At 42.6% G+C, this 104,454-nt stretch overlaps 1 protein-coding gene across 4 annotated transcripts; it reads left to right on the top strand.

The window, feature by feature from the left end:
• Positions 1 to 12,495: 12,495 nt before the first annotated feature.
• On the top strand, positions 12,496 to 77,410 carry bahcc1b (BAH domain and coiled-coil containing 1b). Of its 4 annotated transcripts, none has more exons than XM_046378221.1 (28): positions 12,496 to 13,058; positions 23,937 to 24,271; positions 43,653 to 43,790; positions 47,759 to 47,869; positions 48,323 to 50,353; positions 50,835 to 50,946; positions 51,528 to 51,721; positions 52,131 to 52,271; positions 53,420 to 53,601; positions 54,072 to 54,459; positions 55,371 to 56,321; positions 59,157 to 59,323; positions 60,195 to 60,331; positions 60,634 to 60,738; positions 63,323 to 63,401; positions 63,547 to 63,733; positions 63,821 to 63,988; positions 65,152 to 65,322; positions 65,880 to 66,130; positions 68,122 to 68,293; positions 68,513 to 68,630; positions 69,208 to 69,283; positions 69,362 to 69,470; positions 69,556 to 69,672; positions 69,775 to 69,912; positions 70,805 to 72,243; positions 73,066 to 73,302; positions 73,824 to 77,407. In XM_046378221.1, the coding sequence occupies exons 2-28, from the start codon at positions 24,100 to 24,102 to the stop codon at positions 74,031 to 74,033; spliced, it is 8,301 nt and encodes a 2,766-aa protein (XP_046234177.1). In that variant the 5' UTR covers positions 12,496 to 13,058; positions 23,937 to 24,099; the 3' UTR covers positions 74,034 to 77,407. The 4 variants fall into 4 exon arrangements, with proteins under 4 accessions (XP_046234177.1, XP_046234179.1, XP_046234176.1 ...); XM_046378223.1 differs by lacking the exon at positions 12,496 to 13,058 and adding an exon at positions 20,203 to 20,421 and having other exon boundaries at positions 65,152 to 65,301; positions 73,824 to 77,410; XM_046378220.1 differs by lacking the exon at positions 12,496 to 13,058 and adding an exon at positions 20,204 to 20,421.
• Positions 77,411 to 104,454: the final 27,044 nt, after the last annotated feature.

The raw sequence follows: 104,454 nt of genomic DNA, 5'->3' as shown, positions 1-104,454 counted from the left end.
ACACAAAAAGTCACTTATGTCCTTGTTGCATAAGCCTGCTGTACAAGTCCATAAAGATTAGTTTCGTTTTACTCTCCCCTCAGTTACATGAACACTCACCGGGCTTGAATTACATGAACATAAACAGCCTCATAAAGCAGCCAAACAAGATTAACCCTAAGAATGTACGAATCTATTCCTAAACTTTAATTTAATCTCGAAATCCTCACATCTCCGGTGATATTTGAACGAACGTGCATCAAAATGTAAAAGTGGTTTGATGCTCTAACGCTCCCTGGCTTATCTGCAATCTCACAACACATCTCTCCGGTTTTAAGTAAATACACGTGAATGACTGTGAATATGTTTATAGAAAAATATTTCAAATGAGTTTGCTTTTTGTTTTCCTCCCTGCTCCAGAGGCTGCAGGTAAAGACCCCCCCCCCCCCCCCCTCTCTCTCTCTCTCTCTGCCCCCCCTCCCCTTTCTAATTATTGTTTACACTGTTTACGGCTAAACCATCTTTTGCCATGTACTAATTTCACGCTAGACAGCCACAAAATTATTCAGCATTCTTGCAATATGTGAAAGTCGTAGATTCATTTTTATTTTGCAGCGGCCGTCCTCTCTCACGGGTAACAATGTGCCAATTTAGCCCTTGTAGCAGTTTGACCTTAAACACACGCTTTTAGAGACAAACGTGGTTATTTGAGCAGGAATTTCCTGACAAAAGCGCGGACAGACAGTTGCTCCTCCTGGACTGAATTTGGCCGCCTAAATGTGGGCCTGTGCATATTTTACATAACGATTCTGCCTATTATTGCGATTTCAGAGATCCTACGGTGTGAGAACGACGACCAATTTATCATTCATTGCGGTAAATCGCAGCGGAGACTGCATTTAATTGAGTTTGTATTGTATTTCGTAGCTGGGTGCCTTCTCGCTATAGGGTGGGTGATTCTCTCTCAGGCCATCCCAGTGCAGCGGGAGTGGGGGGGGGGGGGGGGGGAGTAGAGAGGGTAGAGAGGGGTGGGGGGGTCACTCCAACTCACCTCAGTTTAAGTCTTACCAAACACAGTAAACTGGTATCGATAATGTGCATCTTTCCTGTAGCATACAGACTGCAGATTCACATCTTGTAGGTTAGGTTAGATTTGCACGTGAAAACACTTACTGGTCCGTTTTAATTGAAGGGTACCTGAATGGAAAAAGGGGAAACAACAACATTGTAACAGCCATTCGAATGTAAACAAACACCATGAGTGGCTGTTAAAATGTTAATTATCTTTAGGAAAGCGTCAAAGTCCATATCCAAGTACTCAAGTTGATTCTATACGTGTTAGAAATAATTCATTAAAAAGACGAAGAAACAAGGTTTACGTGCACATATGTCTGATTTACGTAAGGAAAACTTTGTGTTTTCAGCATACTGGTGAACGTCTGATCGCTGATTGAATTATCGCGGACACGTTGCACGGGCTGCACTCTTATATTCCACTTCATGGACCCACCACTTTGTTAATTTGCGTCTTAATTGTCTGCGATGCAATTATGGAGACGTGGATGGTCTACATGACGCCCATCAGTGCTGCGGGAGAGCCGTGCAGGCCGGTAAATCAACACTTTGACATCCCCGACTCCCGGTTTGAGGTGACTAAACTTGTTTTTTTTTTTTTTTGTTTTCTGTGGCCTTGACTGGCTGCTAAAATCACCTCCAAGCTCCGTGCGAAGCATCCCAGCATGCTTCACTGCTGTGGCCCAGAACACCCTTTACTGAAATCTGAGTGCGCTTCCTTAAAAAAACAAACAAACAAACATCTATTTACACTTTAGGCTATGGAAGTTATCAGCAGCCTTCTTTCAGGTTTGCATATGACATAGGTGAATGCCAAAATAGTGCGCGCGCGCACACGCACACACTCACACGCGAAGCTTGTTTGTCTTGCAAATTTTTAAATAATTCAGGTAGATGCTGTAACAATTACACGTGCACAATAGACAAACATACAGGAAATGTTTCACAGGCAAATAGACTCCAACCGAAAATATTAAATCTTCAGGCGTTTTACTTATTTAATGAATAATCACCAAAAGACAAATAGACTAACAAGATGGCAAAAGCACTTGAAGGTCTCTCACTGTGTGTGTTTCATACACCGAGCAAAAGCCTGAAGATGATGAGAGAAGTTTTGAGAAAATAAACTCAAAAATGGCCAAAACTTTTAGAAATGTTTTTCCACACAGTTACAAGTTAAAAACACAGCACACAGCTACACACAGCCTGCTGTCACATCTCTGCACTGATGAAGTGACTGTTTCGGTCAATACTCTGAGGCTTTGTTTCACAAACACAAACCATGAACACTACGTGTCTGAAAAATAAAAAGTAATCAATAGGCCTACATAAATAAACCCTAAAATTATTTTAGTAATATTTATTTATTTATTGTTTTTAAAACAACCCCTTATTGATGCCCAAAGTAGATTTTTTTGCAAATTTATTTATTTATTTATTCGTGTGTTTCTTTTTTGTTTTCAGGTTTAAAGTATATCCGGGGCTATTTCATTTTATTTCAAATTATTATTAAGTTATTTTTTATTTGTTTTTATTATTCAGCATTATTGAATAATAAATATTCAGCATATAGCATATTCAGTATTTTACATCTTATTATTCTACTTTTAAAAAGCTATTTCATTGAGGTATTGAGGATAACTTATTTATCCAGCAATATTATTATTATTAATAGTAGTAGTAGCAGCAGTAGTATGTGTAGTAGTAGTAGTGTTAGTCGTCCCATGGTTAACTCACTCAGTGCAGTTGTATTGGCTATCCAACACAGTGTTGACGCGCGTCGCTCTGCGCCTCTCTAACGTTAATATTCCGCTGTGTCGGTGAGTCTCGGCCTTGTTGTTATTATCGCCTCATCTTGCTGCCACAGAAAAGCTGGCCGTCCTGCTGCAGTCACTTTGAATTAGCTTCACCAACAGGGAAACTACTGACTCCAGCACACACACGCACGTACACACACACACACACACACACACACACAATGTTACAGTATGTTTTGAATTTTGGCCAAACACACCTAAACGTAAACACGTGTTTATAGGCCTAGTTGTTTTCAATTACGGGAGATTATTCAGCAAAACTCCGAGTAATCGACTGCGTTGACGGTGAAACAGTGAACGGACAGAAGAAAACAACGCTGCCTTTTGTCAAAAATGTTCGAACTGAACAACAAAAACTGCGAATAAGATAATAAGGATAATATGTTTGGGTTTTAATGAGCTGCTGTTGTACACGCTGTGATGATTAGTAGAACTAAAAGCGTGTTCTTCAAAGTGAGCAGACTAGTTCACCGTGTGTAATTATGTAAAGTAGGCCTGCTCCTGCAGCCAGCCTGTAATTTTACACTTTTCTGAAGCCTGTCGACCTTAAAAGAAGATACATCAAATCAGACGACAAGAAACAAGATGAGAACTCCCTGAAATTAACTTTCAGCATGGAAGAAAAAAAAGAAAATCACGCTAAATCGGTTGGAAACACACACACACACACACACACACACACAGCTGGTCAGACAGATTTCTTCTTTTGTGAATCTGTTTTTTTTTTCTTTTTCTTTTTCTTTTTTTTACTAAAATGGGGATAATTTAGTGTGAATAATGTATATTTACATTTAAAGCCTCGACATTTGTTACGTCCATATATAATATCTTGGATAAAAAATAAAGGCCAGCGTAACGGGATCTTTTCATACACACACACACACACACACACACACACACACACACACACATACACACACACATACACACACACAAAGGATCTCAACATGGCGAATGGCTCTCGCACCCCGCCAGTGACCGATTTTTAGGATTTATTTGTACGCATTGAACGCACCGTCTTACGTTTCGAACAGAACGAAAGGGGAAACATCTAGAAATAATATTTTATTGTTCTAATATGTTAAATAAATATATAGTATATTACATTTAAATTGAATTACATTTGAAAATAAAATGAAATTAACTTTCATGCAACCTTTAGTGTTCAGCTGTAACCTACACTACGTTTAGCTTATTTATACTCTTTTAAATTAATGAGATTTTATGTGAGGCTGCCGTTCTAATTGCATATCTTTGCATAATAATTGACTTATTCATAATTGTTTAATAAAGTTTTCCCACATATTGTTGAACACTTATTGCGATTTTTGTTTTGATTTTCTACTCAAATAAAATGTTCGTAGCATTTCAAAACAAACAATTCCAATAACATCCGAGTTACTGCCCAACTAACCCGACGTCGCCTGCGCTTATCGTTAATTAATTACTAAAAAAAATATAAAATTCCTCACCTTTGCAACACAAAAAAATCTTATAAAGAATAGATGATTGAAGTTTTGTCCAATTTTCATAATTTCTTCCTCTTCGGTCCAAATTCTTCTGGGGCAAATAAAGGTGTAACATGAGACGGTTGGACGGCTGCAGCCCTCCTGCAGCAAAATAAATCTCATATGCAAAGAAGACTTTTGAAAATGGCGCCCTGCAGCAAACGCCTCCCTGTCAGTGTGGAGGAGGGAGCGAGGGCCAGAGGGGGGCGTGCCATGTGCGCCGTGTTACGCGCAATGGAGCCGTAGCCTCTGCCCCCGTGTCGGTTGTAGTATCTGGATATAAAACCGGCCCCGGTATTCGCCGGTGTAGCCTCACACGTTTAACCCCCACACCCTCCCGTCCCCGCCCCCCCCTTCTCGTCAACAGCACGTCGGTACAACCATCGAAGAGACGCGTCGTGTCATTACGCACCGAATAAAACGCACTTCTCGGGCTTCCGTGGTTCTCCAAGCTTCCCCATCCCCCCTTTGCCTCTTGTCTCTCTTCGAAAACACGGAGCTGTTTTCCCGTTTCTTCCGCCACTTTCGCGTGAAAACGAGCCTCACACTCTCTCTTAGCTGTTGTCTCTCAGCCCACATCCAGTCCTTGGCTCCGGTGGCCCCACTTAGGCGCAGGACGAACCATCTCCACTTCCACACACCGCCATTCCGAAGCGCAGGCAGGCGCGCAGGCATACAGACAGCCCGTGTAGCCGTGCAGTCTATCCAGCAGCTGGGGCATCCAGGGGAGAGTTGTGAAGAGGGGATCTCTCTCTCTCTCTCTCTCTCGCTCTCTCTCTCTCGCTCCCTAGCTCACCAGCGAGGGAGAAGAAGAGGAGGAGGAGGGGAAAGGGTGGGGGGGCGCTGATGGCTGGAGGGAGACCCAGCGCGTCGAGTTTGTGTAAGTGTGTGTGTACCAGTGTGTTTGTGTGCGCGCGCGCATTATAATCGTTGCTAGGAAATCCTTTTCTGTGGTTGTGCGAGGGAGGATCTACAAGCAGGATGAAATCGCAGCTGCAGTAAAAAAATAAATAAATAAATAAATAACGAAATCAACTTTTACCCTCTTTTAAATAGATTTTGGTCTTTTTTCTGTTCTTTGTAAAAAGTATAAATTATGGATTTGTTGAGCAGTGTGTGTGTGTATGTTATTCTCCTCTATTTTTGTGCGTTTTACAGTTTGCATACATGCAGCAGTGAGTTAATCTACACTCACACACGCTGAAAGTGGAATGGGCTGCTTCATCCATAGTAAAACAGCCTATTGATTCAAAGCAGTGCTATAGAGGGGTGTGTGTGTGTGTGTGTGTGTGTGTGTGTGTGTGTGTGTGTGTGTGGTTTACTGGTGGTATTTTCAGATAAATCACTCTTGGCTTGCAGAACAGTCAGTCCTCACCTATGTAAACGCACCCCTGAGGGCAACAGATTTATCTGCAAGAGGACGGTTCACCCCTGTCACATACACACACACATGCACACGCACCTACCCCTCCCCCCTACCTTCCCTCTGTCCCCCCACCTCCCCCGTCCCCTCAGCATGGAGATGGATGGCCCATGTCCCTTTTGTCTAGATGCAAATGGACTTTAACCCCGAATTAATGGATAACTCCCCAGAAAGGCCCAATAACACTCTGCTCACATGATGTACACACATACACACACACACACACATTCACTGGCACGCCTCTGATTTGATAAAACATTTAGACAGGTTGAGTTTGTCTGCAGAACATTTACACTATATATCCATCATGCGTATCAGAGCAGGAGTACAGCACAGCAAAAGCAACTCGCTGCACTTGTACATTAGCGACCATGAGTGGTTTTATTTCTTTAATTTTTTGTGATTGGCTCTTCTCCTGATGGATTGCTTCCTAAATTAGATCAAGTCCTACTCTGAGATTTCACAAACCACACAACCACAGTGACCAACTTTCCCTCCACAACAGTAGAAGAAACCCTCCACTCACTGTTTTCATACCTTCTTTTATAAGCTCTATAACACAGAAATATCACATTGTTGTAATTCTGTTTTCGTTTTTATATGCAGACATTTGAACTTTCAGGGTCTGCTGTATACTGCGCTGAGTGTGCAAGATGATGACAGACACTAGGGTCTAACATGGAGCTGGGTGCAGGAATGGGAATGTAGATACAATCCCCTATTAGCTGTGGCGCCATGCTGCTCCGCAACATTACCACGGCACTAAAATTTTATTTGAGCAGCCCACTCATTCAGGTTGATAGGGGGGGGGGATTGAAGAGAAAAACAGGATGGAAAGCCTCAAAGCGAGTGCCTTGCGTATTTAAACGCAAGTGTGTGCGCATGCACTTGTTTTATTTTTGGGAACAATAAACCCACTTCCTGCATGTATACCTGTCACCCCTGAGCACAATCAATGAAACACCCCCCATTTGCTGCATGTCAGTAGCAGACTGCATTATCACGGATGTAAAAATTCATCTGGGGAAGAGGCCACTTGTTGCTGGAGATGACGATGAGAGAGAGAGAGAGAGAGAGAGAGAGAGGAGGGGGTAGGAGAAGTGGAATAATTTCATCCAAGTAAGATGGATGTTTTAATGCATCTGCTTTGTGTAACATCCTCCACAACATGCCACATAAACATATCTGTCTTTATGGGTGCGGCCGAAAGGATGATATTGGAGGAGAGAGGTGGTGAAGAGTTGTCAGTTGTGCAGGGGGAGCTGAGTGTGTGTGTGTGTGTGTGTGTGTGTGTGTGTGTGTGCAGGGAATCAGTACAAGGAGCGCATACACAGTATATTGAGCATAGTTTCTCTATGTTTTTACTGTATAAGTCAATAATTTGTAACTTGTTTATTTCGTAGTATATTCAAAAACAATCAAAGGGATTTCTATATTATATGGTAGATGGATTAACTCCAGGCTGATAAGACCAAAAGTTCTCTTTTCTTGGGGCCACATTTTGTTAAAGTAAAACCACCATTATCATAACCACAGTAAGCTAAGAGACTTTTACTTCCTTCTTTCTTCCTTCTATATTCTTCTGAACTTTTCCACGCATTCCTCAGCTCCTGGTATCATCACATTTCCTCAATCCCATGATCAGCAGAGGGTGTATACACAAGCTATTGTTGTTGTTGTTAGGGATGATGGCTGTAGTCGATGCATCCATACTTACTTCCTGGCACAATACCTGCAGCAGCATTAGTTTACAGTTGCATTATTGCAACTGCACATGCACTGACCTCGATGATCTTGATTGTGAATTAAATGCTTGAGGTTTTCCTTTGACTGCTTTCTTTCTGTTATTGTGAATTCTGCATTAAACCTCATGCTTTTTAACTATAACCATGGAAGTAAGTGAGTTGATCCCAAGTTGCAGTGGATCTATTTGGAGGTTGAATCTGTAGCTGTGTTCAGTTAAAAATCATAGTGATAGAAACATTTTTTTTTTGTTCTCTGAATGCCTTAAAGCATAGTTTCATCCCGTGAAAATTTCCCATTCTTGAGGAATGACACTTCTGCTCTTTTTCACATGATTTCTAACAGAAAATGAACAGAATTCTTCTAACAGTCAGTGTCCAGCTCTGGACCGTGTTGTGGTGAAGCGCCTGATATTCTGGTAATGTTTAGATTTACCAACCACATCTGTGCATACTGTAATGGAAGTCAACCTCAGGCTTTGAAAAGAGACATTTGGATCATACCAGAGGCTAAAAAGCAAAGAAGAAAAGAACGACAGCATAAGAAACAGCAGCAGAGGGGAAGAACAGAGTAAAAGTGAGTTGGCCCTTTTGTGGCTTGAACTCACTGGATCTGCGTGGAGTTGACCTCTGACCTTCCAGCTGGGCCAAAAGACTAGTTCTGACACACACTTCCCTTTTCTTCTCCCAGGCAACAGCCACTGCAGAGATCACATGACTCTGCAGGCCGGCCATTGCCAGGCCGCGTGATGCTGCTGCAGATGTGGGGAGGAAAAAAAAATTATAAAAGGAAGAAAAGAAGTTTTTAGTGAAAGATTGGAAGGGGAACAAGGGCTGGGGGGGTGACATGGAGAACAAGCAAACGCGTCAGCAGACAGCGAGGAGGGAAGGGGGTGTCACAAAGCTAGCTTTGTTTCTGTTCTGGCTGCTGCATTAGCAGCTGCAATAAAAAAAAGCTTAAAGGGAAGAGGATGGATAGACGATGGCATCGAGGGGTGAATGGCCTGGTATGGTGTTTAAGAGATGTCTCTGTTTGTCACTTTAGTACACTGCGGTTTAATGCTGCTTCATACAATATGCATACATGCCATAACTCATAGAGAGCAATGAAGACCTACATGGCAGATTCAAGATAAAGGCACCACTGTGCATCCAGTGATGTAACAGTCCTTTATGACTGATATGCATTACAATATGAGAGCAAAGATGAAAGAATTTAGTGCTTTGGCAAGAAGTGATATCCCAAGATGCTTTGCTCCTCAAGCACAGCCTTTGTGCCTGGTGTACTTGAGCAGTTGTGCTCACCTATGGGGCCAGTGGGCCTCTATAAACTTGTGTATTGCTGTGTGTGTGTGTGTGTGTGTGTGTGTATGTAGTGCACTTGCCTCTGGGGCAAACAACATCCGTTCTCCAAAAATCACATGACCATGTAAACTGCAGAAAGCGGCACCATTTTTCAGTGCGGTGGCACCTTGAAGTGTTTTCCATTTGCCAGAGAGGAGCTGGCCTCAAATTGGAACCAGAACAGGTTTAACGTCTGATTCTTAACCTATCACAGCTGTGTCACACACACACACTAATATCAGGGGGTCCACATACACACGCAGGCAGCAGGCGAGCAGTTTCTGAACAGGGTTAAGACTGAGCAACTGTATTACACCACAGCAAATGAGAAGCATCACATCTAGAGGGTAAATCTCAAACATTTGTCCACGTTTATCAATACCACCAACATCGCAATGGGCTTATGAGCTTGTCAGAAACACACTCGTCAAATGTTTTAAAGGACAAGTAGCCTGTTGTCTTCTCTGCAGCAACTATGTTTGGTAATGAATATTACGGATGTTTTCTACGTAAATGTGTTTACTCCATAATGGCGTTTTGGTAAACAACTTAAAGATTTTAAGACTTTCATGCTCCTAAAAGCAAAGAATGAGTTTTGCTCAAGAAACAAGGATGTTTTCATCCTGTGGGACATAACTTTGCTCCAGCAGGTGCTACATATATAACCCACACTATGTGAAGGAGTGAAGCTCACCTGAAGCCTCTGATAGTATCTCATTGAGGTGTGTTTACTCAACACAGGCAGAGTGTGGAACAGACAGGGTCTGGACTATGCCAGGGTTTAGTTGTAAACTGGCTTTGTTTGGGATCGTTCTAATGAGGAGGGAAGGGTCGCATTTCAGGTTGCAGGCGAAGGTTCCAATGCAGCTGAATCGTCCTTCATCAGAGTTGAAGTAGATGGATGAGTGAGTGTACAGATGACATCTATTTAGCTGTTGGGTCTAAGGCCAGTTTGTGTGTGGAGTTAGATTTTTGGTTGAAAGACGAGGACCAGGGGCGTCTCAGCTATGACAAGAAGTGAACCACAGTTTGCATGAGGTTTGCGGAAGAATTTAGACACATTTTCAACTTAATGAAGCTGTTTTGTGAGATATGAAGCAGAAAAGAGTTGTTTTAAAGTGTCTGAAAGTGATAAAAATATATTGCATAAGATACCACAAGTTATATCCTCAAAAATTAAGAAATTCTAGAAAAAAAGAAACAGGATGAAAATGTTTCCAGGAAAAGTTATGATCATCAGATAAGACAAAGAAGTTGGGTTTGTTCAAAAAGTCTAATGATTTCATTGGTTGTCATGCCCGGGACGCATTTGGTGAAAACCACAGACACGTAAGTGTTCTTGAAATGATAGAAATTGAAAAGAAAATACACACAAAACAGCCATGAAATTCTTCCAAAAATGTCAAAAGCCCCTGGCTGAGTGCTGTAATTTTTTTCCCAATTTTTTAAAATTAACATAATTTTATTGAGAATAGAACATATATATTAATAACCAAACCTGACACAAACATATGGCATTAACCTTTGTCCCTGTGACTTTAATGATTTAGGTTTGAGCATTTAGACCAACTCCATTACCTACAATGCAACAGTAGGCCATTACAGATACAAATAAAGGTCACGTTCCTGAGTGGGTGGGGTCTGTCCTGACCCTCCCATTTCCCCTTCCCATAAATCCTTTCAAAGGCAAAGCCAAAACTATACTGGAAGGATTTATGTTTGTATTGTTGCTTTTGGTCTAGAGAATAGCTTCTATTTTTCAATGCTGTGATGAAGGCAGTAATGCTTTAGAAAAATCATAATAGAATTACTTAGCTGTGATGACTTTGTTTAAGTGGATTTGCCTGCTGGGACTGGTAATGTGTATTTCTTGCTGTTAGAAGGAAACGCCTGGTGTCACAGTCCACTGACCTCTAAAACATATAACATAACTGGAGAAGAAGTTACGTTTTTGTTGTGAGCTTCTTGCCATTAGAGCATTTGTGCTGTTAGTGTGTTTTGGTCTGTGTTTGGGTACCACAACAATAATAATAAATCTCAAATCTGGAATATATAAAAAATAAATAACATTTGGAAAGGGCTGATGTGAAAAAGAAGCCATTTAACAACAGTGTCACTGTGTTTACACACTGGAAATGTAATAAGAATGAGAAAAAAAGGCATTTAATGGAGTTTAGACTTTTCTGCCATCGTGTTTCTGACTTCATAAGATTTAAAATGGCATTCATTTTGAATATGGAGTTTCTCAGGAATGTGTATATACAGAGAAAACAACAATGAGCAAATCTACGCAGACTAATTCCAGCAGTTATTCTAAGTTGTTGTAGGGTGAATTTCCAACCAATTGAAATAAATTAAAAGAAGCCTGTTCCTCATTTTGCCTAAGACCCCCCTAGACCCGCCCGTCGGGGCGCCTGGAGGTCCCCGCACCCTAGTTTGGGGATTCCCCCTCTTCCCTCCCTCCGAACAGCCTCTCGGCCCCGCTTCTGTCCAGGACGCGGTGATGTAGGGGTTAACGTGGTGACGTGGTGCTCCTGAAGCGGTGACCCACGGGGGCAGCCAGTGGGGGCTGCAGGGGGAGAAGAGGAGAAAGCCGAGACTGGGGTCCCGTTTGGGAAAGAGGGAAGAAGATTTCAACAACCGCCGCGTTTCTGTAATTATCTCCAAGCCGCAGCTCGTTGACTCCGCTTCTTCCGCATTCATCTCCAACCTGCAGCTCATTTCTATCTACGCATCTTCAGTTAAACGCCTTCCCGACCCGAAACTGTGTGTGGGTCTGCGTGTGTGTGTTTACTGCACGATTGTTTGCAATCATTTCTTTGTGTCTTTAGTCCAGAGCGACACATCGAAGCAGACTGAGCTCCCTTTCGGTGAAGCGAGAACGCGAGGTAAATGCACTTTTACGCACGAACTTGCCGGGACCATTTGGACTTGATCAAAGACTGCGGGGCAACGACGCAGAAATGACGTGGACTCTTTTAACGCCTGTGCTAAATATTTATAGTGTGCTTACCCCTGTGTGCATGGCAGTGTTTGCCTGCGCCAGCCGACTGGTCATCCTTAGAACAAAATGCCTCTGAAGCTCGGGAGAGCAGCGAGGCCTATACAGCAGGCATTGATGTATAACTGCCGGTGATTTTAAAAAGGTGGGTAAACTGTGACCTCCAGGCGGTAATTAGGTCTATCATTTGGCAAACAGTCACCACTATAAACAAATATCAGTTGGATTTTCAGAGCTGATCGCCTCTTTTCATGCCAGACTCTAACTATTCCTCAAATAAAAACAGACTTTGGCCTGCCTGCCTTCACATCTCGGTTATAGGTTAAACACTTGCTGCACAGTGAAAGGAGTGATTACCCAAATCCTCGCTGTTCGCTCTGACAAAACTTTTGGTGCAAATCTCATAAAATAGATGCATGTGAACGGAGTGACAGGCCTCTTTTCCTCCTCCTCCTCCTCCTCCTCCTCCACCTCCATACATAGACTCGGTTGAGCACAATCACTAATGCAAACAAAACAGCTCTGGTCAGAAGGAAGATGTGTGCGTGTGTCTTGGTGCGTAGATGTGTGTGAAGCCTACTTGTAGCCTATATCTTTGTTGGTGGGGATGGAAGTGGGTGTATTCCTGGTGTATAATTCACAAACATGCTTGATGATGTCCCTTTGCCCCCTCCCCTGATTTAAAAAAAAATGCAAGAAAGCTCCCTTCTACTCTCCTAGACAAGGCTAGAGAGCGAGAGAGGGTGTATGGGAAAGACAGAGGTAGAGAGAAAGAGCGAAAGAAAGAAAGAGAGACTCTCCATCAATTTTCGGTTTAATGTCAGCGCTTCAGCTCCATTGTGGGAGAGAGAGGACGCGTCATCCAGACATAAATTTGCTATTACACAGCCTCATGGAGCCTCACATCTACAGGATCCGGAGCTTGTAGTCGGGAAAACCCCTCGGTGGATAAATTCAGCAGAGAGCGAACGTGTAAGGAAACGGAGCGCTATTTGAGTCCATACATTTGAATGCGCGCTGGTTTGGATAAAAGCTTCTGAGAGCAGAGGGGTTTTTTTCCTCCCGAGCTGTCAAGTTTTGGGGAGGAAGAAAGACTCTTTTTGTTTTTTTATTTTCCAACTTATATCCATAAATACAATAATGCGCTATACGGAGACGGTCGTTTTATAGGTAGGTGTTGTATTTTGTACCATGTTTGTTTGTATATTACTTTAGTTTATTTAGCAAGGACTTGGAAATCAAAATTACTCGCTGTATTTTCTGGAAATTGTGACTCTTGCAGTTCACGAAGTCTTGATTGTGGGAGAAACCTTTAGAATTTGAATGTGTTTTGAGGTGGTGACTGCAATTGGCTTTAATGTGCCCTAGAAAAGACAAGCACTTATTTATTTACTTGTTTGTTAATTTGTATGTTTAGCTGCTCATGGCGTGATTATGTGATTAGGGACACTTTTTATTTATTCACGTGTAAAACATGCGTAAAACCTTTGCGTATATTCGTTTTTTACATTTCCAGCAACTTTTTGGCCGTGTAATCAAAACAAGTATTTTATACTGAATTCCACACTGTTTACAAACAGTATAGGCCAGCCAAATGGATGGACGCACGTACACGAACGACAAAAACCTCGATGTCGTTCTTGAACACTGATTGTGCAGTTTGTAAGAAGGTTTATCAGTTGGGGCCTGTCAAGGGGCATATGCCAATATAGAGGCGCACGCACGAACACACACACACACACACACACACGTACATGGTGATTCGACCATGTAAAGTGGAGTTCTCCTTAGGTGATCGGCCCCACAGTTGGGTGTTATAGTTTGTCAGGCTTCCTTGTGTTATTAAGTTACACGGTAACACTACATAAAGATAAGTTTCTGTTGACCTCTCTCTATCTCTCTCGCTCTCTGTGTGTCTCGGACACACACACACACACACTAATCAAGAGCTTTTAGCAACACCGTTGGCCATAGCCATCCATGCGAGATGACACGCGTCTTTTCCAGGTCACATTTCTGACTTCTGCCTCAGTTTGAAAAAAGTGGCAATAAATACAGAGGAAATGTAGTTGATGGATCTTCCATTTAAGTACTGGTGGAGCGAAACAACTTTTGACAATATTCCCACCGTACAGACCCATTCATCACCTTGATTTTTACAGAGACAGGTCGGGATCTTTATTTATTTATTTAAACATTATTCCATCTGTCTTATTTTGAATAATTGTGGTTAATCTTCTGGAGTCAAGTGGAATATAATGTTCACATCCATACAGAGTTTCCTCCGTTGTGCATATGAATGTACACATTTGCACTTCAGTTGCAGAAAAGAACATAAACTTCTTACTGTTATGTTACAGTGTCCAGAGTATGGGACGTCTACATTAAACACCTGCTTTACTTAGTCTCGTTGCTCAAACATATGCTTACTGTGAATTTCATTTCATTTTATTTTAGGGACAACACATATCAACAATAAATTCCACTGAGGCAGTCCCAAGCTTACTTAAACAACATAAGTAAAAAGACAGGTGGAGGATGCATTTACACAAAAACATTGTTAAATATTATAATTGTGTGTAGATGAAATGATAAAGTAGTGCAACTCTGCGCTCTCACACTGGTTATTGGACACATGACTGATTTATACTTCAGTCATGATTGTAGTGCGAGTGTTTTTTCCTTGTTAGAGTTTAACATTATCTGATACTGCACTTTCTTCAGCTCCAAGTGTTTACTCAGCCACTGTTGGGACACTGTTGACTTTGACATGCAGCTTTAAGTTCAAAATGAAACTGTTGTTGAATGGCTTCTCTTTCTGAGAGAAGATCCGGGTGCTTTGAGTAAATCTCAACCAATAATATGGGCAACATAAAGCAACAGTCTGCAAGAGAACAAGATAACAGAATTTTTTTAAATTTATATATTGTTATTATCGTTTTATAGGTTTCTCTTTACATCGTGATTCATACAAAGACGTTTGTTGCAAACTTTTTGTCGAAAGAATCAAATGGCTCATTTGAAATTTGAAGTGATGAATTATACATGGTTGGCTGACCTATTGACCCCATGGCCCATGCTGGACATGCTCAGTGTTATACTTTGAACATCTGCCTGGAGATTTTCTAATTTACCAATACATGTTTTATGATATTAGTGCTTGGAGAACAAAGACGTTGTCTGCCATTTTCATGAAAGTGTGTGTATGCACGATGCCGCTGTGCGCACGTCCTGGCAGAGAAGAACATGAAATTTGGGGAGACAAATACCCAACATGAGGTGGCACTGGGTCCATCACACGTCAGGCACACGTCAAACTCAATCCCATTATTTACGTGTATAATACCAACACTTCACTTTCTGTTCAGTTCATTGGCTTTTAAGATTAAACCACACGTAAGTGCAAACATGACGCTAAGGCTGTTTATGTTCAAATAGTAATGGTAATTAAAGCCTCCACCTGCGTGTTTTGATGGCCTATAAATAGATGCTGGTGCTTTCATCTCATCCATACAGGCCTGCTGGTTACAGCCGGATTTATACGACTCTATGACAGGCACTAATTTGGAGCCTCCGTCACCACCATCATCGCCATCATCTTCCTCTTCCACTGCACCGTCATCCTCCTGATCTAAGACACGAGCCTCGTAATTCAAGCCTTTTAACACGCTGGGGTCGAGAAGCAGAGTATTTTATTTTGCGCGTTACATTGCATAGCCCAACGCGAGGCCTGAGCTCCTCTGCAGGCTATCCGTCAGACTGATCAGAAATAGAAGCATTGTGTCCTGCGCACACAGAGAAGAAAAGGTCGCTATGTTTCTGTATCCAGTCATCTTCTGAGTTCATCGTGTCTTCTTCCTCTTCTTCAAGGCCGTTACGGATGCCAGTGTTGTTTGTCGGGGCTGATATTTACAGTGTACTGGCCACCAAAAAGAGGGAAAGGTACACACAACGTCGCTGTTACAGACCCAGAGCGCACAGGAACACCCTCATTTTTCATAACACAGTTCTGAAAGCTAGACAGCACTACATTTCGCATTTTCTAATGTGGCTCTATTGTCTCATAGGTTTGCACCACCTTTAGATAGCCCGGGTGTCTCCACGATGAACGGCCCTGTTTGGAAATTCGCATCATTAAAGGCCTATCAGAAATATCTGGTGAGAATAGGATGGTTGCCCTGTATGGAGGGCCTCCCGTGGAGACAGCTCTCCATTTGGACCTCATTTAAAACCAGCCCCACTAACGTGTTTCCCGTTGACTGTGAATTATGTTTTTATTCATGTGGTCCTATTTAGACGTTCAAAAGTTTATTCAATTAATGTTGGGGGCTGCAGTGTAGGGCATAGCACCCACTTTAAGCGCACTTCATCCACTTTTAATGTGCGGAAAATAGCTTATTCATCCGTTTTTTTACGGAGGCATAACTCCTCATGAGGTGAAGTTGCATTAGAGTTCATATACACAAAAGCATCACTGAACTGGTGTAGGTCAGGCTGCGCAAACTGCGCAGCTTGTAGCCTATGTGGAAAAAGGCACTAGAAACTGAAAATATTCTGTGTATAATGTTCGCATTCTCAATTCATTTGTTGATTTATTGATTTAATTTCCGATCCATTAAATTGTGACACACTCGATGCCAACTCCTCAGAGCACGGAGAAAGCGCTTCTGGTGGCCAAGCTGGACGACTAGAAAAGCGATCGGGATGTGTGGCTCCTCGCTGCGGAGGAAGAGTCCTGCACACCGGTCTAGTGTGAGGGAAGAAAGGGGGAGTGAAAAAAGGAAGAAGCGAGAGAAGAAGGAAGCAAAGAAGGGAAGGTGGAAGGTGTCAGTCAGGAACGCTTCATTGCTCGAGGACAATCCGCGTGCAGGACCGGTCTGTTTCAAGAGCAATCAGTCAATCCGCATTAATTATCCGCCCCCCACCCACCCACTACCCCCACCGTATAGGGTAGCTCGCGCTGGCACACGGACCAGAGGATGGTGTGTGTGTGTGTGTGTGTGTGCGTGTGTTACGCTTTCTCTCTCTGCAACGCTCACACTCATTCATCCACGCACGCACGTACGCAAACACGCAGGCACACGCACAGACACCCAACCCCCACCTTTTAAGTGAAAAAGAACCAATAAAAATCAAGCTATAAAAGGCTTTTCCTTGTCACTAAATAAATTAAATGCAGATTTCTGTTTCAAGTGCCGGACCCCTTTTGTGAGCTGCGGAACAGGATTCTTTATTGTCCCTCTGTCATTAGTGCTGTAGTGCTGAGGGCAACACTGTTTGGGTAGTTCTAAATAAATAAATAAATAAATAAGAAAAATAAAACATATGTACATGTAAGATTGAAATTATTATTGTTGTGTTTTTTTACTCAGGCTGCACAAAATAGGTTTGTATATTCTGAACTTTCACAACTTTATTAAGTTTATTTCTTAATGGACTATAGCGCACTCACGGTTGCTTGCCGGCTATATTAAAATATCGATTTTAAAAATCTGTGGAAGTCTGCAGAATATTGTTGGATGTGAGCTTTTTGTATACTATTGTGTGTGTGTGCCTGTGTGTGTGTGTGTGTGGTGTGTGTGCGTGAGTGGACACGTGGTGGCTGAAGCCCATTGGAGAGTGCAGGGCTTTGGAATGCAGGCTGCTATGTAAATAGGAAAAGAGGGTAACCATTATCTAATTACAGACGTGATAAATCTGCTCGCATTGGCTTTATTTGATTTGAATTATATATGTATCAATTAATTCTGCTGTTTTGGTGAAAGTCTCGTTTTCCTCCATGCACACAATTTGTAAGCTTTCTATCTCACCAGGCCAGCTTGGGGTTCCTTTGTCCAGTGCATTTTGTTGGGGGCTGGACCAAAGCATGGGAGCGAGGCTCCCTCTTAATGTAAAGGACCATCAGTTGGTACAGTCTTCATATATTAATATAAGGTGCATTTTTATTGTTGTCAGCTCTGGACCAGCTCAGCTAAAAGACATACAAGCTAGAATGTTTTGCTTGAGTGATTTTTTTCTTTTTTTTTTCTTTTTTTTTTTTTTTTTGTTTTGCGTAGTTGGTTTGAAGAAAGGCTCCAAAATAACCAAATAAATACCCCCTCTCCAAAACATAATAAATTAATAAATAATAAATACATAAAATAAAATAAAAATGTACATTTTTATTTGGAAGAAAACGTTTCCTCGTCTAGAAAATATATGTACACATATATTATGTATTTTATTATTTAGTAACGTATTTATCTTTATTTCTAATATGTATTTATAATATAGCCAAAAGACAAAGGATCAGTTATTCCAATAGGTCTACCTATTTTGTTTTTCAAAGAAATTTAATGACCTAATTCATTATTATAACTGACCTACCGTTTATGCTGCTGTGTATAAAGCAAAAATGATCAATTAATTATTGAACCATTGGAAATAAAAAGTTCAAGTCAACATTTTAGACGCAGCAGCATAGTAAAGAGCCGTTTCCTGATGGTTAATGTTTATGATTGTGTTTATTAACAGACCTATCGCTTTTCCACCGTCTCCTTTGTCGACCAAAACTTTTCTCCCCTCATGAAAAAGGAGCTCACTCACAGCAGTGCAATAGCTGTTTTCCGGTTCTTGTTGCCGTTTTCTCCTCCATTTTCTTAGTACAAAGTTGTTATTGCACCATTCCGTGAATCTAGCTTCTACGTTTAATACAACGTGTAATTTCCCCCCTTTTACCGTATTCCCTTTGATTTAGTCACTCTTGACTCTCCTTTTGCTCTGGGGCCAACGGGGTTCGCCGTGGGGGCGCCTTGAAACCGCCCCTCCTTATCGCCTTTCATCGTTCAGCGCGGGGCCGCCTTGAAACCGCAGGGGCAGTAATTGCTTTTTTCAGGCAGCCCAGTGCGGACTGGCCAGCAGCCAATCAGAGCCTTGTTTACACTCGGTGATTGACAGCATTCTGGCAACATGCCAACCAATCAGGGGACTTGCACTGCCGAAGCCCGGAGTTTTAACCCTTTGCCTCCACGTATAAACAAACCTGGCCGGGAATATTAGCCTATAGCAGCTCATATATTTCGACATAGAAACACACAATCCCATATCCTTCCACTTTTAATTGGCTAAATTAGTGAACCATGCGCAAGGCTAACCCCGGGGACAGTAATGCTCTCAAATTATTCAGTGATTCAATTTGTCCGTGTGTGTGTGTGTGTGTGTGTGTGTGTGTGGGAGAAAGAGAGAGACAGGTAAACAGACATACAGCCATAAAATAAAGGAAATGCTGAATATATACCTACACCAGCTTGTGCTTAAATCCACGTGTTCTTTTGAAACCTTCCCCCAAATGTACATAAAAATGAAGCGACTCTCCCTTACCCTTTCTCCATAATAGCCTACCTGTGTCGTTTTCAGTGTTGTTACATGACAGGCTCCTTCGGCTATTTGTATTGAATATTTATGGAATAACCGAACTGATGCAGAGGACATGCATGTTCGTGTTCAGAGCATCAGAGCTGCGTTTAGGTTTATGGAAGAAAATAAAGGATAAACCCCTGCTTTAGATTTACTCCCAGAATCCCAATAGACACTTTTCACACAATTCATTTATATCAAAGTCACACTTAAACGTAGTAACTGGGCCTGTAGTTCCTAAACTTATCTTAATGTAGGTGCGCATGTGTGTGCAAACTGTCTTGCATTGCAAACACAGCCTACATGTCCAATAAATCAGATACAGATTCGGCTAATAAGGATTTATTCAGCAAAACACGTGCAGTAGGGCGAGTGAAAAAAAAAGCGGATTTCCCTAAAGGAGCATCAATAAAAGTATCACATCATCGCTGTCACATAGAAAAATAACGAAACACTCCGAGCACATGCAGCATTTGAGATGAACTGCAGTGGGATCACACAGAATAGGCTAGATGCTGTTTGCTCTCCACCAGTGATCAGAAAGTGCAGGCAAGCGCAGCTCCTCTGCTTTCTGCACATTGAACAGCGCCGAGCTGTGCCGCCTGTCCCTTCGCATTTGCTTGTGCACGCAGTGCGCCGAGGGCTGCAAATCAAACGCCCGCCGTTTCGCTCCGCTGCTCCAGCGGCTTCCTCATTGGCTCGAAGCGGCAGCCAATAGAAGCGTGTGTTTACCGTCGAAGGGGGAGGTGGTGGTGGGGCGTAGGAAAGGGTAGGTTGGGGCGGGGGTGAGGGGAACCTCACGGGCACGCTTTCACATTGTCGTTCTCAAACCAATAGGCCTGCGCGTCCACCCCACCCCGCGCACACACACCCCTCCAGCCTCCTCCTCCTCCTCCTTCTCCTCCCGGCGTGTCTGAGTCTCCGGCTGCATGAACGAGCCTCGATTCACTACAAGCCTGAACTTCTACGATGCGTCTCTCCCATACCTCAACTGACTGCACAGTACAGTCTGCAGCAGCATAGGATGTAATCAATCCCACATGTTTCACCTCTGCGACTCGGGGATTTTCACTTTGAATATTTTTATACTTTTTCTTTCATTATACCCTACTTACCATGCAATGGATATAACTTACCAGTAAGTAGAAAATTGATTTTAGCGGTGTTTTACGATATTTAGTGTATGTACTGAATGTAGATTTTCGTTCAAGGAGAGGATGATCTAAATTTGCCGTTTTATTTAAATGAAGATGCATCTATTTTTCCAAATACTCCGCTTTTTATTGACTGCCATACCTTTGGGCTAGAGAAGTACATGGTAAAATGAAAGCTGGAATGAGTGCTGTACGCTACAGAATAATAATCCAAAGACATCCCTCTTTCAGTAATTATAAGATTTGCATTAAAGCAACATACCTCATGGTTTGACAGGGTTTTTTGAAGGTTTCATTTCGGATATCTTAGTCCCACTGGTTTCACTCCTGTCTGGTCTGAAGGGCTGAGCTGTGGGCGATATGTGTGTCACTTTTTGATCTGACCTCTCTTCACAGTCAAATCACTTGTGTGTTTCGAATCCATTCAGAGGACTATTTAAAACCACTCGCTATTCAGCGCGCTTCCTCACGCCTGCAGTTTTATAGATGATAAATTGTAGATTATTCTTTGTTGGTTTCCTATTGTGTGCGTGTTCGTGTATGTGCGTGTTTGAGAGGGAGGAAGACAGGGCAGTTTATTGCAAACTGCAGTGCTCTCTGCATCCCCTCTCGGTATGACGACTGTGCAGACACCGGGCTGTCTTCGGCTCGGCCGGGCTTGTCTCTTCTGTTTAGTCGGCCTCTGAATATCCGGGTTTAGTGTCCTGGTTATGCTTTGTGACTTTACTTTATTGCAAAATTGTTAAGGGCAATAAGCTGGCCTCTGAACTCGAACCACTTCAAAAGTGAATGCCTTTTATTCCTTTTTAGCGTTTGTTCAAAGGTCCATACATTTGTGATTTAATAGATTTCTGTTCAAACAGCACAAAACCCGTATTTGTTGGGTTTAACCTCGATGGTACGAGATGTGAAAAATATGTCTTTTGTGGATTTACTGGCTTTTGTGCGAAGTTCATGAAAGACCGTTTTGACCAGCATTTACTTTTGGAAAAGGATTTTTCGTGTGATGATAGTTTGAAACCTATGCAGCGCAGTGATGGTGAAGGTGTGTGCGTCTTTGGGAGGTGTGTGTCTGTGTTTGGGAGATTGGGTTTGGGGGAGTCTGGGTGAAGTGGAAGGAAGTCTGAACGCCTTCCACGTACACACACACACACACACGCACACACCACACTCACACACACACACACCATACACACAGACAAAGTACAGCAGATCCAAATGATCGTTTCCCCCAAACTGTTACGCGCGATCTGCTCACGACGTTCTGTTTGCGTGGCGCGCGATAACATGGGATTTAGATTCGTGTTGTTAAATGTAGCCTGAGTGGCTCTCTGTTGACGTGGAATGTAAACACCGAGGACGTATGTTTATGGTCTGAAAATTTAAAAATGTATAGACAAATGTCAGACGAGAGTGGTTTATGATTGATGTCCCGTAGAGAAGGGCCATTGTTTCTCACAGCCTAGGGGACAGGAGAGAGTCCATTTTGCCTTTCCAGTGCGCTTGCAGCAGCCTACGTTTCTAACCTTCCTTACCATCATTTTTTCCCCTTCATGCTGTAGATTAGATGCAGTCAGAAATTATAACGTGGGTCTGGTAAACAAAAGGGAAATTAAATTATTTAAACGTACTCGCGCTTTAGGGCAGATATTCTCATGAGAAGCATTTGAATATTTGCATGCGTTTGGTATTTTATGCTTGGGAGTGTTTGGACGCACAACACACACGTTTACAGGTTCTGTCATAGCTGCTGAACTTTGGAGATTCCCCCCATCCACACACAATTCCTGAAAGTTTGAAGTCCTTGAGCAGCTTGTGTGTGTGAGTGTGTGTGTGTGTGTGTGTGTGTGTGTGTGTGAGAGAGAGAGAGAGTGTGTGTGTGCGCGCATAAAGGAGACTTGAATATCGGAGCGCATGCAGCATATATTCTCATGCACCTCATAAGCCCCTGGTCCACCAGAGCATTTGATATTTTCTTTGTTCCTTTATCGTTGATTCCTGGGAGGTGCTATCAGCATCTACAGAGCGCTAGATGGACGTGCCATGCATCGAAAGGCCTAATAGATGGACTGCTGAGGTGTGTTTGGCGAACGCAGGCACCCAGTTCTCCCTATCTGAGCGTCACATGGAGCCCTATTTAAGTAAATGACCTGGGCTATAAGGCATACATATAAAGTCGATGATTTCCTAGTCTATTTCACTGCTTATTGCCCCGCTCTTTCGCACCGGCGCATAAAGGTGATTTGATTTGTGTTTGTGATTACAGTGTAGCCTACATACCGGTACGTATACTGTATATGTAGGAGAGATGTATGGTGTTTGCCAATGCCAGGAGGCGAGGACCACTGCTGCTGACTCCGTAGGAGTTGATAGAAATAGCTGTTTCATCGCCGTTTTCATTAATAAGCAACCCCATAAACAAGAATCCTGCTGCAACAGTGCTTACTATAAAAAGTCAAGCATTCAATGTGAAACAAGTTAGATAAATACATAAAAACGCCTATCAGTAAAGTCAGATTTAATTTATAAAAGCTATCAAACATTATTGATCCAAGGCGGAAGTGTGTGTGTGTGTGTGACTGCTGGATCTTGTGTCAGTCCCATGTTTCATTGCCTTAAAATAAATACATAAATAAAATAATAAAAATATCCTCTAAAGTGACACGAGCACGTGTTAAATGTAAATACAGTGGATCAGTTTTTTTTATGACAACCGGACGATGAACGAAATCAGACTTAATCCATATAAACAACAGTCATTAATCAAAGCAGAAGTCTGCGGTTGAGGAATAGAATTTAGTTGACATAATTTAGGGGTGGAAAAAAGTGCTTTTGTGCATTCTTGCTCAGAAGTGTTGTGCAAATGGATTTCTTCATATTTTGGTGCAAGAGCCCCCGAGGTCCAGCTTGTCTATGGCCAACCCTTGTTCAGTCTAAAGACTCAACAGCTCGTCCTTCATCGGGAAAGGCTCTTTACCGCTGTGAACTCTTGTACTGTATATGCACCATTTGTTTGTACCTAAGCCAAATCTCCCCCTTTCCTTTCCATTCTTTCTGCTGATAAAGAAAGCTCCCGTATGCGTTATTTGCATCGTGTTTGGTCACAGGATGAGGAGGAGGAGGAGGAGGAGGAGGGGTGGGGGTGGGTGGGGGGGGTCAAAGACTCCTCTGTTGGGGCCAACGATGTAGTGCAGAGTAGCCCAAATCCACATAAACTCAGTTCAGCCACCTTTTTATCTGCAGGACAGACTTAACTCACCTTCCTGGGCTGGCATAAATCGTTCTTAAATGAAACGTTGAGACAAAGCAGCGAGAACAATATGTAAATGTGGTCTTTTCAAACGTTTTTGTGAAATGTGAATTGCTTTTGTAGATACTGGTTGTTTGTCTAAACATGAACAGCGACTGTCTCTCAGTTCAGCCTTTTATTCAGCACTACATCCCTGGTTGGCTCATTATTGTCAGCGCTTTGACGTGTCTCCTGCTCTCTCTTTTGTAGGACATGACGGGGACTCAGTTTCTACCCTGCAAAGCCAAAACTCCGCTCAATGCGAGGGGAGCCCGAAGTTCATAAAAGGGATTATTTGCATCTGGGTGCCTGAGACCTTCGGTGCCTCCGGATTTTACTTTGGATTTGGGATTTATCGGTTCTTCTCACCGGGATGGAAAGCCGAGATTTCGCTCCTCCGCACCACCTTCTGACGGAGCGGAGCGCGTTGGTTCACAGCGCCGCGTCTCGGATGGCGCCAGGCGGCCACGGCTCCGTGCAGCACCCCGCTCACTTCCAGCCGGGGAAATACTACTCATCCCACCTCTCCATGGGTCCGCACTCAGGTCAGTTTTGAATGCAGCTCTTTTCATGTGGACAAATGACGTGGAATTTCAAAAAAAGAAAAAGCCATCCACTCTCTTTTGTCTGACGCATATGTTTTCCATATTACAAACTTGGGAAGCTCTTTGGGACGAACTAGAATTTACTGTGGAAGGAAATTGCTCAGATTTTTGTGTGCATTTAGAAATTAGTAAAAAAAAAAAGAAAGAAAGAAAAAAGAAAAAGAAAAGAAAGAAAGAAAGAAAGAAAAGAAATGGCACGTTAAAGAGCTTTACGTTTTACTTAATTTAACGAACTGTTTACGACATAGCTGCGCGTAAAAAAATAATTTAGGTTATCAGTTTAGTGTTTCAGCCTCGCATAAAAAATATGGAGCATGGTGGGAAATTTCCCTCTTTAAGAAACTTGGCAAATTAGATTATCTTTAAATTTACGGCATGCCTCGTTTTTGTTGTAAACCTCTGGTGATTTAAGACATATTCCAGGATTATTCGTTTTTATCATACAGGGATTATTTGGCGTTTTACAGAAGTATAATCTTGTCATAGATTTATATGGTTTCATCAATTAGTAAAGTACTAATCGTTGTCATTTGATGTAATTAATTAGAATTGGCTAATTCCACCGCTTATATTTCCCATTAAACAATAAATGAAAGCTATTAGCTAGCTGCTGTCTCTGTGGTTGTGTGGGTCCAAGGTGCATGGTGGTTTGGTGCCGGTGAGTTCGGGGGCACATGCTGGTTTGTACTGGTCACAAAGTGGGGGTCGAAGCGGTGGGGGGGCGGAGGGGAGCCCTGGTTAATAGAGGTGCGGGTAATACCAGAAAATCCGGTTTCTATATTGAGCGGGGACGTGACGGGGTGCGAATGGGTTGACAGTGCATGCATTAGATTTAACAAGTAGCTTTGGTATCCTGTCTCAATAGGAGGGGGTGGGTAGAGGTGTGTGTGTGTGTGTGTGTGTGTGTGGAGGACGAGAAAGCTTCTGCTCGAAATCATACAGTGTCTATACACTGGACTAACTGGATGAATGTAAACGTGCCCGATGAGAAATCTCATTAATTATCATTTGCAAATGCAGCGGGTTCTTTAAATAGACGCTGAGACTCGGGCCCATGAATGATATCGTCTGCTGTGTGTAGGATCCACACATTCTCTGTCTCCACCTATTTGCATATTCATTAGTTTTATACAACAGGAAAACCGACGCAGACGTCCATTCCGGTATTTTAACACTTAAAACTCATAATAAAACATATAATTTCCACATTTCCGGTGAGCACATTAAACTTGGCGCACTCTTTGCAGAAATATAAACTAGTCTACAGTTTAACATTTGGCGTGCGTACGGTCCTGGTTCTGGTCCTGGCAGCCTCACATGGAGGGATCCATTAAAAATGATAATATTTTTATTTGTTTCTTTTCTCTTCAGGAATGTTCTTCATGGCTTTTAAGAGAGCGAAGTGGCTCAAAAGCTCAGAATATCACATTTTTACCAAAACAGTAGTGTCTGTCATCAGTTTACAGTATTTGTAGGATAGCATATGTCACCAAATATCACAAAATTTTTATTTCAAAATTCAGTAATTTTTGAAATCCATTTTAAAACATTATATAGACTGTTTATTGCCTACTTGCCTATTTAATGTGTGATTGTGTGTACAAAATGTATTATACTGTGCATTTTTCTGCAATACAAGTATATATTGTGATATGATGCATTTAAATTAATTTACATAATTATAGCTCTGCATTATACCATATTTAAATATATTATACAATACTTCATACAGTATAAGATATTCTGTTTTGATAAAATATTTTATATATTTCATGACACATTTAACTCCATGTCCCCTTTAAATCTGACCAAAAAGATTGCACCAAAAACATGGCCGTGTCCTTCTTTAAAACTACAACTGATGCTCAGATTGCTTTAGCAAACCACACATCTAACTTGCATAACGATTTAAACAGATTATCCTGATATTGCTGCTCGCTGACATGTATTATGGCCCGATTTAAAAATGATTCTGTAATGTTGAAAGGAAAAAAAGCGTAGTAATGCAGGGTGATAATGCTATTGAAATATATTCAAGAGGGCCTCTCACTGGGTCTCAAGGTGCATGACACTGTATTGAGATTCCAGATATCCAGACTCTCCATGCATGTCCCTGATGGGGTTTTGACTGACATGATGGGCACAGAGGATTGTTGTTTTGGGATGGGGGTTGGGATCTGTGTGTGTGTGTGTGTGTTTGCTGGGAGGTTAGGGTGGGGGTTACCTTTGTGCTTGCCCCCCTTAGAGATTCAGAAAGCTGTATGCCTGGCCCTAGGCCTCGGCACAGGGGGTAGATATGTGATGTGGGGTTGGCCATACCGGGGCAGGAGGGGGTTACAACAGGGGGTTTGTTTCAGATCTTTGGAAAGAGACACACACACACATTTTTAAAAAAAAAAAAAAAAAAAAAACCCTTCTCATCAAACTGGGTGTATCACTTACAGAAATTCAAAGTGAAAAAAAAAAAAACTCCTCTCCTTCCCCGTGTTTCTTCATATCCCGGAAACCTGCAATCCATCAATTTGCAGAAGCCTCTTATTTAGATCAGCATGGTGTCTGCTAGAATATGGTTGCGCTTGACAAGGTGATGGAATGACAGCCGCATACCAACGCCATAAGACGCAGCCCCCATTTGATAAAAGCCCACAATGATATTACACAGGCGTTTAGATTACTGATAGGAGCAGTGGGAAAGCCTTTGTCTCTCTCTGTCTGTCTTGCTGTCTTTCTCCTCCCTGTTTCACTGCTTTGCTTTTTATTACAGTCTCACAGTCTCTCTCTCTCTCTCTCTGTCTCTCTCCCTCCGTCTCTTTCTTTCTTTTTTCTGTGATGTTAGCCCCCTGGGCAGTAGTTGTGCAAGTGTGTGTGTGTACATGCATGTGTGTGTGATTAAGGTTAGGTTTAGCCTGCAGTAGCACAGGTGTGCAGTATTATGGAGGGCGTGGCAGAGCTTGTCATTGAACAGGTGTGTTACTTCCCAGACAGCAGACGGTTTTTGTTTACATGAGAGTGTATGTGTGTGTGTGTGTGTGTGTGTATACGCATACAAGTGACCTAGTAATACAGACCAATACATTGGTGTTACATGTGTGCACACATGCACAGCTGTACACACATAAACACACACTGCTTAAAGGGTTTCTCCCTTAAGCTGCTTCTGTTTTGTGCTTTGAAAAAAGTAATATGACGTGATCAAAATGTTTTAGTTAGACTAGATAACCTCCCTGCCTCTTCTTTCGTTCTTTTCTCTCAGTCTTTCCTTTTCTAGCCTTTTCTTCTGATCCTTTTCCTCTTCTTTTTTCTGTCTCCCCATTGTTTCCTCTCCTTTCTTCCTGTTCGAAATTGATAGTGAAGCACAAGATCCCACTGTTAAGATTCTGTGTTTCTTTGCAATGAGTGTGTGTGTGTAGCTGTGTGTTTGTGTGCATACAGACGCCCTGTCCATTCATCATGATGCTGTCAGTAATGTCTCTCCTCTCTTGGAAGTTTCTCGGCTCTGGCTTTGATCGTCACGGCAGCACAGGCGAGACACGCCCCTTCACCCTCCTACCTGCACACACCCTCACACACAAACAACTTGCATGACGTGGAGAGAAAAGATGTGTGTGTCTGTCTGTTCATGAGCTAAATGTTTCAGTCTGTATATGTGTTGTACTGTTGGAGATGCAGAAGTACTGATTATGTTTAGGGGAAAAAAAGGCCCTGTAAAGAAAGACAGAAAGATAGAAAAAAAGAAAAGAAAACATGAGCATGTAATGACAGGGGGATGAAGCAGTGGAAGAGAGGGAGGAGGAGAAGGAGGAGTAGAAGGAGTAGAGAAGCTGAATGTTTCCACCTGGTTGGTAATCCAGTCAGATTACCACTGCCTGACGGCACCCACTGGCCGCCATCCCCGAGTCCTTAGCCTGCCGTTTCGGCTGCCTCTCAAGAGTGCAAGAGAGTGAAAGTGAGAGAGAGAGAGAGAGAGGAGAAGCTTGCTTGTGTGCGTCTGTGTGTGTGAGGTGAGTCAGCAGTGGATGAGCCTCAGACAGACCCGACCCCCATCACTTCACCAACGCTACGCAGGGTACAAGGGGCACATCCTGGGTGCAGCGTGCAAGACGACCCCCTGTGTGGAGGAGACAGCTGGTGTAGGCTGCAGCCAGCCGAGCCGTGATTGGATGCAGTGAGGATAGAGCACAGTGTAAACTGTCAGTTCAGTACAAGAAGATAATATAGGTACAATCCACATTAACTTTTTAGTTTAGGGTTAACTTTCGCTGCACCTGAAAACCATCCATTATATGACCACTATATTACAGCTGAGTTATTTAGCCAAACTAAAATATGTTAATGTTGAGACCTCTAGTTTTTTCACCATTTGTTGGTGATTGTTTATAACGTGGTATCGTTTGCAATTTTGTATGTCATATGTGTGTCTAGAGGTAAAACCTGGGCTTGTTACTCATAGGTCAAAACCATATTTTTGTGAACACAACAGTAATAATAAAATAAATACCACTAACACTTCAAACCCAAAACAACACATTACTTCTGGGTGAAGTTAACCCATTGCATATTGGCTTTTGGGGTTTGAAATAGGCTGAATTTTCATCTAAGGACATTCCTGCAGCGCACACAAACAAATTTTTATAAAGCTCACATTTTGCATACGCACAAATAAAATATGCAGTAAAGCCAAAGAAATCAGTTAAATGAATCTGACTGTTTGAAATTTGTTGACACATTAACAGCATTAAGTCATTAAGTGAAGTCATTAAAGTCATTTCCATTACAAATTAGACTCTTATGTGTGCTTTGATATTTCAAGCAAACCATGGCACATCATTTTAAATATATTCCTAAATGTTTTACTGCATCTAATCAAATTGACCTCGGAGTAACTGTGACTGAGCTTTGAGATGTGCTCAAAGGTCACATCAGATGGTAAAAGATAAAAAAATGGAATGCATTAACTGAAGTTCTTTTGATGCTGTAGTTGTGAGTGAAGCATGCATTTGTTCTGAAGCACATTTGCTGCAGTGACAGAAGACTTTTGTCTCATCTCCAACTCTCATCCAACATGTGAACAGCTGCTTATTGTCGGTAGCAGTGATTTGAAGGGAGCGGGGTGCATTTGGTTGCGACATCTCCGGGGTGTGAACACACCATCTGATGACTTGGCATGTGAATGGAGAGCACCAGACATCCTGTGTCCATGTGCTCTTTTCTCTCTCTCCTCTTCCCCCTTTTCTCCCTCTTCTTGCGTCCCTTGCTGGCCAGACCTCCTCTCTGTCCGTCTTCCTTGTTCCTCTTTAGCCACATGCTTTCCCTCCCTCTTCCTCCTCTCCTTCTGCTTTCCTCTTTCACTTCCCCTTCAGTCTGCGCTCGCTCTTCTCAGCTTTTTCGAGTGGTCCTCCAGCCATTCCTCCTCCTCCTTAGACCCGTGTACACCCCCCCTTCACTCTCTCTTCTCAATCGATCCCCCCCCACCTCTTATATCCAGCTCCCTTCTCTGTCTAACTCCCCACACACCCATCGCCTCCTCGCATTGTTAGCAGACCAGCTTCTCCCAGCACTCCTCCTATTTCTGTCTCAATTTCAGCCTGCCCCCCCTTCCTCCACCTTACACACGCACAAATACACGCACACACACACACACACACACACACACACACACAAACACCCTCCTCTCTTCTTGCCTCCCCCTTTCCTCACCATTCGGCCGGTTGTTAACGGGCCCGTCCCGGTGCTACTCGGCCCATGGCCAACTCACTAAATCAGAAACGATTGGAGGATTTGGCAAGAGGGAGTGAGAGCTCAGCGCGGTGCCTTTGAAGTCAGAGGAACGAGAGAAAAATGACATTTTAAACAGCCCGCAAAACACAAGGCTAAAACAGCTTCTTACCCGGGAGGAGGGGTGTGTGTGTGTCTGTCTGAGTGTGTTCATGTAAGGATACTCTATAAGATGTTTTGTGTGAATATATTGGCTGCTGTGGTGGTATTTGTGATATGATACAAGTCAGACAAATGTAAAGAAGGTAGGCATTCGAGTGTGCACAAATGTGTGTGTGTTTGCAGACACTATAATTCTCTGCTATTTTATGGCTTTCCACTTCTTCAGTGGGGTCAAGGCAATTCCCTGTTTACGCAACGTGACAGAGAGGTGACATCACTTAGCAGCGGGGGGCAGACATGATGTCACAGTCTCGCCAGATCCACAGGTCTGCACCCCTTGAACAGCGAGGTGGTGCAACCACAGCAACCCTTATCGTGGCAGCAACAGACACCTGAGATGGACCGGCTTTTGTTCATCTCAGGGTCAATTTATGCCTGACTCATCGTCACTCGAGCTGACTGGTTTGACTCAGCTGGGGCCCTTTTCTCGGCTGTTGTGTTTTGCTCCTCCATTCGATTCATTTCAGCTCTGTTTGGCTCATTCATATTGTAATGGCCTCCATTCAGCAGGGTCTATGTCCAGTTTGTTTTGCTGTCAGGGGCTCGGATGGATGGAGGGGGCCGTAGGTTCATCAGGAGGTGAGGTTAAAGAAGGAAGAGTAGTCGAACTGCCCCCTGAATCCTAACCCTTCAAGGTTTCACGCTGCTGTTGTACAAATTAAACAGATTGAGTATTTGGTGTGAAAGACAGCTAATGTGCTCGTAAATAGGAAATAGGTTCATATCTCTATGTGTGTGTGTGTGTGTGTGTGTTGTGTGTGCGTGTGTAGTAGAAGAAAGAGAGTAAGAAAAAGGGAGAAGCAGCTGTGTGGAACAGCATGGATCGTTACACAGTGACACACATGAAAGCATTAAGTATATTCAGGAGCATTCGTTGAATATACATGGAGTTGTGTGCAGGTTTGTGTGTTTGTGCGTGTGTGTGCGGTGTGTGTATGGTGTGAGAATCCCCTCCCATGCTCTTGCCTGAGCTGAGAGTAGTGAGGAAAAGAAAATAAGGAAAGAAAGCACGAGAGAGGGGGAAAAAACAAAACAAAACAAAAAAAACAACAAAGATCCGTCATCAGTCATTCATGGCTAATCAGTCTCGTGGGACGTGCACACACACACACACACACACACACAGAGTGCTGAGGTCCTAATCCTACTGGGACTGCTTGTGCCTCTGTGTGTGCCTGTCTAAATTTTGGATCCAGGCTGATTAGAAGCAAACTCTCCCTTTTTGCAAGTCTCTCTACCTCAACTTCTCTCTCTGTTTCTCTCCGTCTCCTCTCCTCTACGTCTTTGATTGCTGGTAAAGTGTCTCTTCTCCTTCTCTCTTTTTTTCTCTTTTGTCTCTTTAATAACCGCCTACTGTCTTTTCTGGTCGTTTTGATGTGTGTTTTTGTAATGTTTGGTAGCATGTGTGCATGCATAATATAGGGACATCTTTTGCATGTGAGTGTGCTTATTTCTGCCTCTGTGTGTGTGTGTGCATGTGTGTGTGTTTGTATGTCTTGCTTGCTTCATCAGAGCCTTTTCCATTTGTTTCAGCTTTGTCTTTTTCTTAAATCAAATAAGCTTGGTGTTAATGTTATTGCCAACACTGAATTACATATTATGAACACAATCTATTACCATAAGAATAAATAAATAAATGATTACAAGAAGACAAATAAATCTTAAACAGTTAAACAGTACAATACTGTGGATATGCCATGCAGACACATATTTTGCAGCCAAGAGAGCTGTTTTTGCATTTCGGTCCCAAAATATCAAAACGTGCACCCTAATTTTTCTGGTTTTGGCACTTGCTGGCATTATGTAAAAATCCTCTTGAGTCTGTATTGTTGTTACATCCAGTTAGAAAGTGAGGCTCTGTCTCAATAGCATGCAGTTTGCAATAAAAACACAGATTGTCTTTTCTTGGTAGCCAGGGCTCATTGTCACAATATTAATATTTTTTGATCATAACATATATCACGTTGCAAAATTACATTCAATACCAAGCCTGCATCTACCTGCCTTGATGACCGAGCTGTGGTTTTTCTCCACAGGACTTTTCTTCCACTTTTATGTATTATTGGATGTAATCTTTTTGTGCTAATTTGATTTTTTGCTAAAAAGGTCAATCAATGTCAATCAATGGAAAAGTCCAACTCTTTGACTCAAAGCAAAGATTCCATCAATTTTTTTAAAAAAATTCTGTTTAATACATCATTGTCACTGGAATATTTTTTGTGTTTTAGGGTGTTAGTTGGGGAAATCAAGCTGTTTGGGGGGATGTCATTGGGCTCTGAGAATTTGTGAAAGGTGTTTTTCACAATTTGTTTGACATTTCATGGACTAAATGATTGATTGAATAATTGGCAGGCTCATAGGCAATTAAAGCAGCTACTAATTGCAGCCTTAAAATCTTATATTCTAACACTTCATTAACCTCTTTCTCTTCATTCTTTCTTTTATTTACTTTACTTTTCTCCCCCACTTTCCTTCCTCATTATTTCCTCTCGGTGGATCTCTCCAATAATCTTTTATTCTTGTGTAAATATGACAGGAATAAGGGAATATGAAGAATGGAAAAGCCATGCTGAAATAAGGTCAGAGTAGGTTATTCTCACCTGCTTTCTTTCTCTCGCTCTCTCTCTCTCTGTCTCTCTCGCTCTCTTGCTTTGTTGCAGGCTTCTATCCTGTCTCTCTCTCTCTCTCTCTCTCTCTCACTCGCCCTATCCCTCCCTCCCTCCATCTCTCTGTCACTTGCTCCTTCCCTCTCTCCTCCACCGCTGGCTCCCTCGTTGCCTCTCTCTCTCTCGTGTTCGGTGCCTGCTGATCCTGCTCTTCTCTCTTGTTCTTCCCCCTCACACACACTGGCACACACTAACTGTCTGACGCCCACGCACACATACACACACACACGCGCATGCATACAGTACACATGCAGACACACACGCACACACACACACACACTGACACCTGCATGTTGAGCCGTTGAGGGTCTAATTTAAGTAAAGTGCTTCTCTAGGAACCACAACCCCTCAACTCACGATGATGGAGGGTGATATGGTGCGGCGTGGTTGAACACACACACACAGTTATACATAGAAGCGCTCACACATCCTGCTCCAGTGATACACAGATATGATTCTCAGTGGCGTGGGACTTAAGGAAGCATTGTAGATGACTTGTAAGTAGCATGCTGTAATAATAATGTGATATTTGATCCCCGTTGGGAAATTCACCTTTTCTCGGCTGCCGTCATATCAGACTGCAGGGTCAGTTACAGTGGTGCCAGAGTTGGTAGGGATTCGGTATCTTGCTCACGGACACTTCAGCAGGGTGGATGCTGGCTGACATGGATACGGCTGGATGTGGGTTTGCTGGGTGAAGGATGTCATCCTCTTTTCTCTGCAACCGCCCTGGTGCTCCACTTCTGCTGCGTAGGTGTGTTTGTTTCCACTGGAGTTTAAACTAACTTTAGCTGAAGCTGCTCCACTGCTACAAATCTGAATCACGAACCTTCATGGAAAAAAATGGCGTAAAGTGTTTTGGTTTTGGTAAGCTTCATCCTCCATTAAAGTTAAGTCAAGAATCACTAATTACTACATCTTACATTTCTCTCTAGAAAACTTATAAATAAGTAAATGGACGCTTGAGAGCAAAGTTTAATCTAAATCTTAGAGACCTTACACTTTGCTGTGATAATATTGCAGCAAGGCCTATTGACTCTTAATTAATTCATACTTCATTCTGAGTAATTATAGACCATGAAAGCTGTTTTACTTTGGCTACAGCAGCTGAGGCTTTGTCGCTTATCTGTGCATCCATCTGATGAATGTCCCGCTAATATTCACTTTCTTTTTAACTCAGTTTTTGGTCTCCACCACCTCTCAAGGGAAAGCTCACGGACTCTGCCAAATGTTCACCAGTTGGTTGCAGACTCTGTCTGTCTACTGTTTGGTGCTGGGCGAGTAGCATAAAGTGTTTTTTTTTTGCTGTAAACTGTTGTTGCAAGTGGAAATAATGCTATGAGAGCAAAGAGAGTCAAAGGAAAAATTAAAGTTGTTGGCCTGAAAACCAAAATAGTGTGCTTAATTCTCAGCATCTTTCTCAGTGGTTAGTATATGATCCTCAGGTAATATAAATATTTATTAACATTTATAATATAAATGGTACAATACATTTATAATATAAATGTTAATGAAACAAAAAAATCTTTTTTACTTTTTTGAGTGTTCCAAATCATAACAAATGAATAGTTAATTACTTTAATTTTAAAAGTTAATTTAAAATAAACTTGTGGAAACCGGCCTCATCTTCTCAAATGGCATATCATATATCATAGGCAGAACAAATATTGAACCATTGCACCACACAGTCTTGACATATTGTTAATGTCCTCTGTCATAGATTTAAACCGTAATCATAATCAGTAATAGTAAGTTAATAAGTAACAGAGTCACAAAACGCAGCACTAAAGAACATGTGTTTAATAGGGATTGTGTGCTAGTGTGCCATAGATTGTAATATGTAACCAGAACATTGTAAAAGTTGTTCAGCACATCATAAGATTCCTTAGAAACACATGTGTACCTGTTTATCCCTATCTCCACTTCGCTTCAGCTCATGGTGATGTGTTTTCTGTTACACTCACTTTGTGCTCATCCTGGTGTCTTGACCTCCTGGTGTATTTCATCCAGCTGCAGGCACATTCATCTATAAACCATTAGTGTGTGTGTGTGTGTGTGTTTGCGTGTGCTTGCTAAGGCTGGACAGTGAGTGGACCACAGGGGTGTGGCACAGGCATGTCGGAAGACCAGAACTCCCAGAGAAGGCCTCTTCACTGTTAACCAGAACTGCAAAGCAAATTGTGGTGTGCATACGTGTCTGTGTGCGTGTGTGTGTATGTGTGTGTGTTGGGGGTGAGGTGGGCAAATCCCTACACACACACACACACGTTAGACTGAATTGCATTATTGAGTCTCACCGCAGGGTTTCCTGAAATATCAACAACCTTATGCTTTTAATTAGCGTGTGTGTGTGTGTGTGTGTTTGCCTGCATGTACCATTTGTGTCTCATTCTGACACAGGCGGCAGCAGAACCAGTCTCGTATGACCCCTATTCCCCAAATTCCCCTGTTTTCTTTGGTAAAACATGGAAAAACTTACCCTGAGAGCCCCCCTCCTTCCTGCTTCCTAAGAATCTCTCATGTGTTGTGAGTTCATGCTTTCCACAACCATATATGGTCCTTCCTCCTGCTGTGGGTGGGTGGGTGTGTGGCGTCCAAAAAGTCTGTGGTCAACAGCAGGAACATTTTCCTCCTCACTCACCGTTTACTGGCGCATTTTGTGGGCCACGTTCGCCGATGGAAAACAACAGTGGAGCTCTTGTTTTTGTGGCTTTTCGGCCTGGGTTGACACAAGGTGCAAAGTTGCGCGTTTTCTCCGCTGTGTTTTTTTTAATTCCTCCTGCTTTTATTTCCTGTAATTTTCCTGGAGTCATGGATTCAGCAGATGATATACCTTTTAGCATCCTTGCCGACTCTTGATGGCACACATGTAGGTGCAGTGAGATTGGGATGTAACTACAGTAGTCTTGTGCATGCAGACAGAGAAAGATGGTAGTAGAGAGAGAGAGGTGTGTGTGTGTGTGTATGGATGGCGAGGCTCTGGTCTGCAGCCTGGGAGTCAGGCTTTGAGCTGTGCTGTTCATAGTCTGCTGATTTATGCGCCTCACAGGGAAATCTCTCATTTGTAGCTCTTTCATCTCATTTTTCCCCTCCACTCTCTTTCTCTCTCTCCCTCTCCCTTTCTCGTTCACTGTCCTCTCTCTTCTTTCCGCCGTAATGTGATTCAGTACAGCCGCTCATCCCAGGCGACATGCCATGCTTTGCTTGCACACCCTGCTCTCTCTAACATGAATGAGTCAATTGATGAATAATAAGATAGAGCAGAAGGAAAATGCTATCTGGATCTAGTCGAGCAAAAGAACTCCTTTTCTACCCTGAACGTTTTCTTTGTATGCACCGCTCAGGCGCTTACTCACACATTGAATGTGTTTGTGTCCCCAGTGCCATAATGCTTTTACGGACCTTTGTGTGTGTGTGTATGTGTGTGTGTGTGTGTGTGTGTGTGTCTACGCGCTTTCCACAACCGCCTTGTTTGAGTAGCCCTGTCACTTGTCCAATTCCGTGGTGTCAAAACAGATCAGAAAGGTCTGGCTTGACTCCTGCCCTCACATACACACAAACGTGCACACACCCTCACACACACACACACACACACAGATTGAAGGCTCAGTGCCAGGGCCCTTGGTGGTTGGAGGCTTATGAAAGGGTCGGACTGACGAGAGGTTGCCAAGTGTACGGCAATAAGCGTAACAGCCAAGCTAACGAGAGTCAGAACCTCTGACACACACACTCACTCGCACACACACACACACACACACATACACTGAGACTGTACTGTCAGGCTCTTGAGCTCTCTCAGTAGTCACCACCAGTGGAAACCAGAAAATGTGTGTGTGTGTGTGTGTGTGTGTGTGTGTGTGTGTGAGAGAGAGAGAGAGAGTGCTCAGTATATCAGTGTGTGGACAGAGGCTTTTGTTAATTGGCAAATGTGACAATGGAACACGAGAGGATATTGATCTTCAATCGGATGCAGATCGATTTAGCCCGTCATCCTTCCAGGTGTGTGTGTGTGTGTGTGTTTGAATGTGTGTGTGAATGTGTGTATTGATCAGCAGCAGTCCATTCAGAGAGCTACAACGAAGAATATCACTCCATGGCCTTATCTGGGTTTGCTTCTTTCTCCTTGTGACATTCACTATATCACCACCATCAGCACTCCCTTTGGTGTCTTCCTTTTCCCTTCTCCTGTTTGCTTCGTCCTCTTCCACCACCACCACCTCCTCCTCCTCCTCCTCTTCATTTTCTCCCTTTAGAATAGTGAGAAACCTTGGGACGATCTGGCCTGTTGTCTTGCTGTTTTGTTTCACTGTAGATTTCATCAAGCGCTCTTCAGCAACTGCTGAGACAAACACAAAAGAGGGTGGAAGGTTATTTTTTCTCTTTTTTCACTTTAGTTCATGCAATATTTTGCATGTGCTGTATATTAGTTGGTTTAATAAATGCATGACCAGATGTTTTAATCCAGAAATGAGAAAATAGCCTTGACGGATTTGGCGCTTTCCATCAATAGACACTTTGGATTTTGCATGAAAGCATTTACAGTGTTATTGTTTCTAAACATCCAAACAGCGCCAAGTATTTTGAGCAGACTTGATTGATCTGTCCTTAATTGAAATTGTCATAGTGTGCCTTAAAGGTGTGAAAACGTGAGTGTACTCTGAAAAAAAATGCAATTTCTTGCACGATTGTAGCCAATTTTTTTATTTATTTATTTATTTGTTTTTAGGAACTTTTATCTATTGGGGTTAAATACGAATTCCATCCTAAAATAGTCCTTCGCTATCATAGGTGTTATTTCAATCATCCACTCATAACAGCAATAGTCTGACAGTTTTCCGGGTTAAAAAGCTGCTTTCTGTGGAGAGTTTTGTATTCTTTTTTTTTCTTTTGTAGATAGATTCTTCCCATGTATGACTTTTAAAATGGCGTCTCTGAAGCTCTGGCTGTAAAAATTCTGAAGCACTGACACCAAATCCTGACGTTTATACTGTTGAAGCTCCAGATTTGCTGCTATCAAACACTATTGTGGCTGCACTGGAAATAAAACAACATCCCAAAATTTATGTTTGGCCCCGTTATCCATGAGAATACCAAAAATATGCCAAGCAGCAAAACCTGCCCAGAAAATCAAGGCACGTTTCCAGTACCTTTTTCTTTTTTTTTCAGTGTTTAAGTGTTTTTGAGTGGATTTTCCCCTCAGCAAATCACATTACAGTCAATCATGAATAAACTAAAGCAGATTTTGCTCACTGTAAGTACAGCTGACTGTATTAGTGTGAATAGAAACTCGGATTTTTATTACCTCGGATTGTCAACATTGGAGGATTCTCTGCCTGTGTGTTGACACACTTTTCCAAGTCATGATGCCAACTGGGAAAAATAGTAGGCATGCAAACACATTTTCTACTTTAATTACCACTATGGAGACTGGATAGAGCAGTTTTCTCAGTCAGCAGCTTGTATTTATGGTAAATAACATATGAACGTATAGTAATAAGCTGAGCATAATCATCATGTGACTTGAGTCAGGGTTGAGTTCTTTGACATAGATGGGTATCTGATCATAAAATCAAATCCAGTGACGAGTAGAGTTAGTATGATGTTTGTGATGCTCGTGTTTGATCTCATTCACTTCTCCTCTGATACGTCTCATCAGTCGTGGGTAATTCGGTGTGTTTGCCTTCATCATTCGGTGTTTTTGCTCAGAGCCAGGGGAAACTACGAGAGGATGCAGCAGTGACAGATGGAAAGGGAATGTGCGGATCAGGATAAAAACAAAGGCGGAAACAGAGGGCAGGAAGAGAAGGAGGGGAGGAGGAAAAAAAACAGGGACAGAAATAAGGTTTACGTTAGTGGCTGGCCTCCGAGATGATTTTCCATATCAGCAGGCCAGAGGGAGCGGGCAAATATGATTTTCTCCCAAACTTGCCAACAGAAAACAGACAGAGAGTGGTGGGAGGGAGGTGACAGGAAAGAGAGGAGATGGAGGGGGGGAAGAAGAGAAAAGAAAAAGAATGAGTAAATGGAAAAATATGGGGAAATGGGGGAAGGGTGGAGATCTAAGAGGGTGGGAGATGAAAGAGTCAACAAAGAATGCTGAGTATTTACATGAGTAAACTTACTAATCAATATCACTACTGTCTAACTAATTTTTCCCTTCAAGATAACTTTTATGACCACTGGGGGCACTTCAGGATGATTCATGCAATTTCAAAAATGCATGGCTGCTTAACTAAAAACTGTCTTTCTTTTCAATTGTCTGTTGTGGTAGATGAGGTACAGTGAGCTATGTGTGTTTGTGTGTGTGTGTATGTGTGTGTGTGTGTGTGTGTGTGTCTGCACTGCCAGGGGGCCTTGTGAAACCAGCCTGAGTCTTATATGAGCTGTGTTTTATTATGACTGGCTGAAAGACCACTGATCTACACTTGTACACGAGAAGAGGATTTGGAAGCGAAAAAAAAAGAAAAAGAAAAAAAAACACTGTAAAAATATCCTGTCTGAGAGAGAGAACGAAAGAGCGACACAAAGAGGGAGAATAAATGTCTAGAAAGGGAAAGTTTTGGATGAGTCTTTTTTTTCCTCCTTCCTCCAAATTTATTATGACAGCAGAGAATGAAAATATCAAGAGCAGAAGATGGACGGATTTCTACTTTTAAAATGAGTACAGTGTGTGTGTGTGTGTGTGTGTGTGTGTGTGAGTGTGGGTGGGTGTGTATGTATGCAGTGATGCTTTAGATCCAGCTGTATAAATAGACACACACACATCCTTCTGATTTGAGTCTCTATACACACTCCTTCTCCCGCTCGTGTGTGTGTGCGTGCGTGCATGGGAGAGACAGATTGGCAGACAGTTGAAGGCACTTGTGGTTGTGGTTGTTAGGGCGTCGGGTCGTGGTTGAGGTGAGGGTACTGTACATGTGTGTTCGTGTGCGTGTGCGTGTTTGTGTGTGTGTGAGTCAAACATGGACTGTTGTGGTTGTGGTAATTGTCTCTGATGCGAGGCAGCATTTATGGGTAACGACCCAACCCACTACCTCTCTCTCTCTCTCTCTCTCTCTATCTCCCTCTCTCTCTCTCTTTCTCTCCATCCAGTGACTAATTACCTGATTCCCTGTGGATTTGTTTCCTCCTTCCCCTACAACTGCTCGGGTTGTTCCACTAAATGAGACCATGCTGATAAGTGCAGACGCATTCAAACAGAGTCAAACTGAGCTGAGTCTGTTCACTCAGTGCTTTGCTGAAACTAACAGGATGAGTTTGAACAGCTGAGCTTCCTCTCTGTCCCGGAAGTGGAAGTAGGTTTTCTTCTCTTAGTTTGTCTTCAACAGGGTGTAACCAATTGCAGATTTAAGAATAAGTCAAGGGACATGTTGAAAAGACAAGTTTCTGCAGAAATTTCCACTCTTTCTATTGTTGTGTCTAGGCTGTATAGAAAATGTGTTGGGGAACTTGGTTTTGGGTTTCCGGATCTTTGTCTTTGTACCACTTAAAGTCTGAATTTGGCTTCAAATTCAGACTTTGTTGTGTTGTGTTGTGAGGAGCTGCAGCAGGATAAGAACAGTTAGAATGTAGGCGAGTTGCTCTGAGATAATTGGCTGCTTCCTAGATTCCTGTATGAACAACTTCCCTGATATTTACCTTTTCATCTGCGTTTCAAACTCTCCTCCCTTCCAGAGTTAAACCAGCTGATCAACTTGCTCGCCTCACAGGTCTGCATGTTGTACGCATTGTGGACATTTAGCTCCTCTGCGAGCCTCTGCAAACTTATCCATTCTTTGCATAGGTTTACAGAGATGCTAACATATTTATTCTGGAGATACATAATTCCAGTTTCAAAGTCTGAGCAATCCAAAACAGCCCTGACTGTAGTCCACGAAGTCCAGTTAGACCAAAAGATCCATGAGTCTGAAGGGTTTTCAGCTGCCAAAGCAATGCACTGTGGTTCACAACATTGGAAAGTTATCACGGCAGCAATCATTTGGTCTTTCATTGCAGATAAACAGTAAAAACGCGGCCTTTGAGTTATAAAGTAATTTACCAGGAATGTGGGAATGTGGGCTTGCACCTATTTGATTGGCCACTGCAGCATGTTGATGGATGATATCAAGTTGCACTTCAACAAAAGCTGAGTCTTTTGTCAGACAACCCTGCTTTGTTGTGTTGATGGTCTGGTTTCATTCAAATGAACGACTGGGCTTTGATAAGTTTTTTTCATATAAGGTTGAAGTTGATCTGAACATGGCTAGAGGGACTTGACAATTAAAGCAAACATGGCACACTATGTATTAGACCCTAAATTATTTTTGATGTAAAAAAAAATTCCCCTTTCAAGTTTTTGACCTTCTGTTTCTTCTGCCCTGCAGTATGTTAAACCTCCAGTAGAATTAAAGATTCAACACACAACCATTTATCCACCATCTTTATCAGTTTATGCTAATGCTGACCAAAACAGTCTCAGGTGACCGTGACAAATTGCGTGTCAGTCACAATCCTCAGGACTCCAGTTTATACCCAATCAGATCAGAATTGAGGAAAAAAAGACACGTCACCTTGAGTTTTTTTTCCTGATCAAGGATTCAAGGATCCAAGGAGCTTTATTACATTACATCATTACAGCTATGTATATGCAGCACATAGAGCATTGAAACTGAAGTGAAACTATTTCGGAGTCTGGTGGTGGTGAACCAATAGCTTTAATACCTCCTACCAGACGACAAGAGGGTGAAGAGCGTGTGTGAGGGACGAGTGGTGTCATCTACAATGCTGATTGCTTTGCGGATGCATTGTGCGGCAGTCGTGGATCAGCGGTTAGGGTGTCGGACCCGTAATCAGTGGATCGCTGGTTCGATTCCCCGTACTCCCCGTCCATGGCAGAGGTACCCTTGAGCAAGGTACCTAACCCCCACTGCTCCCCGGGCGCTGCACGCGGTCGCCCACTGCCCCGGGTTTGCTGTGTGTGTGCACGTCACTTGGGTGGGTTAAATAGGTTAAATGCAGAGCACGAATTTCGTTGGAGTGAGTTCCCTCCAATGACAAAATATGTCACTTTCAAAGGTGTGTGATGGATGGGAGAGGAACTCCGATGATCCTCTCAGCTGTCCTCACTATCCTCTGAAGGGAGATGCAATGCAGTTCCCAAACCAGATTGTGATGCAGCTGCTCAGGACACTCTCGATAGTCCCTCTGCAAAATGTAGTCAGAACGGGGGGTGGAAGCCGTGTGCTGCTGAGCTTTTGGTAATGGAGCTGGTGTTGAGTGACTGGCAAGGTTCTCCACCAGGTGGACCCCAGGGAATTTGGTACTCTTGACGATCTTCACGGAAGTTTCGTCAATGGTCAGCATGGTCACCCTGATCCTTCCTGAAGTCAACAACCAGTTCTTTGATCTTGTCCACATTGAGAGACAGGTTGTTGGCTCTGCACCAGGCTGCTAGTTGTTTCATCTCCTCTCTGTGCGATGACTCATTGTTGTTCCCGATGAGAGCAAATTTGACAGCAAATTTGATAATGTGGTTCAAGATGTGCATTTCTGCACAGTTGTGAGTCAGCAGAGTGAATAGCAGTGGTCAGAGCACACAGTCTTGTGGAGCCCCAGCGGTCAGGGTGGTGGTGCTGGAGATCCTGCTCCCGATCCAGACCATCTCAGGTCTCCCTGTCCAGGATCCAGTTGCAGAGGGAGGTGTTCAGGTCCAGTAGGCTCAGCTTGCCACTCAGATGTTGTGGCTTGATTGTGTTGAAGGCTGAGCTGAACTCCATGAACAGCATACGCATGTGTGTGTCTTTATTGTCCGAGTGGGTAAGGGCTAAATGGAGGGTGGTGGCAATGGCATTGTCTGTGGACAATCTGCTGTGGTTCCAGTGACAGGGGCAGCAGGATCTTGATGGGCCTCATGACGAGCCTCTCTAAGCACTTAATAATGATGGGGACATCACTGAGGTGGACACTGGAGACTTCTTTGGCAAGGGGACAATGACAGTTGACTTGAAGCATGTGGGAGCAACTTCACTGCTCAGGCAAATGTTGAAGATGCCAGTGATCATAATTTTAAGAGAAAAGAAAATCAGATATGTGTGCCACACATGAAGAGAAAACAAATCAGAATTGGGACAGGATGAATGTAGCTCAAAGGGATTAATTTCTCTGGGGCAGGTCATGAAATTTAATTTTTTTACAGCACTACTCGGAAATATTAATATTATCCAGATCTAACGTGTCTGACTTTTTACCTTCTAACAGGAAAATAATCCAGCCTCAAACATCTGCTTTCTGAATTTTCTTCTGATATTAAAAAGTGTTTTGAGTCTTGTGATAATATTGTGGGATAACTCATTTCATCTCTATGCACTATATTTTAAAGAAAATGACCATGTCCACTGCCATGTTGTATTTGTAAGTCATGCTTGCAAAGCAGCAAGTGACATATACATCTCTGCACAAATGGAAGTCTGGATTTAAAAGCACATGAGGCAGTTTCATACATGTGTGAAAAACTGAGATGTGTTAAAAGAATGAAGCGTTTGTCATTTACACATTTTCCTTTTTTTAACTTATAAGGAAGTTTGACTGCATGTCTGCTCTTTCTCAGTTAATACTTAATAGCTTCTTAGTAATTCTGTGGTGTTTCTTGCTCTTTGGCACCTCAGTCACCTTTTGCTAGCCCCTTGGCAAATTTTTATCAGTGACCGCCTCCTCTAACCTCCAGCCTCTGTGTCTCTCAGGTGCTTCCTTCATGGGTTCCTTCCTGGCCAGCAGTACCCCTCACCCTTCGGGACCAGCAGCCTCCCCCTCCTCCCCCTCCTACAGGGCTGGACCCCATTCGAGGGCTTCCCCTATCTGGTTCCCCCATTCACATGAAGGTAAGAAATGCACACACAGGAGGCAGCCCGGAGTGCTTGGTTGTCTGGTTAATCCAGGGTCTTGGTTTGGGATTAGATCAAGATGGAGCCATTAAGTGGTTTAACCAACACTGAGCTGAGGCCAAACACACACTGTAGTGACGCCTCAGATGATGCTACTTATAGAAATACATGAACACACATACACAAGTCTCTTCTGCCTCTGTACGTCAGCAAGCATGTGGCTTTGTGTTTGTGGCTGTTTTCAGAGTTTAAGCGTTGTGGTGCTTTGAAAACTTGTTCACAACCAAAACCTTCCTCTTCCTCTTCTCTCAACCCATAAATAAGCAACACCTTCATGCAGTAAAAAAAACAAAACAAAATAAAACTATCCTAATCAGTGGTAATTCAGCTTTAGATCCCTTACTTGTACCCCCCTCCTTTCATTCAATCATCTCTCAGCTCCGTAGGGGCGAGTTTTAAGTTTCATGCGCTCCTAGACCCCCCCCACCCCCCACCTCTCTCGCTCTCTCTCACACACGCACACACACACGCACAGTTATGTTTCCACCACTTTTGGGGACATTATATAGACTTATTTCCCGGAGTCCTAACCCCCACCTAACCATAACAGAAAACATTACTTGTCTAATCCTAAACCTAATCCTAACCTCAACCTAACCTTAACCCCAACCTACCCTCAAACCAAGTCTTCACCCTAATATTTAATGATTTACATTGTGGGGACTTGCATTTTGTCCCCATAAGTAAGGCAGGTCCTCACAATGTGACTATAAGCAGATTTTTGTCTCCACAACCACAGGAATATGCATACTGAGACACACACACACACACACAGACTGAAACCCCCATTTCCACCATCCTCGCCCTCTTCGCGGCTCCCTCCCCCCTCTGACCGCAGCCCCACCCTCAGGGCCCCTTCTGTGCTAACCGACCTCCAACGGCCCCCTTCCTGATCAGACACACACATGCACACAAAAATGTGCGCATCCACATGCATCATGTCCTCTTTCGACTGTTAACCGTTTGTGGTCAAAGGCTGAGCTTGACTTAGTTATCTGTCCCTTTCAGGTACATGTGTGTATTTCTGTGTGTGGAAGACAATTTGTCTTCTGACAGCAAGATGGGTCTAAAGAGATAACCTCCAAAAAGACAGAAAAAACAGCTTCCGCTACAGGCTGTGTTGCTCAACTAACTGAAAACGGTCAGAATCAGAATTTCACAGTTTGCCATTTTTTCACAAAATGTGAGTGAATAAATGATAACACCCAGGGATGTCACCTTGGGATGGTATGTGACGTCTCAGGTGTAATCATTAACATGGTGGGCCCATTTCGACAACCTGGTGTAGTGCATGACTTGTGTTATTCATGTTATTAGAACCTGTGCCTTTTCTGCTGTTACACGTCAAAACGCTTACAGTGATAAAGGACTTGTTTGGCTTGTTTAACAGCACTCGGCCAGTGATCCCTCAAACCATTCGACCAAACAATAGCAAGCCCACATATTTGTCACTTTTCCTCCAGCTGCCACAGTTTGGAGTTGTGAAATTTTTGGTGCAACCAAGGAAATCCCACTGATTTAGAGATAATTTCTCTTTGTAATCAGCCTTAGACTGCTTTGTAGCTGAAGAGCAAGAAAGTCAAACTGCTGTTTATGAGGCAGTTTTTATTTCCCTCTTCCAAGTTTTAATCTGTCACATCCTGTTGGTGAAGAAGTGTACACACCAGAATTTAATTTGAGCAAATAAGTCAAACACGCTCCCTCTCAGACGGGACACTTTTCCACAGTAGCCCAAATTTGCGATTCAAGCTCATAAGACTAACTCATATGAGCTGCGTTTTCACATAGAAATATCTCCCAGTGCAGTTTTAAAGCTTGAGAGGAGACAAGAGTTTTGTTTGTACAACTGCCTCATTTGCAGCTCATCGAGCGATAAATAGCAACAGTTAAGCCCTGGAAATGAGCACTAATGTCGCCCGGAGTGACTGTCTTAAATCAGATTCATAGAAAGAGTCGGAGGCTCAACGTAAATGCAAGAGAGAGCAGCTGTGGCGAAAAGAATGTGTGTGTGTGTATGTGCGCGCGCCTATCAGACAGATTTTGAGTCTGTGTGGCTCGGCTTTGATGTCGGAACACACACACACGCACACTCACATGCACAAACACGTGCACACACACTACAAATGATTGTTTTTAAGAATTCAAGCCAGGGAGCTCCAGTAGGCGGTCTGCCAGCTGGCTGCAGTCCAGAGAGTGGAGCGTAGCCAGCACAGAGAGAAGAAACCTGTCCGATACACACACACACACACACACATTGTCACAGATTAGACATATTCACGAAGAACTGCAGTTGTTTGATAAAAAGCACATATTCCCTCACACACACACATGCAAAAGTCTTTCTCTCATTCCCTCTCTCTCCCACTCACACACACGCACACACACACCTATCCTCAACCACTTGCTCTGCCTCTTCCACACCTGTCCTTGTTTTTTGCCCCCTCTTGTGCTCTCTCTCCTCTCCTTGCCTCCTTTTCCTCTTTCCTCTCATCTCATCCATCTCAAAGCACTCCCCTTCCCTTTCACTTCCTCCTTCATCTCACCACCCCCCATACACACATACACATGCACAAACACACACACACACACACACACACACACAACCTATGCAACACACTCTCCCCTCTCCATAAGCCTCAGAGCAGCACCAGATTGGAGGTCTTTATATAGTGACAGCCTTGTTCTTCTGGTGTCTGCTTTACTTTTACACTCTTTACATCGTTTGTTCAATCACCAGCCTCATCTACCTCTTTTTCCTTCCTTCTGCCTTTTTTTCCTCTACATGTCCCTTTTCTGTCTTTGTTCCCCTCGTCCTCTCGCTCATCTCCCCTCCCTCCCTCCTGAGGTTTATCACTCATCATTACCCGGGGGATTGGCTTTAGATGGCTGATAGAGCCTTTTGGCTAATTGTCACCATTTAGATTCTCTGGTTGTTAACCAGTCAGAGTAATCACACACACGCGCACAGTGCACACTGTTATGCATTTACATTGCAGCACGAACACGTAGACACACTACGTCCCACACACACATGCTGGGAGCAGTGAGGGGGTGTTGGTGGTTTTGCAGCGACTGTGGAATGCGTAGGATGAGTTTTTATGGAGTGTTGTTTACTTTGGCCACCACCGTTAAACTTTTAACGGCTGCCAATTAACGGGCCGGCAAGGACACTCTGTGGGGCATGAAACCAGCTGCTGGAGAACACACACTCAGTCAGTCACAAACACACACACAATTCAAGTCTTTTAGCCATATAATGTGAATTTGTTTGCCTCCTATACATACTGTATATGTGTTTGTGTATGTGCATGGGCCTGTGGTGATTTTGCTGTTCTTTTTCTCCAATAACACCCCACCTCAGCTACTACGACAACCTCCTCCCGCACACACATACATACACAATCACACTGACCCTCACTCATCCACCCCCATTAACAAAACCACCAAGACCTCTTCTATCCTTTGGTGCAGTTCAACGTCCTTGAAGACAAGGAACAGAGTGGAACAACCATTCACCTCCCAGTGACCTCCTGGGAGGGCTGTGTGTGTATTTTAAGGAGGGGGTTGCGATGCTTCATACTATTTGTCTTGGGTTTGGGAAAAATGTGTTTTGTAGAAGAGAAAATTCCATCCAGTTAAATGCTGCAAACGTTTGGCAGTAGCTGTCGGCTGTGGTTTTTGTCACCACTTTGTCCACTGTAAATAATGTCAACTCATGTGGCGTGTTTGTGCAGAAGTGCATTTATGGAGAAAGTAGCACTAACTGGCCATATTTTTTTCTGTGTTTTCTAAAATGGCCCCATTTCATGATAGATTGTAGAGATAAACTGTTTGTTTAGAGGGCTGCTGAATGTCAACGCCGGGGAGAAACATCAATTCTTTCTCGTTCTTCCTCCCTCTGACAGGGTACCCCAGCTATTCAGGAAGTCTTGCTTCTCCTTTTCTCCCCATGAGTCCCCTTGATCACCATAGCAATGGTCTTTATGGACAGCACCGCTTCTATGAAACTCAAAAAGGTAGGTGTTAGGATGTGTGTGTGAATGTAGTGGGAAAAAAACACTTTGTGTATACTTGCCCAAACTGCTTAATCAGCACTTAACGCAGAAGTAAGAACAGCTGGTAACTCTGGGTCTAGCTTTTCAGTTTGGCAACATCTCATTCCTCTTTCTCCAGATATCACAGAAACACATTTTAACATTGTGATTTATCTGAATAAAACTGCGGTTGCCATTGCTTGTGCATAATTAAAGTATCATCTTATCAGCCCGTCATATCCTATAGCATAAATTTATCATCAAAGTCTGTATCATTCAGTAATGACACAGTGATATTATTGTGCATCCTTAAATAAAACACTTTGAAAAGTAATGTTTTTAACAGATTCTTGGCAGAAAACTTTTACATTTCTAGAGATTTCTTGAAACCTTCAACATCAGAGATCCATTTTAAGTCTTCTCCTCTCCTCCCAGATCACTTTTACCTGAGAGGCCTTCCTCCACAGCCCCCTCTGCTCTCTGCCACTCACAGCCTTCCTCCACTGTCCAGAACTGCCCCGGGCCACCCACTTGGCTCTTGCAGCCGAGAGGCGGACAATGGGGGAGGAGGCGGGAAGAGCACCAAGGAACAGGTTGAGAAAGGGGTTTCATCCCTGTCAAAAATGAGGGAGCGATCAAGCAGCAAGGAACGGCACCAGGAAAGCAAAGACAAACAAAATCAGCTTCACCATCACCAGATGAACCCTGCCACCACTCCACCTGGCCACCACCACCAAACTTACCCCCACCCTCACCATTCCCTTCTTTCTCACCTCACACCACAGGGCAGGGAGGAAGATCACAGAAACTCTTTAGAACGACATAAGGAGTACAGGGACAGTGACTCAGGCAGTCAGGAGACAAAACATATGAGTGCCTGTAAGCTGTCCGGTGGTTCAGTAGCAGAGGCTGGCTCTGGAGCAAAGGGGGGAGCACTGAGCAGCTGTAGTGGTGGTGGGGTGTGTAGACCTCCATCTGGAGGTGGCAGGCGGTGCTCCAAGGATGGACCCATAAATGGGGAGATGAGGTTCAGCGAATCCTCATCCTCTTCCAATGAATGTATCAGAAGAGGTGCAGCTACAGCAACAGCCATTTTGGCACCTCCAACCCCCCACTCTGTAGCCTCCTACTCCATGCCTCCTCCACCACCTCCTCCTCATGCCTTGCACATGGGTTCCACAGTGGCAGGAGGGTGGCTACACCCTGCACATCACCATCCTCATCCTGAGTTTTATTGTCCCCCAGCCCCTCTTACACTAACACCCTCCAAAGATCCGGCATCTACTCCTGGAGGGTCTGGCAAGGAGGCAAAAGTCACTGGCCCAACTTATGTGCCCTCAGTTGTGCCACTGGGAGACCTGGGAGCCAGTGACTGCCGTGGAGCAGGAGGAGGTGGGAGAAAGGGAGAAGACAAGAGTGGAGAGGGATCATATGAAAGTCCATCTCATCACCTCAGTCGACTTAGTAGTTGCCAGAAGAAGGACAAATCTCAGCCACACCAGCAGCAGCAGCTGGGATATGGCAAGGCTGACAAACCTCCTGACTGGAGCCACCAGACACAACACTTTCATAAACTCAGCTCCAACGTGAGCTCTCAGCCTGAGCTGCGGTCCTGCAGCATGGAAACATCTTCATCCTACAGAGAAGAAGTTCTGGACGATGTTTACCGTCCCTCGTTCCCACTAGAAGCCCAGGGGACACACCCTGGTTCTGGACAGGGCACACCCAAGAATGGTTCAGAGATAAGCACTCCTCCCTTCAGGGACTGTTCCCACTCAGGGTCTCATCCCGATGGGAAGGTGGGGTCAGGGGCTCACAGGGAGGGTCAAAAGATCGCAAGGATAAGACACCAGCAGCACAACAGTCACGGAGCAAGTACAGAAGAGAGGGGAAGAGATGGAGGTCAGACAGTACCTTCATGGGGGGCTCGAGGGGGTTACCAAGAGGACCAGCAAAAAAGCTCCCATCATGCATCAGCTGGCAATGGTGAAATTAAAGGGCTAAGCAACAGGGTTCCAAGCAGTGACCACAACCAACCCCATTCTCAGCTGCCTCCACCTCTATCCCGCTCGTCATCACACTCCACTGAGGGTGAGGGCAGTGCCATGAAGAACTTATTGAACTACAGCTCCCAGCAACCTCTGCTGCTGCCACAGCGGGGCCCTTTTGGAGGTTTGGGCTGCCTCAAGCAGGGTGCAGAGAGATCAGAGAAGGGGGACAGAGGAGGAGCTAAAAGCAGCACCTCTCTGCAAGATCCTCCCAAACAATCGCTCCCTCCTCGCAGAGGCTCCACTAACGACGGAGAAAGAGGTGACAGAGGTGGGAAGGAGGCAGGGGAGGCAGGCGAGGGTGAGGTGCGACAGCCTCCTGTGGGTATTGCGGTTGCAGTGGCCAGGCCCCCCCATCGTTCCCCAGACAACACCCCTGGACACAGCAGACAGGGTAGAGTGCTGCCCAGCATGAAAGGTCAGACATCATTTATGCTCGCTGCACTGAAAGTCAATTAATGCTATTTCTGTGCTCTGGACTGCATCAAGCGAAAACCTGAGAAGTCACTGATGTTGTACAATATCTTACATTTTTTATTCCTTTTTGACTTTTACTGTGGACTTATCTTAGACCCTTAGACTCAAACTGCAAACAGCTTTTGTCACTACGCTCAGGGATAAATTCATTCTAGAGATATTGAATTCTGCATAGGCAATGATTATCAGAGACCTTCCAAAAAATTTAGAAAACATAAGAGGCATATTGAGGGATGCAAGAAATGTATATTTTCTGAGTGTTATATTGTCCACAAGAATTTAAAAGTAGACCTTCCCTTTAAATGGACAGACTGTCTTTGGTGTTCTCATAAGTACGGTTGTTTGAAACATTCTCATCAAATGGTATTTTTGATTGGTGCCTGTCAATTGCTGTAAACATGTTACTTTGGTTTATAATTCAGGGGTGTCTCGCCCTGTGTATCCTCTTGGTCGTGAAGCTGAGGAAAGGAAGAGGATGACAGAGGAACAGATCAGTCTACACCACCTGGACAGAGACAGAGAAATGATCATCAGGTACACTTAAATTCACAAACACCGACACATACGAACATAGACTCACAGACACACACACACACACACACACACTCATGCAGGGTAGCATCTTTTCATTTATCCTCACATCTGATAAGCTGCACTTCTTTTATTCTCTCGGCTTCTCTCTCCCAGTCTGAGGCTCTGCTTCTCTTTTCTCTCATCCCCTCACTCCATTTACTCTTCTCACTCTTTGATGTGGTATTTCTGTACCCCCTCACTCTCTCTCCTCCCTTCTCTCTCTTTCTCTCTAAGATGAGATGTGGTGCATTAATGTTATGGGGACTAATACGGATGTCTCTGAAGTATCAGGCTCTTATTATGTAGTCATATTAAGGGAAGAAAACACATAATGAGAACTCATAGACCGGGCACAAGATGATGGCTGTTCCTGTTGCCGTCATATTTCCTTTTCTTGATGAGTATAATGGTAGTAGTGGTAATGAAGATGACAAGGATGAATATAATGATCATAATGATGGTGATGATGATGATGATGACAGTGACAATACAAAGGATAATCAAGATAATGACAAAGTTCACCCCGCCCACCGCCACGACAGGGAAAACAAGGATCGTGTGGAGTTCGCCAGGATCCACCCTTCTAGTAGTTGCCATGGTGACCTGACCTCTCACCTCCTGGTTCCTGGAGGGGCCAGTCAGTTAGGGGCAGATCCTGCTGCACATGCTCACCCAGCTCACCACCACTGGATGCAAAGGACAGGAAGTCCCTCCCTCTGGATGGGGCATTCATACAGTAAGTAGAGTGGGGTGATCAGTGAACAGTTTTGCTTTATACATAGAATGTCGTCTGCATTTGTTTTTTATTTAATATGCTGAGATAAATATGTTTACAGTAATTTGTTGAAAACCTGATTTAAAATTTGTAAAAAATTGAAACTCATTTTATCATTTCCACACACAACAACTGATACATCAAAAGCATTTTTGAAGTTGGCTTAAATTCTAATTTAGCCCAACATGGCAGGCAGCAGAAGATTTTTCTTTTCTACATATTTGAACAGCACCAGCAATTTTTCTTGATTGTTAGTTGAATGCATCCCAGGATTTACCCGCTAAGCTCAACACTATCTTTTTGGAGTAGTAAAATAACTATGTAAAAGTTGCTCTCATTTGACTGTGTTATTTGAATATCTTTATTCCAGGTCTGAGTCATGTGGGAATGAGCCCCGGCTTCCCACCAGGTCTGCCTGGCCCTCTGCAGCCCGTCTTGGGTTCACTCACTCAAGACCCTAGCTCCCCACTGGTGGTTCTTCCAACAGAACCCGGACCTCATCATCATCTCGGTACACTAAACCTTTCTTTTTACAACCACAGCACACACACAACCAGCAGAGCCCAAACTCACTGCTGTCTACCCATACTTACTGCTCCCATACCTCCCTCCTTCTCTTCATCTGTACCATCAGAAACTGCTGCCATTTCTCTCCCAGAGTTTTAGTATCATTGGCTAATCATAATATAATGCTCAACTAAGTCCCTCTGTCAGTGGAACTTAGTGTTTTATAGCTTTGTTAATGGGAGAAGCTATTCCATTGCCCCCCCTGCATGTGCCCAGCATTATGCAAACCATTTTAACTGGCATTCATCTCTTTTGTGGTGGAGCACCCGTGTGTTTGGTCTAGACTTTGTGTATGTAGGTGTGTGCGTGATATCTAAAGTTAGTTGTGTTCATGTCTGGAAAAACATGAGACCTTGTTCAGTGTTAAGGGTTGTGTTGTACACATCAGCCATTGCGAGAGAGAGAAAAGAGTGTGTATGTGTGTGTGTGTGTGTGTGTGTGTCAACGCTGCTTTGCAAACAGGCTGTGAAATTTAATTATCTCCCGCCTCCCTTGCTTCGCTTCGTGGGAGTTCCTGCAGAGAGGGGAAGTGCATCCACTGAACCCTTCCCCTGGGAAACATTAGCCCACTCAGGCTAATCTCACAGAACAAAGGTTCCCAGCGACAAGGCAGCCAAGGAGGGATGTGTGTGTCTGTATGTGTGTGTATGTGTGTGTGTGTGTGTGTGTGTGTCTGTGTCTGAATTCATATGTGGCTAGGGGTGGAGCTTTGAAGAAAATGTGTGTCTCCTCACGTAGGAAAATAAAACATAGAAAACAGAAGGTGATTGGAGGCTGTGAAGCATGCATTCTTGACAGTGCCTGAGGTCAACATACAGCTCACAGTTGTCAAATGTTCAATTAAGGTTGCCGGCATCCTCTGCACTTGCACATACGCAAAAGAGTGGTTCAAGTGTCTCTTGACAAAGTTTTTCTTCATGAATTCCCTGGGACACTGCAGCCATGAATATTTTCCTGTTTTGCTGCTTGTTTATTCAAAAGGTTTAGTGGTGTAAATTTGTCAATAAGGAATTCTTTTTTGAACCAGTTTTCTATTTTTCAAAGCAAACAAACTGTAAGGAAAACCTTCTTTTGCTCTCTTTCTTACTTCAGAAGTTCTGGAGCAGTCAGGTCTGTGGCCCCCTGTGTATGGAGGCAGAGGCCCTCCTTCTCACCTGCAGCATCACTCCGTCTACTCCCGCTCCTCATTCTTACGGCAACAGGATCTGTACGCCCTGCAGCATCAGCAGCAGCAGCGAGCCATGGAGCACATGCAGCGCCACTCCTTGGGACAGGTAGGACTTATGTTAATATAAGATTGCATTTTAGTTCAAGCTTGTGAAATGCTGTGAACACAAAACTGTCACAACACAGATATCTCAGTTTCTCAATACCAAATGAAAAGCATCGCACTCAGCAATAATTATTTGAGCTTTGACTTCCTCTTTTTGTTTAGGGGTTGGCGTCTAACACGGCCAGATCATTTGGCAATCAAAGTGTGGCTGACACTGCTTTCTTTTTTCATGGCTTTTAGAGGGATGTTTGTGTTTATCTGTGTATTGTGTTTAACTACCTCATAAGGCAACAAGAAAGAAAGTTTTTAAATCATTTTTAGTTCCCAAAAACTGGTTGAGTCACAATAGTGTTAAATCAGTAAAGTATAGCAATGATGAAATGTAGTTATTTATATGAAACATGGCGTATTTATACAAATGATCAAATGATTCAATTGATCATTATATCTTTCTTCACTTCACTTTCACAGAGAAAACTCGAGGAGCATGCTATCACCATAGAGGACTCTCCCCGTGAATCTTCTACATCAAGGGCTCCCTCTTCTTCATCTTCCTCTTCGTCATCCACCACCACCTCTCATGTGGCCAAACCCTTCTCTCACACCCCTCCTCCACCCAAGACACCCACACCCTCTCCAGGGATGTGTCCTAGCAGCCGACAGTCACCCTGCTACCACTCTCCGTCCAGGAGGCCGCACCCGCCGAATCCTCTGACTCCTGCTCCAAGCCCAGCTGCAGCAGCGCCCCGCTCTCCAGCCCTCAGCCCTGCTCCTTCACACCTCTCCAAGGGGCTGGAGAGGGGCGGTGACAGAGGAGAGGGACAACCACCTCAGGATTACCCACAATCCCTCGAACCAGGTGAGTATGGAGAAGTCTATAGGCTGGCTAATGAATGCACTGTCTGGATTTAAAAAGGATCTTTAACAGAAGGTTGAACAGTGAGATAACAAAAATATAGACAGCAAATAGAACAGAGGGTAAAAGACAAGGGAAATGCACAGAGATACAGAGTGTGAGGAAAAGAAGAGATGAAAAGTGCTGCTGCAGACTGGTCTGTGGAGCATGGTATTCTTTTATTTTGCAGACATTTTTTGAAGCATGGCTGATCTCTTGCTCTGTGTGTCCTTGATTTTTTTCTGTATAAGCTAAAGAGGGACAGCAGGCAGGTCAGTCATTAAGGTCAGAGAAAGCATATGGGCACTCAGTGTGTGTGACCTGCCAGCGTGCACGTGTGTGTGTCTGAGTTCACATGTGCGTAACAAGAGTAAGGTCAGTAAAATCTTCAGACAAACCCTCCTTATCCTTCAGGGGTCCTTGAGAAGTACTGGCGGAAAGATATGCATTCATCTGGTTGTGTTGTCAGGGGGCGGAGGGATACCATCAATAATAAAAGCACAGGGGTGACAGGGCAGGCACTGCAATCAAAGGAAAACAGCAGGGTGTCATCAATATCCCACATAGATCTACACACACACACATTACATATCATGTACACTACTGTACACTTTCACACATTCCCACACACTACCTGTATTTTCTGCACCCTGCTGTCAGTGTGTCATGTCAACTGTAATCACATGCTTCATCCTGTCTGCCTGAACAGAATGGCAATGAATTTAAAACTGAAAAGACCTGACCTAAAGACAACAGGGATTTTATGTTTTCTGTAGATGCTTGGAAATAAATTTTATGTACAGTTTGTCAGATTGTGGAAAAGGGTTTTATGTGTGATTACTTTTTAAACATTTGCTTTCTCGTCTTTCCTCCAGACCTACCACCTGTTTACACCTACCCTCCCATCACCATGGGTTACAAGGCCGGACCCTCCCCTCCTGAAGCTCGATTGGCTGAGCAAGCCACAGTGGAGGAGGAGCCAGCACAGCCCGACGCCAAGTCCCTCCCGCATCCATGCCACATCCAGCCTCTCACCGAAGAAGAGGAGAGGAGGGAGGAAGAGGATGAGACAGACTGTAAAGTGGTGGCACCCGAGAATGGAGTTGCAGAGGAAGAGAAGGAAGAAAGGAGGCTAGAAGTGAACGGATGCTCTGTCTCTGAGCTTGAGAGTAAGATTTCTGGATTGCCGCCATGTCCATCCCCAGCCCTGGTCCCAGATTCAGCCTGCCCGGCCACAGCCATGGGCAAAGCCCTAAAAACAGAGCTCCCTCTTGGTTGCTCAGGCCAGAAGGCTGGCCTGGAGGAGCCCCAACTATCCAAAGAGCTAGAGTGTGATAGGGACCATGGAAAAGAGGACATGGGGGAGGATGCGGGAGAGAAAATGAGGCCTGAACCAGCAGAATGTACTGCCTCTGTGCCTGTGGAGCCTAGAGAGGAGGAGAAGGAGGCGGTGGAAGCGGATGAGGACAAAGATGGAGAAAATGTGGAAGTAGTTGAGGATGATGAGGATGAGGAGGGGAGTGGGATGAGTCCAGGTCATAACTTGGTGGAACTAACATGTAACTCACCTGCTCCTTCTCCATCCTTGGACCCCACCCTCTCTCCGACGGCGAGCACAACAGCTCAACTCCAAGGGGCCTACATGTGGAGCCTGGAGCTCCTGATTGCTGCGGCTCTGTGTGCCACCAGAGATGCCTTGTACCCACCAGTACCTGCTGTTCGGGCTGCAACTCCTCCTCCCCACCATGGTATGGAAATGCTGGGAGAACTTGCCGAGCTGGAGATCCAGCACAGGAGCAGGGAGTGTAAAGAGAACAACACTGAAGGTAATTCATTTGAAAATGCATAGTTTTTCCTCTGTTGCAGTCTTTCAGTCTTGCTTACATATCTGGTCATTTTGCCCACTTTCTAAACATTTATAAAAGGACTGTGAACTGAAACCAAAAATGTATGAATGTCCCCATTACTTTTGTGTTTCCTTTTTTAATTCACCTGTGTGCACGTTACATGTACTTGTCACAGTGAAAGGGACTAAAATGCCCCTAAAAATCAGATCAAGGAAAAAGAGGAAAAAAGTTACCCTACTTCTATTGTGTCTACACAAACACATACACACAGTGAACCAAAAAGGGTCTGGGAGACATGTTCAACCCAGATGTGGGGTCTATCAACTCACACACGCACACACACACACACACACACACATTTCCAACTAACTGTCCTGCTTCCTCCCTCAGCTTGTTCTTGTTCATGGACTATACATTTCCCTCTGGGAAGGGTGTGTGTGTGTGTGTGTGTGTGTGTGTGTGTTGAGGAAGGCATTAAGCTGAGCTTCAGACACAAGCCAGGACATACACACACACACACACACACTCTGCCCAGTGTGTCCCCCAGGCTCTGGTGTCTTGCTTTGCTAATTAGACCCTTTCCTTTAAAACACTTCTCCTGTAAGAGCTCCTATTTTCCTTTTGTCCCTCTGAGAGAAAGTGTTTTTATTTATGCCAGCATCTGTGTGTGTATGTTTGCCTGTATTTGTGTGTGCGTGTGCACGGCTGTGAGTGTGTGTGTGTGTAAGCTGTTAAGTAATCCCAGATGAATCCCCGCTCTCCTCCATCAGAGTCTATGTGTCTCTCCACCAGGCTGCCTGCTCCCTGCCTGTGCCTCCCCCCGCCTCTCCTCCTCTTCCTCCCTCTTTGTTATTTTTCTCCCCTCACCTGCGTTTTCTTTTTCTTTTTTTTATTAAACCAATGTAATCTTGTGTGTAAATCCTGCCTCTGCAAGCCTTGTTGACGGAATTAATAAGTGTAAAAATCATAAGTCGCTCTGCAGCTGTCTGTGTGTCTGTGTGTGTGTGTGTGTGTGTGAGATAGAGAGAGAGAGAGAGAGAGAGAGTGAGAGCTACAGTGAGCGAGTGTGCATTTGTTTACAAGTACATGCACGTGGTTAGCATGTGTAATAGGTGTGAAATCAATAAGTCCTGTCGTGGCGTGGAAAACGTTCTCCAAATTGCAACACATTTATTTAAAACCTGCTCCGGCCTCGCTGCATGGAATGTTATTAATACTGCTGATGGCGTTCTTGTCATCCTGAATGTGTTTGGGAGATGAAACCGATCCCAGACAGATGCATTTATGCCGCTCCTTGACGCAGAAGGATATCTCAGCCATTCTCTGGAGATCGCAATTACAGATTAAGGAATCAAGAGAGACTTTCCCCTCCAGTATAAATTAACACCATTACTTCTATTTACACATAGACAGATGAGCTGTTTGTGTCATAGTTTCTTTTATTCCCTCACATTTCCTTTATATTGAAATTTCAGCTCAATAAACTTCCTTATTGGCCTCTAATGAAGACTTGGCCCAGATCAACTGGCATGGTTTTTAATTTTCCTCCACTGTTTTTGTTTTTCCCCTGAAATCCCCTGTGCCACCTCTTATTACTCCCATCACCCCCGTTTAGGGACACAGTATGGTGTTATTACTGTGCAAAGATGAGTGTGTGAGTGTGTGGTATACTGTGGGCGGAAGGTATCTATCGATTGTGGCCAACCTCCAGGACACTAAACTAAGGTGTGGTGATGTCAGCGGTGATGTCATTCTGTCAGGGTAACTGGAGCATGCCATTGGCTCGAAGATCTGACAGATGAGATGGCGCTGACCTCTGTGAGTCAGGACAGGACAAAGCCGCACCTCTCAGCTCCTTGGCTCTGTCCCTCTCTCTCCCTCTGTGAGGAGTTACCTGTCGTTCGAGACATCCGTTTGTTCTTTCACTCGTGCTCTTGGTTTTTTTTTTTCACGCTTCACAGATAAAAACTCCATCCTTTCTGCCCTCCTCTTTCTCCTCTGCTTTCCGCATTGCTGTCTCCATCTCCCACTCGCACACACAGGTTTTAATAATGTCAGATGTCAGTGAATAGGCCTTGCAGCTCCACTGCACAGACTGTGAGTGATCCCGCAAAACCTTGCTTCTCTTCCTTGCTCCTCTCCTCTCCTCTCCTCTCCTCTCCTCTCCTCTCCTCTCCTCTCCTCTCCTCTCCTGGAAAGGGGAAATTGGATTCTGTCCATGTCCATAATGAGGAGATGTAGGAGAATAAATAGATAGCTCAATAAACACTTTGCCTCTTATTGCTTCTCCTCCCCTTTACTCCCCATCCCCTCCCTCCCTTCTTCTCACCACGTTGCATTCCTCCTCCCTCCTGCCCGTCGTTCTCCCTCTCTCCAGTTCTCCCTCATACACTCGTGCAGTTTGCCCATGTCTGCGCAGCTCAGCGAAAATGTTGTAGGTGTATGTGTGTATTCAGAGTGTGTTCTATTTGCATAGGTTTGTGTGTGGACCGTCTCATGAATATTCTGTTTCATCTGCTGGTGCTGTGACAATGACAGAGTTAATGACAGAGACAGATGTAGAGATCGTTCTCTATCACTCCCCCTTGTCTGTGTGTGTGTGTGTGTGTGTGTGTGTGTGTGTACACGATTAAGCAAGAACACCAGTATACATCAAATAAACTACACAGCTAATATCATAAATATCACCACTTTTCAAGACATGGTTTCATCGTTCCTGAAATAAATCCCTTGAGCGCACAACATGTTTTATAACACCGTGTCAGCTGCGGTGTGAGGTACCAATCTAAACCGAAACAATCCGTTTCCGTGCAGGTGAAGACATGCTGACATTTGACCTCCACAGTCTGGCGACGCTGGCGGCTGCCCGCGCCCTAGAGATGGGGGGAGGGGTTGTTGGTTCAGGGGTGGGCCAGCAGTGTCCAATCAGGAGGAGACTCAACCTGCGCAGGAAGTGCAGCTGGACGCCTCGACATGAGCCGGTGAGGCTTTGCTGGATGCGTATTTTGTGTTTATGCATGCAAACATAAATCATTCATGCTGAAAATGTCAGTAAGAGTTGAACAATGGACACACACCTCATCTGTTTTTACTAAGCTTTAACAAACTGTTAAAACCCCCAAACAATGCAGAAAATAGGTTTTATACATTTTAAGGTTTTATCAGATTTTTCTAAGCAACTGAACTGTAAGAAATTAGCATGAAGTGCCTATTGGTCATTGTTAATGATGCAAATATGGACATCAAAATCTGATTTTTTCACGGAATTGCTATAGTGTGCTACGGTGTAGTAATAGACAGATACCATTGCTTCAGTGCTAATGAAATGGCTGTGATTTCTTTTTGACATGATTCCATAACAAGTGAAGGTGATGGTGTGGTGGATTAGAAATTTTCCCTTCCTTTCAGTAGTCTCAGAAATAATACTAGAAAGAGCAGATGTATATTATTTACTTGATGTCTTTCATTTTAATTTTTAAAATTTTATTGAAACATTTTTTAATATAAATGATTTTCCAATCCATTAAATAAATATTCACAATAACTTTTAAATCACTAAAACAATATGTATTTGTACTTTATGTTCAACACTTTCACATGCAACTCCAGGTTGAGCTTTCAGAAGTCTTTAAATGTAAATGGTCAGCGTAAATGAACTGCTGTAGTGATCAAACTGAACTGAAGCTCCTGGTTTTACAAAAATCCATCTAATCATCATCGGCCCTAACACGAGCTGGCTACTTCACATATCAACTGACTGCAGAACTCACTTTGTGCTCAGCATTGAAATGCCTCTGCTTTGTCTGTTTGTGTGTGTTCGTGCGTGTTTCTATCTCCCTGTGTGTGCGTCAGGTGTGCCCAGTGAAGGGCTCTATGGAGACGATGGGAGGGGAGGAGCTGGCCATGCGTGTCCAGCTGGCTGAGCTACAGCGCCGCTACAAAGAGAAACAGAGGGAACTGGCCAAGCTACAGAGGAAACACGACCACCAGTGAGCAGAGTGGACACACACACAGACACACACACAGATTTTTGTCTAGATTGTGTTGTGCATTCCGACATTCACAATTCTGCTGTCGTACTGCATCCTCCAGATTTATCAGGGCTTGCTGCCTGCTCATACCTAATGCAGTTTGACCTGTAGCCGATACAAGTTTCCTTATTTGATCTCTCTCTCTCTCTCTCTCTCTCTCTCTCTCTCTCTCTCTCTCTCTCTCTCTCTCTCTCTCTCTCTCTCTCTCTGTCTGTCTGTCTGTCTTTCTCTCCTCCTACTTCTTATCTTCCTCTCTGCAGGAAAGAGGAGACGTCCCGTAGCCCTGCTCGTCGGGGGCCTGGCCGCCCACGCAAGCGCAAGTCCACCCCCGGCCCAGCTGCTGCAGAGAGCTCCAAAAGACTCAGGTCAGTCCCTCGATATTGCGTCAGTATAATCAGTGTGATTGGCAAGCCCAGCTCATTCATCCTGATTTCTGTTTGTGTTTTTAGTGAAAGGCACGGTTGATTTTCAAGAAGTTCTTCTTCAGCTGAATTGATTCAAATGCTGCTCTATAGCTGATGATTTGCTTGATTGGGCACTGGAAGGAGCTGCTCGCACACATGCACACACACGGGCACACTCACACGCACACACACACACACACGCACACATGCTCACAATGGGTTATGTGATGGGAGCTTTAAGCTGTGTGTGATTTTAAATGAGAGAAGGTAATGAAGATGAGGCCTTCATTAATCATCATTAATCACTTTTAATCATATTTATCACTTGCATTGATTATGTTCTGATTCCTCGTGATGATCAAGCATATATTAGTACAGCTGGACAAAGTCCTGATGTACAGTTATTACAGTGATAAACGACTTAACGCCACCTCCACCCACTGCAACACACAACCGCACGTTATTCAACACCTTAGACGTGTGCACTTTCATGCTGACACACATTCCTGCACAAGTTGGAAAAACACACTCACATGGAGCCAGTATTCAATGATGATAAATGTGTTTTCTCGTGCTGCCCCACCTCTGTTAGCATGTGCACCCCTCGCCTTGATAAAATGATTAGAGAAACTCAAGGTTTGTCACGGTTACCATGATTAGAAAGCGCTAATGAAAATGACAATGAAAGGCTTTAGTCATACATGCTGGTGCACTGCACACACACATATTCACACTCACACAGAACTTATTTAATTAGTAGCCCTGGTTGCTACGTGCCTGAGTAGCATTTCTGTTGTTATTAATAAGCGATGTGTCATTTGTTCACGCTTTCATCTTCTCGTGAGAGTTGTGGTCTGAAATGAAACAGCACGAGTGAGAGGCAGAGAAGAATAGTAAGCGCAATCAACAGACGATTCCTGTTGATACACACTTACCTACACTCTACCTGGCAAAAGTATGTGGGCACTTGAACACCTAAATGTGATTGCTGACCATGTCATTCCAAAACCACAGGCATTAATATACTGCTATTAGAGCCTTTGCATGAGCAAGCATTCTAATAGAACCTGGTAGGAAAGATTTGCTCCCATTCAGCCACAGAAGCATCAGTGACATCGACCACTGCTGGAGGACAATAATGGCTGCTGTATGCTTAAAACAAACGAGTTTGTACGTTCTGTCATCCATCCGCACCTTGAGGCTAAAGTGTTTATAGCTGTTCTGAAAAGGAACACTTGAAGGCGAAGTGAGCTGAATCGTTCAATTGGGGATAACAATGCACATTTTCGGACTGTCTTTCCTTGAAGGCATCCATGGTGGAAGTAGCTGTCTGGAAAATGAAAGAAAGAGAACTTGAGAGAGAAAGTTGCAATCTTTCTTCTCTTGCCTCTGCTCATCTGGCCAGATAATGGATGCATCCCTTGCAGTTAAAAGATGTGGAGGGGAGGTGGTTTTGGCAGCGTTCAAGGATCTGAAAAATACTTTGTATAATGCATATTGAATTAAAGCATAACTTACACTCAGGATTCCAATTCTTTATCGCCATTCATGAATTATCCCTGAACATTCCTGGCTTTGGCCTCAGACCAGAGCAAAAGTAAGCAAGTACATTTTGGCTATACACTCAAGTATACAGAATGTGTGTGGCACCCACTCTACTCTTGATGAGGACACCACATGAGGTAAATTTTGAGGCTCAGATACTCAGAGGGGTCAGAGGTGAACAAGGGGGATTGTGACAGAAGATGTGGTCTGGATGGATGGACAAACAGATCATTCATATGTTTTTAAGATATTTTTTTCAGAAAGATCCTTTTCCTATCCTTTCATTTTTCTCTCCTCCTCTCTCCTCTCCTGGGACTGGAGATGCTGAGAGCCAAACCTTCCCTCTGTGGGAATATAGGATTCACCTGCCTCAGATACCAGCTGCTATCAGAGAACGTGTGTGTGTGTGTGTGTGTGTGTGAGTGTATGTGCTGGCTGCCTGTGGTGTGAGAGAGCATGCATGCAATGAAGGAATGACAGAGAGAAAGAGGCAAAGAGAGAAAGAGGAAGGGAGGAGTAGTGTTCAATAGAGGTTAGTGTTTATCGATTGAGCCCTGAAGCTCCGGTCAACGGACAGACTCCCCTGAGACTGCTTCATCTCTCCCTCTGTCTCTTTCCCTTCCCCCTCAGCATTCTCCTCTGTCTCACTCTGTCTCCTCTCCACTCTCCCTCACACCAGATTATTTCTTATCCTTTCATGTGGTGAGTTTCATATGCGCAAGGCCACTGAATATTTTTGTGTTTACCGTCAAACTGCGCAAACAGTCAGCATAGCCTGTCTCTTACCTCATCACAGTTGTCACAGAGAGAAGAAGAGTGGGAAGACAGTGAGACAATGAATGAACCAGGCAGAGAGGGAACTGAAACTAGAAAGAGGAGAGTAGAGAGGCAGCGTCACAGAGAAATTCATCCTTGAAAGGATGTGAGATCAGATTGATTCTGTGATTTGTTTTACACAAAATAAATTCTCATTTATGTGTTCCGTTTTTGTGTTTTTCAGGGCTGGGCTGAATTTACTGGAGGAGAAAGCCAGGAAGAAAATGTCCAATCACGGCTTCAACAGCCTCAGCACTGCACAGGTCGGTCCCTCTGTGGTATCTGCTAGTTCATCCACACAGGCTGACAACTACTTCCTGCTGTTAATGTTTTTTTTTTCTTTGCTGGATATTTCAATTAGCAGAAAGAAACTAGTCAATAATTAGCTGTTCCGCTCCCCATCTACAGATGAAAGCTCGCTGTAAGCACAGAGGTCGCCCCAGCGCCCTGAGCTCCAGACTGGCCAGGCGGGTGTCCCATCTGAAGCAGAAGGCTGCAGCCCAGCATGGTGCACCTTCAGCAGGCTTGCTGCACTGCAGAGGGACCCCTGGTGAGGAAGACACATCCAAGAGTCACTGCAGACAAGGAAGAAAAGGTGGGTACAAAGGTAACACATATACACACACTTGTTGTCCGCTTAGTAACATCCCAAAATCTAACCCCCCCGCTGTTTATCCATCAGACCTGCAGCAGGATTGGGCCGCTGTTCAGACTGCAAAGGGGAAGAGGGGGCGAAAGCCCAAAGTGCTGATGGGTGTCAACCCAAACAGACCTCACCACAAGGACAGCCGGGTATCTGAGAAGCAGAATGTTAAGGGAGAGAGGAGCGACAGTGAGAGCTCAGAGCATGGTGAGTTACTGTATGGGTGACACAAAGATTTTCTAGGTATGTAGTCTGGTGTGTCCTTCAGCCAACCAGTCAAACAAGGATCCAGCCAAAATGAAAATGTAAAATGACATCAAAGCAATTCTATGACCTTTATCTTTAACTCTTTGTATGTTCACATGGACCACCAGTGCTGATAAGGGATGTGTAATACAGCAACCAAGCCCTATGTGGTGTGCAAGCTAAAGTTCACAGGCTCTTACACATATGAGAGTCAAGCCAGTTGGCTGATGGCTCAAAAAACATCAACCAGACATTGTGAGATTTCGCTATGAGACTATGTCTGTGTGTGTGTGTCTGCGTGCACATGAAGCATCTGAGAGTGAGATGTCTGCCATCATCAGGGGGCCTCCTCTCACTTCCCAGCTCGTCTGTCAAACCGTTAAAACCGTTAACGACTTGCCACAGGCATGCAACACAGCCACCCCTGCCCTCAATGGCATACGGTAACGTGAGCCCACTCTGGTCCCGCTCAGAATGTCACAGCCCAGTCCTCCCCTCTTTCCTTCACCTCCCCAGCCTTGTGAAAATGCCTTCCTTGGATAGTTGGAGTCGAAAGAGAAACAATGACACTCCTCCTGACTTTTAAATGAATGTCACATAGGAGATGACTGTCTAATATCAAACTAACAAAACTTCAAGAAAATGCAAGAATGTAACTGACCTTTGTGGCCTCGATGAAATGGAGAAATAGTGGTTGAATGTGTGTGTGTGTGTGTCAGTGTTTATGTGTGACTAAGGCAAAGTGTTGACGAGAACGCCGTGTAAGTGACAAGTGTGTCAGAGATGTGTTGACACCTGACACGACCCCCGCAGTCAGCGACACACAGCTGCCAATAACAGTCTGTGTGTGTCCACTTTGCGTCACTGCAGTTAAGGACGAAACAGTGGATTATTGTGCAGCTATTAAGATAAGTTTCATCAATCAATGGCAATGTTTTTCTGCCTCTCACGTAACTGTATTTACTGTGATGTAAGTTTAGCTACAAGCTTGTGAACTGAACTGTAGGTGCTAGAGGAATATTGAAAGCTTGCTGTCAATACATCTCATCAAGTGAGCCCCTGGCTTTAGTTAACAGTAGCCCACAAGCTTTCTGACTGATCATATTGATGTCGTGATTCCACAGAGGAGGAGGAGGACGGCAGCTGTGACAGTGACGAGGGGACCGGTGACATCAAGATTAACTCATCCTCTAAAGAAGCTCCTGCAAACCCTGCTGGGATTGTTTCTTTTTCATCACAGTCCTCCAAGCTCCAAGCAAACCAGAAAGCCAAGAGTAAGAGACCAGGGCCTCCTGGTGAGATCTTTGTATATATATCTTTAAATATATATTCTGCTGCTATATAAAATCTGTGTTACTTTGTGACTTTCAGTTTCTGACTGTGAAGGACAAGGAGTGTTTTTGACTAAAGTGAAGGATAGCTCAATGTGCTTGGATTTTACAGAAAAGTTTCAAAATCTAACTCTAAATGTGGTGTTGTTTAGCTAAAACAAATTTGATTTCAGGTCAGAGTTGCAAGATATTACCCAACCACTAAGATTATTAACTATTTTTGGGGATTTGTGGATGGATTGCATAGAACTCTTAGTGTTTTCTTACAGTGTTGCTGAGTGATGTATTTCTTAAGAAATTTTGTTAGTGATATTAATATAATAAGAAATTCTCATATGGAGTAATCTAATATGCACAGAAAAGCTTGTCAAATAACTGTCATGTGACCTCCAAGGTTAGGAAATGAGAAAAATCTACATTTCTTTCCTCATATTAATCTCTGGCCATATCTAATCTAACATCACATATTGACATTTTTGCTATGTATCTGCTGGCTCTAATTTTCCTGATGTCCTCTGCAGCCTCAGGCATGGGGAACATATCCAGTACAGATCAGAGGAGAGCAACCAGAAGGCCAAGCCTCTCCCATGCAGACAAGGGACATCTAGACTACCAGGGGACTAAAAAATGCTATTTGCCCAGATGGGGATTGTCGTCAGTGAGTTGCAGCTTTGGGGACGGCCTGGGAAACCGTGGAGCTGTGACAGACACCAACAGGTCTAGCAGAGAAGCTGTGAAGAGGACCTCAGTGGGACGGGGGATTCTGGGAAAGGTGAGACATTATACAGTAGTGTCCAGTAAGGACCAGTGTTGTGGTGGTGACTGCTAACTTTACTTAAGCAGTTGACAACAGCAGTGATTTATGGCATGTCTCCACCACCGTTATGTTACGTTACGTTACACTCAAAACTTTCTTTTAAGTTTAGCATTTCCCTCCTCAGTTGCATCACTTATGCACTCCTGTTTTAAAGATCAGGGAAAGTAGACACCATTGAAATAGTGTGTTTCTACCCCCCTTGAACTTTATATAACTTCCTGAGGATGATACCTGTTGATCTTGTTATGGAACCAAAATTGTACTTTTAGGTTATACAACATCCACAAAACATATTCTGCCAATAGGAGCTAAACATATGAAGAAAATAGACTGCATTTGGATGTAACTCATGGGCAGGAAGCTGTACACCTAAATTCTCTTCCAAAGTTCAACATCCATTTAAGGAATACAGAATCTGTGCGCTTCGCAGCTATTTTGTTTCCCCTGATCTTTCACACACTGTGTGGGACAGGAACTGAGAAGGGAAAGTTGAGATGCATTTGCCAATTTTAGAGGCATGACATAAAGCTTACATAATGAAAATCACAATAAATCACTGTTGTCACAGAGTAGTCAGGAATGTAAGTGCATTAATACTGAAATGAATAAATGAGTAAAAATGGACACACTGGTTTTTTTCAGTCAGAACAGGTTCGGTTAGGTTCAGACAGCGGCTGACTGGGAATGTGTGTAGAAGAGGAAAGGTGACTCAGAGAAGGTCACTCCCTTTGGCCTTCTGCTGCATGCATGTAAAGGCTGAGAAAGACAGAAGCAAGGAGGAATTTGGAAAGCCCTCACCTCAAGTTCGCTCCTTCCTTGCTGAGGAGAGCCACACCCTGTCAGGAAGTTTGAAAATCCTGTAGATTACGACTAACACTGCCTATAATAACTCTGGCTCCCATACAGGGAGGTGCTTAGCATCAGCTGTAAATCAGTCACTTTGTCAAATATACCATTTGCTTTGTAATAGGTGTTTTTTTGCATGCTTGTCTGCCGTGCTAACACACCACTGGCCTGTCTTATTCGTTCAGGCAGACGTTAGCACCCACATTCATTTTAATGAGAAGTGCCCCGAGGTTGCTTTAATCTTTGAGTCATTGTGAGGGAATGTCCAAAAACACATAACTCCAAACCGAACAGAGAAGTATAAAGATAATCATTGGCCATAACCCTACACACCCATGCATGCCTGCGCGCATGCACACACACACACACACACATATGCTACCAGTACCAAAGGGAAATAATCACCTATGCCCTCTGGTGACGAAACTTCTGTCACTAAAATATATGGTCTCCTGATGTGGAAAACTTCAAGAGACAGTACACACGCCCACACACACCACACATGCACACACACACACACACACAAACACACACACACACACCATCTCTCATGCATTGAATATTATGGTCTTTTCTTTGGAAAGCTTAAATACAAGCAGAAACCTGTTAGGTGAGCTGACTTTCCATCATCAGTCATCAGTCATCTTTGGATAGACCAGCCTAAACCGGTCGGGAGATGGATAGTATCTGTTGAGTGTGTATGTGTGTGTGTGTGTGTGTCTGAAGGTGAGAATGTAAATTAGAGTTCCAGCTTCTATATTAGCAGGCGTCCACAGAGTTGAAGTGTCCTTGGGCAATACGTTAAAGTCCTACCAGTTCAAGAGCTGCAGTTATCACTGACTGTGACCTCTGACTGTTGAGTGAACAGTGGCAAGTGAGAAAAAAAATCCTGCAGGCTTAATTGAAGTATCACATTACAAGAGGCTGCAGCTGTTTTTCACTGAATTCTTTTCAATGATTTCACCACATCAGTCACATTATTCTAGAAAGGATTTGATTCAGTCACCTGCAGATCCTGTTTACTCTTGATTATTTTGGGTATATAATGACATCATATCCTGCTTTCTACCCACTGATGTCATATTCTGTCTCTTGTCCAGGCCAAGGGCCATGCAGTGAGCCGGCTCCTGCAGAGTTTTGCAGATGACGACGGCTTCCGGTTAGATGAGGAAAGCAGCTTCTCAGAGGGTGAGGAGGAGGAAGACGAAGAGGAGGAGGCAAAGGAGAAAATGCTGATCCACCTCCCTCCCAACATGCCTTGCAGAATACCTGGTAGGCATAAACAGTGACACATCATTTATAATTACATACATGTGCAGGTTTTAAAAGCATGTTTGATCCTTTTCACACATGCATACACACCTCTTTCTCTGCCCTTTGTCCCTCCTTTTCACTTCACATAGCAATTATTCAGCACACTCACAAATTATGTATATCTTCCCCTTTATCTTCTACGTCCATCCATCTTTCTACCACACCCTCCCTCTACAGCTCTGCCAAACTGTGTGTTGAGTAAAGAGATGTTGGTGGACGGGCTCAAGATCCTGATCTCCAAGGAAGATGAGCTGCTGTATGCTGCCTGTGTCCAAACTCTGGACCTACCTGACATGTAAGCCCTGCTTCTCTGCTGTTTCACCATGGATTCAAACCCTTGAAAGACTCCAGGGTTTCCCACAGTGTTTTATAGCGGAGGTGTATATGATAAAGCTTTAACCTTAAAGGGAGCAGAGCAGGCTAACTATATGACTAAGAAACTGCCATATATGACAATTGTTAGTTCATCTATTGATCTCAAGTCGAGAAATATAAAAATCTGGGTGGATAAACGCATCAACTAAACAACTTCCTGGAGGAAAACCTGAGTTAAGTACTAAGAATACATAATACAACAACAGTGTAGAGTTAAAAATTTAACTTAGCACTAATTAAGTGCCTGGCAGCTGTGAAATCTTGAAAAACAAGTGTCTCGATGATCATAAAGCCGAGACACACAGCAGTGGCAGGCAACACAGCTGCCAGTAAAAAAAAAAAAAAAAAAAAAAAGACTGAACACCCTTGTCTATTTTCAAAAGACAACCCTGAATTTAACAGTGAAAATCATGTTAAAATAATTTACAAATTAAAATAACAGTTTGTCTTTGAGGAATTTTGTTTTTCATTCATTTCCCTTTCCTTATATCTCTTAGATTCAGTGTTGTAATTGAAGGGGAACGAGGAAATCGCCCCCGGATCTATTCTTTGGAACAACTACTACAGGAAGCTGTGAGTTTCAGTCTTGAGTCTCCAAAGCATCTGGTCAGATTTAACTGCACTATATTGAGAATTTTGTGATTTTTCCAGGTGTTAGATGTGCGGCCACAGACTGAGGCCATCTTGACTGCAGGGACACGAGTGTGTGCCTATTGGAGCGAGCGCTCTCGCTGTCTTTACCCTGGATATGTCCAACGAGGTGAGCGAGATGCACCGACAACCTCACATGTACACTGATGCATTCCCAGCATCTCATGTCCTCTGTCCCTTGTGTTGTGCCTCAGGTGGTCCAGGAGAGGAGGAGAAGGAGGGTAGTGTGATGGTGGAGTTTGATGATGGAGACAGAGGAAGGATCTCCCTCGCAAATATCAGACTTCTACCCCCAGGATATCAAATCCACTGTGAGTATAGCTTTAAAAATAAGGATGGGAAAGATGAAAGAAATGCATACAGAATGAATGAATGAACGACAGAGAGATATTCTCACACATCATCTCTGTTAGGTGCGGAACCTTCTCCAGCACTTCTAATCTCACCTGGTCGCCGCGGCAGACGAAGCTCCACCCAGGAAAAGAAAGATACACCCACAGAGAAACCAGCCAGTGAGGACCCAACAGGCAGGCCGCAAGAGAAGAGACCAGGTAAGGCATCCTCTGCTCCTTGTATTTAATGTTTTGTAAAGATTTGACAATTTGAAGGGTCATTTTTAGCCAACTATGATCCAGTGTTTGTAATGCATAAGAAAGACTAGCTATCTATTTTAGACTTGAGAAATAATGGTCTAACTAGTGAATATATTCACACACACAGACACACAGCACTTTAGTTCATACTAATGCTGCATTAGATTTGTACCCGTGAGTCGTTTTCCGAGTTGTTTTCTGACGTCCAAAGCCAACTCCTCAACTTGGTCATCCTCAGAGGACACCAAATTCGCAAACTAAGATAGCTGCCAAGAGCATCACCTGTAAATAAAAGCTGTAATCTTGGTGTGTTTTTAACACTTTTGTCTTTTTTGTGTCTAATTTAGTGAGCCACATCCAACTTGGTTTTAAATAGATGTGATATCAGTCAGAGTCTGGAGTTACGACTTATAAGTGCAAATTGAATGCAGGGGAAACTGACCCAAACAAGGTCTCATGAACAGTTCCAACTTTCAACCAATTATCAGATGCCTCAGAGTCTGGAAACAAAAGAACTTGAAATTCCTTGTTTTCCACCTATCATTCATATGTTCAGTTTGTGAAGGTTCAACAGTGTGCTTTGTGTAGTTAAGCAACAAACATGTAACTCATCACAAACTCAGGGTGACAATAAGGGTGGAAGAAGAGACAGGTTTAGCAGCTTTGTTGTAGTTTGATTAATGAATAAGTCTAAACTTACCTGGCTAGGTGAAGATCAAAGAGATAAAGATTACTCAAAGAGATTAAGTTACTCCAAAACTCTTAGTTAAACAGTTAATCTTAGTCTACTCTTAAGACCTGTCATTTCATACTGATCATAATTCCTCTCTGTTCCCATTGTCTTTTTCAGTTGGCAGACCGAAGAAAGTCCACTCAGTGCCTAAGACTGCCAGCATACTGACATCAGCGACAGACTCTGTAACCAAAAGCAATGCTTCCATGTTGAGCTGGTCTGTGCCCAGGAAGAGACCGCCAGTTGACTTCTTCCTCTTCAATGGGACATCTCGTAAGACCCAGAGGAGGATAAGAGAGCGAGACTTGGGCTTCTTTCACCGGCCTGCCTCCCACCCTCTAGTACCCCCAGTGCCTATTAAAGGCATCTTTGGCTCTCCTTTTGAAGGTGACTCATTCAGTAGCATAGCCAACGGCTACTCTACCTTTGGAAGCTCTGCTGTTGGGCGACCTGTTACCACGGTGGCTTCCATGGGGCTTCGGGACTCCTTGTCCTCTGCTTGCTCCTCAGCTGTCACCACAGCAATGGCAGGTGGAAGCAGGAAGCCAGTGAGCGACCGCGACAGGAAGCAGTTCCTAGTGAAGCTTGACCATGAAGGAGTGACCTCTCCTAAAACGAAGAACAGCAAGGCCCTGCTTCGACTCGGGGGAAGTGGAGGCAGAGGCGGAAAAACTCTCACCTCCGCAGGAGCACCACTACGATACATCCATCCTGCCCTGCTGGTGAAGGATGGCAAGAAAGCAGGAGGGGAAAGAGAAAGTACTGGACCCCGTTCAGAGGCTATTCTTAAGGGCACTCCACCTCTGAGAAAGGATCTTTTATCAGCAGGTCTCGGAGTTCAAGGTGGAGAATATAGTCTGGACTACCCAAGTGACTGCCCCAGCTCTTACTCTGAGCTAGACGAGGATGATGAGGATGATGGTCAAGATACTGAAGCACGTCGAAGAAGTTCAGCAGTCACATCCCACCGTGGTGGTCGTTTTCTCTCTCGTCTGTCTGTATGTTTCTCCTCTTCTTCCTCCTCTTCTTCCTCCTCTGGCTCCATCTCCTCCTCATCCCTCTGTTCTTCAGACAACGATTCCTCTTACTCCTCTGATGAAGAGTCCTCTTCTGTGCTGTTGCGCCGTGCACTGCTCCAGCAGGACAAACACAAGCACAGGCAGAACATGACTTCCAACCTCATGAGCCCTGACCCTACCACGTCCACCTCCTCTCCCTCTGCCTCAACCCCTACTCATGGCTTTGTGGCTAAAGCCAACATGGCCATCTCGGGGTCAAAGGCGAGGGCTGACAGAGCAGAGGACAGGAAAGAGTTCATGTCTAAAGGTATGACAGCTAACAGTAGCACAGCTAAGACCCAGCTGAAGAGGAAAGAAGGAATTCCCAACAGCCACCATCAGAGCCAAAGCAGTTCTGTGAGCCAGCAACCAAAACCTGCTTCCAAGGACCCAGCAACAGCTAAGAGACAGAGGATGTCCTCACCTGAGCCCCTGCCTAGCATGGCTCCCCTTCTGCCTGGACGCCAGCTCTGGAAATGGTCAGGCAACCCCACCCAGGTAGGACACTTTGGGCTTTGGGTTTAATATTTTCTTTCCTTGCATCCAAGATGTTGTTGAGGAGAGGGATAGAGGTGAATTTCTGAGTTTGTTGTATTGTTTATTTCTTTAATTATTGCTTTTCCGGTACACATATTTGGAGACCTTTCAGCTTTTCACCATTGCACTCCAGAACTTTATCATTATCAAACCTTATTATCTTGATTATATGGTTTCAGAATTGTTCCCTTAGGTATCAGTAACCTACTTAGCAACAACTTAAGTAGGTTACTGTTGCAGTTTCTGTTGTGTCATACATTGATTACATACAGTTGATCAAATATAATCTCTCCTGACATTGCTTATTCTGCATAAGACTTTTTGGTAATACTATGAGTCTTACTTGGTGTGGTTAATGTCTGAATTTGTTATTATTAAGTCTCACTCCTGAGATAACGGAACAAAACAGTTTGAAAAACTGCTGCCACTCTCCACTTCCCATGTTGTTAGATTTGCAAACATAACTGCATCTGTGGACTGTGATATGTAGCTTGAAAATAAACTGACCCTTTACTATATTAAACATGTTAAGACTGAATTGGTTTGCCAACAAACTCCTTTAACTCAGTAGAATCAGTGTTATAAATATGTGAGGCAACAAACATCAGTTTTTTGTCTAGAAGCAATTTTTTGGTTTCGATTAATCTTACTATACTTTGGTAGACTGAGTTTAGCAAAACAAACAAAAATACTAATTAATTTCTGAAATGAGGCTGGTGGTGAAATCATCCACACTGAATAAATTGCCTGAGAGTGCTATTTTTATTCTCTTTCCTCTGACAGAGGAGAGGTCTGAAGGGTAAAGCCCGCAAGCTTTTCTACAAGGCCATTGTGCGGGGCAAGGAGACTGTGCGTGTTGGCGACTGTGCTGTGTTCCTGTCACCTGGCCGGCCTCAGCTGCCCTACGTGGGCAGAGTGGAGAGCCTCTGGGAGTCGTGGAGCTCCAGCATGGTGGTCAGGGTCAAGTGGTTCTACCACCCAGAGGAGACTCGCCTGGGGAAGCGACATCGTGATGGCAAGGTAAAGACCAGGGAGTGCAAGTAGAATTTCTAAAAAGGGAATGGTCAAAGTAACAGTCTGTGACATTTTCCTATAGGTATATTACTGCTGTGCTTTTTTAAATTCCCATCTGATATTCATGGTCGAACCTCCATTTAGTTTATGAACTTGTTACCATTTTCAGTTCTGCATATTCAATGTAAGTTCTTTCTAACTAGCTGGTTTTTGCATTTCTAACAACAGCGATAGAGGTTTGTTTGTAATGAACAGAAAAAGAACTGGGTAGTTAGTTTGAGCAACATTCAACATGACTGAATAAAAATAAATCATCAGATCATCATTTTCTAACATCATCACATGTTAGAAAATCACCACAAAACAAGATATGGCAAAGACAATATGTGTGGGAAGTGCAGAATGAAAACAGTAGCAAAGATATATACCACTCAGCATTTTCTTGTAAAAGCAGCTGTAGATTGCTTGATTGTCTACACTATGTTATTTTGCTCATATACCAACTAGTCTTTCTGTCTCTCTACTAGAATGCTTTGTATCAGTCGAGCCACGAGGATGAGAATGATGTGCAGACCATCTCCCATCGCTGTCAGGTGGTCAGCAAGGCTGAGTATGATCACCTGATGCGTGAACGTAAGCCCAGCCACACCGTGAACGACCTGTTTTACTTGGCTGGTACCTATGAGCCGACCACGGGACAGCTAATCAGCGTGGACGGCATGGCCATTGTGTCCTAGCACCACCAGCTAGAGAGAAATCCAAAAATTGACCAGAAGTCTGGAGTTGACTGCTTCCTGGATGGTCCTTCAGAAAAAGCAGGGGACAGAGGGCAACCAAGTCAAAGAGTTTCAGCTCTGCGTATTGATCTGTCTCTTGTAAGAGAAGGAGCTAACCCACTGGATGAAGCCTGACACTACTGGCACTTAGAGGAGTCTGCTTTGTTCTAGGGGAAAGTCTGATGATCCATATCAGATTTAACCTCTTAATCAGATGTGGACTTAGGCTCCTTGTTGCAGCAAGTGTCTACAGCCTTCCCTGTGGCTGATTTAACAGAGTATTCCATCTCTGATTACAGCAACAAAAGAAGAGGAATCAAGGACATGAGCACTTTGGAGTACAGTAGCTTGGAAATGCTATGGAGGAATGGTGGCAGACTTGGCTTTTTGAAACAATGACTCAGAAAGCAGGAGAGACTGCATGGGATGGAGAAACTTACTGTAAACCACACTGGTTTGGAAGGTTTTAATGGTCTTATAGTGGTAGTTTGACAATGACAACATGATTGGGAGATCCCCAACAGGACCAAAAAACACTGTAGTTCAGACTTGTGTGTGTAAATGTGTGTATCTGTGTGAGTGTGTTTGCAGAGTGGCTGCGATGACCCTGTTTGGCATTTAATGAGCTCTAAGTAAATAGTGCTTTATCGTGTGAGTGTGTTTGTACTGTATGTGTTGTTATGCACGTGTACACCTGTGCTCATCAAGCAGAGATGGCATCACGACACGCCATTGGTATGTCTCTAACCCTCTGAACGTTAATCTGTCCAGTTCTTAACGTGCAGAAACACGAAATGATTTCTTCTCCTGTCAAGCCATACACGTCAATACCTCTCTCTCTCGTATCCTCCTATTCAGGTGCGAAGACACATGTAAAGGTTGTTGGATTGTTTATTTGAATGGTGCGTGCCTGTTTGTGTGCATGGGCGAGTGTGTGTGCTTTGTACAGCATTATGCATAGTATAACATGTTGTAAATAGTATACATATATATTTGTTCTTGTTTTTTGCTGTTTTCTTTTGCAGAGAAGATTATTTTATTTAGATTTTTTTAGGGAGTGTGTGGGTGGGTTTGGGAGGCTCTTTCAAATGGAGGAGGCTGGGTTAGTTGCCTTCTCCCTCAATGCACTGAACAGGATTGGATTTGGGGTCAAACTGTACAACTGATGCGAAGACTTTGTGGTTGTAAGCCCTGCTTTAGGCAAAGGGTGAATACGTTGGGAAAAGTTGTTTTTATAAGGAAATCAGAAAAAAGGCTCTTTTTAAATATGTGTCCAGATTTTTTGTCTTTACTTCACTCCGTTGGGTTTAGAATGTGCATTTCCTGTTGGGAGCTTTCTTTTTTTTTTTTTTTTTTAACAAATACTGGAAAAGAAACTGAGTTTCTGCTGTTCTCTGATCCTAAAAGAATCTAGTTCTTCTTTATCTATTTTAGCCTGTATTCCTATATAAAATGTAGATATTTATCTGGCATTAAGAAGAAACATACCAAAGCACCTGTGAGTTTACGCTTCACCGCATTAGAAGAAAACAATTTTATGAAAAAAGACAAAAAACGCTCAATCAAATCTGAAACCGGGACCCCTGCAATCACTGAGGTATTTTGAGTAGAGTTCCTCTCGTTGTCTGCTCGTGTTTATCCAGTGTTGCTATGACAGCCTCTGAGAAACGTTGCAGCAACATTGTCTGCACACTACCCAGCTGATGCACTTGAGGTCTCTATGGCAACCAGGATAGTATCACGTGACTGTGAAGGACAATCAGAGCCAATCAATGGGACAATGTTGAGAGACAAAAAAACAAGATACGGATCAAATCACAAATTATGCTTCTTGTCACTTTTATTCCTGCTTTGCCAAAAATGTCTCTGTGTTTTGTGTTTGCTTGTTTTTACCATTGTCTTACTGTTTATGCAAGCCTGTGATGACTGTTTGTTGTCAGTGTATAGGATGTACAGGGGGGAAGAAAATGAATGCCTTTTTCTTTTTTAGGACATTGACTGACTTTTAACAACATTGTTGCTGTTACACTGCAAAGCAAAAGCTTTAAAAGGAATCTAATGTGAAACTCGATTTTAAAATATTACTTTTATGGGTCTATAATTGAATTTTTTAAAGCTGTATTTTCTTTAAGAAACACTGGATTCAGTTCTAACCATCACGTTTTAACAGAAGCGACATCATTGTGTTTTTTAGACCCACTGGAACCTGCTTTGTACGGTTGAGAATGCCTACTAAAATATATTATATAGGTTCAGTCATTCTTTGGAAATATGACTTAAATATTTCCTCATGTACAAAAGGAAAAATTATTTATCTTAATTTTATTGCCTTTTGTGTTTCATTAAAAAAAAAGATTCTTATAAAAAAACTATCTTAATTGTTTTTTGTTTCCTCCTGTTCTGCTGGGTGTGAGTCCTCTGAATACTGCCTTGTGTTCATCAATGCCGATCATTTGTCTGCTCCGGGAAAATGGACCACAGAAGAAAGCGTGGAAGAATGAGAAGGGGAGGGAAAAAAGCAGAGGAGGAAGCAATTTGAAACTGTAGCTGTAGCCAATAGAGAGGGAAAGAATGGGGAGAGAAAGGGAAACTGTATCTAGCAGTGTTTCATGGGGGATGACGGGCAGGATAGAGTCTCTTCTGACTGTACAGGTGGGTCAGGTATTCAGAATAATAAAAACGGAACAGGACCATTAAGAGAACAAAGCAAGGGTATCAGCTTCCAGCCTGCAAAGATTTCAAATCCTGACTGTGTGAGTGTGTGTGTACATACATGTGTGAATAGCTGCAGAATTGCAGATGCACATGTGCTCATCAGACATAGCGTGCAAGTCCTGTTTATACACCAGTATAAATCCACAGTCTGCATGCACTTCTGTACTTCAGTGGGTTTTCTGATGCCTCCGTATGTGCGTGCAGAATGTGAGAGGTGGGAAGAACAGTGGAGATTATCCCCTGTAGGGTGTGGAGTTTCTGGGACAAAGTGTGCAAAATTTACGGTGTTTTATTTGAGACTTCCTGTGAAATATTCACACCTTTTTATCGCACTGTAAGCGGAGCCTTTGTGACGCGGCTTATTGCAACATTAAAGTCTGGATGGAGGATTTACCTTTGACCTCAAATTACAGTCTGGTTGCCTCGTGGCAGCCTGAGAAGAAGGTCTGAGCGGCGCTGACTTGAATGTCGGCCGTAAACTTTATTTTACTCTGAGTTGTGTTTTTAATGTCAGACCCGCCTTGAAGGTTTTCCTTTTTCTTCCAGACCATCATATCTTCCCTGCTTTACTTGTCAATACAGGAAAAGGTGACTCACCTTTTTTATGAATAACTTTACTAATGGTCCTTGGCCATAGGTTGAAATCACGCGCATAAACACACATGCAAGTTCTTTGTCCAATGGTATGTGTGTGTGTTTGCTTTCCTTTTGTATTCTGCTTTTAGCTGTTTCGGCAGTTTAACATGTTATTACAAAGATATGAAACAGTAAGCCTGCCAGTGACCACACACACACACACACACATTCTCCACACTGTTGGTCTTTTACATCCTCCTCTTTGGCTCCTCAATCAACCAACGCCTTCAAAACACACAGACATTAAGTGCAGTCTTTGACTGCTTATCAGCAGGTTTGCACTGGGCTTATCTGGTTGACATTGTTAAACTACTTTACCCAGAATGCTGTGGGAGATAGGGGCACAATGAGAGGCTGGGGGTGCCCTCTGGGTTAATGAGAGAGGGCTTTCACGTCGCAAGAGCAAACATGCCGTAAGCTGATTTGTGTGTATGAGTATGTGTGTGTTAAGGGTCAAGGTGTCAGAGCAAGGTGTGGCAGTTTTTTCTTATTGTGTGATTTAGTGTTCAGATGTGGGGCTGGTGGAAAGGAGCAAAGACACCAAATCTGAAGCATGTCACACATCTAGAGGAATCTAGAGACTATGTACACTGTGAGTTGCTCTGTCAGTGTGCATGTGTGCAGTGTGTGTTACTAAGTGTGTGTATAAGGACGTGGAAAAGGAATAGTGCAAGAGGTGGTGAGCAGAAGAAAAAATGATGAACTGAAAAAGGACAGGGTGTGTACCTGAATGTGTGTGTGTGTGAGAGAGAGAGAGAGAGAAAGAGAGAGAGAGGGCTCTTGTGTGTGTGCTGGGGGGGTGGGGGTTCAATCCAGTGAAAGCCTTCCATTTAGATATAGCCTCAGCCTGTCACTGAAGTGAATGAATGGCTGTCAGCTGCAGCGGGATGCAGCATGTGTATGTAGATAGTTTGTATGTGTGTGTTTGTGTACAGGCTTGTGTGTGTGTGTGTGAGCGCTTGGGTATATTCAGGTCACTCAGACAGGGAGTAAGGAGTCTTTTCTCTCACCTCATCCATCGTTCATATGAGCCTCTGTGAGCTTGCCACCAGTATCCATCTCACTAGGTGTGTGTGTGTGTGTGTGTGTGAGTGACACTGTAGATGTCCACAGAGCCAGTCTGACTCACTGGTAGTTGTGCAACGTATTCTGTGGCAACAGATGGTAGGCTTACATAAATCATGGATTCTTGGCAGTGTTGAAGTCTTGTCCATGTTCTCCTGCATTACGACACCAGCTAACGTCCAGCGTTCTTTCTTTTTCCCCCAGTTTTATGACTTGTTTCACCTAGTGGTCCATTTCACGCACACACACAAAAAAAACAACTGTGATCTAGTATTCTACACAGATAACTGGTTGTATGTAGATGTTAAGGCAATACCTTCACCTCAACAATAAAAGGGAGAATGTCTCACCAGTCTGAGGCATAAACAGGAAATTAAAGGATTTTGTGTCTTCAAAGGTTTCCTTTTAAACGCACTGTTTTACATTAGTACTCAATGATCATAGTAAAATCTGTTGTAGCTTAAGTCAAGACAATCACTTAGAAGCACAACAGTAGCAAAACAACTTTTTTACCCCCTTGAGATGTGCAACGCATTTTTTTTCTAGCAGATCTTAGACTTGCGTAATAGTCAAAATAAACTTTCCAGTGCAAGGGGCAGGAATCGCACCACTCTGCTCCACAGGCACACCACACTGTTTAGCCTGATATGCTTTTCCGTGGCCTTTTTGAAGCTGCCGTCGTCAGTCTGGGTGTGATTGAGTTTGGACTAATGGTCTTGGATAAAAAACGGGTAAAATGATCCTTAACAAACCTATTATCCGGTTATTCAATCCGAGGTGCCATCAGTAAATTAGGCTGGAGGAGACACATTTTGAGACATATTTTGTCTCCATATATCTTATATATCATTTAGTAAATAAAGTAACTTATTAATCTATTTTACTCAACCACATTTCACAGGTTTTCTTTGGCCCTTGCTGCTATTTTGATCATGTCTTTGTCTCTTTAATTAAATTCATTTACATAAAAAAATTTCTTTCCCATGTATATGAAGAAGAGCGCTTTAGGAGGACTTTATCTACAGAGAACAAAGTAGTTTTTAAAAACTGATCATCAAAATGTCAATAAAAGTGAGGGTTGGTCATTTATTTCAGAAGTATTTTTGTTATATTTATAGAAAAATCCATTTATAGAAAATCTCTACTAAATCACTGCAACAGCCATCAATAAATCAAAAGCTCTAACAAAATAAGAAAGTGAATGAGACATGAGGCGGTTAGATGCAGTTACTGATGACAACAAGCTGTACTTTAACAACCACTGTGAAGTTAATTTAACTGTACTGCTCAAACAGAGTAAGTATCAACTGAGTAAACTGGGTCAGTATCCATACTATTTGTGATGCATGGATTGACTCTGAGTTTATCCAAATTTGCATCTATGCGTGATCATACACCAACCCAGATAATTTTCTCTGATTTGGAGACCCACGCATTTTAAATTATGTCGAGCATCACAAGCTTTCCAGGTGATTCCTTTGTTGCATGCTGTATTGAGTTACTTGAGGACAGAATATACAAAACTCTCGAGAGGAAACAGAATTTGGGAATGAGAAAATGCTTTGTCCTGTTTCACCCACCTGCAACCCATCCACTGTTAATCAGAATGTCAATTATTATGACCCAACCTGCGGATATAACTGCAATCAGCCCATCACCAGTACTCACGGTGAAGGAAAATATACTACGGGCGGCTCACTGAAGTTAATTCAAGTTTATTAAAAAAAATAAATAAATAAATCTGAATCTTACTCTTGTAATCAAATACATTGAACTGAAGCTCAGTTCTGAGGCTGTACTGTGAATAATTTTTTTTTTAACAAATAAATTTATCAACTTCTGATCAACCCATATAAATTTCAGGCTTATATTACTTGATCATATGATTGTGGCTTTTAACAGTTGCTGTTTGTTTTTGCATTTATTACACTAAAAAAGCTAAGAAAGCTTGTTGTGGTTCAATTGCTGCCTGGAGCTGTGTGTCAGTGTAGTCAGGCAGTGCTTGTTCATGGATTTGTGACGTTCAAGAGGTCTGAACGGACCATGGAATTTTTTCCAAAATCTTGCTTGCTCTCGTTTCTCTAATTTTACTGACCTCAGTTTTAACTTTAGTATTAGCTTGTTTGAGAAAATTAATTTTAAAAAATATTATGTCAAAATAAAAGTCTATGTTGTTTCATACATTTTGCATACATATTTGGAAACAGAAAATATTTTTCGTCCGTGCTTTAACTTAAACTTGCGCTGGCTCGGACTCATCGAAATTCAAACTTCCTCGATAATCTCCTAAATCCATAAGATTTTAACAAGAAACTGCAGAAAAAACATCAAGATAATTTTTTCCTCTATCCTTAATTAAGGAAATACACACACACACAAACACACACATTACTCTGAGTAGTTCTGGTGGTTATCACTGATGCTGGTATTTGATATTTGGAATAGTGGAGGAGTCTTGGCCCACTCAAGGGTGTCCGACAGTCAGAATAGGTCAAACATCCTGTAAAGTCTTAGTGGACACAGCAACCGGAGCCACGGTCACCTGATAGCAGCGGTGTGGGAATGTGTGTGATATTTATGATATGACCTGGATGCAGGGTGGAATTTATATGTGTGTGTGTGTATGTGAGAGCGAGAGAGACTTTTCCAACTCTATTCCAGTGACAGCAGGAGAAAAGATAAGCGCAGTATCTTTATGTAAAACAACCGGTGCAAATCTACTTACACACACACACACACACATACTCAGATTGCCCTGTATGTTCTTTCCTCTTAATGTGTTGTCAGCTACACTGCGGGGGTCACCAAAATACCTGTAACTGTACACCTGTCTGGCAGAAACAGGTACAGTAAATTAACATGAAACCTGGACAGTGTGACAGTGCTTGAGGATTTATCTCCTCACATGCTTCCATCAACACTTTAAATGCGAATTGATGCAACATTTGTGATGTTAACAGGCAGACAGTCAGGTTGCGTTTCTTCAGATTTCATCAGATTTTCTTAAACATATTGCTCCAAAAATGGATGCTGCTCCATAACTTCAGTGAAACTTTTTTTACGCTGATAACAATAAGCACAGCACAGTTCCTAAATAAATAAATATAGCTACAAACATGTATTTCTCTTATAGCAGAAATTGTCTGTATTCTCAAGGAAAACACTGTCAAATAGTTTGACATTTTGGGAAATGTGCCCATTGTCTTTTTTTAGCAGAGACTGAGACGAGAAGATCGATTTCATTCTTATATCTGTCTGTTAAATATTAAGCTCAGGGGAGTGTTATCTTAACTTCACTTACAATTAAGATTAGAAGCAGGTGGAAACAGCTAGACCAGCTCTGTCCAAAGGTAACAAAATCGACCTACCAGTATCTCTAAAACTAACTCACACGTTATATCTCAAACTGAAACGTTGTGTAATGAAATGACAGCTTGTCACTAGGGTGATTATGTCCTGGAATATATCCTGGTCAGCACATGAGTTCCTGGACAGATTAAACAAAACATATAATTTGTTAATTCGTGAAATGATACTCCTATCACTCGCTAACACCTGGCTTTTGTCGTCAGTGGTAAAGGGTACAGTTGGAATTCATTCCAGAGTCAGGTATTTATCACAACATGGGAGATCCCAAGGTGTTCCCAGGACAGATGGGATATGTAATCCCTCCAGAGACTTCCGGTCCTAGCCTATGGTCTCGTCCCACTTGAAAGTGCCCACAAAGCCATGACACTTAGGTGGACTGGTAAATCAAGAGCTCTGCCTTCTGGCTCAGCTCCCCACTCACCTCAACAGTGCAACGCCCACATTGCTGCTGATGTCGCACTAAACCGTCTGTCCATCTCACATTCTGTTTTCCCTTCACTCATGAACAAGATGCCGAGATAGTTAAAGTCGTTCACTTTGGGCAGCCATTGAGGCACAGACTGATGCTTCCAACAGAACCAAATCAAAAAGCAGAAACACAAAAGACGTTACTGATTATTACTTTGAAAAAAAAGTTTTAATTTCGTCTGGATGCGGTCTGATTAGGCATATGATATGCTGCTTCCTGTTATTTTATGTTTCTGTTCAATGTAAATCATCTATTTTTTGTGGGCTTCCCTGCATTTAGAAAAATCTGCACACATTAATTTTGTTGTGAAAATGGTTTTAGAGGTGCCAGTAGGCTAATTTTTTAGATTTGGGCAGAACGGCTAGCTCTCAGCAAAAACACAAAAAAGTGTATTTATGAAAATGTCAAAATATTTTTTGTGTGTGTGTGTGTTTGGGGTTCACCTCACATTTCTGATTTTTTGTTGTGTATATGTGTTTTTTAATATTAAAACCAAATGAAACCGGTAAAACTCACACTGGAAAATCTGGAAATTAATGTTTCATTACTGTGTTTCCTGAACAAAACACAGCCTACTACTACTTCCTACTCAGAGTAATAGGGGGTACCTTCCTAATGCTACTGACGTACAATAAGCTTCCTCTTTTCAAATGGCTCTCTGTGCTGAGTAGCTGAATGAGCTTCCTCCATTTTCACCCAAAATTCAATTCCATTTGTCAGTCACAATTAACCACTGAAGCCTGGGCAATTCTTAGCCCCCCCTCCCATCATTATTTTTCTCCCATTACTTAGATGCAGGACCAATATTATCTGATGACCTGTGTGTACTGAAACATGAATGGTTGTTTACAATGAATGTTTTTACTTTATACTTTACACATATGGCAGATTCATAGCCATCAAGAAAACACACAACCTCTGCAATTGTTACAAATCACAAAGAGGAGCTCATGTAATTCTAGTCCCATTTGAACATGGCTAATGTCAAGTCATAGTTGCCATGGTAATAAATTGTGGAAAATTAATTAACAATTAAGAGAATAATTGGTAAACATAGCAATCTCTGCACTCAAAGTAGTCTCAGTAGACCTGTTTATCATCTTGAAAGCTCAGACTGATAATAAAAGAATGTCAGTGTAACCACAAAGACAACTGCCTTCATACCATGTCTATTTTACATTTTCTGTATGAGCCTCCCCGCTCATAGTCCCTAAAGCTAAAAGCTGCTCTGCTCTGTCTGTATGACTGACGATTCATCAACTGACAGCGATCCTGAGAGATTAAGACGCCACGCTGAGTGAGCAGAGCTGAACCAACACACCAGGAATGTACAGCACAAAATCAATGGAACAGTTAAGCTTTCTATATATCACACAACAGAAATCAAGACAGGCGGGGGAAATCCTGGTTATATTTTTGGTCTTTTGTTATCCACATTGACTCAGCAAAGTGTGCGTGTGTGTTTGCATGAGAAAGGAGAGACAGAGGAAGAGGTGGAGGATTATGTGTGGATTACGAGCAGTGTGTGAGTGTGAGAGGAAGCTGTGGGGAGAATTTGTGGCTATGTTGCGGTAGTGAAAGCACAGGATAGGTGTGTGAGCCAGGATGCAGGTTTAGGATCAGACGCTGTGTGTGTGCGCGTGTGTGTGTGTGGTGTGTGTGTGTGCCACTGGAAGCTGTTTGCCCTGCCCACAGTGGTCTTGGCAGTGCTGTAACTGCACCCACATGTTGGCACAACCTGGCACAGCAAGGACATTCTCCTCAGGTGCCAGGGGTCTGTGTGTGTGTGTGTGTGTGTCTGCCTGTCTCTCTGCATGTTTAAGTTTGCGTTTGTGAGCATGTATATTATCTTAGTGGCTCCTTTGTGTTATTGATGTCACCTTTCTGCTGGCTCAAAGAGAACTTTTTATCTCTAATCGCCCCTTCATCTTCCTTGGAGGTGAGTGTGGTTTTTGCGTGATGTGTCTTTTGGTTATATAAGTTGGCGTGTCTGTTCAAATATATATGCATGTGTATTCCCTACACTCACACATCAGAGGCCTTAGTCATGGACTTCTTCTCTCTCTCGGTGTGTGTGGATGTGTGTGTGCGTGTTGGCGTTTGCATGCTGATGGCTCTTCAGTCTTTCATCTCATCAAGCGTTCATCACACCGTCCTTCATCAATCATACCATCCAGCAGATCACTCATCAGCCAAGGGTCCTGCTTTTAAATGATAAGATCTCTCAGTTTGAAGTCTCTCTCTTTCTCATTCACACACACGCACACACACACACACACACACACAGAATGTGATCATAGTGAGTTTCGAAGGTATTCTTGCTAACACAGTGGGAGGCCTCCAGCGTAGCACCTACACATTATTCCCCCTCCTCATAACACACACACACACACACACACACCCTCCAGCTCACTGTTGGTTGCTAGTGCACATACACACATACACACACAGTTTCCATGGTGACGGATAGGCAGCCATGCAGAATGAGTGCATAGTCCCTTGGGACATCTCCTTTGTCCATCTTTCCATCGCTCTCCTTTAGTGATGACAAGATGTCTCCTCTCTGTCTCTCTTTCCCTTCGGCCTCTGCTCATTATGCATAATGCATGTGTTTCAGTTCATAAGCTAAATTTCATCTGGCCCATCGAATGTGTTGCAGCACAGGCAGTCTTTGTTCCCGAACTCTTTCCCCCAGATTTGCGCACTGTGTTGCTCTAAACTCTGTTTCAACAAATGCAACTGAGACTTTAATCCCAGTTGAGCTGGCTTGTCCTGTAACCTCGCTGGTGTTGCAATAAGTCCAGCTTGAAGCAGTTTGAGTGGCAGCTCCTTGTTATGACAGAGTGAGTGTGGTATGGATGGAAGGAGGGAGGGAGCGAACAGATTGGTTGTTCTGTCAGAGGCTGTAAAAGAGGCCTCGTCACACTCACTGGTTGTGATTAATGCTAAAGACCATCTCTTCATTTCCCGTGAGTCACGACCAGTCGGCATGTCAGGGCTTTGCTGGGTGGAAGAGCTGTCCTTACAACAACGCCAACCCGGACAACAACCGCAATCCTCAGTGTCCTATCTTGGAAGGGATTGGTAGAAAACAATCAATGTAGTCTTTGTGATATCACGTACAAAAACATGGACAGTTGTTCAAGAAGATCTGGGGACAGCATTTTCAGAACTCTCCACCAGAAGCCATTTTGGGGGACCTCCTCCAAAAAATGGAAGTAATGTAACCTAAATTGTCTTTTGAAAGGAAATAAACCAGATATCAAGCAGATATTAGACCCTTCCACAAAACCCCAGACGGTGTCCAATACCAGCATTTTTAAGATTTGGATTTCTCCAATGTCTTTGCATCTCAACAATTTTTTAAGCCAGGGAAATATCCTGCATGCAGCAAATAAACCACAGTTAAGGCGTGTCCAGCATTATTGGATTTGGTTATGGTAAATATGGTAAATTGCACATCAGTGAAAGATTGGCACCTCCATTTTCCTCCTTGAAAGTCAGCTGTTCTACAGCCAGTCCATCATGATTGCTTCTCTCCTATTTTTAACCTCTCTACATTCGAGGGAGCTCTACATTATTGTTAAATATATTATTGAACAATATATCAGTGTTCAGTTGGTATATTTAAGATAAGTTCATCTTATCTTAAATATACCAACTGAACACTGATATATTGTGGAATATACACAAAATTGTGTGACAGAGTCCTGTGAGTACTGGCTTCATAGTTGTTTTTCTTTGAAGTTTACCAGGTAAACCCATTTTTTGTTACTATTAAAAACAAAGTGCCCCATTGCTCTTTTGTGGCCAGCTACTACTTTGAAAGTGTTTTTAGACCTCTTGTAAAAAGAGCAGCAAAAGCATGTCAGCTGCTCTACAAGCATACTTTAGTAAAAATGGATGCTGCGCTCAGGTTTTGGCACTGTGTTTTGGCATTTACATGGAATAGCCTGATGTAGATGTTAATTCCAAACAGTGTGAAGATGTTTGGAGAGCGTACATGTCTTGTTAATGTCTGGCCTGAGGGACGCCTGCTTCATTTGGAGCAGACACTATGTCCACTTAAACTTTCTTTTTTGTGGTGCCCTAAAGGGAATCCACTTTGCAGATAGGATTTAAAATAAATGCACAAAACAAAATACCACTTTATATACAGCATGTACTGCGGGTCTGTATTATTTAAATTTGAGTTTAATCTACAGGCTATTTTTTTCTGCCTTTATTGTCATTATATTGGCTTCATTGTTTTGACAATTTGACATCTCTTACTCAGTGTTGAGTATAAAGCTTTTTATCAACATTTAAATTTAAATTTAAATTCAGATTTTTTTTAATATATGTACATAAATATATATATTTGTGGGAATAATGCCTTATACTTACTGATTTGAAAGTTTTCACGCAGTGGGAATCTGCAGGTTAAGAAAAAACTAATTGCTGTGGTGTTTTCAGGATCTACATATTTTTTTTCTGGATCTGATTATTTACTAAAAACTCAAAATTTAAAATTGTTTCTAGTGTAAAAATTTGGTTGAACTGATCTGTAGACCTGCCAAAGAGAAAATAACCTCAGAAACAGAGAAAATACCACATACTCGTTGGTGCAAAACACCATTGAGTATATGTACGGATTAATCAGTGTTGCTGTGGTGGTCAAAGTTAATTTCATGAAAGAAAACTATGATGAAAATTTATGTAAAAAATGTATGTTTATGAAGAATAAAAATGAGAAATGTGATTAAAACTTATATGTGATTTCTTCTAAAGACGAAATCTAAAATAGCTTCCAAATGGACAGAAATCATTTCAATTAAAAGTATTCTGTAATTGCCAGATTTTTTCTTCACAGCAAGAGACAAGACACAAAAATATAACATAACACGGCAGGAGCAGAATCAGAAAATTCAAACTCTTATAATGATAAATATATATTAGAGTCTAAAGCCAGGCCAGCAGCTCTGTGAGGCTGTACTTTGGCACAGCATTGCTTTGCCAGCATACGAACATACTTACAGTGATGATGCTAGCATACTGTTGTAGAGAAAGTATAATGTTTAACTTGTTCATCTTAGTTGCAGTTATTTTGTCATTAATAGACAAGATGATGGGGATATATTGAATAAGAAGGGATCACAAAAGCTATACAATTAATTTTGATGCAGTCTATCCAATAGGTAAGATATTTATATAGGTATAGGTAAGATATTTTATTCACAGAAAATGTGGTGCAGCAACTGACCAACCAACAGACATTGCATTGGCATTGCTGCTATTGTGGCAAAAAGTGGTTTGTCCTAAAAAGCACATGACCAGCATTCCATAGGCTCTCTCTCCTTTATCTTAATAGTATGAGTCCAGATTTGATTTATTGAAGGTCAACAGTGTCCATTCAATATCTTGAAAATATTATTTGGTATTTGATAATATGTTTCCACAAGGAACAGGCACAAAATCCAATGTCAATGTCAACTCTGATAACTGCAATGGAATTGAGGAATTATTCACTTAACATTTCTGTCTTCAACTCCTTCTCCTACTCCTCCTTCAACTACTTCCTGACAACATTTTATACGGGCAATCATATTTGAAGTATTTGCATAAACATAAACTTACTCAAACTTTTTCTTCTCTTTTAGAAAACTATATTCCAATTCTATAAAATCATCCACCAGTAACCCAACTGGCTGTTTCCATCAAGTCTCTGCTTTTGTTGCTCAATCACCCAACAAAATTCAACAATACAAAATGTTGTAACGATCGTTCAAGATTGTCATGTTGAGATTGGAATAGGAATGATGAAACTGAGAGGTAGGGTGAAACAGAAAGCTTGTGCAACAATGGTTGTAACACAGCAGAATGAAGGCACCTTTAGCCTGGTTCAATGGACTGAACTGGATGTTTGTACAGAAGAACGAGTTGATGATTTTTCGATATTTTAAAGGTGAAAAGCAAGAGGAGCAGAGGGGAATGGACAAGCAGCTGATAACATACCCCAAAGCCCAATGACTTAGATTCCCATGAGTCGATGAAGAAGCAGAAAATTAGTGCATGAAACTCCCTCATCTGCAAATTTCTTCATCAAGTCCAAGTTCTATCCGCCATTGTGCAAACAATCTCTTTCACTCTTTTTGCTGTGCCATCAATTCTGGAGAAATTACAATACAGCCTGGACTGTCGCCATTTGTCTTTTTAACTGCATGCAGAATTTCAGCAAGAGCCATTTGAGGCTATGTGGTCACCAGCATGAGGGTTTTCTAAAAGGCTCGCTCCCCCATACAGGGAAATGTTGAAAATCTGATTACTGATGGGAGATGTTGGATGCAATCAGGGGAAATGTTAAGAAAACATCATCTGGTTTGTGCTTCCCTACCACCCAGTGACTGTTCACCAACACCACAGGATTCCTAGTAAATACGACTACAACTCCACACTTCCCTTTTATTGTGTATGTGTGTGTGTGTGTGTGACAAACCCTCCCTCCCCTCAACCCCATGTTTTGGCACGTGGAACATTTTGCTCTGCTGTTTTTACAAGCCGGATGTTAAGCTGTCCATCAAGTGCCAGGAAAGGATCCTATTCCCCCTATCACAAACACACACACACACACACACACACACACGCATGGATACACACAAGCTCATTGATTCCTGAGAAACCACAGTCACAGTACCAGTAGCCACTCCTCTGCCAAACTCTTAAACACGCTGAAACCAACCTCTCCAAACTTTAAGGCCTCTCTTAAACTTGAGGCTTCTCTTTTTACATCTCTACCTTTCTCGTCCGTCCTTCCTTGCAACCATCATTCATCTCATTCTATAACGCTCCTTAAATATCCTTTCTGCTTAGATACAAGCCATGTTGTAAAGCCAGCAACTGCTGACTAGATGGACCGTGATACAGCCAGCCTCATCTGGCCTCAAAACCTTAGATGGGCTTGTAGGGAGACATGCTTGTAAATGTAAAATTCAACTTGAGATGGTGCAAGGCTCTCTATTACTGCTGTTATTTACAGTCAAAAGAGGAGGTACAAAGGTCGTGTGTGCTCTCAAGTGTGTGCTTTTATCACAGGCTAGCCAATATATCAAGCTGAAATTATCTTCATCAAAAACTGAATATTGAAAATAGAATGAAGATTGCACCTCAATCACAGCCACAAAATAGCTGTTTTGTTGTAAATAAATCCTATTGTGAGTGCTGCACTGCATCCCAGATTAACTGCTATGATGCTATTTTGGTCATGTTGTAAAGAAGTTTAATATCTCCCACTAAATAATGTTTCAAAGGTTTTACCACCATGAACAAAAAACAAATCTTGGAAAACAAGGAAGAGAGAATAATTTCTTTATTTAAGTGTGCATTTTTTGCCGTTAGTTAATAGTATATTGTCAAGAGGGCATCAGGAAATGTGGGGGAGATGTCCTCACACTGACCTCATCATTTCTTTTGGCGAATTAAGTCTCGTCTGTGCAGAAGTTGCCAGACTCGACAGGGGGTACTGAAGATAAATTTACAGTAGCACATGGAAAAAAAACGCTTTTAATATGACTTGTGTTTGCATGTCATCACTGTACTACATGAGTGCTGTTGTCTACTTGCTGTTTTGTTCTTTTATTTACAGCAATTTTTGTTCCTTGCTGTACCCAAAAACATGACCCTAAAACTGACGTAAACACAGAACAGTTAATGTTGTGTACTGTTACACTTGCACATCTCTTTTATTTTGTGGTTCCTCAACAACTTCTCTTAAGCAACTAATTGTAGTGAAAGGCAGTCAGCAAACAGTCTTACATTAGCACACGATTCTTCCTTCCATGAAACTGAGTCCAAGCATCCATGGTTTCTTGTCATGCTGGTTCACCTCCCTCCATTTCACCCAAAAAGAACAAGAGCTTAGCATGAGGAGTTACCTGTGGTGCTTACTGTGAGTTTTGAATCTAAACAAATCAAATATTTGATTTGTTCCCATGTTTGAAGGGAATTCTGAATAAAAAGTGACAGCCAGTATTATTTCTCCGTATGTCAATCGACATGTTTTCTTTTAACCCTAACACATTAGATCTTTCATAGGCGATGACATTTTAATAGTTCATTTGTTCAGCAGGGACATAGTCGTTTTTATAGATATTGTATATTGACGTACATGTTTTCCAACAGCAGTTTGAGAACAAATATCAGTATTGGCCTTAGCTTTCAAAAACTCAGTGAAACCCCAGGCATATCCATACATCTGTGTGAACGGGAGAGAGTATACCTGGGGAGAAAACACTACAGAGAACCTTTGACAAATAAAAGGTGGGAGACAAAGGGGAAAACTAAAAGGAGGAAAGGCATCACAGAGGCCATGATGGAGAGAAAAACATCAATACTGTGTGCATTTAGAGGAAGTGAATGAGAAAGAGAGAAAGAAAGGCAGAGCCATGGGAGAGAGGCAGGGAGCTCCGCTGAGAAAGAGAGAAGGAGGCTTGAGAATCAAGAGGGGAAGTCTAAATGAGATTATCTGAAAGAAGTCGAAGACAATGAGAGAAGCATTGAGGGAAACAGACAAAGGGACGAGTGGAAGGTTCTATACAAACTGAGGAGGAGAGAAAAATCCAACCTCGTCAGTTTCGTGAATTCTGCTCATACAGATCTTCAGTGTTGCTTTTCACATGAACATAAAGACTTCCAGTTTCCATTAATGTGTGAGCATACAGTAATTAATGACATTATCTCACCTGCATATGCACATAAATAGGGTGATTATCAGTGATTTGTCAGATGTGTGATCAGATACTTGACCTCAAATTCAAAATAACTGCTGTGCCACATCGGTTAATTTGATAATAAAGTGTACAGTATGTCATAGCAAGCTTTTTCCTATCAGCACTTTCGCTTAAGTACTTGACCTAAAACTTTAAATGGTTACGACATGGATTTATTACATCACTCGAGTAACATGACATTAAGATAATCACTGGCAAATTTATTTATGCAGTGAGGGGCAAGGAAAAAGTGTGAAAGGATTTATAGACTGTAACAACAGTCTGTAATGTTAGTATAAGATTTGTTTTACACTGTTAGTCCCCCTCAGTTTGGGTTAAAAATGTTACTGCCCCTTTACTGGCTGTGGTGCAACTTTTTGAGTGATCCCTACAGGTGGGTTTCTGTCCTCATGGCTTTAGACACATTCTATCCATCCATCCATTTTCTATACAGCTTATCCGTCAGGGTCGTGGGGGGAGCTGGAGCCTCCCAGCTGACTATGGACGACAGGCAGGGTTCACCGTGGACTGGTCGCCAGTCAATCGCAGGGCTGACACACAAAGACAGACAAACACACACGCATGCACACACTCACACCTATGGGCCATGTAGAGTAGCAAATTAACCTAATGTGCATGTTTTGGGGATTGTGGGAGGAAGCTGGAGTACCCAGAGAAAACCCACACAGGCACAGGGAGAACATGCAAACTCCACACAGAAGGGCCCAGATTTGGGATTGGAACCTGAAACCCTCTTGCTGTGAGGCCACAGTGCTAACCACTGTACCACCCAATGCCGCCTGTTTTATGCACCTTTTTAATTCAAAAAACATGAGCAACAATGTGAAAGGAAAATTCTAAAAGTTTTTACACTTGGACAAGGTGTAAATGTTGGTTTATCAATTAAAGCAAAGAGCAGTGAAGAAATAATGGAACAGATGAAGCATGAGACTAAAACATCCTTCCAGCTTTGACTTGACTAAACCGATGGCCAGCTTTGACTTGACTAAATGATGAAGAATAGCAGCAGATGAACTATCTCCTAACAACTGCAGAAGAGAAATGAATGGAAAAGAAACATTAATTTGCATATTATTTTGTAGATAAATTTAAATGGCTCTGCAGATGTAGACATAGAAGGATCTTACAGGCTGTGAACGCATCTGCTGAAACTCAGCAATGTGACTGGACCTACGCATTCGGCTGAAGTTATTTAAAATGAAGCAACGGAGCCTTAATGCAACTGAAAACCCGAGGCGCACTTGAAGAGTACAGCACAGATTTAGAATTGCATTTCTATGACACTGTTAGACCCATGATGGGCAGGTAGGAAAAAAAAATGTTTTTCACATAGGCAGTATTATTCCCCAAGACTTGCACACAAATACACCCTTTAAATTGCCGGGGTCCAAATTGCCAGGTAAGAATAAAAACACAAGAAAATAATTTTTGTCATGGGCCACGGCTGTCCACATATTCAGAAACTGTGTCTCTGAAGCCATAAATGTGTGTGTGTGTGTGTAGAGGGTTTTGGTGGGGTCACGTCAACAGTCAGTCAGTGATATAATTGCACCTCATTAGTCGTACAGATTGGCGCCTTCCACTCCCTCTCCATTTTCCTCGCTCTGGACGACCCCATAGGACGACTGCCACTCAGAAGAAAGTCATTAACCAATCACAGCATGGCGTTTGTCACTAAGGGAAAAATAATGATAATCGTAATCCTTAGGATCTCCCAGATAACTAATTTATTTCATTTAAAAGCCAAATTACAGTGCTCAAATGCAGCGGAGGACACAGTGGCACCCAAAGCAGAGCGTCAGTGAGGGCTGAGCGGCGTGTCGTGTCTTCATTAACTGTGCGAGAGGGAACCAAAGACTCTGCACGCAATTAATGCAACATCACAGCACTAACGTTTGCCACTCGCCCCCATAAGGACATACACACACACACAAACACATACACACGCACACACGTAGTGGGTGACATAGACACAACAGCGCACTGCTCATTACTCCTGCACAGGTCTGGTCTCCATGGTCGAGCTGATGTGATGGGGGCTGTGGGAGCAGCGTCCCAGTTGTCTGAGACACACACACACACACACACACACACACACACACCTAGCTTCACCTGCTATAGGGGATCAGGATGAGGGAAACCTCTGATTCACTTCCTTTTATCTAGGGCACATACAGACACACAGAGATGCTCTCTCTCTCTCTCTCTCTCTCCCTCTCTCTCTCTCTCTCTCTCTCACACACACACACACACACACACATACACACACAAACATACATGCAATGGAGTCACATCTTGATTAAGCAGCTTAGGTGGTCCTGGGGAAATACACTCATCTCTGTCTGTCTCTCTGCCTCCCCCTCTCTGGCATGTTGTTATCTCCAGGGTCCAAATGTTTGGAGATATCTTCACACACACCTGATGGCAAACAACCTCAGTTGTCTCCCCGACCTGTCCTTCTTCTAACAGTCTCCTGCAGCCTTGACCGGACCCACAGCCTGTTTACAAAGGGTCAGCCTCAACATGCTATTTAGCCCTGTTAGTCAAAGGGCAGAAACAGAAAGGTGAGAAAAAAAAAATACGATGAGCTTAACACAAAATCCCCCTCTGGAAAATTGGATTCCTGACCAACAGAGGAGCTGCATTTGCATTTAGTTAAAAAATGACAATATATTTTCTTGAATAGTGGCTCACTCTATTCAGTGCTAGTGCAGTATATGAAATTCAGTTAAATCAATATTCTAGCTCCTAATGTGTTCTTAAATTTTTCCTGAGTTTTTATATATATATTGAGTGCAAATGATGAGATTAGCCTCGCTTAGCTTTTTCATATGATACGTCTGTATGACCATCAAAGTTGCTTGTGTGCAAATTTAAACAATAAGCAGCTATTCTAGGAATACAATTGAGCTACAATCAGGATAAAGTTTAAATTCAAATTTAAACTGCTTACTGATGGTATCTATGGTTTTCTCTAACTTTCACAATATGACAAAACCAACTCATCAATTTAAAGTGACAATATGCAGCGGTTAAATACAATTGTAGGGGCATCATTTTTAATTTGTTCATAAATTTGATTTCCCTATTTGTGTGGGAGGAGAAATGAGCTGACAGTAACAGTAAAAAAAGAAAAAAAAAAGAAAAAACTCATGACAAAGAGTATGTGTCAAGTATGAAGAGTATGAAGAGTATGACGAGTATGAACTACAGAAGAGAATGAATGTTTTTTTTACACTAAATACCTCTTTAAGCTAACCTGTACATGTTCATATAATAACAGGTGCACCTCACAAATGACCTCAAAAGCTTTCAGAGCAGTTGGTCCAACCAGATCAAGATCAAGATAAACTTTATTGTCCCACATGTGGGAAATTTGTCATGCGCTCCTCACCCATGGCACAGCCGCACACACGACAGTGCAAATCCATAGCATACAAATCATGATAGCAAATAGAACAGACAGCAAGCAACCTAAAATGACCCTGTTAGTCCAGATGCAAAGGCAGAGCATCATTAACACATCAGTGCAGCAAGATTGCCTCTCCTCTTTCCCTATTCGACTAGGCCTTCTTTCCTCTCATCCATATTTAACAGAGAAAACAACAGGAACTTGGTTGCTCACAATAGCACCTTATCGATGATCCTAGACAGTTAAACACACCCAGAAGGACAGGAAAGAGGAGTTCCTCGTCAGTTATGCAGATAGTAAAATAAGTCATAAATCAGCTTATCTGCATTGTATGCAAAGTACTGTGTGAACTGGACAACTGACATTTGTATTACAGAAAACAGAGTGTTTGTGAAGGGAGAAGTCTTTGCATGATTAAAGGTTTGTCAACTCACACCTGTTGACTTTTGAAGAGCGCTAACGAGTGGAAACGTCAGCCTGATTTGTGGTGTCCTCCTACTCTTCGGCGACAATCACGGGTTAACTCTGGTTAGTTAGTCACAATCCTTTCAAGTTAGTCACAGTCCGTGTTGTCATCCCAAACCTCATCATGCTCATCTGTAGAGTTTGTCGTTGCTTAAACCCCCTGAAATAAAAGAAAAATGAAGACTGCTGGGACATGCTTGTTGCTGCTACAGTTTGTGCCTTATGAAGTTACTAAGGATGGCTATCAACAAGTGTTGGAAATTAACTAAATAGATGTCTTTTTGGTTGAACAAGAAGAGGTTCAAGGTTGCACCTGAGCGCATTCCTAACTTTTGAGAAACTATTTCTCTGGTGTTTATTTGTTTTTGTTTTCTGTATTTGCAGCATTTTCTTCTAAATGCTTTCCACGTGTAGTCAAATTGGTGAAGACGGCAAGCTAAAGTGCTTGCAAGCCGCAGTGAATGTTGCGTTCTCAGGGACACCTTACAAAAATGTCACTTGACTGACAAGTTCATGCCATCCTTGGCAACCTGTTAAGTGAAAAAATACTGCAATATTTTTCTACAAGGTGTTTAGTTTTTAGGTCATTTTTGGTAAATCAGATGAGAAATAAATAACTGACAATTGTACAGCAGAGTTATATAAGTTGGATTTGTTTCTGTTGCCTGTCTGATCATAGTTTTCTGCGTAGGTTTTAACCTTTCTTTAAAGCTTACACCATACTGACAAAGAAGTGCATGTTATAAGGATATATTAACCTTTAACCCTGTACATTATTGACCAGCTGTATGTCATGTATAGATATGAAACGCAAGAAAGGGTTATGAAACATGTTTATCGTTGTTACACTATCTTTTCTTCACCTTTCCTACACACCATTAAGCATTTGCAGAACACAGTACACAAGAATATGTGGTTTTCACCTGCTCACGCCATATTCAGTATTCAGGGCTGTATGGGAGTTGGTAGACATTGCTTGTAATTTAGCAGGACGCAGGAATTAACCTTGAAAAATCAACAATAATCCTCACTGTACATAGTTATACACGTAACTTTGTGTGACAGTAAGTAAACCAGGAGAGCAACCGAGGCAGCAATGAGACGAAAGGATGATTGACACGACTATACACAAATACACACACACACAAAACACAATTTGCACATATTCTCACTTTATCTCTCTCTTTTTCTCTCTCTCTCTCACACACACACACTCCGATCTGGTTGAGTGGGCTCTCTTCAGCACGTAATGACTGTGCTATGTGGTTTTTTATTTTTCTTATTCCCGTACAGTTGACTCATGCTCCGCTGCCTTGTGTGTGTGTGTGTGTTTGTGTGTGTTGAAATGCTAAAAGAGTTCACTCTTCTCACATTCACAATAACTGATGATGTGGTGTGATCGGTGACTGTAGCCAAAACTATTGCAGACGGGTTTCAAAATGAGCTGGAGGAGGAGCTGTTCAATTTTTCAACTGACTGGCCGTTGAAAACCTGAGCTTCTTGTGTAAATACACAAACGCATGCCGACATACTCACATGTGTGTGCAGGCTCAAATACAGAGGCACAAACACGTACAAACAGTCTTGTAGCAAAATAAGTGACTGATAAAGAGTGCAGAATAAAAAAATAATTCATGCTGCTTCATCCTCAATCTTTGATTTTCTGGTTTAGTTCATACACACACAATGGCACGAAAACACACACACACACACACACACAGAGGGACAGGTATATCATGCATTCTGGGCCTACAGAGCCAAGGCGTTCAGTAATTGAAAACAGGGATGAATAATCTGAGAGAATGACAGCCCTGAAAGATTATGTGAACTCAAACATTAACACAATTAAGTGTGTGAGCACTGGAGTATGTCGCAGCATTATACACTGTCTTAATAGTCCCCCAGCACAAAGACAGAGGAGTGTGTCCATGTGTGTTTGTGTGTGTGTGTGAGAGAAAGAGAGAGTGTGCATGCATGACAACCCATATCACCATGGTGCAATGAAGAAAGACCAGAAGCAAAGCAGTAGCTGCGTTTAAAGCAACAAAAGGAAACATGCCGCTGTTTTTTTACTGTAATATCAGTTTGATTACAAAACCAGAAATGCAGCCAGACTCTTCCTGAACCCTGTGAAGGGGGTGGGGTGGGGGGGGGGCCCACAGTGATAACAAATGGTGTTATTTTTTATAGCGGTGATCCGGTTGTTAAAGACAGACGCTTTATCAGTCAGTGAGCAAATGATTCAATTGTCTCCTGGTGATTCCATGCCTTAGCAACAGCCGCCGGGTCGGTGTGGCGACGGCCCAGTTCTGATTTATCTAGCAGGCTACACTCAGGTGCTGTTTTGTTAACAGGATTGCAGCCATTTATAACTGTGTTTCATTACTGTACTAAGAGCCGATAAGATGATCACTCACGCACACATACACACACGTTTGCACACACAGAGGCGCTAATTCAATCCGCTGACAGGGAAACACAGCAAACAACATCCATTATGGCCTCAGAGCTAATTGGTAATGGGGGTGGGGGGGTGGAGTTGGAGGGTTGGGTAGAGGGAGCAGGAGGAAGCCTCGCTTTGGTAGGGGATTTCTACAATGAGAATATTTCCTCTATTTTTCACCACCTATTGTTTGCAATTACTCATCACATCTATCTCTCCCACTTTTGTTTTAGGCCTAAAAACAGGACAAGGTTTTTTTTTGTTTTTTTTTTTTTTTTTTTTAATTCGGAGTGCAAGACACATCTCTTCTTTCTTGTTTTTTGCCATTGCCAGGAGGTGAAGTCAAAACAGAATGAGAACACCTGCCAATAAACCACACACATCCCTCTGACCAGCAGCAAACAGTAAGCCCAAAACAAAGATGGCATCTTGGCCCCAGGTGGCATCAAACTACTGGTGACATTTAATAATTCCTTCTCTTCCGCCAACACTCACACTCTCCCTCCCCGATCACCTGGCTCACCATTACAATTACAGATGAATCTTCTCCTCTACACAAAAGAAAAAGGGTGGGAGAGACAAGGTAGTGATGAATTACCATCATTCACGGAAAGACAAGATCTTTTAGGATTCCTGGCTTTGGTTCTGTTTATTTACTTCCTCCATCACACCACATCAGCAACAGAATGATGGTGGATGAATGGCTGAAAAGGCGAGCAGATCGTCAGACAGATGGAGGTGCAGGAAGAAATAAATAATGCCAGTGGTGGTGTTTCAGTGGAGGAGAAGGGGAAAATAGGGGAAATTACAATAAACAAAGAAGAGGAAAGAAAAGAAAAACTCAGCAGGGCAGGATTTGAATGTCTGAGGAAGAGAGACAGATAAACAGATAGAGGCGTGTAGAGACAGAAGAGGCAGGGAGCGATGGATGATCAGATTTAGAGGGCAGAAGATAAGAGGAGAGATAAAAGCATGGAGGAACAGGAGGAGGGAGACTGCTGCAGCGTATGATGTTTACATGCACCAATATGCTGTTGAACATGTCTGCTTACTTATGTCATTAGCTGGAGCTACAAACACACACACAGCGGATGATGGCACATGCAGGTACATACATGTACATACACGCACCCGCAAGAAACACATGGAAACAGACTAAAAGAGAGTGATGACATATTGGTAAAACAAGAATGAGTTTCAGCAGCTGGATACACCCTTTTCATGTTGACAGATCCTAATTATGTTCAAAGGTTGTGCGTGCATTTGTGTGTATCTGTTTGTCCTCACCTAATGAACAATTCACATTAAATAAGACTTTTAATAAAGTAAAACCAAGAAAAATAAATGCTTAAAGAGAGAGAGAGATATATATTTAGGTTTTGTGCATTTTTTCCCCTCTTCTCCTAGAATCTAAAATGTTTATGTTACCAGTTGAGCATGTAATTATATTTCTTCCATAAAAACATACTCTCTGGAAAGTTAAACTACTTTGGTAGTGGTGCTTTAGTAATTTTTCAGCACACTAATGGCATGGCTCTGGGGTCAGCAATTTCTGTTAGCTGATTGGTCAGTTCACCGCTATGGTCCAGACCTTGGGCCACCTTGGTCAACATCTATTAGATGGATTGACTTTGGGGATCCCCTAACGTCTCCGCAGGCACCAGTATGAAGTTGATATTTGTGGTTCTCAACAACTATTGGTTAGACTGTCATGGCTTAACTGTTATCACCATGGTCACTTGCCATGGAACTCTATCATCAGACCAGATTTAAATTTGTCATACACTTTTCCAAATCCTATTGAGACATAGAAGAAAGAATATATGATAAGTTTTTGTTGAAAGGAAATGACATCATGTGGTGCTTTTGGAGAAACTTTTTTTTCTTTGTTTGTTTTTAGCTATGCAAACAGATTGTCTCTTAGTTACTCAAGCAGACTAGTCCAGAAAATACTTTAACAAGCATTGGATGGATTGTCATAGCATTTGGTTGCCCCTGCTTTTTTGATATACAGTACCATCACATCTAAATTTGTTTGTCCAATATTTTAATTTATGACTAAATATAAAAAAAACCCCAAACAAACAAACAAAAAAAACCTAATGACATTCCCATTTTTGGTACTTTGTATTTAGCTGTCTGTAAACATTCTGACATTAGTATTTAGCTAACAGCGAGTGACACAACTTGAAAGCTCTTGACTAAACATGGAATATTGGATATGGCTATTGTTTGCAGTACAAGTCAAGTGTGTTTCCATACTGCAGTAAAATGAATTCAGTTGCACTTGGAAAATAAATATCAACCTCAAAACTTGTGGCACACACAAATTTTTAATAATATGAAATTGATACACTTTATACACACAGGGGTTACGTTACTTTCTTATATCCTGACAGGACTGCAAAAATTCTGTCATAATTATTATTAGGTGTACCTGACATTTTAATTTTCTGTTATTTTAATGAGATTACATCACAATTCTTCAAATCCACAATAAAATGGGGTGTATGGGGTATGGGGTATATATATATTTATGGCTTTACGCCAGACAATACGTGTCTGTACAGGCTGCTTTTGATTTTGATGGTCAAAACTAAACTAAATGATCAATAATGATCAATTATCATTACGATCAAATTTGAATTTAAAATCAAAATCGTGACACACCGAGAACAGATTATAAGGGTAGGGAGAGAAAAGATCAACAGAGACAATGACCTTGCAAGTTGTACGCAGGGAAAGTACACCACAGAAAGCAATTTTATTTTTCCACAGAAGGTACTAAATCATAACAAATATGAATGATGCAGTTATACGGAATTAGACAATTAACAAGAAATGAAACTGAAATCAACTGTCTTGCTGCAGCCTAAAATGAACTCAGAAACTCCTCCTGGTACATATGGACTTAAATTAGGTGCTCGACAAGGCTCTCTAAACGTGGGATTTTCCAGTCCACCGGGAGCAAATCCCACAGCATGTGCTCCAGCTGCACCCCTCTGTGACTTGTAGTAGACACAGACACATCCAAGAGCATATATATAGCGAGACGTGCTGAGTACGGTGTCATGACACCCACATGCTTTGAGAGGAATCTTTTTCATAGTAAATGTAGTTGTCAAAATGACAGACTTTTTTGTTTATTAAACAATTATTATTAAAAAAAATCAGTCAGCGATGGAAAATATTCGATTAATAATGATCCCTGTGTATATGGACTATAATATATGATAAAATAAAAACCAGCAGTAGGCTTTCATGCCATGGACGTTTGAGGCTGGCACAAGTTTTCATAAATAACTTCATCCAGTGTGCCATATTCGGCAGGAATGGGTTTGATATGCAGAGCCATGTTGTAGTCACTGTTGGGAGCAGCACATTGTCTCATCTCCTTCTTCTTCTTCCTCTTCACTGTAAGGATGAGTGTAGCCACCATTATTGCAATGACCAGTCCAACACAAACACTGACCACAATCATTGTGAAGAGTTTCAAGATGTTTTTGCCTGTAGGTATTTGGTAATTGTTGTAGTTTTGGTTTGTGGAGTTCTGTACATCACAGCCACGTGTTGGTACAATGACCATATTCAATCCGCCACCATCAATCATTCTTCTCTGGACGCTGAGGTTGACAGCAAACGAGGGAAGGTCTTCATAGCCAGTCAAGATGCAGACATAGCTGCCCATGTCTTCATAACTGATTGGGTCCAAAGATAAAAAAGGCGAGTTTGTTAAGCTGCTGTTTAATTGCTGTCCGTTCTTGTACCAGATGTAGCCTGGGCTGGAGTTCATATTTGCAGTACAGGTGAGGACACAAATCAGCCTTGTCCTCTGACCCTCCATCACTGTCCAGTCTACAACTGGCACATTCTGTCCTCTAACAAGCTTCTCCACCAGGATGCTAACAGGAGAGGCAAAAATGTGGAGTCTCACACCAGGGACACCTTTACACCTCATGTGATATCCTGAATCATTTCTAAAACTGTATATAAAATAATAAATGGATTCATCAGTCTGTCTTAAGTCTGTAAGTGTCATTGTGCAATCATTGTTTCCATGTTGAAGGTACTTCATTCGAAATGAATAATCTGGCATCACTTTCAAGGGTTTAGGTTTCATGTTGGGATGCAACATTTTGGACCATCCTGATATTGAGATGACCTGATGAATTCTGGGATAGGAGCAGGGAAACTCTATTGATGAGCCCTTTAAGCCACAGGTTTCTGTGTGTTTGTACGTCACACACACAGGTGATGATAGCTGAACTGAAATAAAAGCACAAAGTTTACAGGCGTTAAATGTTGTACTGCTTGTTTAACATTCTTGGGATGATGAGGTGAAGCTCTCTAACATTAACAGCAAGGATATGATAGAACCTGTAGATGCCACAGGAAACAGCACCAGAAATAAGGCCCAAAATACACTTCCTGCTGCTTCCCCCGACATTGGTGCTTCCTTCAAATGCACTACAAACAAAATTAACAAACAAAAGGTATATGAATAGACAGATACACAGCCAAAGTCAAAGCAATTAGCTGTTGGGATTAAATATCATGCGAAGAAATGTTAACATTTCTATCCAGAGACTAAAAATGTTATAATATTATTAAATATTAAATATTATTAATATAATATAATAATATTTAGTGAGGGTAAACAGTGCAAGTAACAAAAGAGGTCACAAGTAGTTTATGCTTAATACTTAAGATTATGTAACACATATATACTACCCTATAAGTTATTAAGATAAAAAGAAATTGCAGTTTAGACATGTCAAACAGGTTTTTATCTTTAACAAGTCACAAACACCACAATGAATAATAAATAACATATATGTTCACACTTACAGTTCAAACTGTCACGTCGCCTGGTCAGGAGTTCATGAAGACAACAGAGCGGACTTGTTAAGTACCTGATGATGCGGATGTAGAAGGCCCCCCCCCACGATTCACACTCCCCACCCACACTTGTGAACAAATGCCCAAATTTGTTGAAATGAAGAAAGAGTAGATATTAAAAGGTGTTATGAGCTTAGAGTTTACAGGAGTACGGGGAATACACAAGCTCAGCAAATCAATAGCTTAGCTAGAAGAGTGTGCAGAGAGTTATAAGGAAAACTTACAGCAACCAGGTTCTCATTTATCAGCACAGGATTATTAGACACAAGCTTTTGACATCGGCTCGGTCTCTCCACCGTCTGTTGGTGTAAACTTTATTTGCCATATATTCAGCCTCAATTGCTCATGGCAGCTTCTAAATCTCTATCCCATCCCAATTTGTTTAGAATTCAAACAGGGATCACAGTGATTCACTATGTTGTACTGTTGCTCCTGCTAACAATCGACCAATTAGAACTTAGGCAGAGTTAAGAGTAGGCTCATCATCTTACTACATAGCTAGCTACATTCATGAAAATAGCAACTGAAATGTAAGGACTATGAGATTGGATGAGGTTGACAAACAGGTGCGCAAATTGTTGTAAGTCCAGCCATCCATCTTCTATATCGCTTTATCAGTCAGGATTGTGTGGGGGTGCTGAAGCCTATCCCAGCTGACTACAGGCGAGAGGGTGGGGTTCACCCTGGACTGTTAGTCAGTCAATCGCACACAAAGACAGATAACCACATACGCACACACTCACACCTAGGGGCAATGTAGAGTAGCCAATTAACCTAATGCGCATGTTTTTTGGATTGTGGGAGGAAGCCAGAGTACCTGGAGAAAACCCACACAGGGAGAAAATGCAAACTCCACACAGAAGGGCCCAGACCTGGACTCAAACCTTTCTGTGAGGCAACGGTGCTAACCACAGTGCTAACCACTGCACCACCATGTCGCCCTTCCTGTAGGTCGACTTAAACAATATTGTTTTCCTTCTGTATCGACTGAAAAACACTGCTGGCATCAGGAGACTGATGAGCCTCCTACGGCTACCAGATTTATCTAGATTTTGGGGTTGCAGACTTTTGCCAGTTCAGGTGGTACTTAGATGAGTTTTGGTGCAAAATCATAAACTGTGCGTGATTCTGTCACTTACTTGCATCACCCACTGACACAAATCTGGCAACATCCCACACCACAGCTGTGACAAATCATTATATTTTCCTGAGTAATGTTAGAAAACTTATGTTGAGTTTTGTATGTGTAAATACCTAAAATTAAACCGGATCATTCATATTTGTGTGATTATCATTTGACCACTTGAATTCAACTACTGACTGTGTCATGAACCAGAATGTGATTATCTTAGTCACTGCCAAACCAGTGAGACGTTAGCAAGTGCCAGTGCAGTGTGTCATACATTTTATCATTACATGTTTATGACTTTTTTAGGTTCAGTGACCCCGTAAATATTTAACAACAGCGATGCTGAATTGTTGTGGTGCGAACATTCAGGAGGAAAGTACATCGCACTGTCATCAACATCCTGACACTTTCTGTTTCAAGAAAAAGCATGACTTCTTTCTGCTAAATGAATACTTTGCAACACACGCAGGACCCACTTTAATGTCTTTTGACAGATAGAGCAGTGTGTTTCACACTGCACTTTTAAATGAACTAATTTGACATTATTTTTTCATATTTTGATTTGATTTGAAAGAAGTTATGTGGAAAATGTAATGATTAAAAAAAACTTAAAGCCTGTTAAACTGAGGCAAAGACTTGGAACTCAATTTAGATAGATCACAAGATAAGCTAAAAAATTAATTACACTTTTAGAACTAATGTAGAGCGAAATACTTTTGATTGAAAGATGCAATCGGAGACAAGATATCTTTACTTTTAATTGTTTAATTGTCCGATATTTTTTGGTTCAAAATCTGAGTTCATGGTGTTCCAAATTTACAGCTGAAGCTAAGTGGTTCTACTCCTTACTGGCTACTCTGGATATTCAGTTTGTATAATTTTAGTTCTAGTCCTGCTTCTAGTGCTGTCATACAAAGTGTGTGTTTTGATTGCTGGACATTCATGCTTGATAACAAAAAAAAAAAAGCCTCCAGTTTTTTTGAGAGATAGCATAGATGGATTTCTGAACTGAAGG

The sequence above is a fragment of the Scatophagus argus genome, chromosome 21, assembly GCF_020382885.2.
Source record: "Scatophagus argus isolate fScaArg1 chromosome 21, fScaArg1.pri, whole genome shotgun sequence".
NCBI lineage: Eukaryota > Metazoa > Chordata > Actinopteri > Scatophagidae > Scatophagus > Scatophagus argus.
The sequence above is the reverse complement of the archived record's forward strand: the minus strand, read 5'-3'. Positions and strand labels throughout refer to the sequence as shown.

What these genes read in the sequence shown, in the direction of transcription:
- bahcc1b (XM_046378221.1), top strand. Translation starts at nt 24,100, where the DNA reads ATGGAAAGCCGAGATTTCGCTCCTCCGCACCACCTTCTGACGGAGCGG. An exon ending in TAAAGAGAACAACACTGAAG is followed by an intron (nt 56,322 to 59,156) that starts GTAATTCATTTG and finishes GTTTCCGTGCAG; the next exon opens with GTGAAGACATGCTGACATTT. An exon ending in CAGTGAGAGCTCAGAGCATG is followed by an intron (nt 63,989 to 65,151) that starts GTGAGTTACTGT and finishes GTGATTCCACAG; the next exon opens with AGGAGGAGGAGGACGGCAGC.